We start from the raw sequence: 144,179 nt of genomic DNA, 5'->3' as shown, positions 1-144,179 counted from the left end.
CAGTTTTGTGAACAATACATGATAACTAATTAAATGGACTTCCAAATGAACAGCTGGGTAAAGTGACTGTCTATATCTCTAGTGTATTAAAATAAGACTCCCAGACCATATCAACATATATATTGAAATTCTGATCTAGCAAATGCTTTAAGCATGTAGAAGGCTGTATGGGTTTCAATGGAGAGTGAAGGTGATGTACAGAGGGAAATCTTTATGTTTGATTTGTTTTTCTTCAGCAATGGGATCAAACAAACACAGAGTAAGAATAAGATACATCAGAAGCGGTGCTTGGCAAACTTTGGTCCTCATGATATTTCAGACTCCCAAATTCCTTACTATTGGCCAAACTGCCCGGGGCTTTTGGGAATTGAAGCCCAAAACTCCTGCATTAAAAGAGTCTTGTTCTATTTGCACAATGTGAAATAAATAAAATATGTTTTTTTGAATTTTATTAACATTTGTCAAAATACCGGAGTAAAATTGCATCAATGGTGCCATAATAACACTAATAAGGTTACCAGATTAAGTGCATCCTGTATTTTTAGTAGTTAAGAAAGCCTGGAGCAGAAAGATGTAGCAACATCTCTTTTACCCACAACTTCTCAATATTGTACTTTACTGTCATTGTTGAGAGCTGTGCAGTCAACTGTAAGAACATAATTTGACTATTTCCCTGCTACTGCCCTTCCTCTCTATGGGGCAGTACATATACATATATATTGGGCTACATCAGGTATGGTCAAACCCTGTCCCATGGGCCGGATGCAGCCCCTTGGGCCCTTCCTTCCAGCCCACGTCTGCCTCTGCCTTCCTCTCTGCATGCGAATGCGGCAGTCCACCGCACCCCCAGGCTGAGAGGAGAGCCAAGGCAGATCCATGTGATTGCCGAGAGTTCTCTGGAGCTGAGAGGAGAGCTGTGGGAAGGACAGGCCATAGAGCTCTCAGCAGCAGTCTGGCTTCTCCTCCTCTCAGCCAAGGTACATCCATACTCCAGAGTCAACACTGTTTGACATCACTTTAACTGCCATAGCTCAAAGCTGTAGAATTAGCCTTCTCTGCCAAAGAGGGCTGGAGCTTCATCAAACAACTCCATAGCATTGAGCTCTGGCAGTTAAAGTGGTGTCAAACTGCATTGATTCTACAGTGTAACTGCACCCTCAGTTTGCAACAGTAGAAATAAGCTAAGAACAAAAGGAGGAAAGAGAAATGGTAATTTGTAAAGTAGCTGAAAAATAGAAGAACAAAAGATTGACTGGGACCATTCCCGCCAAATCAGGACAGTTGGATTGTGTGTGTTTTCTGTACATGGGATGGGAGGAGAAAGCCATTTTGTCCTCTGTATCCGACCTCAAAATATCTTGGGTCACTATTGCGTGGCTTGCCAGAAGGAAAAGTGAAAAGGATCCCAGGCTGGTAGGACATGACTCAGCTACAACGTGCAGGTCTTATAAATTATATCAATAGTGTCACGTAATCGTTACCAAGGGAATTAATCAGTGTACTTCATTCAGCAGTAGTCTGAATAAAGTACACTGATTAATTTCCTTGGAATTATCTGCAGTGTCTGTTGCTTGGTGCTAGACTTGCGATGCAGAGTATAGATAAGCAGGAACATAAAAGGAAGGCAACAATGACAAATTTATGTAAAGCAACTCCTATGAGGAAATGTTGGAGGTGGTCCATTTCTTTAGCCAGAGGAATTAAACACCAAAGGGAAGTATGATGGTGTTCTTCAAATACAAAAAAGAAAAAAAGAAAAAAGGCAAAGATGCTTCTTCACACCCCTAGATCTGAAAATATTAGAAAAATCACAAAATTTGAAAACATCTCTACTCTGCATGGGATGATGGGAGCTGAGAAAGCAACTTTGGGTATTTTAAGGTTCCATATGTGTGAATAAGAGCCAATCCGGTGTAACAGTATGAGTGTTGGATTAAGGATGCATCTGCACTGTATAATTAATATAGTTTGACACTACTTTCATTGTCATGGCCCAATGTTATGGGATCACTGGTGCTGCAGTTTCACAAAGACTTTAGCTTTCTCTGCCAGTGCTGGTGCTTCATTAAACAACAACTCTCATAGTGTTGAGCCATGACAGTGAACGTGGTGTCAAATTAAATTAATTCTAGAGTGTAGATGCACCCTGAGAGACAAAGGTTCAAATGCTTACTTGGCCAAGGAAACCCACTGGCTGATTTTGGACAAGGCACACTCTCTCAGCCTCAGAAGGCGGCCATGGCAAACCCTCTCTATAGCAATCTTGGCAAGAAAAACACATGATTGTGTCGCCATAAATCAGAAATGACTTTGAAGGTAAACAATAGTTTCCAAGGTACCGTAGATACCCTCCCCTTTTCCTTCACATACCAGTTCTTTCAATAAATGTAATATTATACATTGACCAGCAGAGGGGTCGAAAATGTTTTTGCAGCCGAAGCACTGCACTTATCAAAGCACTGAAGTTTCACAAACTTGACCGGGCCACTTGGGTACGTCTGCTTCATTTGTCCAGGCCCTTATCTCCACTTTATAGTCAGACGAGGAGTAGGAAGGCAGCCCTTGTGTGGTTGACTTTGCCTCACTATCCAAATTTACCAGGGCAGCACAGGAGGCAACTGCAAAGAACACCATTCAGGAATAAGGTGCCAGAGCAGCATTGCTTTCAATCGCACTTCTTGTTTTTCTTCTTCCCTTTTGGAAAGGCTTCTTGAAGAACTGAAGAACTGAAAGATATTCAGCAAGGGAAGTTGCTTGCGTCCTTGCATCTCCTTTTTGGAATACACTTGTTAAAGGTAAAGTAATACGCAGGTGAGGTACCGAATTTACCAGAGGGATGTGGTTCCACTTTTACTGAGCTTATTGCAGTAGACTCTCAGTTAAGCCAGCAAAAAAATAAATTAAAAAAAATCAAAGAAATAATACTTTAAATTTAAAAAAGCTATTTTCATAAAACAGTAAAACTCTGTTACATCAAGTTTGTCTTTATTTGCTTTTAGTCACTGTACTTCAATATTAATATCAAGCCAATACAGATTTTATGGTATGATGTAATATGGGATATAGTATTTGTTAGGCCTATTTTTAATAGTAACTCTCAAGCTACCAGAAACTACATTTATCTGGCATCTACCAATCTCCTTGGGTGTTGTTTAATGTGCTATGATTTGTTGTTTAATGTGCTATGATTTGTTCTATTATATTTTGTTATATTGTATTGTTCTGGGCATGGCCCCATGTAAGCTGCCCCAAGTCCCCGTTGGGGAGATGGTGGCGGGGTATAAATAAAGTTTATTATTATTTATTATTATTGGGTGCTAGTTAACTGGTATTCTACTTCATAGATGCACTGCAGGTATCTGTTGTATACAATCTGGTCGTTGCTCCTATCACATTACACTGTTACAGCACTATCATTCCACTTTAACTGTCATAGCAACCATTTATAGAATAATGGGATTTGTAGTTTAGGGAAATGCCTTTAGCATTCTCAACCAGAGAGCTCTTAGGGCTCACTACACTACAAACCTCAGAAGTTGATTTGCTCCTTACAGTTTCTGCATTTGCATCAGGAACAGGGCTTTAAAGTGCCTGTTTCGCCCTATTAAGAATCCCTTAGCAGAGATATCTGTTTGAGAGATTCTGGGACCCAAAGTCTCCAAACTAACTTTTTGTAGCTTTGCTTAGTTGTAAAAATTGGTTGTAGATCTGTATTTAAAATTGTGCAGGAAAAATGAGGGAAATTTTGGGAAAACATTGCTTCCTGTTTGTTTTCTATACAGAATTGAAGGTGCAAGTTAGTGTTTCATAATCCTGGACCACATGTGTGCTGCATTTTTATCTTTACAGTCATATTTTTAAAATTATTATATAGTATGTTGTTTTAAAGTCTAGATGTTTTAGCATGATAGGAAATTGAAAAATTATCTGAGGTTTTTGTAGTTTGTTTTAATCTTGTAAGCTAGCAGCTTTAGGTCCCCCAAATAAATAAAATATGCTAAATCTGTGTATGCAAAAACTCAGTCTTAGCAGAGATATAACTCATTCTTCACAAACACCCTTTTTGTGCAGCACTTGTGGAGAAAATGTGCCTTCGAAGCACATGATAACCTCACATCGCAAACACAATCAACCCTAGTTTTTAACATTTCAGTTTTATGTATTGCTGCAATATGGGTTGGCAACAAGAAGAAAATGCAAGGCTCTTTTTAGAAATGAAAAAAGTAAGTACATACATACATATATTGCTGGCACTCAGACCAAATATAGGAAACATTGGGCCCTTGAAGAATTTTTTTTTTGGCTTTCAACCCTTTTCAGTGATACTTGGCATAGCCAATGGTAATGAATGGTGGGATTTATAGTGCAAAATATGTAGGGAAGGGATACATTTCTTAGTGTGGTCCAGAGTAACTTAGCTCAGCAAAGTCTGATTTATAGAATTGCACTGCTATGGCATTTGTTGTTTGGTCCTTTTCCAAGAATGAAAGGAAGCACACATGGATTTTCATCAATTTTCTACTAGTATGCGTGGGAGGGAAAGAACTAAAGAAATTGTTCCCTATCTTAAAGGGAACATTTAGATGTAATATACCGTATATATTCGTGTACAAGCCAAGTTTTTCAGATCTTTTTAAGGGCTGAAAAAGCCCTCCGCCCCTCGGCTTATACTCGAGTGAGGGTCCTGGCCAACTTATTTTTGGTTGTCTGCTGAGACACTGGAAGTAGCCCAAGAAAGAAGGAAGGCGAAAGGAAACAGCGATTGGGGGGGGGGGGGGGGGGATACGCCCAACTAAATGCACAATTTAGAGGTTAGCCAGGAGAGACAAGGAACTATTTTTAAACAAGCAATGCATGGAAGTGGAAGAAGACAATAGAATAGGAAGGAAATCAGAAACATCGGAGGCAAATTTCAGGCAAAATGGGCATGATCAAAAACAAAGATGGCAAGGACCTAACAGAAGCTGAAGAAATCAAGAAAAGGTGGCAGGAATATACAGATGATCTGTATAGGAGGGATAAAAATATAGAATATATATTTGACAGTGTGGTGAGTGAATTAGAACCAGACATCCTGAGGAGTGAGGTTGAATGGGCCTTAAGAAGCACTGCTAACAACAAAGCAGCAGGAGACGATGGGACCCCAGCTGAACTGTTTAAAATCTTGAAAGATGATGCTGTCAAGGTGATGCATGCCATATGCCAGCAAATATGGAAAACACAAGAATGGCCATCAGATTGGAAAAATCAATTTACATCCCCATACCAAAAAAGGGAAACACTAAAGAATGCTCAAACTTCCGTACAGTGGCACTTATTTCCCATGCCAGTAAGGTAATGCTCAAGATCCTGCAAGGCAGACTCCAGCAATACATGGAGCGAGAGTTGCCAGATGTCCAAGCTGGGTTCAGAAAAGGCAGAGGAACGAGAGACCAAATTGCCAATATCTGCTGGATAATGGAGGAAGCCAGGGAGTTTCAGAAAAACATCTATTTCTGCTTTATTGACTATTCTAAAGCCTTTGACTGTGTGGATCATAATAAACTATGGCATGTGTTTGGTGGTATGGGGATACCAAGTCACCTTGTCTGTCTTCTGAGAAATCTGTATAAAGACCAAGTAGCCACAGTAAGAACAGACCACGGAATAACAGACTGGTTCAAGATTGGGAAAGGAGTACGGCAGGGCTGTGTACTTTCACCCTACCTATTCAACTTGTACGCAGAACACATCATGCGACGTGCGGGGCTTGACGAATCCAAGGCTGGAGTTAAAATTTCTGAAAGAAACATTAACAACCTTAGGTATGCAGATGATACCACTCTGATGGCTGAAAGTGAGGAAGAGCTGAGGAGCCTTATCACCAAGGTGAAAGAAGAAAGTGCAAAAGCCGGGCTGCAGTTAAACATCAAGAAAACCAAGATCATGGCAACCAGACCGATTGACAACTGGCAAATAGAGGGAGAAAACGTGGAGGCAGTGACAAACTTTATATTTCTAGGCACAAAGATCACTGCAGATGCAGACTGCAGCCAGAAAATCAGAAGACATCAACTTCTTGGGAGGAGAGCAATGGCCAACCTTGACAAAATAGTGAAGAGCAGAGACATCACACTGGCAAAGAAGGTCCGCATAGTGAAAGCAATGGTATTCCCCATAATAACCTATGGATGCGAGAGCTGGACCATAAAGAAGGCTGAGCGAAGGAGGATAGACGCTTTTGAATTTTGGTGCTGGAGGAAAATCCTGAGAGTGCCTTGGACCGCAAGAAGATCCAACCAGTCCATCCTCCAGGAAATAATGCCCGGCTGCTCACTGGAGGGAAGGATATTAGAGGCAAAGCTGAAGTATTTTGGCCACATCATGAGGAGACAGGAAAACTTGAAAAAGATCATGATGCTGGGGAAAATGGAAGGAGAATGGAAGAGAGGCCGACCAAAGGCGGGACGGATGGATGGTATCCTTGAAGTGACTGGCTCGTCCAGTCGTTCACTGGGGGCGGCAACGGCTGACAGGGAGCTCTGGCATGGACTGGTCCATGAGGTCACGAAAAGTCGAAAACGACTGAACTTGTGAGACGACGACGATACTAGAGTATAATTTAAGATTAGACTGTCAGAATTGGATAGTCTTATCTTAAATTACAGTTTTATGTAAATATTCAAAAACATTTAACCTACTGGTGCCTCAATCAATGTAATTTTATTGGTATCAATTTTTATCTGATTTTTGGAATTTACCAGTATTAGTAGTAGTAGTAGTAGTAGTAATAATAATAATAATAATTTTATTATTATAACCCACCACCATCTCCCAGAAGGCACTCGAGGCAGTTTACATGGGGAACAAGCCCAGTAATACACAAGAAATTCAAAGTTACATAATTAAAACATATCTATATATATAAAAGAGTGATGGCATCACGGTGACTCACAAAACAACAAAAATACAGGCCCCCCAACCTCAAAATTTGACAACACAACCCATCATCCATGCCTCAAGGTTGATACAACAAAAAGAAAAGAAAAATAAAGTCTTAATTAGAGGGAGAGCAATAATTGTTTTTTATCCAATTGCTGCCAGTTTAGAGGGCTAATCTCTGCCCACTTGGTCGCCTAGCAACCAGCCTGTCAGCAAAGGGACAGCCAGGGTTCAGTTAGGGAACAGGCAGATTTAGGCCTAATTTAGGCTTCTTCCACAGATTATTTAATTTGCACTGGATTATATGGCAGTGTAGACTCAAGGCCCTTCCACACAGCTATATAACCCATTTATAATCTTATATTATCTGCTTTGCACTGGATTATCTTGACTCCACACTACCATATAATCCACTTCAGTGTGCATTTTATACAGCTGTGAAGAAGGCGCCTCATATAATCCAGTTCTAAGCAGATAATATAAGATTATCAATATCCAGTAGACTCTCACTTATCCAACATAAACAGGCCGGCAGGATAAGTGAATATGTTGGATAAAAAGAAGGGATTCAGGAAAAGCCGATTAAACAAATTAAGCACCAAAACATCATATTATACAACAAATTTGACAGAAAAAGTAGTTCCATGTGCAGTAATGCTATGTAGTAATTGCAGTAGAGTCTCACTTATCCAACACTCACTTATCCATCAGAAATATTGTATATTCACAACCTTTAGGAAACAATATCCCCTGATGGTGCAGCGTGTTAAAGCGCTGAGCTGCTGAACTTCTGGACTGAAAGGCTGCAGGTTTGAATTGGGGGAGCGGAGAGAGCCCCCACTGTTAGCCCCAGCTTCTGCCAACCCAGAAGTTCAAAAACATGCAAATGTGAGTGCATCAATAGGTACTGCTCCGGCGGGAAGGTAACGCCGCTCCATGCAGTCATCCCACATGACCTTGGAGGTATCTATGGACAACGCCGGCTCTTCGGCTTAGAAATGGAGATGAGCACCAACCCCCAGCGTCGGACACGACTGGACTTAATGTCAGGGGAAAACCTTTACCCTTTACCTTAACTACCACCAATTCCTCAATACTTTATCTCCCATACCACCATACTTTGCCACAGCAATGCGTGGCCGGGCACAGCTAGTAACAAATAAAAGAATATAGTTAAACAGTTAAAAACCAGAAAGTGAAATATCATAAAAATACAGCAATCAACATCACAACTAGTCCTGGAAAAAATGGGTATGTTCAGATATGAGAGGAAAGGGCAATAGGGCTGGGTCTAGGAATAAAGTGCTGGAAAAAACATTAAATTAGGGCTAGGTAGCCATGATCGTGAACTAAGCCATTATTCAAAGGCACGTTGGAACAGACAAATTGTCAAGTCTTTACAGAAAATGGACCGGGGTGGGGGGGCTAATTTCATCTCCCTGGGAAAAGAGTTCCAGAGCCGGAGGGCCACCACCGAGAAGGCCCTCTCCCTCGTCCCCACCAACCATGCTTGTGATGGCGGCGGGAGCAAGAGAAGGGCCTCTCAGTTGATCTTAGAGCTCATGCTGGTTCGTAGAGAGGGATACAGTCGCGAAGATAAGCTGCTGCATTTCCCACCCTCATCTTATACTTGTGTCAATAAGTTTTCTCAGTTTTCTGTGGTAAAATTAGGTGCCTTGGCTTATATTCGGGTCGGCTTATACTTGAGTATATACGGTAATATAATATTACGATAGGCAAGAGATGTGTGTAAGGACTGGTGATTAGTCACATTGCCTTTTGAGTCAATTTTGTGCCTCTTCAGGAAACAAAACTCTTGCTAGTTGCCAAATCCTTTTTTAATGATGGAAAATAATGATTTCTTCTGAAATGCTGACTGAGTTCATGAGCTATATGCAGCCAAGAAGTTTTGACCTTTGATAGTGTGTATTATCAGAGTCATTGTTAATACAGTAGAGTCTCACTTATCCAAGCTAAACGGGCCGGCAGAACCTTGGATAAGTGAATATCTTGGAGAATAAGGAGGGATTAAGGAAAAGCCTATTAAACATCAAATTAGGTTATGATTTTACAAATTAAGCACCAAAACATCATGATATACAACAAATTTGACAGAAAAAGTAGTTCAATACGCAGTAATGTTATGTTGTAATTAGTGTATTTACAAATTTCGCACCAAAATATCACGATATATTGCAAACATTGACTACAAAAATGCGTTGGATAATCCAGAAGCTTGGATAAGCGAGACTCTACTGTACTACTATTATTAATATTATTATTATTATTATTGTGTTGCTGTGAATCATGAAAGTGAACACAATCTCGTTCCAAGTATTAAAAAAACTCTAAAATCAGAACAGTAAATAAAGAACAACACTCTGAAAACAGGGGAATTCCAGACATGAAACAATCAGGGCCAGCTAGCACCTCCTAACAAAATATTCCCCCAGGGAGGAAGCAGCCAGGCTTTGAAGTTGAAAGGCCATTACATGCTAATCATTCTGGCTAATTGCAGCATTCATACTTGCCTCCAACAGACAAAAAAAGAAAGGAACGACCAGATATATTGTATATTCACAAGCTTTAGGAAATAACATATACTAACTTCCACCAATTCCTCAATACAGTAGAGTCTCACTTATCCAACATAAACGGGCCGGCAGAACGTTGGATATGTGAATATGTTGGATAATAAGAAGGCATTAAGGAAAAGCCTATTAAACATCAAATTAGGTTATGATTTTACAAATGAAGCACTAAAACATCATGTTAGACAACAAATTTGGCAGAAAAAGTAGTTCAATACACAGTAATGCTATGTAGTAATTACTGTATTTATGAATTTAGCACCAAAATATCACGATATATTGAAAACATTGACTACAAAAATGCATTGGATAATCCAGAACGTTGGATAAGCGAGTGTTGGATAAGTGAGACTCTACTGTACTTTATTTCCCATACCACCACACTTCGCCACAGCAACACGTGGCCGGGCACAGCTATTAATGAATAAGAATACATTTTATTTCTTACATGCCTCTCTCCAAAGTCTGAGGCGGGGTGCAACATAATTAAAATACAATAGATAAAGCCAGTTAAACACATAGATAAAAGATTAAAAACAGATATTAAAATAATTCAATCCAATGAATAGTTGGAAAAGTTAATGGCAAACATGCGAGACCCTGATGCTACCTCTGTTGCCTCTGCCTAAGGGTAAGGCTGGCCGTGTCAGTAAATGTATTTTGCATTTATAACTGGTGATGCCAGTGGAACATGGAAATCCCTGATAAATACTGATTTATTGCATTTTTAACCTCCAAGTTCCTTATATATGAGGCTATTCCCATTTTAAATCCCTATAAAAACTGGGCTGAGATACAATAATGGCTTTCCATCAGGCTACTCAGCTGGGATTTGTTCTTATGTCTTATACTGCTTGTGCTATTTACATCCGAAATGTAGGCCAATTAAAACAAGATACATTTAAAAGGTATGAAATCCAGGCAAAAAGAAATATCCATGAGTAATATATTTATTGCACAAAATTTCTAGAATACATGTACAATACAGTCCTTTTGTATAAACAAGTGAAACTGCAGTGTCACGATTCCCTTCAGTGTGACTAATTCTCACATTGCCTAACATATTGCACAAGAGGAAGATTTTTCTTAACTCAAGCTGTTTTTCCCCACTTCCAAATTAGCTTTTTCACTGCCATCATAGTGACTTTGAGGAATTTTTAAATTTTAGAATGTTTGAGTGAATGCAGTTTTTATTTTACCGACGACTTACTATGCAGCAAAAATGTAACTCAGCTATTTGAAACTTCCTTAGACTACATCTACACTGCCATATAAAATCCAAACTATCTGCTTTGAACTGGATTATACGGCAGTGTAGACACAGGTAATCCAGTTCAAAGCAAATAATGTGGATTATCTGCTTTGAATATCTGGATTATATGACAGTGTGGAAGGGACCTTAGGCGCCTTCTACACTATCCTTATATCCCAGGATCTGATCCCAGATTACCTGTTTGTCCCAGATTATATGGGACTGTAGACTCATATGATCCAGTTCAAAGCAGATAACCTGGGTATAAGGACAGTGCAGAAGGGACCCAAGTAGGCAAGAAAGCACTTTGAAGTTGTTCTAAAAGATAATTATTTTCTCAAAATTGATATAAAAGGCATTGTATGAAAGAAACACTAGTCAGCAACCACATACACTAGGATAGGCAACTGCTGCCCTCCTCCAGTATTGTTGGAGAGCCTCACCCCAAAATTTTGGGGTCTTGCTCTTCTTGATTGCTATTGGCTATTCTGAATAGGTCTAATGGGAATTACAAGCCTAAACATCTGGAAGTCTACGGTTGCCTATTCCTTTCCTACTATATATACTCTTATTAAATAAATCTTATTGAGGGTTGTTGTATGTCTTTCGGGCTTATTGAATTCTCTGTGTGTACATATAGGATTCTGCTGAATATTTGATACCCAGTCTTTTGACTGCCTAATGAATTGTACCCAGTATAATTGTTGATACCCAGTCTTTTGACTGCCTAATGAATTGTACCACAACTCCAGTAAGTCCCAGCCAGTGGTCAGTGGCTGTAGAGTTGTAGTCCTAGGGCCTTTCTTCACATGCTATAAATCCTGGAAGTAACTGAGTTAAAAGGGGTGGAGGCTAAACAACGTTTAGCTATAGTGCCAGCGGGATTAGGTTAAGAGGCAAAAAGCTTGTGTTAAAAAGGTTATAACCCGATTTCCCCTGAAAAATGCACACCTTTGCATGACTGTATATCTGTCAGGACCCAGGCTGCAGAGCACCAATAACCTTGCACAGAGGCCAGTCTCTATCTAATATCTTTATTAAGGAAATATATAAAATCAATAAAAACAAGTGAAGAATATAGTTCAGAAGCAGACCTTTCAGATGAGGTCAAATATAGTCCAGAAATGAATTGTCCAATATAAGATATTAGAGTTCAAAGTTTTAATCCACTTGACCGAAACACACACTTTGCCAAGCAATAGTGTGGGGGAAATGACAGAGTCTTTAAAGTCCAATGAAGCTTGACAACAAGGCTGGAATAAACTTGATTCTCGACTAGATCCTTGACTGGAGGCAAGACGAACATGAAGCATGAAACATAGTCCGTGGTAAAACGTGAGACAAGGCAAGGCTTGAAGCTTGATCCGGGAAGCAAGGAACTGGGATTACGAAGTCCACACACGATCTCTCTCCTCAAGCTGATCAATTGACTCCGCAAAGTTTCCCTCGCGCCAAACACCTATATAGGGTCTCATTTTCGCGCCAACAGAACTCTTTCCCAAGAGAACGAGAAGCGAAACTCAACACTGTCCAGATGCATGACTCCTTAGAATTTCCCAAGGGAAGCAGACCTAATCAGCCATTTGTTTGGCAGCGATTCTCAGGCTCCTGCGATTAGCCTGCCTGACTCCCCTATCTTTGGTATAATTGTCCCTCCGGGAATACGGGGGGGAGTTCTGCCCAAGGCCTGTTTGGCTGGATTCTTGAGGGCAAACGTCAACATCCTCCAGGTGAAGAGGCTCCGGCTCTTGCTGAACCGGCAAAAATCCCATGTTTTCCTCTTCATCTGCCACAATTGTACTAGGAACAGGACTACAAGGCCCATGAGTCATCACAATATCTCTGCAGTCATGCAAAACACGTGTTTTCCTTCCCTCACCCATGTGTAGACTACTCCAGCACATGTGTGCTTTTAAAAAGCCCGAAACAGCTGATCAGATGCTCAGGCTGTCAAATGGACACACAGGAGGCTCAAGGGAAGCACAAATGGAAAGCAATTAGAACTCTGAAACCATTTTACACTTAAAAATCTTAAACAGAGCTTGAATTAACAATTGGGAGAAGAAAGAGATCAGATAGAAGAGATCACTCTCTCGCTCACTCGCTCCTTCGCCAGGTCGGGCCCCGGTGCTGCCAGGACCCAGCTTGATGAAGGAGCAAGTGATGGAGGGCCTTTGCCGCCCTCCTTAACTTGCTCACTGCTTCGCCAGGTCGGGCCCCAGTGCTGCTGGGACCCGGTGAGGCAAAGGAGCTGAGGGAAGGAGGGCAGGCGAGTGAAGGAGGGCAGCAAAGACCCTCCCTAGCTCGCTCGCTTGCTCCTTTGCCAGGCTGGACCCCGGTGCTGCCGGGACCTGGCGTGTTGAAGGAGCTAAGGGATGGAGGGCAGGCGAGCGAAGGAGGGTGACAAAGGCCCTCGTTCACTCACTCTCTCACTCACCCTGCCTGGGACCCGGCCTGGTAAGTGAGGGAGGGTGAGTGGGTGAGTGAGCACCCACCCTGTTATCCGTCAGTTTCGCTTATCCGTCATTCTGCCCGCCATTTTATGATGGATAAGCGAGACTCTACTGTATTTTAATTTACGTATACCTTATAAAGGTTTGGTTTAACCCTGGTCTAGTAGTTAAACTGAACTACTCTGTTTCAAAATGATGCATGTCTAAAAGGTGCACCACCAATATAAAATGTTTGGAAAGCTTTGCTCTAAAGGCATAAAAGTATGGCATTTTATGAATGTGTGTGCTTGTTCCAGCTTGTATAATGGCTGTGCTAGATTGCTGCAACTATTACTGTAATCCACATTGTTTCTTTTGTGAGAAACGCCCCAAGGAACTTGAAATCTTGTGCATCTGCTCTCTTTCACAATGTGGATATTCTCTGAGTGTCTGACAAAAATAAAGATTATGATGCAGCAAAATTTCAACACTTTTAAGATCTGTTGATTTAAATTCTTTAAAATATGCTATGTTCTATTTTATTGTATTGTGTTATTGGCATTGCATTTTGCCAGATTTTGTAAGCTGCCTTGAGTCCCTTTGGGTGAGAAAGGTGGGGTAGAAATGCTGTAAATAAATAAATAAATATGTATATAAATGGTAGAGACTGTAGAACATGTCTTCCATTGGAAATAATAGAATAATATTCTTGCATTGACATGAGTGAAAATGTTATTTGCTTGCTTGTTTGTTTGCAATGCTTCTGCACTATCCTAAAATTTAAAATTTCAGTGTTCCTTGTCCTGATGGATATATCATTTACTGTTAGTGCCAATGTGCTATATGACTTAGTACAAAAAAATAAGCAATCTGTATTTGTTTGTTATGTAAGGGACAAAATCATTTCCTTTATTTGTACTGTGTACAATAAGTAGAAGTGGTACAGCTGGTATGTAGAATCTCATTTAGCATTGGGCTTTTTCGGTGGTTTAGATGTTTGAACAACAGACTGGTTCCAGATTGGGAAAGGAGTGCGGCAGGGCTGCATACTTTGTACGCAGAACACATCATGCGACGTGCGGGTCTTGACGAATCCAAGGCTGGAGTTAAAATTGCTGGAAGAAACATTAACAACCTTAGGTATGCAGATGATACCACTCTGATGGCCGAAAGCGAGGAGGAGCTGAGGAGCCTTATCACCAAGGTGAAAGAAGAAAGTGCAAACGCTGGGTCGCAGTTAAACGTCAAGAAAACCAAGATGGCAACTACACCTATTGATAACAGGCAAATAGAGGGAGAAAACATGGAGGCAGTGACAGACTTTATATTTCTAGGCGCAAAGATCACTGCTGATGCAGACTGCAGCCAGGAAATCAGAAGATGTTTACTTCTTGGGAGGAGAGCAATGGCCAACCTTGACAAAATAGTGAAGAGCAGAGACATCACACTGGCAAAGAAGGTCCGCATAGTCAAAGCAATGGTATTCCTCATAGTAACCTATGGATGCGAGAGCTGGACCATAAGGAAGGCTGAGCGAAGGAGGATAGACGCTTTTGAACTCTGGTGCTGGAGGAAAATCCTGAGAGTGCCTTGGACCGCAAGAAGATCCAACCAGTCCATCCTCTACGAAATAATGCCCGGCTGCTCACTGAAGGGAAGGATATTAGAGGCAAGATGGAAAATGGAAGGAAAATGGAAGAGAGGCCGACCAAGGGCAAGATGGATGGACGGTATCCTTAAAGTGACTGGCTTGCCCTTGAAGGAACTGGGGGCGGTGATGGCCGACAGGGAGCTCTGGCGTGGACTAGTCCATGAGGTCACGAAGAGTCAGAGACGGCTAAACGACTGAGCAGCAGCAGATGTTTGATCTCACTTAATTTGTTAAAGTAAGGGTGCATGTACATGGTAGGGTTAATGCAATTTGCGACCATATTAACTGCCATGACTCAGTAGAATCATGGTAGTCATTTTATAAGGTGTTTATCTTACCTTGCCAGATAGTGCTGCTGGATCACCACACTACAGCTCCCATTTTTCCATAGCATGAGCCATGGCCATTGATGTGGTGTCAAACTATATTAATTCTACAGTTCAGATGTACCCTGAGTTTGTACACACTTGTATTTTCTGCAGTTGACCCAGTTTGTTTTCTTAAAGGGGTCAAAAATGTGTAATTTTGATCATTACAGGAGATATAATTTAGAAAGATTCCCCCTACTTCAGCCTTCCTCTCTGGTCCCTTCTACATAGCTGTATAAAATCCACATTGAACTGGATTATATGGCAGTGTGAACCCAGCTAACCCACCAGTTCATCACATTTACTAAATTTCACTGAGTGCTACACTTAAAATTCGCAAAGCCACTGTTCTCATCACATTAGTTTGGCTTCAAGTGTAGGATAGAGCATTCTTTGCGCATTTTAAGTGTGGGGGCTAATATTCTTTTCAAACATTTCAAAGGGTGGTGGGGAAGTGGATTTTTGGTAATGATCTAGATGAAAGGCCAATTCTCTAATGTGATGGCATTTGTTACTTCCTGGTTTAAAATGAATTGTTTCCCCAATTTGTGGGAGGGGAAATTGTGGGAGAACCCAAAAGTACCCTTGTTAGGGAAAGCATAACCTTTTGCTCATCGAGTTTTTACTTTGCCAGAACAATTTCTTTTTTAAAAATAGCCTTTTTGGGTCCTGCCCTGCCCTGCCCTGTGTGATATGTCTGTGCCTTGTGTTGCATGGGAAAGCTGGGAGAGAAGGATTATTATTATTATGCCATGTCTCCATGCTATGCAGTCCTGGAAGTTACAGCTTTCCAAGGTCCATACCCTTCTTTTGGTGCATTTACACTATGGAATGAATGCTATTGGACCACACTTTAAATACCCTAGCTCCATACTATGTGATCCTGGGAGTTATAGTTTTCCAAGGTCCATGCCTTTCTCTGGATACATCTGCACTGGAGAATAAATGCAGTCGGGACCCATTTCAAATGCTATTATTATTATTATTATTATTATTATTATTATTATTATTATTATTATTATTTTCAGATGATGCGTGCAGATCTCAGTAAGGTGGCCTTTTGCAGTTGACAGATTGTAATTTTGTCAATGTTTATTGTTTCCAAATGCCGGCTGAGATCTTTTGGCACGGCACCCAGTGTGCCAATTACCACCAGACCACTTGTACTGGTTTATGCCAGAGTCTTTGCAGTTTGATCTTGAGGTCCTGATAATGGCTGAGTTTTTCCTGTTGTTTTTCGTCGATTCAACTGTCACCTGGTATGGCGACATCAATAATCCAAACTTTTTTCTTTTCTACAACCCTGAAGTCTGGTGTGTTGTGTTCCAAAACTTTGACAGTCTGGATTCAGAAGTCCCACAGTATTTTTACTTGTTCATTTTCCATTACCTTTGCAGGTTTGTGATCCCATCAGTTCTTTACTGCTGGCAGGTGGTACTTGTAACATAAAGTCCAATGAATCATTTGGGCCACATAATTGTGCCTCTGTTTGTAGTCTGTCTGTGCAATGATGATGATGATGATGATGATGATGATTATGCCATGTCTTCATGCTGTGCAGTCCGGGGAGTCATAGTTTTCTAAGGTCCATGCCCTTCTCTTGATGCATTCACAGTATGGAATGAATGTCCTTGCACCCCACTTTAAATGCCATGGCTCCATGTGATGGAGTCCTCCTGGGAGTGTTAATTTCCCAAGGTCCATATCCTTCCCTTGGTGCATTTACACTATGGAATGGATGCAGTTGGACCTTACTTTAAATCCCATAGCTCTATACTATGTAGTCCTGGGAGTTATCGTTTTCCAAGGTTCACATCCTTCTCTGTGGGGCAGCCAAGAGAGAGAGAGAGAGAGAGAACTTCACCACTTTCCCTCCCTGCTTCCTTGCTTCTGGAACTGAAGACACATGACAGCTGACATTTGAGAGAGAGGAGGTTTTCCCCCCACAAAGAACAGGGCTGGAGGGATGATGGGCAGTGCCTAGCGATTAAAGTGTGATGGCAAATGTACTGGGGAAAAAAATGAAGGAAATACTGAGCGGCATTCCATGGACACCAATATTAAAAGACAAGGGAGTTAAGGATGGATGGGAGTTTTTTTAAAAGTGAAATACTCAAGGTGCAAATGCAAACAGTGCCAGCAAAGAAAAAATATGACAAGTGCAAAGAAGCCAGAATGGATGTCCAAAGAACTTCTAACTGAGCTAAGACTCAAAAGAGACATGCACAAGAAGTAGAAAGGGGGAGAAATCACCAAAGAAGAATTCAAATGTATAGACAACTTCTGTAGAGAAAATGTTCGCAAGGCTAAAGTGCAAAATGAGCTCAGGCTTGCCAGGGACATTAAAAACAACAAAAAAGGCTTTTTTGCATACGTTGGTAGAAAAAGGAAGAACAAGGAGGCGATAGGGCCTCTGCGAGGAGAAGATGGGGTGATGGCGACAGGGAACAGGGAAAAGGCAGAACTGCTTAATGCCTTCTTTGCCTCGGTCTTCTCACAAAAAGAAAGCCATCTTCAACCTCAGCAACATGAAATGGACAAAGGATTCGGGGAAATCCAACCCCAAATAGGGAGGCAAGTTGTCCAGGAACACCTGGCCGCTCTAAACGAATTCAAGTCCCCAGGGCCAGATCAGCTACATCCAAGAGTATTGAAGGAACTAGCTGAGGTTATTTCTGAACCACTGACAATTATCTTCGAGAGTTCTTGGAGAACAGGAGAAGTCCCAGAAGATTGGAGGAGGGCGAATGTGGTCCCTATTTTCAAGAAGGGAAAAAAGAACGACCCAAACAAATACCGTCCGGTCAGCCTCACATCAATACCAGGCAAGATTCTGGAAAAGATCATTAAGAAAGTGGTCTGCAAACACTTAGAAACAAATGTGGTCATCGCTAATAGTCAACACGGATTTACCAAAAACAAGTCATACCAGACTAATCTGATCTCTTTTTTCGATAGAGTTACGAGTTGGATCGATACAGGGAAGTACCTAGATTTCAGTAAGGCCTTCGACAAAGTCCCTCACGATCTTCTGGCAAACAAACTAGTAAAATGTGGGCTAAACAAAACTACGGTTAGGTGGATCTGTAATTGGCTAAGCAAACGAACCCAAAGGGTGCTCACCAATGTGTCGTCTTCATCTTGGAAAGAAGTCACGAGTGGAGTGCCGCAGGGCTCCATCCTGGGCCCCGGTCTGTTTAACATCTTTATTAATGACTTAGACGAAGGGTTAGAAGGCACAATCATCAAGTTTGCAGATGACACCAAACTGGGAGGGATAGCTAACACTCCAGAAGACAGGAGCAGAATTCAAACGATCTTGACAGACTAGAGAGATGGGCCAAAACTAACAAAATGAAGTTCAACAGGGATAAATGCAAGATACTTCATTTCGGCAGAAAAAATGGAATGCAAAGATACAGAATGGGGGACGCCTGGCTAGACAGCAGTATGTGCGAAAAAGATCTTGAAGTCCTTGTGGATAACAAGTTAAACATGAGCCAGCAATGTGATGTGGCTGCTAAGAAAGCCAATGGGATTCTGGCCTGCATCAATAGGGGAATAGCGTCTAGATCCAGGGAAGTCATGCTCCCCCCCCCTATTCTGCCTTGGTCAGTCCACACCTGGAATACTGTGTCCAATTCTGGGCACCGCAGTTGAAGGGAGATGTTGACAAGCTGGAATGTGTCCAGAGGAGGGCAACTAAAATGATCAAAGGTCTGGAGAACAAGCCCTATGAGGAGAGGCTTAAAGAACTGGGCATGTTTAGCCTGCAGAAGAGAAGGCTAAGAGGAGACATGATAGCCATGTACAAATATGTGAGGGGAAGTCATAGGGAGGAGGGAGCTAGCTTGTTTTCTGCTGCCCTGCAGACTAGGACACGGAACAATGGCTTCAAACTACAGGAAAGGAGATTCCACCTGAACATCAGGAAGAACTTCCTCACTGTGAGGGCTGTTCGACAGTGGAACTCTCTCCCCCGGACAGTGGTGGAGGCTCCTTCTTTTGAGGCTTTTAAACAGAGGCTGGATGGCCATCTGTCGGGAGTGCTTTGAATGCGATTTCCTGCTTCTTGGCAGGGGGTTGGACTGGATGGCCCATGAGGTCTCTTCCAACTCTACTATTCTATGATTCTATGATTCTATGAAAATGCTGAGTGCCACTGATACATTTAACAGTGTGATGAAGGTAAGGAAATCATCTGTTTCATTCCAACACTGAGTCAGACTGAGCTCTACACTTCCCAGCTTCAATGTGATGAAATGGCCAGTTCAAAGCAGATATTGTGGATTATCTGCCGTGATATTCTTAGTTATGTGGCTGTGTGGAAGGGCCTTCTGTTACTTTATTTGTGTATTTTTTCTTTCTTCACAGATGGAAACATTGTTCAGGCTCTTTTTCTTCTGGAAGGTGTTTTCTTCAACAGTCCTTGGATTCCCAAGTGGGAAGATTAGTGGGTCATGCGATTCTATGTTACCCAGCCACAGAAATGCCATTTCACAGACCTCTCCACCACCGTATGCCATCTCTGTTTCCAACACATCATTTGCTCCAAGAGATGAAATCATAGGTGAATACGTAATATTCATTAATGTGCTGATTGCGATATAACACTACCCTGCTGTACTAATTTTTTAAAAGTAAAAATGTTTCAGGAAGTTTTTTCATTAACTATGTATCTCTCTGTAAATTGCCTTTCTTAAAAGAAATTCAATCCAAACATGCCATGCCCAGTGGCCTGGATCTGAAGGGCTCTATTTGATTGTGTGCATACATATGCACATTTAAACAAATGGGCCCACTTGCTTCTTCCCCCCTCCCATTTTCCTGGCCAAGGTCTTTCACATATCAAGTTCCTTTCTTTTGAAAATTTCCTGGCAGGAATCAATGTTGGGTGGGGAATTGGAAAAGCGGAATGTGCTGGTAGCAGACTACAGTAGGTCTGCTGGATTGCAGCCAAGAATGGTGAAGAATAATTATATCTGCTGCCAACAAGATCAAATGCAGTAGGAATAAGAAAGACGGAAGTATGCTTTGTTCAGTGGAAAACATCCTTATTTTGATGTTGTTTACTGTGGCAAGAGAGTGACTTCTTCTTTTTGAATACAGGGATTTGTCGAACTAATTGGTGAAGCCAAACTCAAATATATCTATGGTAATGCTTCCTTCCTGAAAGAGGAAGGATCTACATCCTTCTCCACCAGAAGTGCTGGATTACAATTCCCATTATCCCCAGCCACCTTGGACAAATTGTTGTGCTGGTTGGGGCTGATGGGTGTTGTAATCCATCTGGAGAACATTTTGTTGCAGAAGGCTAATCTTCGTGTAATGCTTCAGATCCTTCAGCAAATCAAGCTCAGCTAAAGCTCACTGGGCATATTCTAACCACTGCTTTAAAAAACTTTTCTTAAGAGGAGGGAATGCTTTTGGACTCCAGATGTTGGACTCAAGCACGTGTTATCCCTATCCCACAGCCAGGCCTGTAGCCGGGGGGGGGGGGGGGAGTTAGGGGTTCAGACCATCCCCGAAATTTTTCAGGTTAAAGAAAAAACGTGGTTTACTCATGAATTTTAACTGGTTAACCAAATCCCCATGCTAAGTCTATGAGATGCAAAAAATTAAGAGTCTATCTTGTTGTCGACCGCACTTTGGGGGATCGGGCCCTTAAAGAGAGACCCGACCCGGTCCTGAGGGAACGGACCTTGGCGAAGCCAAAAGGAGAATATAAGCCGCAATACAACCTGAAGCCTGAAATGAAGAAGGTCCGCCAAGTTGAAGGAAAATCCGCCAAGGAGTTTTTATTGAGCAATTCAGCTGAAAAGGACGCTAATAGCGATCATTCAATCTACTAGCGTAACATATGTTTCAAATAAAGTCATATTTATACAATGTTTCGGTCTGACAGCCCTTTGAATTTCCCGCCCCGCTTCCCTGCCCATCTGATCGCGGATAGGCTGAGAGGTTGAACGAGGCGGGCTTTCGTTTCCCGCCTTGCCCTGCTGGCCCAATGGGGAGCCGTTTTTTGTCCCCCCTCGGGCCAATCAGAGAGGAGGAGGCGGGAGCTATTGAAACAATGAGGTGGCAGGACAGGAAATATCAGATTAATTCTGGCCCAGCCGATTTCTAAAGGAATAAATGGCACCCATCAAGGATGTCCGGGGTCCTGTCACGTTCACAGATTTTAGATATGTCTTGGGGTGTCAGACGGGAAGTGGTGATGGGTGGTGATGAGCCGTCATTGACGGGCCCCACAGGGTGCCTTCCAGCGGCGTCCTGGCCTGGGATATGACAATGCTTGCCTTGGGGGCGAGTCACCTTTTAGGAATTTGGTGACTCGCCCTATATTGTCCATGCGATCGGAATGAGATTGGATTAAACTGTGGCAGATTATCCTTTTGTTTTTGGGAAGGGAGGTCTGGGTCATAGGGCTAGAGTTCATGTTAGGGTCATAATATTTCCCATTTGACTTCATGATTTGACAATTATATGGGATAGAATGAAAATTAAAATAAAGTTGGAACATAAACCCTGCTGGGAAGAATACATATTTTCCAGGGATCCCAAAGAGTACAAATACATATAGGCAGATAGATAGATTTCAAGGAAATAAAGGAGAATCCATAAAGGTGGGTGACATTGCATAAAGGGGAATCATGAATGATATAAGCAATAGAAAACATTTGATAAGGACGAAGTTCACAACATCTGGGGAACCCGATATGGAAATTCATAAGAGTGGAGTTCTAGCAGCATAATTTCACAATCCATGAAGTTAGCCCAACGATTAGAAATTCATACAACAGTGAGTCATGAGAGTGTCCAAGTACATAGAATATGAAAATTCACAAATACATGAGGAAAAAGAGTTCATAAGGAATCCATAGAGATGGCATGGGGAAGGGGCACGTGTGGGTTGTAGTCTTTGGAAGTATAGGTTTTCATAAGTCCAGGGGTAGGTCTGGGGAAGAGTGTTCTTCTCCTTCATAAAATCATGAAGGTATGAATGAAACATGGAGGGCACCCGTCCGGGCACCCCCTGGCAGCTGTAGAGGATGAGGGTCTTTGGAGAACTATGTCTCCCCCGCGAGAGAGTGATTCCCCCATCCCCAGTACACAGAAAGGGGCTAGGGATCTCTTAAACCCATTCCGCGGGCTGCGGGGAGAGGAAAGTCCGGGATAAGGCAGCAGCTTGGCTTGAAAGGAGCCGTCGGTCCCGTTTGACAGTCAGCTGTTGAGGTGCCGAAAACTGGACCGATTCCGGTTCTGCTGGTTGTCTTCGAGTCAGGAGCCTTAGAAAGGGTTAGGACTAAAAGAGGAGCGTTCTAGGGGTAATTTTGATAGAGATATGAGCCAATTTGTATCGTCCGCCATGTTAATCTATGGCGGAGAAACCTCAACCGGAGTTAAAAGGACGGGAGGGAGAGAAACTGCATGCAAAGGAAGGAGCCAGGGGAAGATACAAAATAACCAGATAGAGAGTGTTATTGTTTAAAATAAATGCTACTTTTATTGGGGGATTTTGTTACATAGTTCAGGGAAGGGGAAAATGAAGGAAAAAAAGTCTTTTAATAATAGTCTGCTGCGGTCCCGCTTCGTTCCTTTGGAGAGTAACCTGCGGAACTCTCCGCTGCGTTTTTTAATTAATTTAAAAGCCGGGGTTTCGGTCATCATATTCCCCACTCGGTAAGGGCGGGGCGAAGTGGGAGGAGCCCATTTCGCCCCTGCCCTACCGCATAAGCATTATAACCTCTTAGCGGCAGCCTGGCCATCTGCTGAGAGGGGTTCGAATGGTTCTTTTTGCGACAAATTTGGAACAGAGCGGGCAAATGCGACCAGCAGCAGCTTATTATTAGAAGGAAAAGGATTACAGCTAGAAAGAGGAGAAAACCTTTGCAAAACCGGGCTAGAATTGACAGGGAGGGTTAGAGAAGAAAGGAGAATTAGGGTTAGGGTTAGTACGCTGGACAGCTCCCCGCGCTGAAGGATAGGGAAAGAACAGGGGAAAAAATAGAGTGAAAATTAGAACTCACGGCTCCTGATTCAGCACGCCGGACAGCTCCCAGCAGGGAACCTAAGGTGTTCAGTTCTTCCGAGCGGGGGGGGGGGGGGGGTTTGAAGTGAGGGCCGATTTGACAGCTGTCAAAGTGAGCTGTCAAATGTTTGTAGGTCCAAATAGGGGTGTTCCCGTGGTGCTAGAAGGATGGGATTTGGAGGGGTCCTTGGAGGGGGTCTTGTGTTTCCGTCTCTGGCGTTGGGTCTTTCTCCGGACCTCGGGAGGGTGTGGGTCAGGACAGCTTGCGGGCGGCGGGCCCTGAGGAGGTGTTTTCCGGAACAACACCTTCAGGTCGTCTCCCGGCTCAGCAGTCCACAGGTCTTTGTCTTCCTCACCGCTGGTGGGGGCTGGTTCTGGTTCAGGAGCACTCTTGATGGATCCTGGCATGGATTCCAGCACCTTGCAAGCGATGTAGGAGGTCAGGAGGGCTCCGAGGAGGTTGTGATGCCATCTTCACCGGGCGCCTCCTAGTGTCCACAGCCAGGTCCAGCACCTCCACCCGGGAGGAGGTCCAAGGGATAGAGAATGCCTCAAGACAGCAAAGAAAAGAGATCACGTGTCCCCTCCCCACTCCCCTTCCCCCAAGACCCTAAGTGTGGAGGGTTAGTTTTATAAGGAGGAATAAAAGGAGAAAAAAATGGAAATAAATCATTCATACCTTCTGGGACATCTTCAATACTGAAGGTTCCTCTGGCACCCTCGCAGCCATGTTAGGGCTCCCCACTCGCGCCTGACCCAGCGACCAACAGCGAGGGTCCTGTTCGTGGCTCCATGGGGACACACCTTTAGCCTCTTCTCAGGTGAGGGGGGTCGCCCTTACCTGCCAGCCTTCTCCTGGTCTCGTGGGGGCGCCCTTCCCTCCCTGCATTAGAAGGGGGATGTTCTTCTGCTCAGGGTCAGCCTTACGACCCCTGCCAGGGGTTGGAGCCAGCTTGTGGGTGGGGGCCTCATCACCGTGATGGCACCCCACTGGTTGCTCTCGCTTTATCTGAGCTGGGTTTCTCATAGTCCCTTTATAGCCACAGGAGCGGATGATGGTCCTGGTAGTCCAGGTCGGAGTGGAGTGCCTTCCATGTGGGGTGCCAGGATCCCCATTCTACAATTCCCAACGGTCCCTTTTATACTGAGAGAGTGTTAGTAAAACCCCTAACCCATTGTATACACAGTCATTCAAGAGATAGCAAACAAGAGGGAGAGAGAGAAACAGAGAGGATAGCTCAAGGAAGAAAATCATGAGGAAAAGGAACAAAACTTGGTTCCCCACATTTAAAGGACAGACAAAGCTCCAATGTCAAGGCAATCAAACAAAGAATACTACTCAGAGAACAGGGAAGCCCCAGGCAGGACTCAGCCAGTCTCTGAAGATGGAAGGTTTTCCAAAGATACACAATAACCCCCAGAGAGGAGGGGGGCTGAGAGAGAAAGATTCAAAAAGGGGGTTTTTTTGCAGGGTTGCCCAAAGGGATTGGGTGAGGAAAAAAGAAAAAGGGAAAGGAGTCTTTGAAGACACAGGACGAGCGAGAGGAAGAGAGGGAGAGATTAAGGGAGGGGGGCTGCAAGGGGGGAGAAGTCTTGGGGTGGAATGGAAAAAAAAGGCTTAGAGGGATTCGGTTGGGGGGGGGTGGAGAGGGAATAGGAGGTTGGGAAACGGAGGGGAGATGGGGCTGAGAGAAAACAGAGGGCTGGGAAGCGGAGGGGGGACGGGGTGAAATGGCAGGGAGTTGGGAGAGTGAGTCTGGGAGAGTGGGATCCCGGGAAGCAGAGGTTCCCTTGAAGGGTCGATTTGGGGGTTCTGGATCGGTGCAGGACTCAGGGTGAGGAGAAAAGGTGGGGATGGGGATTGGAGGAGGGGGCTGATGGGGTGGGGAGGAGGCAAGCAAATGTGTCCAGAAAATCCTCTGGAGGAGGGGGTAAGGGGAAAAGGGTCTAGGGGGGAATCTTTGGGGGGTTGTTTTTGGAGCCCAAATCTCTGCATGGGAAGACGTGGACCCCCCTCCCCCCCTCCGATTCTCTCCCTGGCTTAAGGCCATGAACATCGCAGCATAAGCAAGCTGGAACCACCTGCCCTCCCCATGGCGAGTCACCTTAGGTCAACACTCCGAATTCGGCGACTCAAGCAAGGGGGGGCAAGCTGTTCCCCCTTCAAGGGCCACAAGGGGCCACTTATGTGCTCTGAGTTAGCCCAACCTGGCCCGCACCATGTTTTTCGATGCAAAGCCCACCCCAATTGGCCAGGATCTTACCCAATGGAGACTCCCTGGGGATGTCTACTGGGGTGGGACACCCTAGACGTGCTGAACAAACACCCATTCTTGGCTCAGCCCCTGCCCAGTACCTGACAGTTAACGGAGTAACGACTCACCCAACCGGCTAGGTGCCGCTCGTCCTACCGAGAGTTCCTTCCACCAAGACTGGATGGCTGGCGTCCGTGGAATCCGCAGGTGCCCCGGGAACACAACCGTTCCCCTACCCCGCGATTCTTGAACCTGTAATCTTACAAGCCAGACTGTTCTCACACGCCCCCCCGGGTGCCAGATGTTCCCGCGTTTCACCAGGAATTTGTTACCGAGCCCTGATCCGAAGTGCAATACCTCCAAGGCTCCGCCCACCTGGGTCTCAGCAACGGGGCCGGTTCCCTTTTATTTTTTTACAGGGCGTCCCCTGTTTCACGTTGGCGCCTTTCCTTCGAGGAGCTAAAAATCTGCTTCCTCCTATCTGGCTCCTTTGTTCAGTACCCTGAATCAGATCTAGAGAGAGAAAGGGACTGCCAGAGAAATTTGGATGTGAAATGAGGTCAAGTTGTTGGTCGGAGGGCCCTCCTTGCAGCCGTTTCTCTCCCCAACCTGTTCCAGAATATCTGGACCAAGGTCGCCGCTTGGAATTTTTAGCCTAGAAATTGATCTTTGGAACTTCCAAGCAAGTCCCTTCGTGGTAAAGCCAAATTATGTTGTCGACCGCACTTTGGGGGATCGGGCCCTTAAAGAGAGACCCGACCCGGTCCTGAGGGAACGGACCTTGGCGAAGCCAAAAGGAGAATATAAGCCGCAATACAACCTGAAGCCTGAAATGAAGAAGGTCCGCCAAGTTGAAGGAAAATCCGCCAAGGAGTTTTTATTGAGCAATTCAGCTGAAAAGGACGCTAATAGCGATCATTCAATCTACTAGCGTAACATATGTTTCAAATAAAGTCATATTTATACAATGTTTCGGTCTGACAGCCCTTTGAATTTCCCGCCCCGCTTCCCTGCCCATCTGATCGCGGATAGGCTGAGAGGTTGAACGAGGCGGGCTTTCGTTTCCCGCCTTGCCCTGCTGGCCCAATGGGGAGCCGTTTTTTGTCCCCCCTCGGGCCAATCAGAGAGGAGGAGGCGGGAGCTATTGAAACAATGAGGTGGCAGGACAGGAAATATCAGATTAATTCTGGCCCAGCCGATTTCTAAAGGAATAAATGGCACCCATCAAGGATGTCCGGGGTCCTGTCACGTTCACAGATTTTAGATATGTCTTGGGGTGTCAGACGGGAAGTGGTGATGGGTGGTGATGAGCCGTCATTGACGGGCCCCACAGGGTGCCTTCCAGCGGCGTCCTGGCCTGGGATATGACAATGCTTGCCTTGGGGGCGAGTCACCTTTTAGGAATTTGGTGACTCGCCCTATATTGTCCATGCGATCGGAATGAGATTGGATTAAACTGTGGCAGATTATCCTTTTGTTTTTGGGAAGGGAGGTCTGGGTCATAGGGCTAGAGTTCATGTTAGGGTCATAATATTTCCCATTTGACTTCATGATTTGACAATTATATGGGATAGAATGAAAATTAAAATAAAGTTGGAACATAAACCCTGCTGGGAAGAATACATATTTTCCAGGGATCCCAAAGAGTACAAATACATATAGGCAGATAGATAGATTTCAAGGAAATAAAGGAGAATCCATAAAGGTGGGTGACATTGCATAAAGGGGAATCATGAATGATATAAGCAATAGAAAACATTTGATAAGGACGAAGTTCACAACATCTGGGGAACCCGATATGGAAATTCATAAGAGTGGAGTTCTAGCAGCATAATTTCACAATCCATGAAGTTAGCCCAACGATTAGAAATTCATACAACAGTGAGTCATGAGAGTGTCCAAGTACATAGAATATGAAAATTCACAAATACATGAGGAAAAAGAGTTCATAAGGAATCCATAGAGATGGCATGGGGAAGGGGCACGTGTGGGTTGTAGTCTTTGGAAGTATAGGTTTTCATAAGTCCAGGGGTAGGTCTGGGGAAGAGTGTTCTTCTCCTTCATAAAATCATGAAGGTATGAATGAAACATGGAGGGCACCCGTCCGGGCACCCCCTGGCAGCTGTAGAGGATGAGGGTCTTTGGAGAACTATGTCTCCCCCGCGAGAGAGCGATTCCCCCATCCCCAGTACACAGAAAGGGGCTAGGGATCTCTTAAACCCATTCCGCGGGCTGCGGGGAGAGGAAAGTCCGGGATAAGGCAGCAGCTTGGCTTGAAAGGAGCCGTCGGTCCCGTTTGACAGTCAGCTGTTGAGGTGCCGAAAACTGGACCGATTCCGGTTCTGCTGGTTGTCTTCGAGTCAGGAGCCTTAGAAAGGGTTAGGACTAAAAGAGGAGCGTTCTAGGGGTAATTTTGATAGAGATATGAGCCAATTTGTATCGTCCGCCATGTTAATCTATGGCGGAGAAACCTCAACCGGAGTTAAAAGGACGGGAGGGAGAGAAACTGCATGCAAAGGAAGGAGCCAGGGGAAGATACAAAATAACCAGATAGAGAGTGTTATTGTTTAAAATAAATGCTACTTTTATTGGGGGATTTTGTTACATAGTTCAGGGAAGGGGAAAATGAAGAAAAAAAAGTCTTTTAATAATAGTCTGCTGCGGTCCCGCTTCGTTCCTTTGGAGAGTAACCTGCGGAACTCTCCGCTGCGTTTTTTAATTAATTTAAAAGCCGGGGTTTCGGTCATCAATCTCAAGCACATATTGACAGGTCTGTAGCTGGGAGGGGGGGGGGTTAGGGGTTCAACCCCCCCCCCCCCAAATTTTCAAAAACCCCTCTGAATTTTTTTTCTGGCTACGGCCCTGCCCACAGTGTCATCTCAGGCCCAGTCTACACTGCCACATCATACAGTTTTGTAATGCAGTTAAATGAATTATATGGCAGTGTAGATGGGGCCTGAGACTTCATTGAGCAGCATTATATGAGACTACACTGCCATATAATCCAGTTTGATGCAGTTAAACTACATTATGAACTGCATTATATAGCAGTGTAGATGGGACTTCAGTCACAATGCTTTGAATAGAGGTTAGTTTTTAGACTACAGTAAAGTCAGTCTTCCATCTAGCAATGCCAATGGCCTCTGTTCAAGAATGGTGAAAGCTGTTACAACAGTAACATCTAGAAGGCCACAAATTCCCAGTCCTTTGTGTGAGTGTGTGTGTGTGTTAAATTATAATTATCTAAAAAACTACTATAATTTTTCAAATCTTTCAAGTGAGCTCTAATTTTTTCAGTTTCATTTCTGGCAAGTTTAAGCTTTTTAAACCATGATGCTTTCAAGGACAATGCTTTGATTGTGCTTTTCCTGCATGCCAGGGAGTTGGATTGCATGGCCCATGTGGTCTCTTACAAGGCTGGATCTACACTGCTATATAAAATCCAGATGATCTGCTTTAAACTGGATTATATGGCAGTGTAGACTCATATAGTCCAGGTCAAAGCAGATAATGTGGAATATTTGCTTTGATAATCTGGATTATATGGCAGTGTAGATCCAGCCCCTCTCTATGATTCTGTGATTTTGATACATTATGAACCACTTTTAGAGTAGCAGCCATAACAGCAATAGTTCTTTTCTTTTTTCTCTTCTGTTAATGCAAATTACAAGACATTCAAACACATTTATTTTTCTTCCCTACTCAGTTTCGCTAACTGGAATCAAAGGCTCCAGCTTTAAAGGATTTCTGCTCCAGGCTCGAACACCCGGAGGAGATTCTGCTGTTGGAAGCTTTCGAATCCTAAGTCCCTCCACACAAGGTCTTGAATGCAATAATATTCAGGTATGTGTGGCTTGTATAATTCAAGTCATGTGTAATTCTGTTGTTACTTCTTATGTGTTGCAAAAAAGAGCAACTATTCTTTATGTTTCTAACAGAAATGTGTAGAGTTGTTAGGTCCAGAGAGTGGCTAGTACCTTACTATCTTAACCACCCATGTGGACAACTTTGGAGTGTTTTAGATTTCAGAATTTCAAACAAAGGATTTCAATATTTATCTCATTCCCAGGCAAGAGGACAATGTTTATCCACTACATACTGTTTCTTCATGAAGTGGATTATCTAGATCACTGGTTCTCAACCTGTGGGTCCCCAGATATTTTACTTTGAATTCCCAGAAATCCTAACAGCTGGTCAACTGGCTGGGAACCCACAGGTTGAGAACCACTGATCTAGATTAATTTCAGTCTAGTACTGAAACTCTAGCTGATGACTTGGCAGAACAATGTGGGGGAGGGATGCTGTTTTGCTAGGTTTCTTCACCTTCTCCACAACCTTTCTTACTGATGGCCATTGTATCTCCCCTTATCCATTTAGTGGGTTGGAAATATAAACCATTGAATTGTGGGGGCTTCCCAACCCACTCCTTACAAAGATACAGCATTGGGAAACTTCTACTTGGTTTCCTGACAGTTAAGCTGTGGGATCATTAAAGAACCACCTTGTCTTTATGGTTTTTTGACATCTATATAAAATGGTTGGCGGTGGGAGAATGGAGCACAGAGATATCATATATGTAAGAAAAGGCTGTTCAGGATGGGTTAACACTGCTCTCTGATGGAGCAAATAGATAGTTTGGAAATATGTACTTCTTGCTTCAAAACTGTCTTAGGCCCCTTCCACACTGCTCTATGTCCCAGGATCTGATCCCAGATTCTCTGTTTATCCCAGATTATCTGGCAGTGTAGACTCTTACAATCCAGTTCAAATTGGATAATCTGAGATCAGATCCTGGGATATAGGGCAGCGTAGATCCAGCGTTAAGGAGTCCCTGGTAGCGCAGTGGGTTAAACCGCTGAGCTGCTGAACTTGCTGACCAAAAGGTTGGCAGTTTGAATTTGGGGAGTGGGGTGAGCTCCAGCTGTTAGCCCCAGCTTCTGCCAACCTAGCAGTTAGAAATGTAAATGTGAGTAGATCAATAGGTACTGCTCCAGCGGGAAGGTAATGGCGCTCCATGCAGTCATGCCAGCCACATGACCTTTGAGGTGTCAATGGACAATGCTGACTCTTTGGCTTAGAAATGGAGATGAGCACCAACCCGCAGATTTGGACACAACTAGACTTAATGTCAAGGAGCCTCCGGTGGCTCAGTGTGTTAAAGTGCTGAGCTGCTGAACTTGCAGACCGAAAGGTTCCAGGTTCAAACCCAGGGAGCAGAGTGAGCACCCGCTGTTAGCTCCAGCTTCTGCCAACCTAGCAGTTTGAAAACATGCAAATGTGAGTAGATCAATAGGTACCGCTCCAGCGGGAAGGTAACAGCGTTCCATGCAGTCATGCCAGCCACATTGTGATCGAGGTGACCACCCCCCCCCCCAGGACTTTGTAAAAGATAGTTCAAAAATCAAGACTTTATGTTCTATATTCCATATATTTATAGTAGAAGGTGATTGAGACTTTTTACTGGAGTTTACTGTGACTCTCTGCACAAAAGGTGTTTGACCTTTTAGCCTGAGGCAAGAGATAACAACTTCATGAATTGTAAAATCATGCTGCTAAAACTCCACTTTTATGAATTTCCATGCTGGGTTCTCCAGATGTTATGAACTTCGTTCTTATCAAATATTTTCAATTGTTTATATCATTCATGATTCCCCTTTATGCAATGTAACTCACTTTTATGGATTCTCCCTTATTTCCATGAAATCTATCTATCTGCCTATATGTATTTGTACTCTTTGGGATCCCCGGAAAATATGTATTTTTCCCAGCATGGTTTATATTCCAACTTTATTTTATTTTTCATTTTATTTCATATAATTGTCAAGTCATGAAATCAAATAGGAAATATTTGAACTCAACCTGAACCCCAGAACTTATCCCATTTCCTATGACCCAGGCTTCCCTTCCCAAAAACAAAAGGATAATCTGCCACCGCTAAACCCAATCAAATTCAAATTGCATGGACAATATAGGGCTTGAGTCGCCGAATTCGTAGTGTTGACCTAAAGGTGATTCGCCCCAAGGCAAACATTGTCATATCTCACCCAAAGGAAAATCCAGGACACCTCAGGAAGGCGCCCTGCGGAGCCTGTCAATATGGCTCATCACCACCCATCTTTGCTTCCACCTCTGACACCCCAAGGCATATCTAAAATCTGTATACGTGACAGAAACCCGGACACCCTTGATTGCTGCCATTAATCACCCTTTAGAAATCGGTCTAGCAGGACTTAATCCGACAGTTCCTGCCCTGTCACCTCATTGTTTCAATAACTCCCGCCTTCTCTTTCCTGATTGGCCCGAGTAGAGACAAAAGGCAGCTTCCTATTGGGCCAACGGAGCAAGGCGGGAAACGAAAGCCCGCCTCGTTCAACCTTCTAGCCTATCAACGATCAGATGGACGGGGGAGCAGGGCGGGAAATTCAAAGGGCTGTCAGACTGAAATTTGTATAAATATGGCTTTATTTTGATTGTATGGTACCCTAGTAGACCGAATGATCGCTACTAGAGTCCTCTTCAGCTGAATTGCTCAATAAAGACTCCTTGGCGGATTTTCCTTCAACTTTGGCGGACCTTCTTCATTTCGGCTTCAGGTTGTATTGCGGCTAATAATTCTCCTTTTGGCTTCGCCAAGGTCCGTTCTCTCAGGACCGGATCGGGTCTCTCCTTAAGAGGCCCGATCCCCTAAAACGCGGTCGACAACAACATGACCTTGGAGGTGTCTACGGACAACGCCGGCTCTTCAGATTAGAAATGGAGATGAGCACCAACCCTCCAGAGTTGGATACGGCTGGACTTAACGTCAGGGGAAACCTTTGCCTTTACTAGACTTAATGTCAGGGAAACCTTTACCTTTACCTAGATCCAGCATTAGTGATAGGGACTGCTGAACTGGGGTATCCTGTGCTCTGGTAATTTCCTAATTGGTGTTGGAAATATAACAATGCTTACGATAGTACTGAAGAGCAAAGACTGCTTCATAGTGGGCAGCAGTAGTAGGCTTATATAGCTTAAGACCCCATCTATACTGCCAGGTAAAATCCAGATTATCCAGTGTAGAAGAGGTCTTAGAATGGCGTTTCTACAACAAAGCTTAGTTTTCTTTCTCCAAGCCATTGAATTGTTTGCTCCTTAAATTAAGTTCTCTATCCACTGAACTGCTGCTGAACACACTCTAATAATTGGACTGTTACAATGACCACTTGTGTCAGGTCTTCTAGTTATCACTTAATCTTCTGGGTCACCTTACTTCTCACAGAAACACAGTACAGGAATATTCAGGTCATCCACAGATGAAGTCTTAAGGGGATGTGTGGGTAAAGCCACAGAGCAACCCATTCTAATAACGTTACTCAAAAAAGTTCATCAAATTATAGGTTTTATAGACATCTTTACTGGTTTCAGTTTCTTTTGTTCTTAGCCCAGCCTTGGAATACTCTTGACCCAGCTGCCTCCTCAAGTGAGGCTCTAGGGGCCCTTCCAGACAGCCATATAACCCAGAATATCAAGGCAGAAAATCCCACAATCTCTGCTTGAACTGGGTTATCTGAATCCACACTGTCGTATAGTCTAGTTCAAAGTAGAAAATGTGGGATTCTATTCGGCTGTGTGGAAGGGGCCGAAGTGATGAGTGGGAAATCCCTTTCCCCCCTGCAGTATGCTTGCAGTCTGCAAAACATTGGTCCAGTGCTCTCTGGGCCTATTCCATTGTTAAATAGCTCTTATAGAAGTTCTTCCTAATGTTTACATCTTTAAATGTAATTTGAACCCACTGGTTCATATTCTAGTCTCTGGAGCTGCAGAAAGCAAGATTGTTCCTTCTTCTACATCATGACATCCCTCCAGATATATCAGATATCACCTCCAGATATATCAGATATTTCTCTTCCAAGCTAAATGTACTCCCACCCTCTCATCATAATTCCTAATAAGGCTTGGTTTCAAGATCTTTAATCTCCTTGGTCACTGCTCTTCTCAGTGTGTTCTGGCGTGTCAACATCCTTCTAAAAAAGTAGTGTCCCGAACTGGACGCAGTATTCTGGTGAAGTCTGGCTATGGCAGAATGGAGTGATACTACTGCTTCTCTCAATATGGACTCTATACTCTGCTGGATACCCTTTCTGTAGCATGTGCATCTTACCCACTTTCTTCTCTTTTTACCCAAGAACTCAGACTATTTTCCAGTGCCAGAGCCACCTGCACACAAATAAGTTGTTGCCTTACGATTAAAAGGGAGTTTACATTTGCATTATTTTGATAACTGAACCCATAGGATAGTGGGTGGTTTGTTCATGAAAGTAGCTGAAAATCTGATTTTAACCAAACCCAATACAAAGAGTGAAGTAAAGTGTGTGATAGATGCTTCATCCTAGGCACAAATTTAATCAAGAAACCCATGGATGACTACTTACATCAGGGTAGTCTGAATTGGTTCAGTGTCACAAAGTAATATTGGGAAGGTTTTACTTTTAGAAACCTGGTAAGGTGTTACTTTTTCTGCATCTTTTTTTTAAATTGTAGAATTCTTCGGTGAGTCACACAAATCGGCTTGACAAGCAAAATGTAACGGCAGTTTGGATTGCGCCTCCTGGTGTGGGACAAGTTGTATTCAGGTATGGACATAGGTATTTGTTCTCATGGTTCATATGAACAACAATCCAGGGCTCTATATGACACAGTGATATAGGGGTTCAACTGCTTGGTTATTCCTGTTTGCAGAATAAATGTCTAAACAAACCACATAAAAAAGAAAAAAAAGAAAACATACAGTAGAGTCTCACTTATCCAACGTTCTGGATTATCCAACGCATTTTTGTAGTCAATGTTTTCAATACATTGTGATATTTTGGTGCTAAATTTGTAAATACAGTAATTACTACATAGCATTACTGTGTATTGAATTACTTTTTCTGCCAAATTTGTTGTCTAACATGATGTTTTGGTGCTTCATTTGTAAAATCATAACCTAATTTGATGTTTAATAGGCTTTTCCTTAATGCCTCCTTATTATCCAACGTATTCGCTTATCCAACATTCTGCCGGCCCGTTTATGTTGGATAAGTGAGACTCTACTGTATATCAAATCAGATAATCCACATTATGAGTCCACACTGCACATAATCCAGTTCAAAGCAAATAATGTGGATTTTATATGGCAGTGTAGAACAGGAGAGGGGAGAAACCTGGTGGATATTTTTTTTAAATCACTTATGTGCTGAATTTCATATGTGAACATGCAAATCTGCTTATATTTATATTAAGATATTTGCATGTGCGCATAATCACATTTGGTGCATAACTGAATGTTTTGTTTTGTTTTTAAACCTTCCGTTGGATATCCCCCATCTGTCTTCCATCTTGTTCCCATACAGAGGAAGCCTGTGAGAATGGCAGGGGGCCCAATCCTGGGACTAACAGGTTTGTGTGTCAGGTCCCAGGAATTTTTAACCCCCATTTAAAACTTGCATTTTTGTGCATCTGGAAGCCCCCTGAGTCTATACTGCTGTAAGATCCAGTTCAAAGCAGACAATCTGGATTTTATATGGCAGTGTAGATGGGGCCTATATCGAGCCTCAGGCTGCAGTAAATGGCTTGCATGTTATGTATTGTTTGATATAGATATAGATACATTACTCAGATGTGATATTTTACAGGAAAGTTATAAGAATGTGATGTGGAAGTATTGATTAGTTGTACTTGGCCAATGACACCAAAATGTACATTTCAATGGTCTTTCTCTCCTCCCTCTCTAGAGCAACAGTTGTACAGAATTTTACAACATTCTGGTCTGAGGTTCAAAGCCACTTGCTTGTATCTTCCGGCGCATCATTTGTTTCAGTAAGTTTTCATAGGATACTCTATTTTTTTAAAATTGAAATATATAATAATACATAACATTTGAATTAAAATGCTTTTAGCGTGAAATTATATATACTTGGGGCGCTTCCAGACTTGACAGAAATGGAAGGCCCGGGTCTAATGGGGTTACAAATTAATTCTGGATAAAGCAGGCTTTCTCCCAAATTAATTCATTTTACTTGAGTTGTCATTTGAACACCGCAGGTAAAAGCCCAATAGGCCCCACATTTTGGGGCCCATCTTGAAGTGCCCCTTGGATAAACAATCCATGAGCAACATGTTGCTCTTGGGCATTGTTGGCATAGCTCACAAATCTCACCTGAGTTGGTGATGCTATTCTACTGCTACTGTTAGGAGCACTGGAACACTAGTATACTTTTGGCAATATACAGTACAACCCCCATAAGTTTGTGACTGATACCCATGGTTTCACCTATCAGCATCTGACAAAATATACCACCTCTAAGAATTTTGTGGGTGTTCCAGGTAATTCTATGATATGAACTGGAGGATCTTAAAAAATTCCTAGTAAAGATAGGAATTTTCTAGGTCCTCCAGGTGACTCTGAAAACTTTTAGCAGAAGTCATTCATTTCAGTAGAGGTTCACTATTATTCACTATTATTATTTCTGTTTCCACATAAGTTCAAGTTTTAAATAATGTTTGCACATTGCTGTTCAGTTGAAAGAAAGTCCAAATACAGGCAGTCCCCAAGTTGAATCTGTATGAAAGTTGAAACAGCTACATTTTTAAGTGTAACTCTAGCCATACATACATATATATACACACACACACATACACACACACATATATTCTTTAGCTTTAGCTAGCATAGGGAAGGATTAACATCCATGTGGTGTTTATTTTGCTGTCTGTGGGTCCTGTCAGACAGGCCCTATATCCCAGGATCTGATCACAGGTTTTTTGTTTATCTCAGATTATCTAGCTGTGCGGGATCATATAGTCCAGTTTAAAGCAGAAAACCTGGGATCAGATCCTGGGATATAGGACCTATCTGGAAGGGCCCTGAGTTCCTGTTCAGAAGATTAGACCTCACTTTCTGTCCCTGTATTAATTGGATTTTGAAAAATGTGGCTTGTTGTAGAAACAAGGATTGGTGATAAATCTTCAGTTGACACCCCCTTTGCCCATGACAACTCTTCTTCCAGGAGTGAATTTCCCTTCCACTTCCATTTCTCACACTTCCTGTTGTATCACCCCATTCTTAACTATGAGTTGTTTGTAAGTCAGATGTTTGTAACTTGGGGACTGCCTGTAGTTGGTGGGGGCTTCTGCCAACACCTGTTTTCTATATCTTTCCACTCCTGTTCCTCCATTATAACCTCCATTGATCTGTACAATTATCAGTTTGGAATCCCATATGATAATTGATGTAGCCTTGAAGATGAATCCATGGTGAGAAATGTTGATGTGCCAACTGTCATTTTCCATGTCAATTTTTTTCTCTAACTAGTGGTGTTCTGTGTCTTTTCTAGACATTACCCAGCTTCACACAGAGTACCAGTTCTTCTGCAACAGTAAGTGTTTGCTTTCTATATCTCATTTAATACATAGTTTATGGCTCCACTTGCCCATGGAGAAGCATCTTCTATATGGTTACAGTGGGGACAATAACTATTGTGACAGGTAATTTTTTCGTGTCAGATGTGACTTGAGAAACTGCAAGTTGTTTCTGGTGTGAGAGAATTTGCCACCTGCAAGGACGTTGCCCAGGGGACCCCCAGATGTTTTGATGTTTTTACCATCCTTGTGGAGGCTTCTCTCATGTCTCCGCATAACCTACTGTCATGGTCAGTAGGTGGTTTAGATTGTATCAAAATCAGATTTGTTAGTGGAAAACATCCACCTCCCAGAATAATGTGGAGTTTATAGTTTGGGGAGGTACTAGAGTTCTTTTCCTAAGAAAATTATTTTCTGAAGAAAACTACATATCTGAGGATCCTATACAATGGAACAATGACAGTTAAGATAGAACCACAGTGCAATAATTATGTAGTGTGACAAAGTATAAGAATCCTGTAACAGAAGTGATTTGAGGATTCCTGTAACAAATGAATATAGTGACAGGAATGAAGGAACTTGAGGGCATATATATATACATGTCTTGAATAATTTCATTTTCATTACAGGTCTCTACAGAAGAAGGGTGTGGTACAAATAAATTCTGTTTCAGTAACCCTGAGGGGTGCAGTCCGCAAGATCCGAACTGTTACTTCATGTCATCTGAAGCATTAGGGACTTCTGTATTCAAATTTGAAATGAGTGGTTCATCAGATGGCTATGTAGCTATTGGTTTCTCTGATGACACAATTATGGTGAGACATTGAAGTGTTTCCTTTATTGTTTATTTTTAAAAATTATATTCAAAACATCTATTAAAGAAATAATAACGTCAAAGTTGACTTACTATCAATATGGTTAAATATGACATGGCAAAATTTGGAAGTAAGAGGCAGAACATTATGCTGTTTTGTTTTTAATTTTTTCTGTGTGTACAAAGGACATTGCTATCATTGCAATTCCTCAACCAAATATTAGTGGATGTGTGGAAACGTATGTTTTAAAGTAGATAGAAAAATATTATACATAGTGTACTAATGTGGTGAGTAAGAATTTCTGGAGACTGGCTTATGGTGGTGTTTTTATTTTTTTCCAGGGGAATGATGACATCTATAATTGTGTTAGAAATGACACAGATCATATAGAAGTTCAACATGCCTTCTCAACTGGACGTACTAGACCTAGCCCTTTACCTCTGGTACTAAACATGTCTTCTTGCTGTTAGAACTTTTAAAAGCATGACAGATGTTATGTAGAGCTAAAAATATGTGCTTTGTCCCTAACCAGAAGGGATGAAGGGAAGGGTAGTGCTTTTCATACTTGATCTGCATGGTATATTTATTAAAAATTGGCAAAAATCTAGTATTGCATTTCTTTTCCAGTGATAACATCATGAAACATGTGTAACATTTTATTCTATAGAAAGTGTTTATTGTTTTGTCTATGATCTGGTAACATGCAGATACTTTAATAGATTTGAATAATTCTATTAGATTGCTGTCAGTAAATATTATTTCATTCATATGTGTATGTATAATGAACATGGCCAGAGCGGTAGTTATAAATAGTTGTGTTTCTAGGGTGAAGTGGAAATTCTATCAACATCCTTTAACAATGGTATCATCAAGTGTTCTTTCATTTCAAGAAATGTTATATCAACACAGCCAAGAAATGCTGGCAGTTTATACTACATATTTTTGGCTTTTGGACCATCGTCAGCTGGTGAGTTCTGTTTAGAACAAGAATTGAGAAGTTTTGGGCCTCTGAATGTTTTTTATGACAATTCTCATAATCTATTACCATTGGCAATGCTGACTGGTACCTTGGATATATACAATGTAGAATTAATAGTTTGACATCACTTTAACTGCCACAGTTTTTAGCTTTCTCTGTCCAAGAGTTCTGCTATCTCACCAAACTACAGATCCCAGGGTGCCATAGCCTTGAGGCATTGATTCTACAGTGTAGATGCACCTCTTGGGAAACTGGAGTTCCAAACATCTGCTTCAAAACATGTATTCTGTTATTATGCTGATAGTCTCAGATTGTTTGCAATATGAATGTTGGCCATCAAAACATAAGACGTTAAGAACCCCAGCCCTAGGTCATGGTTTTAGTTGGACTGCAATTCCCATCAGCCAAAGGTTGTGTACATTGAATCATCAAAAAGCAACGATATCCCTATCTCAGGCACCTATGCAGACAGTTTTGGATTAGGGAGTATTTCTGATATTGGAATTCTGGATAAGGGGTGCTTCAATTCTATTAACACCTTGCTCTTCCTATTTTATTAACACATTTCTCTTCCTATTTTGTTTGTTTGTTTGTTTAAAAAAAACCTTCAAGGCCAGATACGGAAGCATACTAGGAGACCTTTCATTACGGATCAGAAGGTGAACATTTCCAGCTTCCAGTCACTAGGAGGTACCTCTTCTACACCCTCGATTATTAAAGCTCATGGTAAGTCACTTTATAAAAACACAATATCTACAAAAAGTGCTTCTTTCTACAAGTTGATTCCAACAATTCCTTCTTTCTACATTATGTTTGCAGTATCATAGTAAGGAATGCTTACACGTAGGTCTTGGTCTTACAAACATATTCCATACATTTTTGAAGTGAGTCTAGATTATGTGGGAAGACAGAAGTGTTTTGGTTTACTTCTTTTGCTGTTCCCTCCTTCAAGGACTGTCCTTGATCAGCTAAAACCATTGTACACCTTTTGATAGTTTACAATTACTCATGGTTTTGGTGTTGTTGTTGTCGTTTTGTCTTTTAATATGAAATGGGCTCAAAGGAAATTGCCAGGGAGCCTATAATTTAACTATTTTTTGAAAGCTCATGTTGTTACTTCAGGAACTGGTGTCCAAGTTGGGATGTGCTCTTTTTGCACATCCTTTTTTTGTTTATATTGTGACTTTTATATGTTGCATACTGATATAGTTTTAATTCTCCTGATCTCACTTAAGTTGCTTTGTGAGTCTTTTTGGCACAAACAGTGAGATAAAAAAATACTTTATGTACTTTAAAAATAATTTTGGTTTTAATGTTGTACCTTCTGTGTTTATTTGTACTTTCTTCCGAGCCGCCACATTTCTTCTGAACTGCCATGAATGTTAGTTTTGGGGGGAAATTAATAATTAATAATAATAATTAATAATAATAATAATAATAATAATAATAATAATAATAATAATAATAATAATAAGTAAAACCATATTCAATGAGCCCATGTAATAAGTGGGCCTACTGTACCCATGTATTTCAAATAGCCTGCAAAGGTACATTAAGTTAATCTTGGAAATACCCTTGGTTTGAAGTCTTTTGTTGCTTGACTTCTCATGCCTTTGCTTTGGTTTTGTAAGGTGCTCTCATGCTGATTGCTTGGATGACCACAGGGAGTGTAGGAATGATATTCGCCAGGTACCTGAAGAAGTCCATCAAAAAAACTCTTCTGGGTAAAGACATTTGGTTTCAGGTATGTGTGTTTATAGATCAGTGTAAGCTTTGAATGGCAGGAAATGTAAATTGGCAACGTTTAACAGTTTTAATGGAAATGTGATCACACATGCCATTTGTTTCTGAATAATGACTACAGATGATTTACATAACCTTAAAGTAAACAATGAAGCCATTGAAATAGTTTAAGATTTCCCATACTTTGCTTCAGCCATTAATCAAGTGAAGACTGCAGTCAAGAAGTCAGAATAAGACCAGGATTTGGAAGAGTGGATTCGATTCCAGTTAACCACAAAGAGTCCAGGAGTCAGCGTAAATCAGAGAGAACAATTTGTGGCCATCCAGAGTTATTGGATTGCAACTCCCATGAGCCCTAGCCAGAATAGCAGGTGTATATACGACCACTTTTGGTGTGAATATCTCATGCCAGTTTTTGGAGATAATGAGTCTTTTGGAGATTCCCAAGGAGCCAGAAGACAAATCCCAGACTACTTCCAGTGGTTGGGCTGGGAGGACAACAGAATTTCCAAGAGTTCCCGAAATAAGTGCTTTCTATTTTGTCTCAGGCCCCTTCTACACTGCCATGTAATCCAGACTAACAAAACAGATAATCCACAGTCTACAGTGTCATGTAACCCAGTTCAAAGCAGATAATCTGGATTTTATATGGCAGCGTAAAAGGGGCCTCTGCCTTCCAACATGATTTTTAAATATTGCTTTTAAAGAGGAGGAGTGCAGTGGCATAATACAAATGTAATCCTACAAAGTATTAATGTCCAGAGAAATCATAGGGTTCAGGAAAGAAAATAAAGAATAAATATACCAACATTTAAAGAATCATGTACAAAAGTAGAAGCAGGCAAAGTTTTAGTTCATGAAAAAAGGCGTAGGGGAAAAAGTGTTGTGGTATGTGTTCATCTTTCTAATCTGAACAGGGAGTGACTTGTAAAATTGCAGCTGACTGGTTTTGTTTTGTTTTATATTTATTTTTTTGAAAAATTATAGAGCAGGAAGTGGTGCAAATGGTATTGTCATACTTTAAGTGTAATTAATAGAACACTGGAACAAATGCCACTGGAACACAAATGCAGTTATGATATGAAAGGGTGCATTTTCATTCTACAACCTTTCCAAGTACAGAAGTTGTTTTTAAATGGAAAGATTTAGGAGCCCCCAGTGGCGCAGTGGGCTAAAACCCTGTGCCAGCAGAACTGATGACTTGAAGGTTGGGTTGCTGACCTGAAGGTTGCCGGTTCGAATCCAACCCGCGGATGAGCTCTCTCTATCAGCTCCAGCTCCATGCGAGAACATGAAAGACGCCTCCCACAAGGATGGTAAAAACATCAAAAACACCCGAGCGTCCTGTGCCGTCGCGCCTGGGGCTGTACTCTTAGTGAAAGAGGCATGGACGTGACATCTTTCCCCAGGGGATTGCTTCTTGCCCTCCTTTAGGGAAACTGGAACTCCCAAGGACCAAAACACTGTAGTTAACTCAAAAACTGGGTTTATTCTTCACAAAGGGGGTAAAAGAAAATATACATTACAGTCTTTGGTTGTTTAAGTCCATGAAGCTTGTCCAGATCCCTCTCTCTCTGGCTGTGAATGCCGGAGCAAACTCAGCCTCAGTCCAATGACCTATATCTGAAGACAAGAGTCTTCCTCTGTTGCCAAAGGACTGATGTGAAGGCGCTTGAGACTCCTCAACGTTGTTCAGGTTGGCCCTGAACATGAAGTGTGAGTCCCAAGGGTAAGAACCTCAGAATTGGTGCTGAGAGGTAACTTTTGAAGGGCTTTCAGAGCCAAGCCTCTCTTTCACGTCCATCCAATATAGAGCTTGCTGGTGGAATGAAAAGGAGGAAACACAGTCCTACTCCAGGAAGAGGTGGAGCCAAACAGTTTTGCTGAGTGAGCAATATAACAGGTACAAACAACATTGATTGACAGATATAAATAACCAATCCAACTACATTTACAGGGTAAGGGCAAAATCAGGCATGATACAACAATTCAAATCTTGAAACTTATAGTTTGACATATAGATGGCGCCACTCGCGCCGTCACACTCCCGGCCTAGATTTCCGGACTTTCGGAAATCTAAACAAAATGGAGTTAAATACCTTTAACTCTAATAACTCTAAGACTGTATGTCTTGTGAAAATAACATAACCATGTCGCTAATAGGCCTGTCAAACAAAGAAACCTTTTCGTTAGAGACGACTTTAACCTGGGCCTTGCACACTCTATTGTCAGAGCTAGGATATAATTTTGACACAATACCCTTAGCCCATTGGTATCTAGGAGCATCTTTGATTAAGTAACACCAAATCCCCAACCTTTACGATCATTAACAAACCAAAACCCATAGTTTCTTAGGGCAGACTCTGTAATTGACCTTCCTTGGTGTTTGACTTTTGTGTGGAAATGCTGTGTCAACAGCAGAGCTATGTGGCTATGGTGTGGCAAAATAAAAGGATTTTTAACACAGGATCTAATCTTTGCTCTTTTTAGTCTACCTCCAACCCTAAGGAGACCCTCATTGTCCAGGAAGGGGTTCAAGTCCTTTAAACAACTATTTTTGGGCAAGGATACTTTTCTTTCTAGACAAGCTATTTCTTCTAAAAAACACTGTCTTTGAGTGGATCTCAGGATGACTGTTGAGGCTTTTGAAAGATCTTGGGGCTGAATTGCACCACTGTTTTTTGTAGTGATGTAATGTATGAGCCTGGCAATGGCTGCCTGAAGTCTAGTCCATTTTGAAAATCTTTCAAACTTGGCTGGATTTAAACCTTGCCTTGATAAGTCTTGGCCATCGATGGTAGATTTGCAGGACTGAATTTCTGGCAACTCAGTGTCTTTGAGCACGGAAATGCTTTCTGGAAAGGAAGGATTTTGAAGACATTTGGGTCCAGTGATCCAGGATGACTTGGACAACTTTGCGGCTGATGTTCCTCGGGATGTCACATCTGCCGGATTTTCTGAAGTGGATATGTAATGCCACTGCTCTTCTCCCTCCACACACACGCTGGCTGGTTCAGCGTAGTTGCTTCTGAAGAGGTCTTCCACAAACTGGGTGATCTGGGTCTTTACCTTCGGATCTTTTAGCATCCTTCTTCTTAAGGACAGGAGACGATGAAGGGCAACATCTCTGTTGTTGGGTAGAGATGGTCTTTCCGGCTTGAAAGGTAAAGGTGCTATCCAATTACCTTCAGAGACTTGAGTGACTTGGCTGTTCATCATCTCAAGGAACTTCTGATCATTTTTAGAGAAGGCTGTTTGCTCATCTCTCTCTGTGACTTCAAAGATGGGAGAGTAATCGGGCATTACTCCCTGGCAGCAAACTGAGATGTGGCTGGCACATCCTTGCATTAGTGAAGGCCTTTTAGTGACAGGCTGGAACATCTTGTTCAGGCAGACTGGGCCTAACACCGTCCATCCTAAAGGCAACTGCTGGGCCATAGGTGATCCCTTAGGACCTTCAATCTGGTTGCTAACACGGAACAGTGTGGGACAATCTGCACCGATAAGCATGACGATGTCTGTTTCCAAGTCCAAAGCTGGAATTAGATCTTGAATACCTTTGAGATGAGGATGGGCTTGTACCACCTCCTTCGTGGCTATCTGTTCTTTGTTCCTGGGAATCAGGCTGCATTCTATAAGGTCAGGAAGATCGTACCTGACCTTTTGTCCAACAGGCGAGATTTTGAACTTTGTTGCAACTCTGCCATTCATCTTATTCTTTCCAGAACAAGTGGATATGGTGTAATCTATCGTCTCGGTATGAAGGTTGAACATGTTGAAGAACTCTGGGGTTGCAAGAGATGCGTCACTTTGGGCATCCAAGGCGACGTAGACCCTTTTCTTATTCCATGGCTGCTTGTCTGGATACACCTCTGCCAGGCAGATTGGGTGGCAAATCCTGGGCTTGTGGCTATTTTGACAAAGCTTGGTGCAGGCAACCGCAGGAGCCTTGAGGGCTACCTGAGGTTCTGTAGGCTTTTGGTCTTCTTTGGTTTCTTCTTTGGCAGGAGAATTTGACTTTGCTTTGAATTGAGGGGAATCGAAGTTGTGCATTGCAGAGCAATGCTTGATGCTGTTGCAGTGTTGGCATTTAACCTTTTCTTTGCAGTCTTTGGAGAAGTGAATAGTGGCGCTGCAGCATCTAAAGCACACCTTGGCCTTTTGAACTATTTGGGGTCGTTCTTTGTAAGGCTTCTTTGCGAACTCTCTGCATTCAGCTAGGCTGTGTGGCCTTTGATGAATGGGACAGGATATGCTGTTGTTGCTGACTGGTTGAGCAGAAGCTGCAGGAGTTGTGTCTGTCATCTTGACACTTAGGTTCCTTCTAAGATCTTTGCCCTGGGCTTTGTCTTCTTTGGAGGTCTTTTCAGGCTTTAGGTCTTGGTACAAAGCGAGAAGACCTGTTTGAGGGTCATTCCTCTCACGGGCTGCTCTAGTGACGAAATCCACCAAAAAGGTGAAGGGCGGGTATACATTTGCATTCTCCTCTTTGTACTTGAACACCTGTTTCCCCCAAGCTTCTCGAAGAGGAAAAGGAAGTTTGCAGAGAATGGCACTCTGTGACGTGTGCTGGTCCAGACATGCTAAACCTGGCAGCTCTGGATTTCCTTTGGCTGAAGCTAGCTCTAGTAAAAGATCACTAAAGTCCCAAAGCTGTTTGCAATCTTTCATCTTCAGTGATGGGAACCTGTTGAGTCGATCCATGAGGGACGCTTCTATCTCAGTGCTCGCACCGAAGCGCTGGTCCAAGCGAGACCACGCTGTGGACAAAGCTCTTTGGGGGTCTGCTACATGAGCAGCATAAAGTCTTTTTACTTGCTCGGCTGAGCTGGGTCCAAGCCACGCCATAAGAAGGGACAGTTCTTCATCCGCTTCTAGCTTGAAATCTCGAATGGCCCTCATGAAGGTGATTTTCCACAGAAGGTAGTCATCTGGTTGGTCAGTGAATTTCTGGACGCCTTTGTCTCTGATGTCTCTTCTTGGATTTCTCAAGAGGGAACCCAATTGAGACTCCAGTGTGTAAGGGTACATCTGAGGAGTGTGATGTGGCCCGACGAAGTCAATGTTCTTCGGTTGAACACATCTTGTCTCGATGGTAGGCGATGCTGGGTTCAGCAGATTGCTGGCAGGCAGCACCTCTGAAGCCTTCATCTTCAGCGATGGGAGAATTGACTTGGTATGCAGGGATGAATGTGGTGGTTCACTCCCGGCCATGCCTTGCCAATCTGAATGGACATCTGGATGTTGTTGAAAGACGTCATCCTTTTGTTCCCAAGTAGACAAGTGGTATCTCTGAGGCCTAAGTACAGGAATGGACTCTGACAGAGATGGCACTCTCCCGGCCGTGCTTTGCTGTACTTCTGAGGAATGGGCTGGCCTTGAAGTTGCGAACACTGGAACAGGTGAGCGATCTTCAAGGTGGCAAAAGGAGATATGACTCTGCACTACAGGTGATTCCAGTTGCAGATGTGCTGAAACCTTTGCTGTAGGCTCTTGTGTTGGCAGGAAACTAAGGTTTTCTTGTGTTAGTTCCTGTGATAGGGCTTTGGCTAGAATGTTAGCTCTGACTATCTTTTGTGCTGTGTCTCTTTTTACTTGAAGCAGATCTAGATCCCGTTGCAGCTCATCTTGCTTGGCTTCAGCCATTGCAAGCTCTATTTCTCTCTGGGCTCTGGCCTGTGCTAGGCCAGCTTCTTGTTGGGCCCTAGCCTGCGCTAGGTCAGCTTCTTGTTGGGCCCTAGCCTGTGCTAGGTCAGCTTCTTGTTGGGCCCTAGCCTGCGCTAGATCAGCTTCTTGTTGGGCCCTAGCCTGCGCTAGATCAGCTTCTTGCTGGGCCCTAGCCTGAGCTAGAAGCAGTTTCTGCTTGGCTTTAGCCTGTTGAAGGAGGAGTTCCTCTTCATTGAAGGCAAAGTCTTGCCTAGCCATTTCTGCAGACGCCTCTGCTTCTAAAACCTCTTTTCTAATTTTCAAACGGACAGCCTCTCTGTTGTAGTGGGCTGCTTTGGAAGAAGTACTGATGAATGAGTGTGTGGATTGGGAGGAACTGCTATGCCTAGATGAATGCTTGGATTTAAGGCTAGCATTAGATGGAATCTTGAGCAGACTGGATCTAAGGCTTACACATGGGGAGCCTTGAACCCTTTCTTCTGCACCTTCTACAAGGGGGGATTTGACCCTTGTTTGCAAAATCTCATTGCTATGACTTGCCATTATGTAATTCAAAAGGAAACTTATCCCAAATTTCAAACAGTACAAAATGCAATACTAATTAACTATACAATTAAAGGCACACAAAAGGGCAATGCAATATTTTAAACAAGACAATTAAAACAGCTGCTTAACTGAGAAGTTAAGCCTGGGCTTTCATAAACTTGCAGCAGGCTTTGAAGAAAATGGCAGGAACTGCAGAAGGTTGGAATTTATTGCTTTGCAAACTGGTTTCTGGAAGAGGCTTGGTTGCTGTAAAGGCTGGCTTCTGGAGAAATGTATCTACTTTGCAGAAACCTGGATTTTGCTGCAGTTGCAAGAGCTGGATGTATCAATTTGCTGGTGGCTTGAGATGCAAAAGAGCGGGAAAGCTTGTAAATGTCTCAATTTTGCAAAGGCTAGGCTTCTAGCAAATGTATCCACTTTGCAGAAGGCTTGAACTTGCTGCAGCTACAAGAGCTGAATGTAGCAATTTGCTGGTGGCTTGAGATGCAAAAAGAGCGGGAAAGCTTGCAAATGTCTCAATTTTGTGAAGGCTGGGCTTCCCTCTGGAGGCAAAGGCAGGCTTCTTTTGACTTCTTTATCTTTAGGAGACTATGGGCTTGGCAAATTCAAGGCCCTTCCTGGCTCCTTCTTTTCCCTTCTTAGCACTTCTGGAAGGCTTCTTTCAGCAGTTCTGGAAAAGAAGGCTCCTCTCTCAGTACTTCTGGAAAAGAAGGCTTCTCTCAGCACTGCTGGAAAAGAAGGGTCCTCTCAGCACTGTGCCGTCGCGCCTGGGGCTGTACTCTTAGTGAAAGAGGCATGGACGTGACATCTTTCCCCAGGGGATTGCTTCTTGCCCTCCTTTAGGGAAACTGGAACTCCCAAGGACCAAAACACTGTAGTTAACTCAAAAACTGGGTTTATTCTTCACAAAGGGGGTAAAAGAAAATATACATTACAGTCTTTGGTTGTTTAAGTCCATGAAGCTTGTCCAGATCCCTCTCTCTCTGGCTGTGAATGCCGGAGCAAACTCAGCCTCAGTCCAATGACCTATATCTGAAGACAAGAGTCTTCCTCTGTTGCCAAAGGACTGATGTGAAGGCGCTTGAGACTCCTCAACGTTGTTCAGGTTGGCCCTGAACATGAAGTGTGAGTCCCAAGGGTAAGAACCTCAGAATTGGTGCTGAGAGGTAACTTTTGAAGGGCTTTCAGAGCCAAGCCTCTCTTTCACGTCCATCCAATATAGAGCTTGCTGGTGGAATGAAAAGGAGGAAACACAGTCCTACTCCAGGAAGAGGTGGAGCCAAACAGTTTTGCTGAGTGAGCAATATAACAGGTACAAACAACATTGATTGACAGATATAAATAACCAATCCAACTACATTTACAGGGTAAGGGCAAAATCAGGCATGATACAACAATTCAAATCTTGAAACTTATAGTTTGACATATAGATGGCGCCACTCGCGCCGTCACACGTCCCCTGTGCAACGTCCTTGCAGATCGCCAATTCTCTCACACCAGAACCGACTTGCAGTTTCTCACGTTGCTCCTGACACAAAAAATTGGAACAACTTGAAACAACCTACTGCTGTGAAAAGCACCAATGTTGCAAGAGCTTTTATTTTTAATGTTAATTATTGTTATATACTATATCAAAATTATATTAAAAACAATTTACAAATTCCATCTGTGGTGTTTTCTTTTCTCTAAGGTTATGTTTTGTATTCCATTTTTATACATATCTCTTGATTTCAGAGGAATTTGTTTCCATGTAAAGGACTATATTTCTATTTGCTTTGCAAAATGTTGTGCTCCAGTAGCCATTCTGTGCGGCATGACATAAGTACAGTATTCTCTGTGTTTCTTAGGTGTATGTGTTTTCTCATTGGTTTTAGATAAAAAAGACGTCATATCTATATTAGTTAACCCCCTTTTTTTTAGATTTTTTGTGTATTTATAATAGTATTTTTTGTTTAATAAAATATGTTGGTCTCTGCCACTCACAGAGGGTTTTATACATTCCTTCTTGCAGGTGATAGTAAATCTTTTTTAAAGGGAATATTTTTTCAATATTTATGAGAAAGACTGCATGAAGCACTGAAATTGAAATATAGAACAGATGGGAACACGGGAAGACCCAGAGATATTGTCTAGATCAAATACAAAATATAATTTTAATAGCTGTGACAAAATATTTTTATATAGACAACAAATAGATGAGGCAGATAGAAATATTTCATATAATCCAATTAAATCTCTGATTTCTTTTTCCTTAGATACATTCTTTCATCATGTTGCTAACTGTGGTGACAACATCAATTGCTTTCATACTGATCTTTACAGCAGTAAAAGGATGGAGTTATGTAAGTTACACCTTTTGTTTTTATTTACAGAAGCTTCTAAGCCCTTGGTGAAACGTTAATTTAAATTGAGGGTTCCTTTTAAAATGGGGATCAAAGTACCACCCACCCTCTAAATAGAAATTGTGTAGTCAAAGCTGTTATGTATCCATACTCAAATACAAAGCAAACTCTTCTAGTCCACATGTTTTGATTTGGCAACTGTGGATATATTTACATTATAACTGTGATGGCTAAATGCCATGGAATCATGGGAGCTGTAGTTTTACAAGGTCTTCAGCCTTCTCCACCAAAGTGTGCAGGTGCTTTACCAAACTACAGTTCCTAGGATTTCATAGTATTGAACCATGGCAGCTAAAGTGATGTCAAGCTGTACCATTCCTACAGTGTAGATGTAGCTTGGAATCCACATGAGACTCCTAGATAGTAATTTTGTTGGAAATAGCAGCCTTCTACAAGCCTCCTATACTAGTGATTTGTTATGTATATAATTGAGATTGCTTACTATATTGTATGTATATATCGGTATGCATTTTTTTCCTTAACTCTATGTTATTTGAGGTTGTGGGAGGGACTACAGACCATGTGACCAGACCTGGGACTATTCAGATTAAGACTCCATTTTATAAACCAGTCATTATGCATTAAAAGTTAGTTCAGTACAGTACTATGCATCAGAAGAGAGTGTTAGTCTGTATGCAACAGAGAAGAAACTGAAACAGAATGCTTAAAGCAGTGTGGTTCAACCTTTAGTTATCTGAGGGCCAATCAAACTTTAGTATAGGAATATGAGGGCCAGAGACATTCCAGAAACAAAACAAATTACATATTGTATTCAAAAACCTTTTATTTATTTATTTTATTAAAAGAGGTTTAATATACTAGGGCGATACATATGCACACTTCCGCAAGCAAAAATATGTTGAAACATTATTGTTGGTATGTAAATAATAAGACATATGTTCACTCTGTTTAAATAAGAAGAAATGTACATGTGTATATAAAGATGGTGAAGAGAATGATACTTTTTTCCGATATATCTCAGGATTTAAAAGAAATAGAATATTGCAAGTGTTACTAGGAATTGTCAGAAAACAGTTCTGGAATGCAATCTGTATTGGTTTGTAATCTATAGTGATTGGAAATAGCATCTTTTAAATGAAGTGACTACAATTGTATTAACAAAATGCAAATTAAGAACTTTTCTCTTTCACAGGATGCAGGCGCTCATGCTGTTATCGGGTGTATTGTCATGATCCTTTCATTCTTTCAACCAGTGATAGCATTTTTTCGACCTTCTCTTCAAAATAATCGGTCTGTAAATCTAATTATTTTAGTAGAATATAATATGTACAGTAGAGTCTCACTTATCCAACACTCGCTTATCCAACGTTCTGGATTATCCAACGCATTTTTGTAGTCAATGTTTTCAATATATCGTGATATTTTGGTGCTAAATTTGTAAATACAGTAATTACTACATAGCATTACTGCGTACTGAACTACTTTTTCTGTCAAATTTGTTGTATAACATGATGTTTTGGTGCTTAATTTGTAAAATCATAACCTAATTTGATGTTTAATAAGCTTTTCCTTAATCTCTCCTTATTATCCAACATATTCGCTTATCCAACATTCTGCCGACCCGTTTACGTTGGATAAGCGAGACTCTACTGTACCTACTGTGTTGCTGTGAAATGTCTGTTGAATTAGGATCTGTTCACACCACCCAGTTACAGTTCTATGATTCCAGTTTTACTGCCAAGGGCACATTCTGTGGGAGCCTGGGGCTTTGGTGAGGCACTAGATCCCTCTGGTTGAGAATTCGAAATAGCATCTCTAAATTGTAGATTCAAGAATTTTATAGAATGGAACCACAGCAATTAAAGTGGAATACAATGCTACAAATGTGTAGTGTGAAAGAATCTAACAGCAGTATTTTATTTCTATTGTTAGTAAAGATGCTCTAGATCAGGGGTCCTCAAACTAAGGCTCACGTGCTGTATGCAGCCCTCTAAGATCATTATCCGGTCCCCATTCTAAACTTTAGACTTAGGGTCACCCTAAATCGGAAATGAATATCCACAGTTGTCAAATCAAAAACATGTGAACTAGAAGATACACCACATAGTCCTAAACACTTGAGAACTGCCTGATGTGTGATCCAATACAACAGCCAGCATGGTGATCTTGTTTGCTGTGTACTAATCTTGTTGTGTATATAATAATAATAATAATAATAATAATAATAATAATAATAATAATAATAATAATAATAATAATTTGTTTATATATAAATAGACCACAAAGCATAAGAATAATTATTTAATTTGTCAACGATTGATAGCATACTTCAACAGGTGTATTCAGAAGTAAGACCTATTGAATTGAGTGTAATTTCTTCACAGATAAGAGCGTGGAGAACTATGACCTGAAAAGGATTTTATCTGTTTTGCTAGATACCCAGTGTGCATCTTATAATTATCTTTGCTAGATACCCAGTGTGCATGTTACCACTGGAGTGCAGTGTTGAGCTTGCATCAGAAAATGTCACTTGTCCTCACACAAGACAGCTCATAGGCAAGACTCACTAAGGCTGGATCTACACTGTCCTATATCCCAGGATCTGATCCCAGATTATCCACTTTGAACTGGATTATATGAGTCTACATTACCAGATAATCTGGGAGAAGCAGATACTTGCCCTTTCTACACTGCCATATAAAATCCAGATTATCTGCTTTGAACTGGATTATATTGCAGTGTAGACTCATATAATCCAGTTCAAAGCAGATAATCAATACCAACTCTTATAGTCAAGGATAATGAGGATTATGTGAACTGCACCTGATGAGTAGCCTAATTTTTTTACAGAAAAATATAGAAAAACAAATCCAATGTACACTACTTTACACACAGAAAAGGAAACTCCTCTATAGGTCAGAGTTCCCTCTAAGACAACATCATTTTCCCTACAGTTGCTAATGTTAAAGACTTTTAGGAAGCCCACAATAATGACATAGCCTTTTGCTGCAATTGATCCCAGCAAACAGTACTTAGTGTGACATACTGCCGCTGAACATGATGACTGAATGGGATAATAGCAGTGTAGTTGCTATGTCATTTCCAGACACTCAGAATCCTTCAGACAGCATGGCCATTGGGGATTGTAATCTTTAAAAGTATCTTAGCCACATTCTGGTCGTTTCACCCTTTGCAGCCTTAGATGTGGCTATAAAAGAAGAAATCGCTATCTATCAAAACAGTTCAGGAATTTCACAACTTGTAGCTCTGTGGCACAATGTGACAGTCTTTGATTCTTGACTACATGGTCTATCACTATGTGTGCTGGGTGTTATTCTCTAGCTTCTATGTGTCAAACTAAATATTAAGCAGAATTTGTACTCCCTGCAATTACAAATTTTTCTTGCCATAAAACGATTTCCTTGGAGATACGCACACTTCCGCAAGCATATTTGCAAATTAAAGCCGTTTTTACCCTGCATTTATTTGTCACAAAATGCAGATTGCTGGATGGAAATTATGTAGGCAAGGAAGAAGTGTACTATGATCAAACAATGTCTTTTGCTACCTGAGGAAATAATTCTTCAAAAAAACCCCACTTGATATATTGTCTAGTTTGATGCTAAATTGTTTATTGACTGCTACTACCAGTGAGTAAACCACGGTTTGTATGGAATGTGTTAGGGGGGAGATGGGCATGTATGTTTACAAATATGAACAGACACGTGCAGCTCTGCCCTCACCACCATTGAACTTTGGATGTAATACTGAGGTCTCTTCTACATTGCCATATAAAATACAGATTATCTACTTTCAAGTGGATTATATGACAGTGCAGATTCATATAATCCAGTTCAAAGCACATAATGTGGATTATCTACTTTAGTAATCTGGATTATATGGCCGTGTAGAAGAGGCCTGAGAGCCAAAAAAATGTGTAGAACTGCTCTGTTATGGAGAGAGTATGTTGGAAACAGTAGGCATGACACTAGAGCTCTGAACCAACTAATGTTTACAATTTAAAGTAATCTAACCCACTGTTTTGCATTGCACCCACAGGAGGTTTGTTTTTAATTGGTTTCACATGCTAAATGCATTAGTCATCAAAGTTTTGGCAGGTAAGTGGATGAATATTTCTATTTCAACTTAAAAGTGTGATACTCAGTTTCCACTGAGAAACACAGACTCGAAATTTGGGATGTAATCTACAACAAAACCAGGTAGTTGCTGTGGAAGGGCAACACCCTTTTCCTAAGTACACACTTAGAAACTCTGGTAGTTGGTAGAAACTTGGAACAGAACAAGCAACTAATATACATAAGAAAGATTCAATGTGGTGTGCCTTTCAAGTACGTGTGTCTAGAATCAGGTTACAAGGAGTAAATGATGCTCGTAGTTCTGCATTGCACACTGAAGCCCAAGCCCAAGTAGTTTATATTTGTCCAGTGACAAAAAAACCAGAAAGGGCTCTATATAATACACACAGAACTAGAAAATGCATACCAATACTATGGATTTACACTAGTCTAGCATTATTTTTTCTCTCTCTAACATCATGGAAGTTACAATTATGTGGACTGGGAAAGGATCTCTTAGAAAACTGCCATTATTTTTTCCAGCTAAAATTCCCAGAAATCTTTATTGGAGTAGCAGGGAATTGTTGGCCTGCCATATTTTTGGATTAAAGTTATTTTAATGCCTTAGGTCCTGCTTAAGAAGAAAGGCAGGATGTAAATAATATGAATGAATACACACATTTGCCATTTGACATATTGGTTGAAATGTATAGGAGTCCTAGTCCAAAATATCTGGAGGACCATAGATTCTCAACGACTGTTTAATGGGGACTTAAACCCATCTATATATTTATAGTAAAGGAATCTCAGGGCCCATCCAGACAGTACCTTTATCCCAGGAGTGCCCACTTCAAAATGGAGGGTGGCCAAACAATATCCCCTGAAAATGCAGGAGATATCACTACAAAATTATAACCGCAAAATTGTCAGTTGTGGGAATATCTTAGTTCTGGCCAGAAAATGCAGATATTCAAATCTCTGTATGTCCCTACACTCAGAATATACAGGATTTTTTATGTTGGTTTGTTCCCGGGTTATACATGTTGGCTCCTGATTTGTTGCATCCTAAAAATATGACAATAGTTGACTAGAGGGCAAAAACTTTATCCTGGCAAGAGAAACTTCATCCTCCACACGTTTAATGAAATTTGGTAGACACAAACAAAGATATTGCCATGTAATCAACTTTCCCCATGTTTTTATGATAAAAGCAATGAGAAACAGACATGTTTATCAGGGAATGCTGTGGATGTAGCCTACCTGGATTTCAGTAAGGCCTTTGACAAAGTCCCCCATGACCTTCTGGCAAACAAACTAGTAAAATGTGGGCTAGACAAAACTACGGTTAGGTGGATCTGTAATTGGCTAAGCGAACGAACCCAAAGGGTGCTCACCAATGCGTCGTCTTCATCATGGAAAGAAGTGACAAGTGGAGTGCCGCAGGGTTCCGTCCTGGGCCCGGTTCTGTTCAACATCTTTATTAACGACTTAGACGAAGGGTTAGAAGGCACGATCATCAAGTTTGCAGACGACACCAAACTGGGAGGGATAGCTAACACTCCAGAAGACAGGAGCAGAATTCAAAATGATCTTGACAGATTAGAGAGATGGGCCGAAACTAACAAAATGAAGTTCAACAGGGACAAATGCAAGATACTTCACTTCGGCAGAAAAAATGGAAATCAAAGATACAGAATGGGGGACGCCTGGCTCGACAGCAGTGTGTGCGAAAAAGTCCTTGGAGTCCTCGTGGACAACAAGTTAAGCATGAGCCTACAATGTGATGCGGCAGCTAAAAAAGCCAACGGGATTCTGGCCTGCATCAATAGGGGACTAGCGTCTAGATCCAGGGAAGTCATGCTCCCCCTCTATTCTGCCTTGGTCAGGCCACACCTGGAATACTGTGTCCAATTCTGGGCACCGCAGATGAAGGGAGATGTTGACAAGCTGGAAAGCGTCCAGAGGAGGGCGACTAAAATGATTAAGGGTCTGGAGAACAAGCCCTATGAGGAGCGGCTTAAAGAGCTTGGCATGTTTAGCCTGCAGAAGAGAAGGCTAAGAGGAGACATGATAGCCATGTACAAATACGTGAAGGGAAGTCATAGGGAGGAGGGAGCAAGCTTGTTTTCTGCTGCCCTGCAGACTAGGACGCGGAACAATGGCTTCAAACTACAGGAAAGGAGATTCCACCTGAACATCAGGAAAAACTTCCTCACTGTGAGGGCTGTTCGACAGTGGAACTTTCTCCCCCGGACTGTGGTGGAGGCTCCTTCTTTTAAGCAAAGGCTTTTAAGCAAAGGCTGGATGGCCATCTGTCGGGGGTGCTTTGAATGCGATTTCCTGCTTCTTAGCGGGGCGTTGGACTAGATGGCCCATGAGGTCTCTTCCAACTCTACTATTCTATGATTCTATGATTCTAAGCCCAGGAGCATCATACTGTTGTTCCCAGGCACAAGTGCATGGCCCAACCTTTCTGCACAGATGGCCACGCAGGCTCTATAACCCAGAACGGAACTTATACAATGATTCACATATTTGCATATTCCCATCTTAAGTTTTTTTAAAAATATATATTGAAATTTCCTGCGGTGACCATCTTGGGGGCTGCAAAATCCCAGGACAAAGCAACAAGTGTGAACGACAGAGGCAGAAATCCCAGGACCAACAGGTCTGTATGTGAACCTCTTCTCAGGTCCCAGGTTATTTTGCCCCTGAGTAAAACCTGAGATTTGGTACTGTCTGAAACCGCCCTCAGTTTCCATTTGGAATGTTAGGATGTGTTAGATCAGTAAAAATATTCATAAAGCAGTTCAGTGACTGCATGATTGAAATTATCCCCAGATTTTTGTTTTAGTTATGAGATATCCCTCACAGCTTGTTATTCTAAAGCTTGGAGTAATGACTATAGCACCATGAAACTATCTGTCATCCAAATCCTGATGATTTGCCATGATTTCTCTCTCTGTTTTCTTTAGTTGCTGCCATATTTCTGGGCCTGCAAATGCTCAGCAATACTTCTAACCAGTGGATGGTGAAAACAATGGGAGGCTTTGTAGGCTGGGAGGCTCTAATAGCCATTACACTGGATGTAAACGATTGGTTGAAAAAGAAAGGTAATGCTTGGTTTGAATCCACAAATATATACCCAAGTTTTTTGTTTGTGTTTTTAACAAAGCCAAGGAGTAATGTTGCATCACTGTCTTGTTTTGTCGTTTACTTTTTCCAGAAATCTACGCAGATCCACAGCCAAAGGTAACCCTTTTTGTTGCTGTAGTTGTAGGGACTTTATATTGTGAAGTTTTCAGATGGTGAAGCCTTACCATAGGCAGTAATTTTCTTCCACTTTAAGTATTGAGTGCTCTTCCACACAGCCATATAACCCAGAATATCAAGGCAGATAATCCAGAATATCTGCTTTGAACTGGATTATCAGAGGCCCCTTCCACACAGCTGTATAAAATCCCACAGTATCTGCTTTGAACTGGGTTATATGTCAGTTTTGGGGTATTACAGGATTTTTTTTAATGTCAGGGTTGATTTGAGAAACTGCAAGTTGCTTCTGGTGTGAGAGAATTGGCTGTCTGCAAGAATGTTGCTCAGGGGATGCCCAGATGTTTGGTGTTTTACCATGCTGTGGGAGGCTTCTCTAATGTCCCCATGTGGGGAGCTAGAGCTGACAAACGGGAGCTCACCACACTCCCCGGATTTGAACTGCCAACCTTTTGGTCAGCAGTTCTGTTGGCACAAGGGTTTAACCCACTGCGTCACCAGGGGCTCCTGTGGATTATCTGCCTTGATATTCTGGGTTCTATGCTGTGTGGAAGGGCCCTGAGTCCACACTGCCATATAGTCCAGTTCAATGTGGATTTTATACAACTGTGTGGAAGGGGCATAAGTCAAATCTCCATTGACTGTTCACACTTCCACAGGTTTAGTGGGGTTATTTTGGAGGGAGGGAATTGGGGGGCCCTTCTAAATATGCTCTCTCTCTTTCCACACAGTATGCATAACTAGTCAAGTTACCCCCTTTCCTGATTTTTCTTGTTCTTTCAACAGAAAACGACAGGATTATATAATGTCTGCAGTCTTGTTTTGACTCAGTTAATTATCTCTTTTTTTCTCTTTCCTTTTCTCTGTCTGTCTGTCTCTTTGCATTTTAAAACTCCAGATGATTCTTTGCTTGATTTGGTTCTAGTTTGGTTCTTTGTTTTAAAATAGTACTTCTATCATTTGGTGGAACTTGTACACTTCTGTAAATGGGCACAAAGAAATATTTTAGTAGAACACGTGAGTGACAACACCCACATTTCTAGGGATCATTTGTCATGCATTTCTTTCTTACTCCCTACTTTTTTCTCCCTCCACTTTCATCACCTCTGCTCCTCTCTTTGCTTTCCTCAACTTCTCTCTCTTTTGCCACTTAGCCTTGTTCTTCTTTGTTTTTGTTTTAAACACCCTCTCCTTAATGTTTGAAATGGGTACTGAAATGCAACTGATAGGACAAGGGTTGTATCTCGAGCCTTCTCTTCCACCATGTAGGCAACTCAGGGAGCAAATTCTGATTCTCATTTAATTAGTTATTTGTTTATTTAATTAAAATAGCTAGTTTGTTGTTTTACTGCAAGGGGTAGGGAAGATATGTTTGTGGGGTTTTCTGTCTTGTATGCCAAGACAACTTGACTGGTTGCAGCCTGAGTTGGGTGGTAGAAGAGGGTTGTTTGTTTGTCTGCTGCCAGAGGTGGGTGAGTCACCTCTGGCAGTAAGCAAACAAACAACCCTCCCAAAAATTATTGTAGAAGGTTTGGATTTTATATGTGTTTACATATATGTGTTTTTCTTTTCTTTTCTAGATGAAAAGCGAACTATTACTACTGCTGATATATCTTTGTGGCAACTTGGCATTTTTAATAGCTCTGCTTGTAGGTATTGGAATGTCTTAAAACACGCTTCCTCTTCAATGGAAAGCTAAAAACTGTTCCTACTCTTTGCTACCTACATCACGAAAAACAAGACTGTCACAAAGTTTGCTTTCATCACTGCCATTGCCGCTTGAGTATCTCGGCTTTTTCTTTGTAGCAGAATGCTATGCAGAAGATTATCTGATAATGATTCTAAGAAAACCTGATTAAAACATAGATCCAAGGAGGACAGATCAAAGTGCAAATCAAGCTAGATATATATATATATATATATATATATATATATATATATATATAGTAAAGGTAAAGGTTTCCCTTGACGTTAAGTCCAGTCATGTCTGACTCTGGGGGTTGGTGCTCATCTCCATTTCTAAGCCGAAGAGCCGGCGTTGTCCGTAGACACCTCCAAGGTCATGTGGCCAGCATGACTGCATGGAGCGCCGTTACCTTCCCGCCGGAGCGATACCTATTGATCTACTCACATTACCATGCTTTCGAACTGCTAGGCTGGCAGAAGCTGGAGCTAACGGGCGCTCACTCAGCTCCTTTTGGTCTGCAAGTTCAGCAGCTCAGTGCTTTAACACACTTCGTCATATGCATATACATATTTGATATACATGATAGACATTTCCACAAACATTGCATAATCCACAGATCCTAAATAAGAGTAAGGAAAACTGGTATTTTTTTGTAATAATACAATCATTATTATCAATTGATTTTTTTAAAAAAGCTGAGTGTGTGCTTTTGAAAGTGGGTGATCAGGACAACATAGGGATTATTTTGGGGCAGCATACTTGTTAGTGGGGCTCCTCAACTCCCTATTGTTCAAATGTCTCCCTGTCTGAACTGAACTCCGTGATCTAAATAGATGGGGGGAGTGTATCCCTGCTAATTTTGCCTGGCCTCTCTGGCTTTTGATGCCATTGACCATCGTACTTTTCTGGAGCCTCTCTCTGGGATATGGTTTTTAAGGTACTATTTGGTACAATTTCAAGGCATTATATGCTTCAAATCAGCTCAATCTTTTTTAAACACACTTTATGGAATAGCTTTGGTCTTTATTGGAGGGGCAGACACAGAAGATAGTGCTGAAGGACTCTTGTTTTGTGTCTTAGCTGTTAAAATTGGAAGTTTCCCAGGATTCTTTTTTTTTTTTTTTTTGGTCCTCATGCTATTTATCAGCTAGATGAAACTTACGGGAGAGGTCATGTTCAGTTTTGGGGTGTGGTGTCACCAGTATACTGATGCCACCCAACTTTTCCATCTGATTCCACCAACCTTACCACTTTATGGTTGCCCATCTACTACCTCAGCTTCCTCCTTTGGCATTGTTATCTTGCTCCTCCTCACTACTTACGCAAATCAGCCGGCATAATATTAATGGCTCTTCCTTGCCCTGCTTTGCCTGTATTGCTGTTACTAGTCCAGCCTGCTTCTCTACAATGACCAAGCAGACATGTATGTGTTTTCATGCACTCCAGGATCTCCTGGAAGAGTGAGGTTATCTAGAGCTTTTTCAGCCTGGATTCAGGCCTGGTTGCAGGTTAAAGACAGCTTTGGTTGTTCTGGTCAATGACCTATGTAGGGAACCTCTCTCTGGGATGGGAATTTGGGGAATTACAGGGTGTTTCTCTCTTTGTAACCTTTCCCTGATCTCAGTATGCATGTGCCATGTAAAGGAAAAGAAAAGGAGACAATTTAAAGATGAGGAAAAAGTTTGCCCATTTCAAACCTAGCAAATGGCAGAATAGAACCAAACAACATTCGCTATATAGGCAGTATTATATAGATTATGTGAAAATGTTGAGAATTAACTCTCCAATTTGTAATAATTAAAATGCAACACTTCCTTAGTGACAGATTTTTATTATTATTCTTATACCAAGTTTTTTTATTTCCTTTTTGATTTTATACAATTACATGTGATTTTTGTACCTGTTGAAATAAAGTATCATAGACAATATTCTCTCTTGCAAATGCCTTATTCCATGCACAGTTTCTATATACAGTGAGTATCATTTTTCATGTCTCGGCAGCTTCTGTGAACAAATAACTCAAAAGGTCAACAGGTTAGCTCAGGTTTGATTAAGGTTGCCAGACTGAAAGTGAGAGGGTTTCTGTAGCTTTAATGAAGGTACCAAAAAGGGGATTTTGGTAGGCGTGGTGTATCACACAACTAGGTGCTGTCAACATGAGCTATCTTATCCAAACATCTTATTCAACTTTGTAAATGTGGCAATCGTAACTCATGGTGTTCTTGTTTGCTTGCAGTACAATTCTTGAGGCTTTAATCCTTTTCAAAAAAAAGCCTTGACTTTGATCCCATAGTTTTACAGAAAGACCAGAATCAGAATCAGAATCAGGTGTCAAGCAGGGATGTGTTATTGCCCCTACCTTATTTTCCATCTTCATCGCTATGATACTTCACCTTATTGATGGGAAGCTTCCCACCGGAGTGGAAATCATCTATCGGATAGGTGGCAAGCTATTTAACCTCAGCAGGCTGAAAGCTAAAACCAAGGTCACCAGAACATCTATTATAGCACTCCAATATGCCGATGACAACATAGTCTGTGTGCATTCAGAAGAAGACCTACAAGCCACGCTAAACACCTTCGCAGAAGCATACGAGAAGCTCGGCCTCTCATTGAACATCGAGAAAACCAAAGTGCTCTTCCAACAGGCACCAACTAACCCCTCTGCAATGCCAGGAATACAGCTTAATGGTGTAACATTAGAAAACGTTGACCACTTCCGCTACCTTGGCAGCAACCTCTCCACAAAAGTCAACATCAACACTGAAATACAACACCGCTTGAGCTCTGCGAGTGCAGCATTTTTCCGAATGAAGCAGAGCGTGTTTGATGATCAGGACATACCAAGGTGCTTGTTTATAAAGCCATTGTCCTCCCAACCCTGCTCTACGCCTGCGAAACGTGGACGATCTACAGACGTCACACTCAACTCCTGGAGCGTTTCCATCAGCATTGCCTCAGAAAAATCCTACAAATCTCTTGGGAAGACAGGCAGACAAATGTCAGCGTGTTGGAAGAAGCAAAGACCACCAGCATTGAAGCGATGCTCCTACACCATCAACTCCGCTGAACTGGCCACGTCCGAATGCCGAATCACCGTCTCCCAAAGCAGTTACTCTACTCCCAACTCAAGAATGGAAAACGGAATGTTGGTGGGCAGGAAAAGAGATTTAAAGATGGGCTTAAAGCCAACCTTAAAAACTGTGGCATAGACACAGAGAACTGGGAAGCCCTGGCCCTTGAGCACTCTAATAGGAGGTCAGCTGTGACCAGCAGTGCTGCGGAGTTCGAAGAGGCACGAATGGAGGGCTTAAGGGAGAAACGTGCCAAGAGGAAGGAGCGTCAAGCCAACCCTGACCGGGACCGCCTTCCACCTGGAAACCAATGTCCTCAGTGCGGGAGAACATGCGGGTCAAGAATAGGTCTCTTCAGCCACCTACAGACCCACTCCCAAGACACCAGAAATGGAAGACAATCATCCTCGACCTACGAGGGATCGCCTAAGTAAATAAGTAAGTAAGGTTACTGCAAGACCAAGGCTGGCTAGGAAAAGGCAATACCAAACAGATTTGGTTTGCCAGTGTAGACATGACTTAGAGAGCAGGCAATACAACAATTCAAACAAAAAGCAACCTCTTCTTGATGAAGTCTTTGGGATCGGAAGCCATTGCCTTCAAGTGGTGGTTGTCAGCACACAGTTGGCTCCTTGATTTTTATCTGCGAGGAAGGAGCAAGTGAATTAAACTCTTTGAGTCTGGTGGCTTCTCTTTCATTGTATAATGCTTATGCAAGTTGAATATCCCTAGTTTTGGATTTCTGATTTTTTTTCCTGGATTTTGGAACAGTTCTATTTGCATATAGGTTCATAATGAGATATCGTGGAGATAGAACCCAGGTCTAAATGCCATATACATTTATATTTCGTATACACCTTGTATTATAGACATTTTTTAATGAAGCAAAGTTTGTGTACATCAAACCAACAGAAAGCAAGTCTGTCACCATGTCAACCATGCATGTAGATAATTTTGGAGTTTGCAGGATTTTGGATAACAGATACTCAGCCTGTAACTTGTATACATAGCCTTGGTTTTTATTGTAGAGAGTTATAGCTAAGTGCAGTGCTGGCCCTACCATCTGACGGAATGAAGATTTGGGGTTGCATGAAAAATATAATTTAATTGATGTCTATTTTTCTTGACAGGGATAAGGAAGGGGTTTATAGGATTTTCTGACATATGTTCCAAAAAATAAATTGCCTGAATTTTAGTATGCCCCTGGATTGATTGGTGGAAGCTGACTAGAGTTAAAAGGGTTATTATGGATTATAGATTCCTAGGGAGAACATATTAAACAAATCTGAAAATAATCAGATCTGAAAAAGTTAAACTTGCCAATGTAGAAGTCTGAGTGCATTCCTTTTGCATGTCACTTTTTCCTCCACTGAGCAACAGCGACCTCTTTCATATTTTGCCTGCCATTTACTAGAGCAGCAAAGCAATAATTATTGCATTGATTAGCCAATCCTGTTTACCTATAACCTGTCCAAGATTCCATTGCGTAGTCAAGTGACAACATCACATTCTTCAGGCAGAGGAAGTTGCAAGACAAAGGAAGCAGCAAACGGTGATTCATTTGTGGAGCTCATGGGCTGATTGCATATAAATAGTCTTCAGTAGTTATCTCCAGGCAAAAGGCATAATCCTCATAAAGCATATACTTTGGATTATGTGAGAACTGACCAATAAATGAGCATTGCAGACATAACCATATAGTATTTCCTATAGTTACAAGAATACAAAGATCGTTAAGCCCTTACCTTGTTATTATATCTTTCTGTTTGGTAGACATGGAATGAGTGGTCTTCCCGATGTTGTTGGATTGCAGCTCCCATCATCCCCTTCTATTGGGTAGAGTTTATAGAAATGGCAATCCTACAATGTTCAGAGGGCCATGTTTTCCACCAATAACTATTGTCTTTGATCTGTTATTCTTTCTACTATCACAGAGGTGGGAAATGTGTGTTCTTACAGATACTGTTGTACACAGTCCCCATTATCCTGACCTAACTTGACAAATGGTGGGGAGTGATAGGAGTTATTTATTTATTTATTTATTTACAGTATTTATATTCCGCCCTTCTCACCCCGAAGGGGACTCAGGGCAAATCACATTATATACGTATAGGGCAAACATTCAATGCCCATATTCACATAGAACCGAGACTGAGATAGACGCAGAGGCAATTTAACCTTCTCCTGAGGGGATGTTCGGTTCTGGCCACAGGGGGGAGCAGCTGCTTCATCATCCACTGTGACGGCACTTCCTCATTCCAACGTCGTAAATTAGTTAAATTTGCCTCCTCACTTTATAAGTGGTACCTTATTTCCTGCTTGATAGATGCAACTATCTTTCGGGTTGCTAGGTCAGCAACGAGCAGGAGCTATTTTTTATTTTTTAATTGACGGGTGCTCACCCCGCCACGGGCTGGGCTCGAACTCATGACCTCATGGTCAGAATGATTTATTGCAGCAGGTTGCTCACCAGCCTGCACCACAGCCCGGCATTAGGGTATGGTAGGGATGATATGTTCTGATTCCTGTGCTGTGAATTTGACATTTCAACTATTTTTCCAAAAGGGATGGCTATACTCTTCTGCTGTTTCCTTTTCTTGCAATCTCTCAAGTGATTGGGCCATATTGTTATATTTATACATTATATAAAGTATATTTATTTGAACCCTTCTTTTGTCTCTTCAATGAGACCCAAAGCAGCTCACAACCTTAAAAACAATACAAATTAAAAAACCCTACAAATTATAATTGAACATACAATTATTAAAACTGGCTTTAGTTTTATTAAAACTAGAACTCAGTAAAAATCAGCAGCGTCCACAACAAATTCCTGCTGAACATACAAGTATAATAGTCCCTCCACATTTACAATTTTGACTTTTGTGGACATGGTTATTTAATTAAAAATGTACTCCCTAAGAATATTTTTGTCCTCTAGTATGATTCTATCAAGAGCAAAGATCTAAAATGAAGTCTCTCAAAACTCTTGTGCCTGTCCCCTGGGCTGAGTGCATTGCTAGGAGACCAAGTGGGTGGAGCTTAGCCCTCTAACTGGCAGCAATTGGATAAAAACAATTATTCCTCTCCCTCTAATTAGGACTTTATTTTTCTTTTCTTTTTGTTGTATCAACCTAGAGCTGTGGATGATGGGTTGTGTTGTCAAATTTCGAGGTTAGGGGGCCTGTAGTTTTGTTGTTTTGTCCGCTGCCCTGATGCCATCACTCTTATATATATATACTAGCTGTGCCCGGCCACGCGTTGCTGTGGCTTAGTCTGGTGGTGTTGGTCAGTCTACATTAGGTTGTATTTATGTTGTGACCTCCACCCTTCTTTATACTCACATTAGTAGTATTATTTGAAGTCTGTTACCTTCTTCAATTTTTGTGTTGATTGATAATTGCTTGAGATCCCTGTTGTCTTTGGTTTGTTGTTAATCGTGATGTATGCTTCTGCTGAGTGTGGTTTATATTTTTATTGTGGTAGAATAGTCTCTTTTTTTGCCTGTGTAGGTGTTTATTATTATTGTTGTTGTAGTGGTGATGAAGGTTGGATAAGTTAGATGCTACTGTATTGTTTTTTTGGAGGCCCAGTGTAGCACTGACTGGCCTCTCAGCTTCAGTGCCTGGCTGTTTCTTGCCTGTGATGGTGTTGATTCTTATTGTTGTTGTTGTCATTTTTATTATTGTAATTGTTTTTTTTGGAGGTCAAGTGTGAATGTAGGGATTGGGGAGGTAGATGAGCAGTGGGCCCGGATTGTGGTTTTGTGGTGTGGTTGTGTTGTTACAACCGGGAGGCAAGGCTTTTGCATTGTGTTGTCATGTTTTGTATTTCTGGGGTGTTTAGTTGTGTGCCAAGTTTCGTATTTCTGGGGCGTTTAGTTGTGTTGTTATAGTCACCATGCATTGTTGTGAGTTTTATGGGTCCGGATTGTGGTTTTGTGGTATGGTTGTGTTGTTACAACCAGGAGGCAAGGCTTTTGCATTGTGTTGTCAAGTTTTGTATTTCTGGGGCGTTTAGTTGTGTTTTTATAGACATGATGTGTTGTTGTGAGTTTTGTGGGTCCGGATTGTGGTTTTGTGGTGTGGTTGTGTTGTTGTAACCGGGAGGCAAGGCTTTTGCATTGTGTTGCCAAGTTTCGTATTTCTGGGATGCTTAGTTTTGTTGTTATAGTCACTGCCCCCACAACTTTATCCATACATACATATATATATATATATATATATATATATATATATATATATATAGCAATTTCTTTCTTCATGGCTTTTCACTTTCACGGGGGCCTGTGTCTCTTATCTCAGCAAATGTGTGGGGCTGACTGTAGATGAACGGCATTGGATGAACTGGGCAGTCACTGCGCAAAGGCTTATACTATAGAAGGCTTCTGCCTCATGTCTCTTTGTGTAATTCTGAGTTAACCTTGAGGCCTTGCCTTGGCTAATTGAGAATAATTGCCCAAAAGTACACTGTATAAAATAGCTTGCCATTTCCTTTGGCTGGCTTCCAATTATTGACTTTAAGCTTGTCATTATCCCCATGAGTGGACTGGTCTGTTTTCACAAGGTTAAGAACATGGTATGTATGTCAATCAAACCTTTATAAATAGCATTACGGAGAATCATGACGAAGGCAATTAGCGGCACAAATTGGTTTCCAGAGAAGGCAGCAAGAAAGAACCCTTCAAAGGGGATGCTAATGTAGTAGGTTGTGGCAGACTATATGGCCGCCTTCTGTATTGGCCCCATGTATTGTAGATCTCCTTTCCATATCCTTGTTCTTTGTAGCCCTATAGCCACAGAATGCGTAAGATTATGGAGACTGCTTAGCCAATTGAGCACCTGTGACATGGCCTGAATACTGAACAGACATTGTGTCACATGTCCTAGAATATTTTACAGATGAAAAATGGGACACATGTGGACAAGTGACATCAGAGTGTGGTCAAGAGAGCAAAAGTTATTAATGAGGAAGGCCAGGCTATGGCTGTTGGCTTTTGCCACTTCCTGTTGAGTAGCAATTGAGGTCAAAGGGGCAAAAGTGGGCAGATACGTTTTTTTAATGTCAGGAGCAACTTGAGAAACTGCAAGTCACTTCTGGTGTGAGAGAATTGGCCTTCTGCAAGATGTTTTGATGTTTTACCATCTGTGTGGGAGGCTTCTCTCATGTCCCTGCATGGGGAGCTGGAGCTGACAGAGGGAGCTCATCCGCTCTCCCCGGATTTGACTAAACTATCGGTCAGCAGTTCTGCCGGCACAAGGTTGGCTCCGGTCAGATACTAAGACATTTAAAAATAGATGAAAAAGTGGCATGACAGAATTAATCAGGACTGTCCCTGCCAAACTGGGACAAATGGAAGGTATGATGTCCAAAATGCCCCCTGTCTTACCTTGACCGTCATACTAACCATGCCCACGTGGCATTTTCTATTTTCCAACACCTTTCCTCTCATTACTTTTTGTGAATGATAAATCACCTCCTGATACAGGGATGGACAAAGTATGACTCGTGGGCTGTTTTTTTAACAGCATGTCTACAATATTGTTTAGGAAGATGACATTGACAACTTGCATTTCAACAAAGTTGGCAGTTTCCTAAGAATTACAAAGGTCGGACTTCCGGTGGCGTGACAATGGCGGCAGGCTGGGTTCAACCAGGGCTCTGGCTGAACCAACCGCTTAATTGACCTGGTAGAGCTGTAGTTCCCTCTCCTCCCTTGGATAGATTGGGGAAGAGACGCTGGTTTCATCGGCAACTCCGACGGCCCCAACGACCCTCGCCCCTCAAGGGTGAGGTTCTAGTGGGTCCGGAGAGCCGAGGTCGGCGGGTCGACAAGCGGGAAGCGGGGACAAGCCTGCATTATCTGCCAGCCTAGTCACGGCATTTTCAACCAACAGAGAACAAAGGTAAGCTGAGAGCTACCACAAGATAATAGTCCGAGACAACGATTACTATTTAAAACCCAGTAGCCGGTGTTTTTACGAGCGGGAGCGCCGAAAGAGTTAGCTAGTAATTTAAGAATCTAGCAAACAACAAATAATAAATAAAACAACCTGTGCGGTTCCGTGCCAGACGAGAGAAGGGGAAGCGACTGAGGAGAGTCCGTGGGGTAAAAGTTGCAGAGTTGCAGAGGCGGAGTGGAGAGGTCCCACGAGGATCTGTGCCGTTTGGAAGAGCAGAGGTGTCCTTGGCGCCATATTGTTTAGTCTAGAGAGTGCCTTCTTTAAACAATCTGCAGGAAGTGGGTTCTGACGCAAGCGCAACCTCTAAAGACCCGGAAGAGACAGGAAGGAACCCAGGAGGGGGTGAATGTTCCTGAGAGGACTCCATTTAGTGTGGCACAACGCAAACCTCAGCTAATTTATAGATAACGGAAGCAAATTAAGTATCATAGTGCCGTCTCCCACGGCGAGGAGCTACTGAACCGCGGAAGGTACAGAGAAATAGAGGGCGAAGCAGCAAACAAAAGGAGCGGTCCATAACTAAGGCAAACGGAAGACTGGTAAGAAGAAAAGAAGGGGGGCAGCCCATCCTACTCTCTTAGTAATAATAGGCCGCATGTTGTATATAATTGTTAATTGAATAATCGATTGGTCGACCCTTCGTCAGCTATACACTTTAGGGTAACAGAACGGATATACACAGTCCCATTTGTGTCCTTAACAACCACTAAACCCGGCAATGACAACCCCCAAGTGGAAATTAGAGAAAGATAAAATGGATTCTAGAATAAATGTAAGAAGGTCCTCTCTCCCAGAGGAGGGGGGTCTAAAAGACATTTTAAGAGAGATCAAGAAAATCTCGGAGAAGCAGGACCTACTACAGAATGAGGTCCAAATGATAGCAAAGAAACAAGACTTGCAATATAAAACATTTCAGGAAGAGATGGCAGACTTGAAGAGAGAATGGAGAGAGGAGATTGGCGCAATGAAGAAAGAAATTATAAAAAATTCCAATGACATATGTGATTTGAAAATAGCAAATAGAAGGATTGATAAAACCCAAAGTAAATTACAGGAAAAGATTGAATCCATAGAAGAAAAGGGATCCAAGTTGGAAAAAATACAGGAAAGATTGGAATTTCAAGCCTTAGAATTCCAATTGAGATACAGAAATGTGCAAGAAGAAGAGAATGAGAACATAGGATGGGTGATAACACAACTAACAGCCCAACTCCTACAATGTACCGAGCAAGAGGCCTGTGGGCAAATAGATAGGGTTTATAGGGTGCAGTCAAATTTTACAAAAAAAAACAAAGCAATTAAGGATGTTATTGTCCACTTCCTGAAAAAAACTACACGTGATGAAGTGTTAAAAAGAAATGCCCGGAACCCAATTTGGTACAAAGAGAGAAAAGTGATTATTTTAAAGGAATACCCAAAGTCAACGCTAAACAGAAGAAGAAAATACTACTTCCTCACAGATGAACTGAAGAGGAGACAAATTAAATACAGATGGGAGAAATATGAAGGCCTAATGGCAACATACAAAGATGATAAGATTTGGATAACTACGGAAGAAGAAGCAAAAGATTTCTTTAGAATACTAAAGAAAGATGTCAACGCAAACAGAGCATCGTCATCATCAGGCAGCGGTAAAAACCCGAAAGAAACGAAGAAAAGAAGATTCGACTCACCCAAACACAACGACCCAACAGTGGCCGAATTGGATTTGAATACAGATCAGGAAGACTCGGATGTGGGAGAACAACAGGAAGAGGAAAGAACCCATAGAGATGAGTAAAGTTAGTTGCCAATTAAAATGTTTCTCCAATAATGTTAATGGGTTAAATTCGCCGAATAAACGGAATAGATTATTTAACAAATTAAGAAAAGAAAAATACAATATTATAGCAATACAAGAAACACATATTGACCTCAAGCATATAAAGCTGCTAAACAAGGGCTATCTAGGCCAATCTTTTATCGCGGCAGATAATGCAAAGAAAAGAGGGGTAGTTTTATATGTAGATGATAATTTTCCAGCTAAAGAAGCATTTAAAGACAATGAAGGTAGGGTAATTGCGGTAACCATAGATTTTGGAAAGGAAAAAATATTGATCTGTAATATCTACGCACCTAATGGCCCCAAAACAAAATTCTCCAAAATATTGAGAGAAAACATTAATAACACAGAATTTGACCATATGATACTCCTTGGAGATTTTAATGGAGTTTTGGATACAGAATTAGATAAAACAACTAAATCGAAGAAAATGAAGGGGACATCTTCCCTCCCAAAAAATCTTATAGCAGTAAAGGATGAATATGATTTAATAGATCCGTGGAGAGAATTGAACCCAAAGAGAAAGGATTACACACACTTCTCAAACAGACATCAAGCATGGTCCAGAATCGATATGATCTGGACCTCCAAATCATTGCTGACAACAATATCCTACATAGACATACTAGTTATAGAGTTATCAGATCACTGCCCGCTAATAATGGTAATAAACAAGAGGTATGTGCCCAAAAAATGGAGGCTAAATGAAAACCTACTCAAAAAGGAACATGACATTGACAAAATTAAGGCTATGACCAAAGAGTATTTCAGTATAAACGATAACGGGGAAACAAGTCCCCAAACGGTGTGGGATGCATACAAAGCAGTAGCAAGGGGTTTTTTTATACAATTAAACTCTAGCAAAAGGAAGCAAAAAGATTTAGAATGGAGCAGATTGAACAAAGAAATTGAGGTAAAAGAAAAAGAATTAAAAACCAACCCCAAGAATCAGGAGTTAAAAAAAAACCTAGCGCTCTTACTTAAAATGAAAGAAAAACGGGATCTAGAAGAGGTGGCCAAACAAATTAAATGGGTTAAGCAACAAGCGTTTGATAACGCAAATAAACCAGGGAAGTGGCTCGCCAGATTAATAAGAAAGAAGAAACAAAATAGACAAATCACAAAAATTAAAATTGAGGGGAAAATAGTGAATTCGGATAAGGAAATAAGAGAGGCCTTTCAAAAATTTTATGAGAATCTATATTCTAAAGATAGTATAAATCCAGAGTCTATAACAGAGTACCTAGGTAAACAAAAACTGGAGAAAATCTCAGATGAACAAAGATTGGACCTTAATAGGGAAATATCAGAAAAAGAAATCTGCAAGGCAATAAAAAGCTTAGACAGTAATAAAACGCCGGGTCCAGATGGCTTTATAGCAGGTTTTTACAAACTAGAACAACCGGAAGTGATCCTATTCCTAAAAAAAATAATGAATCAGGCACTTCAAGACCAAGTCATTCCCGAATCATGGAAGGAGGCAATTATAACAATGATACCTAAAGAAGGTGTAGACCGGTCCGAGGTCAGGAACTATAGACCTATATCGCTTTTAAATACTGATTATAAAATTTTTACAAAAATCCTGGCCAATAGACTCAAAGAATTTCTGGATGGATGGATAGGAGAAGACCAAACAGGTTTCCTCCCCTCCAGAACTATTAATGATAACGTAAGAATAATTATAGATGCCGTGGAATTTTATGAACAACACAATCAAAGAGAAGTGGGTTTTCTTTCTGTTGATGCAGAGAAAGCCTTTGATAATTTGAATTGGACATTTTTTAAATTGTTATTCCAAGAATTAGACCTAGGTATCCAAATCCAAAACGCTATCAATAGTATCTACGAAGACCAATGGGCGAGAATACAAATTAACGGGCAAGAAACGAATAAAATTAAAATCAGTAAAGGAACGAGACAAGGTTGCCCCCTCTCGCCGTTAATATTCATTATGGCCTTAGAGATCCTCCTGAAAGCAATTAAAAAAGATACAAATTTGCAAGGCATTAGATTAGACAAACAAGACTATAAATACCGGGCCTTTGCGGATGATGTTATTTGCATCATAGAAAACCCAATTCAGAACACTCAAAAGTGGATCTTGAAAATCGAAGAATTTGGAAAGGTTGCCGGCCTTAAAATCAACAAAGAGAAAACAACGATTCTTACTAAAAATATGTCTAAAAAGAGACAAAAAGAACTACAGAACAGCTTAGGCCTGGAAACACCATCCAAAATAAAATACCTAGGGATTTGGATATCAGCAAAGAATAACCAGTTACTCGATTTAAACTACACCAGAATTTGGAAGGAAATTAAAAGCGATTTGGAAAAATAGAAATATTTAAATATCTCATTAATGGGACGAATAGCAGTAATAAAAATGAATATTCTCCCAAAATTACTTTACCTTTTCCAAAATATACCAATTATAAGAAGCACAAAATTATTCAAAGATTGGCAAAAAGAAGTTATGAGATTCGTTTGGAAGAACAAAAAAGCAAGGATAAAATACAGTACGATGATCTCACGGAAGAACAGAGGGGGATTAGAGGTACCAGACCTCAAATTGTATCATGATGCATGCGCTCTTTGTTGGTTAAGAGACTGGACTAAATTAGAAAAACTTAAGATTCTAAATTTGGAAGGCCATGATTTGAGAAAAGGCTGGCACGGATATTTATGGTATGAGAAAGCAAAGATTGAGAAGCAATTTGGTAATCATTTTATAAGATCTGCCCTCCTGAGAATATGGGAAAAGTACAAATGTAGGTATTATACTAAAACCCCGCTTTGGCTATCTCCAGTAGAAGCCAACCACAGAAGATTATTAGGGTGGAGAAAGTGGCCTACATATAGAGAATTACTAATCATAGATAAAGAGAAAAAAAATCCCCCAAAATTAAAGGAACTAGCATCGATTCAAGAAATAAACAAAAACGTGTCATGGTACCAATGCTTTCAAATTAAAGAGGCCTATAAAAGAGACAATCTGGTGGGCTTTGAGCAGGACCAGGGATTCTGGGACAAATTTATGCTTACAAATAAGAAAAACATAAGTATAATGTATAACAACTTATTATCTTGGGACACAGAAAGTGTGATAGTAACAAGTTCAATGATACTATGGGCAAGGAACATAGAAAGACCTATTCAGATGTATGAATGGGAAACCATTTGGAATAAAAAAATTAAATACACATATTCTGTAGATTTGAAGGAGAATTGGCTCAAACTGATACATAGGTGGTATCTAACACCAAAAAAGATCGGCCTAATGTACAAAAATATGAGTAATAGATGTTGGAGATGTAAAACCCAGATAGGATCCTACTTCCATATGTGGTGGAAGTGTAAGAAATTAGAAAATTTTTGGAATGTAGTCTTAGAAGAGAGTAATACAATATTGAAAACTAAATTTGATAAAAAAACCAGAATTGCTCTTACTAGGTTTATATGACCCGTGTGATAAGATTGACCCCAATATAGACAAACTCTTTACCCTTTTTATTACCGCAGCAAGACTTGTGGTCGCTAGACTTTGGAAATCCGCTCAAATACCAACAAAAGAACTATGGTTAGAAAAGCTACTGGAAATCAAAAATATGGACCAATTATCCTTCTTGATCAAGAGTACGAACGGAACAGCTGTGAAAGCTACTGACTGGACTAATTTTGAGGACTATTTAAAGAATAAGATACGAGTAAGCAAAGATTGATTAATAGATGGAAGAAGACTCAAAAATGGAAGTCAACCCACACACCCATGCCCCACTCCCCCTCCCCCCCAACCCCTTCCCCCCTGCCTGTCAAATCGGTTACCCACACGACTAGGGTGGTAGGATCACAATGTTTTGTTGTTGATGTATGTATGTTTGTTTATCTGTCTGTTCGTTGAGAAAATCATAATAAAAATCATTTGAAATAAGAATTACAAAGGTCTTCTATCTATAAAAAAACTTTCTAAGACAGATTTATTTATTTATTTATTTATTTAAAACATTTATATTCTGCTTTTCTCACCCAGAAGTGATAGCTGAAACCCCCGCTTTTAAATTCATCTGACCTGCAGCGAGGGGTTCCACAAATCCGGATCGCCTGCAAAGTGGGAGAACATTCAGACCGCAACAAATTATTATTACTAAATTCTTTTCATTGCTTTCCCCAGCCCTAACATTGTAACTACTCCTTAAATAAAAAGTATCCTTTCCTTTTAACTTGAAATCCTCTCCAGTGGTTTTTGTATCCTTTTTGACTCCTTTGCATGAAATCCCCCCCTCCTTCCTCCATTACCCTCGCCACGTTCTCCTTGCCATTGGAACGGAACAAATTGGACCCTAACTTCATCAAAAACATTCCCAGCATGCCTATCTTTTATATTTAACACTCTTTGAGGCCCCTGGTTCAAATACAACCAACAGCGCCCGAATGGGTCCAGTTTGAAGCTCCAAATCAGCTGACTGTCAAAAAGCCGGTTCCGTTTGCCTCTTTCTCCGCAACAGCCGCTTCTCGGCTCTCACGGCTGGCAGGCTGTTTCCAGGGAACTTGGACTTCTCTCCAAGGCTGCTGGTGGCAGACTGCCATTCCCTGGGAGAGAAATATAGTTTCCTCAAGGACCAGCCGCGATCCTCCTCCGTTCATCCATTCATCTTCATTTTTATGAATGACCGGACTTCTCATTCATATGTTTGCTGGGCTACCAAGGACTGGAATCAACAGGAATCCCTTCACTTTGTTATTTTCATGAACCTCCTATTGCCTGAACTGCTTATGAACTTTCCATGAATTGCATGCTTATATGTTTATGAAATGTTGGGATCAATTCTTTATTAGCTGATTAACCAAAGGGAACTTGGTCTATGGGTTCCCTGGAAAACCCCCAAACCCACATATTTCCCTTTTATATATAATACTAGCTGTGCCCGGCCACGCGTTGCTGTGGCTTAGTCTGGTGGTGTTGGTCAGTCTACATTAGGTTGTATTTATGCTGTGACCTCCACCCTTCTTTATACTCACATTAGTAGAAGTATTTGAAGTCTGTTACCTTCTTCAATTTTTGTGTTGATTGATAATTGCTTGAGATCCCTGTTGTCTTTGGTTTGTTGTTAATCGTGATGTCTGATTCTGCTGAGTGCGGTTTACATCTTATTGTAGTACAATAGTCTTTTTTTTTTGCCTGTGTTGGTGTTTATTATTGTTGTTGTTGTAGTGGTCATGAAGGCTGGATAAGTTAGATGCTACTGTATTGTTTTTTGGAGGCCCAGTGTAGCACTGACTGGCCTCTCAGCCTCAGTGCCTGGCTGCTTCTTGCCTGTGATGGTGTAGATTCTTATTGTTGTTGTTGTCATTGTTATTATTGTAATTGTTTTTTTTGGAGGCCAAGTGTGAATGTAGGGATTGGGGAGGTGGATGACCACTGAATGGCCTTGTAGACTCAGTGCATGGCTGATTCTTGCCTGTGTAGGTGTTTATTATTAGTGGGTGAGTGGATGGATAGATGAATGGATGGATAGATAGAGTGGGTGCTCTCCTTGTTTCCTTTATTCCTATGCTGTTCCCTTTCTCTGCTCCGATCCTAAGGTCGCTGATAAGAACACACTGGTCAGAAAGGAGGGTAAATATAACCGGATCAATGGTCTTTCTCTCCCTTTTGCTCTTGGCCTTCCGGGCAGAGAGGGAGGGCTCTTGTCCTTGGCGTTCCTTCCCTTCCCTTCCCTTCCCTTCCTTCTTCCCTCATTCTATCCGTCCCAGCCTTTCCTGCCTGCGGAGCCATGGAACTGGATCAATGGGTTGGATGGTGGGGAAAGGGAGAAGGAAGAGGCCTCTAATTGAAATGCATGGACTCCATGCCATGGGGTGGTGGGATTTGTAGTTTGCATCCAGTCCAACCCCTTTCTTTCTTTTTGTCATGGAGGAAGAACCCACCCAAACCTCTCAGACAGATGGCCATCCGATTTAGTTGTGTTGTTATAGTCACAATGCGTTGTTGTGAGTTTTTTGGGTCCAGATTGTGGTTTTGTGGTGTGGTTGTGTTGTTACAACTGGGAAGGAAGGCTTTTGTGTTGTGTTGCCAAGTTTCATATTTCTGGGGCGTTTAGTTGTGTTGTTATAGTCACGATGCGTTGTTATGAGTTTTGTGGGTCCAGATTGTGGTTTTGTGGTTTGGTTGTGTTGTTACAACTGGGAGGCAAGGCTTTTGCATTGTGTTGTCAAGTTTTGTATTTCTGGGGCATTTAGTTGTGTGCCAAGTTTCGTATTTCTGGGGCGTTTAGTTGTGGTGTTATAGTCACGATGCATTGTTATAAGTTTTGTGGGTCCGGATTGTGTTTTGTGGTGTGATTGTGTTGTTACAACCGGGAGGCAAGGCTTTCGCATTGTTTTGCCAGGTTTCATACTTCTGGGGCGTTTAGTTGTGTTGTTATAGTCATGATGCGTTGTTGTGAATTTTGTGGGTCTGGATTGTGGTTTTGTGGTGTGATTGTGTTGTTACAACCGGGAGGCAAGGCTTTTGCGTTGTTTTGTCAAATTTTGTATTTCTGGGGCATTTAGTTGTGTTGCTATAGTCACGATGCGTTGTTGTGAGTTTTGTGGGTCCGGATTGTGGTTTTGTGGTGTGATTGTGTTGTTACAACTGGGAGGCAAGGCTTTTGCATTGTGTTGTCAAGTTTTGTATTTCTGGGGCATTTAGTTGTGTGCCAAGTTTCGTATTTCTGGGGCGTTTAGTTGTGTTGTTATAGTCACGATGCTTTGTTGTGAGTTTTGCGCATCCGGATTGTGGTTTTGTGGTGTGGTTGTGTTGTTACAACCAGGAGGCAAGGCTTTTGCGTTGTGTTGTCAAGTTTTGTATTTCTGGGGCATTTAGTTGTGTGCCAAGTTTCGTATTTCCGGGGCGTTTAGTTGTGTTATTATAGTCACGATGCATTGTTGTGAGTTTTATGGGTCCGATTGTGGTTTTGTGGTGTGGATGTGTTGTTACAACCGGGAGGGAAGGCTTTTGCATTGTGTCGCCAAGTTTCGTATTTCTGGGGTGTTTAGTTGTGTTGTTATAGTCACGATGCGTTGTTGTGAGTTTTGTGGGTCCAGTGTGGTTTTGTGGTGTGATTGTGTTGTTACAACCGGGAGGCAAGGCTTTTTAGTTGTGTTGCCAAGTTTTGTATTTCTAGGGCGTTTAGTTGTGTTGTTATAGTTATGATGTGTTGTTGTGAGTTTTGTGGGTCCGGATTGTGGTTTTGTGGTGTGGTTGTGTTGTTGTAACCGGGAGGCAAGGCTTTTGCATTGTGTTGCCAAGTTTCGTATTTCTGGGATGTTTAGTTTTGTTGTTATAGTCACTGCGCCCGCAACTTTATCCTTTTATATATATAGACTAGCTGTGCCCGGCCACGCATTGCTGTGGCGTTGTCTGGTGGTGTTGGTCAGTCTACATTAGGTTGTATTTATGCTGTGACCTCCACCCTTCTTTATACTCACATTAGTAGTAGTATTTGAAGTCTGTTACCTTCTTCAATTTTTGTGTTGATTGATAATTGCTTGAGATCCCTGTTGTCTTTGGTTTGTTGTTAGTTGTAATGTCTGATTCTGCTGAGTGCGGTTTATATTTTCATTGTGGTACAATAGTCTTTTTTTTTTTGCCTGTGTAGGTGTTTATTATTATTATTGTTGTTGTAGTGGTCATGAAGGTTGGATAAGTTAGATGCTACTGTATTGTTTTTGGAGGCCCAGTGTAGCACTGACTGGCCTCTCAGCCTCAGTGCCTGGTTGTTTCTTGCCTGTTATGGTGTTGATTCTTGTTGTTGTTGTTGTTGTCATTGTTATTATTGTGTTGTCGAAGGCTTTCATGGCCGGGATCACAGGGTTGTTGTATGTCTTTCGGGCTGTGTGGCCATGTTCCAGAAGCATTCTCTCCTGACGTTTCGCCCACATCTATGGCAGGCATCCTCAGAGGTTGTGAGGTATGGAGAAAACTAAGCAAAGAGGTTAATATATATCTGTGGAAAGTCTAGGGTGAGAGAGGTCAGTGTGAATGTGTAGTTAATCACTTAAATTAGCATTGAAAAGCTTATCTGCTGTCTTCTTCCTGCCTCTGGGGCATCCTTTGTTTAGAGTCGTTAACTGCCCTTGGTTGATTCATGTCTGGAAACCCTCTGTTTTCAGAGTATTGCTTTTTATTTACTGTTCTGATTTTTGAGTTTTGTAATACTGGTAGCCAGATTTTGTTCAATTTCATGGTTTCTTCCTTTCTGTTGAAGTTGTCCACATGCTTGTGGATTTCAATGGCTTCTCTGTGTAGTCTGACATGATAGTTGTTAGAATGGTCCAGCATTTTTGTGTTCTCAAATAGTATTCTGTGTCCAGGCTGGTTCATCAAATGCTTCTCCACACACATGGTTCTCCACACCAAGAGACAAAAACAAAAATTTGACAAATGCCGTAAGCAACAGCCAAAGCCAGAACTGGATAAATCACGGACCATCATCAACCTGACAGACAGACAACTCACTGAAGACCAAGTATCCATTCTAGAAAAAGGAGGAAATTTTGCAGTCACCACCACCAGGATCCCAGTAGAAAACATCATTGCCAATGTTGAATCAGCAATTTACCAGCTCCCTGAGGAAGAAGCAGAGGAAGTAAGAATGGAAACAGCAAGGATCCTGAGAAATGCAAAACTCCCCCCCAGCAACATAACGAGAAAAGAAAGACAGGCCATCAAAGATCTCAACTCAGATCCTGAAATCATCATTCTTCCAGCTGACAAGGGGAATGCCACAGTAATCATGGAAACAAAACAATACAAAGAAAAAATCAGACAACTTCTAGATCCCACAATTTACAAGAAACTGAAACAAGACCCCACTAACAAAATCACCAGAAAAACGAACACTCTAATCAAGAACTCCTCCATTAACTTTGACATACGCCAACAGCTGTGCAAATCAGAAGCCCTCCCACCCAGGCTTTACGGACTCCCCAAAATCCACAAGGACTCCATCCCACTCAGACCCATTGTAAGTGCCATTGGATCGCCGACTTACAACCTGGCAAAATTTCTGGCTACACAGCTACAAACCCACATTGGGCTCACTGCACATTATATCAAGGACTCTACACACTTTATAGAAAAGATCAGCAACCTCAATCTAAGCACCAAGGACATCCTGATCAGCTTTGATGTGGTGTCCCTTTTTACCAAAGTCCCAGTAGCTGACACCCTCACACTAATCAAACAAAACTTCCCAGAAGACATCACAGCCCTGTTTCACCATTGCCTCACCACTAGCTACTTTCAGTGGGACACTGGATTCTATGAACAGAAGGATGGAGTGGCCATGGGGAGCCCTCTCAGCCCAGTAGTAGCAAATTTCTATATGGAATACTTTGAAAAACAGGCCCTAGAAACAGCACCAAAAAAGCCCACTGTTTGGTTCAGATACGTAGATGACACCTTCACAATTTGGAGCCATGGAGAGGAAGAACTCAGCAAGTTCCTGGACCATCTTAACAGCATCCACCCAAACATCCAATTCACCATGGAAAAAGAAAAGGAAGGAAAACTGCCATTTCTAGATGTTCTGGTCATCCGCAAACCCAATCAACAATTGGGCCACACAGTTTACAGAAAACCTACACACACAGATAGATACCTTCATAAAAACTCCAACCATCACCCAAGTCAAAAAAGGAGCACAATCAAAGCCCTGACAGACCGTGCACAAAGAATCTGCGAACCTCACCTCCTCCAAGGTGAACTCAACCACCTAAACTGGGCTCTACAGGCCAATGGATACTCCACCACAGACATCAGAAGAGCTGCAAGGCCAAGAACAAGCCAGGAGAGTCAAGACAAAGATCCACCCAGAGGAAAGGTGTTCTTACCATACATCAAGGGAACTACTGACCGCATAGGGAAGCTGATGAAGAAGCACAACCTACAAACTATCTACAGACCCACGAAGAAAATCCAACAAATGCTACGGTCAGCGAAGGACAAGAGGGATCCTCTCTCTTCTGCAGGAGTCTACCGGATACCATGCAGCTGTGGACAAGTCTACATAGGGACCACCAAACGCAGCGCCCAAACAAGAGTCAAAGAACATGAAAGGCACTGCAGACTAATTCAACCAGAGAAATCAGCCATAGCAGAGCATTTGATGAACCAGCCTGGACACAGAATACTATTTGAGAACACAAAAATGCTGGACCATTCTAACAACTATCATGTCAGACTACACAGAGAAGCCATTGAAATCCACAAGCATGTGGACAACTTCAACAGAAAGGAAGAAACCATGAAAATGAACAAAATCTGGCTACCAGTATTACAAAACTCAAAAATCAGAACAGTAAATAAAAAGCAATACTCTGAAAACAGAGGGTTTCCAGACATGAATCAACCAAGGGCAGTTAACGACTCTAAACAAAGGATGCCCCAGAGGCAGGAAGAAGACAGCAGATAAGCTTTTCAATGCTAATTTAAGTGATTAACTACACATTCACACTGACCTCTCTCACCCTAGACTTTCCACAGATATATATTAACCTCTTTGCTTAGTTTTCTCCATACCTCACAACCTCTGAGGATGCCTGCCATAGATGTGGGCGAAACGTCAGGAGAGAATGCTTCTGGAACATGGCCACACAGCCCGAAAGACATACAACAACCCCATTGTTATTATTGTAATTGTTTTTTTTGGAGGCCAAGTGTGAATGTAGGGATTGGGGAGGTGGATGAGTTCTGTTGTCAAATTTTGTATTTGTTATAGTCACAATGCGTTGTTGTGAGTTTTGTGGGTCCGGATTGTGGTTTTGTGGTGTGGTTGTGTTATTACAACTGAGAGGCAAGGCTTTTGTGTTGTGTTGCCAAGTTTTGTATTTCTGGGGCGTTTAGTTGTGTGCCAAGTTTTGTATTTCTGGGGCATTTAGTTGTGTTGTTATAGTCACGATGCACTGTTGTGAGTTTTGTGGGTCCGGATTGTGGTTTTGTGGTGTGGTTGTGTTGTTACAATCGGGAGGGAATGCTTTTGTGTTGTGTTGCCAAGTTTCGTATTTCTGGGGCGTTTAGTTGTGTTGTTATAGTCATGATGCGTTGTTGTGAGTTTTGTGGGTCTGGATTGTGGTTTTGTGTTGTGGTTGTGTTCTTACAACTGGGAGGCAAGGCTTTTGCGTTGTGTTATCAAATTTTGTATTTCTGGGGCGTTTAGTTGTGTTATAGTCACGATGCGTTGTTGTGAGTTTTGTGTGTCTGGAGTGTGGTTTTGTGGTGTAGTTGTGTTGTTACAACCGGGAGAAAAAGCTTTTGTGTTGTGTTGTCAAGTTTTGTTTTTCTGGGGCATTTAGTTGTGTGCCAAGTTTCGTATTTCTGGGGTGTTTAGTTGTGTTGTTATAGTCACGATGCATTGTTGTGAGTTTTGTGGGTCCGGATTGTGGTTTTGTGGTGTGGTTGTGTTGTTACAACCGGGAGGCAAGGCTTTCGCATTGTGTTGTCAAGTTTTATATTTCTGGGGCGTTTAGTTGTGTGCCAAGTTTTGTATTTCTGGGGCGTTTAGTTGTGTTGTTATAGTCACGATGCGTTGTTGTGAGTTTTGTGGGTCCGGATTGTGGTTTTGTGGTGTGGTTGTGTTGTTACAACCTGGAGGGAAGGCTTTTGTGTTGTGTTGCCAAGTTTCGTATTTCTGGGGCTTTTAGTTGTGTTGTTATAGTCACGATGCGTTGTTGTGAGTTTTGTGGGTCCTGTGTGGTTTTGTGGTGTGGTTGTGTTGTTACAACTGGGAGGCAAGGCTTTTGCATTGTGTTGCCAAGTTTTGTATTTCTGGGGCGTTTAGTTGTGTTGTTATCGCATGATGCGTTGTTGTGAGTTTTGTGGGTCTGGATTGTGGTTTTGTGGTGTGGTTGTGTTGTTGTAACCTGGAGGCAAGCCTTTTGCATTGTGTTGCCAAATTTCGTATTTCTGGGATGTTTAGTTTTGTTGTTATAGTCACTGCGCAAACAACTTTATCATTTTATATATATAGACTAGCTGTGCCCGGCCACGCGTTGCTGTGGCTTAGTCTGGTGGTGTTGGTCAGTCTACATTAGGTTGTATTTATGCTGTGACCTCCACCTTCTTTATACTCACATTAGTAGTAGTATTTGAAGTCTGTTACCTTCTTCAATTTTTGTGTTGATTGATAATTGGTTGAGATCCCTGTTGTCTTTGGTTTGTTGTTAGTTGTAATGTCTGATTCTGCTGAGTGCGGTTTATATTTTTATTGTGGTACAATAGTCCTTTTTTTGTTTTGCCTGTGTATGTGTTTATTATTATTGTTGTTGTTGTGGTCATGAAGGTTGGATAAGTTAGATGCTACTGTATTGTTTTTTGGAGGCCCAGTGTAGCACTGACTGGCCTCTCAGCCTCAGTGCCTGGCTGTTTCTTGCCTGTGATTGTGTTGATTCTTATTGTTGTTGTTGTTGTCATTGTTATTATTGTAATTGTTTTTTTGGAGGCCAAGTGTGAATGTAGTGATTGGGGAGGTGGATGAGTTGTGTTGTCAAATTTTGTATTTGTTATAGTCACAATGCGTTGTTGTGAGTTTTGTGGGTCCGGATTGTGGTTTTGTGGTGTAGTTGTGTTGTTACAACCGGGAGAAAAGGCTTTTGTGTTGTGTTGTCAAGTTTTATATTTCTGGGGCGTTTAGTTGTGTGCCAAGTTTTGTATTTCTGGGGCGTTTAGTTGTGTTGTTATAGTCACGATGCACTGTTGTGAGTTTTGTGGGTCCAGATTGTGGTTTTGTGGTGTGGTTGTGTTGTTACAATCGGGAGGGAATGCTTTTATGTTGTGTTGCCAAGTTTCATATTTCTGGGGCATTTAGTTGTGTTGCTATAGTCATGATGCGTTGTTGTGAGTTTTGTGGGTCCAGTGTGGTTTTGTGGTGTGGTTGTGTTGTTACAACTGGGAGGCAAGGCTTTTGCATTGTTTTGCCAAGTTTTGTGTTTCCGGGGCGTTTAGTTGTGTTGTTATAGTCATGATGCGTTGTTGTGAGTTTTGTGGGTCCGGATTGTGGTTTTGTGTTGTGGTTGTGTTCTTACAACTCGGAGGCAAGGCTTTTGCGTTGTGTTGTCAAATTTTGTATTTCTGGGGCGTTTAGTTGTGTTATAGTCACTATGCGTTGTTGTGAGTTTTGTGGGTCCGGATTGTGGTTTTGTAGTGTAGTTGTGTTGTTACAATCGGGAGGCAAGGCTTTTGTGTTGTGTTGTCAAGTTTTGTATTTCTGGGGCATTTAGTTGTGTGCCAAGTTTCGTATTTCTGAGGCGTTTAGTTGTGTTGTTATAGTCACGATGCATTGTTGTGAGTTTTGTGGGTCCGGATTGTGGTTTTGTGGTGTGGTTGTGTTGTTACAACCGGGAGGCAAGGCTTTTGCATTGTGTTGTCAAATTTTGTATTTCTGGGGCGTTTAGTTGTGTTATAGTCACTATGCGTTGTTGTGAGTTTTGTGGGTCCGGATTGTGGTTTTGTGGTGTGGTTGTGTTGTTACAACCGGGAGGCAAGTCTTTTGCATTGTGTTGTCAAGTTTTATATTTCTGGGGTGTTTAGTTGTGTGCCAAGTTTCGTATTTCTGGGGTGTTTAGTTGTGTTGTTATAGTCACGATGCGTTGTTGTGAGTTTTATGGGTCCGGATTGTGGTTTTGTGGTGTGGTTGTGTTGTTACAACCTGGAGGGAAGGCTTTTGCATTGTGTTGCCAAGTTTCGTATTTCTGGGGTGTTTAGTTGTGTTGTTATCGCATGATGCGTTGTTGTGAGTTTTGTGGGTCCTGTGTGGTTTTGTGGTGTGGTTGTGTTGTTACAACTGGGAGGCAAGGCTTTTGCATTGTGTTGCCAAATTTCGTATTTCTGGGATGTTTAGTTTTGTTGTTATAGTCACTGCGCAAACAACTTTATCATTTTATATATATATATAGATAGATAGATATTACAGCAAAAACCTGGGTTCCTTCCTTCGCTTTAAAACCGGAGGGAATCTGAACCTCCTCCCGGTTCTCAGGAAACCCGCAATATCCCCCCCCAGCCTATATTTCCACTCAGAACTCACTCAATTTCGCACCAAGAATCACACTAATTCATATCTATGTCTAAAATCGCCTAACCTTTAAAAGACAACCAACAGAGATCATTTTTTACCATTTCTTCTTCAATCATCAGCTGATTGTCAAACCTGCGTTCCTTGCCTAAATCGCCTCCCGCCGTGCGCTATTAGCGCAGGAAAGGAAAAATAAGCTATAAACGCTAATATTTAGTATATTTTTCAGCAATTTTTGGTGGAAATTGATAAGATATGATTTTCTATATTCCCTAGTATATTTCAATCAAAGAAGGCACAGTCTGAACTCTAGCTGACCCGGAAATCCCTGCCTTTCCTCACCCTAGATTCTGGGCTTTGCACAAAAGAGGATAAACTGTCACCATGAAATCTTATCTATTTGCATCTGCATGACCCATAGCTAGAGATTGTCACCTTAGATCGGAGCAGCCCCACGGGTGATTGTATCTCATATGGTAATGTTGACCACAATCCCATCCTGGACCCCTGGGGAGCCAAAGGAAGACTCCCCACTGGTCCTGTCTCTGTAATCCCAATAGTGTCAATATAAACTGACATCTCCGCCATACCTCAAGGTATTCATGAACTGTGTATGTGCGTAAAGGACCCCGGACATCCCAAATGACCCTATTCAAAAACAGCAATAATCTTAAGATTATCTTGGAAGGCGCTAGCCTCAGGTGGTCGCTTTTGCATAAGATAACTCCAATGATTCATTCACCAGAACCCATTGTCTAGCTGACTCCTGCCTTCCCCAACCTGATTGGCCCTGGCAGAGGCGAAGGTTGTCCCTCATTGGCTGAGACGCAGAGCGGGAATCCTAGCTCCCGCCTAGTGTGACACTCTCGACCTATCAGCAGCAGATGAGCAAAGGGACAGGGCAGGAAGTTCAAATAGACTTCAAACTTGTAAAATATATAAAATGGCTTTATTTCCAATGTATCGTTACATCTTGCATGTCGATCTATCGCTGCTAGATGTCCGTTCAGCTGAATCGCTAAATAAACACTTTGGCAGTTTTTTCCTTCAACTTGGCAGAGTCTTTTCCTTTCGGTCTCAGGTAAATTTATATTCCGGGTTATTTTCTGCCTCCCTAACGGCTCGCCAAGGCTAGTTCCCTCACAGATCTCCCTCACAGGGCAGATCTGGGCTAATTGCGGTCTCGATAACAGAAGGGGACTCGGGGTGGAGCACAACATATATACGGCAAACATTCAATGCCGGAGCATAAAATAAACCATAAATATACATAAACACTAAAATCAGGAATCTTCACATTAAAACCATTATTTTAAACCATCATAAGTCAGCCGTACCGTATCCGGTCAGCAGGGTGAAATTTCCTATTGCTGCCATTATTGCCTTGCCCCAAAAGCTTGGTCTCACAGCCAGGTCTTTACCATCTTTCTAAAGGACAGGAGGGAGGGGGCTGATCTCACCAGGAAGGGAGTTGCATAACTGAGGAGCAATCACTGAAAAGGCCCTGTGACAGTGGCGGGACCGAGAGCAGGGCCTCCCCGGGAAATCTTAATCTCCGCTGTGGTTCATAGAGGGAGATGTGTTTGAACAGGCAAACTGGGCCAGGGCCATTTAGGGCTTTATAGGCCAAAGCCAGCACTTTGAATTATGCTTGATAACTAACTGGCAGCCAGTGGAGCTGACGCAGCATGGGAGTTGTGCGCTCCCTCTATGCCACCCCAGTTATTAACCTGGCTGCCTCTCGCTGGACTATTTGAAGCTTCTGAACAGTCTTCAAAGGCAACCCCATGTACAGCACGTTGCACTAGTCCATCCTAGATGTAACGAGAGCGTGGACCACCGAGGCCGACTTCCCAAGGTATGGGCGCAACTGGTGCAGAAGTTTTAATTGTGCAACCCCCCCCCCCCCCCCAAGCCACTGCCAAAACCTGAGGTTCTAGGCTCAGTGATGAATCCAGGAGGACTCCCAAGCTGCGAATATTATCTAGAAAATATTATACCCATTAAGTCCTTCTTAGACTGAACTAAATCTGTAGGTTTATTTTTATTTATTTATTACATCACTTCTACCCCGCCCTTCTCATCCATCAGGGGACTCAGGGCGGCTTACAGTATAACCATACACATTAAAAACAGTTTTCATCAAATTTAAAAATCCATCAAGATTAAAAATTACAATAAAATTAAGAATAGCCATTAAAATATACATAATTATACATTTAAATATACATTTAAGGCGCTTTCCATGTTCATGTGGGGTCTGTCAGTAGGTCATATATTCTTATCTCATTTTTGCTGCTACTCATGCTCAAATGCCTGGTCCCATAACCACGTTTTTGTCCTCTTTCGGAAAGACAGGAGGGAGGGAGCCTGCCTGATTTCAATGGGGAGGGCGTTCCATAGGCGGGGAGCCACCACTGAAAAGGCCCTGTCTCTCGTCCCCGCCAGCCGCACCTGTGAGGCTGACGGGACCGCGAGCAGGGCCTCATCTGACGATCTTAAGCTTCGAGGTGGGTTATAAAATATTGAAAGCTTTGTGCGGGAATATGGCTTTCCTGATACTGTTGAACCATAATCTCCTAATATCCCCTTTCCTGGTGTATAAATGTTTTAACTAACCATATTTGTCCATACAAAAAATTATATTAGTCACCTAAGCCCTTAATTGGCTTGATGCAAGAATGACTGGAGGAAGCACAGTTTATGTTAACAAACAAGTCAAACCATTTTTTCCCTGTTACTTCTGTAAACTTAAAGCCAGCACAGTCTTGATGTCTATGTTCTCTTTTATGCTACAAATTCTCCTGCTTGTGGCTTAAAAAGGATCTGGACAAAGACCATCTGAAGAACCGTAAAATCATTTTGCAACTCTTAAATATTTGAATTATATTCAGTGTTTCATTTGTGTTTCCTTATGCTACTCTCTAAAACCACACCTCTGAGGTCTCCTGTCTTAACAAGCATAGGAATTTAGGATAGCGACACTTGTTGGACCTGACTATGGTGCACTGATGCCCACGGCCCAGCTTTGGGCTTAAGGAGTTGCCCTATTTCAAATCACTCAGGAAAATAATCTTATGTGAGATTGTTGTATGGCTCTTTATCTATAGCCACCTAAAACATCCAAGGTTTGATCTGTGGCCTGTAATTTTGTGTGATTTTGTGGCAATAATTATGTAACGGCTACTTGATTATAGTGCTTTCAAATGATATTTCAAAATACATTTAAAAAGTGCAAAATACAAAATGGCATGGAAATGTTAACTTCCTCACTTCACAGAACCTTAATATTTGGAATGAACCAAAATTGTTATTGTGTTATTGAAGGCTTTCATGGCCAGAATCAGTTTTCCAGGCTGTATGGCCATGTTCCAGAAGCACTCTCTCCTGGCATTTCACTCACATCTATGGCAGGCATCCTCAGAGGTTGTGGGGTCTGTTGTAAACTAGACAAGTGTGGTTTATATATCTGTGGAATGTCCTGGGTGGGAAAAAGAACTTATGTATGTTTGAGGCAATTATGAGTGTTGCAATGGGCCACCTTGATTAGCATTGAAAAACCTTGCCGCTGCTTCCTGCCTGGGGGAATCCTTTTTTGGGAGGTGTTAGCTGGCCCTGATTGATTCATGTCTGGCAAGAGCACAGCATGAATTTATTACTTGCTTTTTCACAGTAAATTTATTGATTTTAATTTTTATTTATTAATTAAAATACCACCAATGTCTTAATTTCTAGGATACCAGGCAAGCATAAAAGAGGCACCAAGCCCCAAATACAGCATATCTGCAAAACAAAACCATATTTATAATTGTAGACTTTTGCTTACTCAGATTAACCCTTAATTGCTATGGTAAATTTATGCACTTGTCTTTCGTAATTCTTAATTAATCCTGAGAATAGCAATGGCCATGAGTTAATGCCATTGGTGTCCATGTGACCCCACTACCCCCGCCCCTGCTATAGCATCTTTATGAGGCTGTACCCAATCCCCACTTTCTGACCCTTCCTAGATCCATATTCTTTGTCTTTGTTTAGTTGTTGCATTAAGTGAAACAGAATTAGGATATGGCAGAACATGACTGTATACAAGGTTAGCAGAGAGAAAGAACTCTAACATAATTACTGTGTGCTGTTCCCCTGGAAACAATATACTAGTATCACCTGAATGATTGCAACACCAGATGCATGATGGACAGATAATAGGTTTTGTACACAGGAGCCTCACGCCCAGCTTTGTCTCATTTTACAGGCCTGGTAAGTAAGTCATCATGTTACTGAGATTTGTGTAGAACAGGCACAGCTTCCCTCTCACCAGAGAGATGGGCAGCCCCTCTATTTAGGGCAGTAGTAGAGGCATACATATTCAAAGCTGGAAGGAAATTATCTCAATTACGATGACATCCTGTGTCACTCATGCTCCTAATTCCATTCTTAAATCTTCTAAGGAAGGACCTTGATTTGTTCACTCTTCTTTACTTGATTTTCTGAATAATCACCTGATCTCTGGTCTCAGGTGGCTTCTCTTAATTTGCATCCTTTTCCTGTTTCTCTGGATTACTGTGCCACCATGAACATACCTGATGCCATTTATGGACCTCATCAGACGGAGTTTTTTTCCTCATCCTAGGACGCTGCCAAGACACAGCCAGGACGGAGCCCAATAGAGCCCATTGCATGATGCAGGGCTATTTCCGTCCCGGATGTGTCTACCTGGCGATGACCTGGGAGCAAATAGGAAATGCCATGGGATGGTAAGGGGGTGGAGTGCTATCCAACAGTTTCCTCAGCTGCCCCATGAATGCACCCTGCTGCCCCACAGATTCCCTTGCCGTCCCCCAGCTTATGGACCTCCATCTGATGACGTCTTTATTTCAGAAACTAAGCAGAGTGTGGCTTGGTATGTATAAGGGTGGGACTGGAGACTACCAGAGAATACTAGAGATCTCCATGGAAGAGTAGAAAAGAATTATGCCTGAAGCCGTGGAAATCCACTGCCAATCAAGTTTGACAATACTGGCCTAGATGGAACAATACTGGCCTGAATCTGTATAGGACAAGTCACTATGTTTCTATGTATCCTACTGTGCACTGAGGATGGCTTTATAGATGTTGTTTGAGGAAGCTAGGAATTATGGCAGTCACACTCCCACATGCAGAGGGTCATCCATTTCCTATCTCCTGTCTGAGAGCTTTGTCCAGATGATGATACTGATATTTTAATTTTTCCAGTTACTCCAAAGAGAACCCTAGACCACCCAGTCTTGACTGCTATTTGGTGTAAATTTTAGATTTATTAAAGAAGCCGTTGATCAACTGAAGAATCAGTGTTTTGCTTGACTTCACATCTGGTGCTCGGTCATAAGGCTGCCGTTTAAGAGACATATGAATAATTGTTGCCTTTTCCACCAAAGGGACTTAGGGAATTCAAGCTCAGATACAAAAATAAAAGGACAAAGAAGGAGCTAATGCAGAACAGGATGTGGTGAAACGAACAACCCTCTTTTCAAAAGCTCATCCAACAAACGGTGTGCCGCAACTGAAATGATACAAATCAAGCGTACAATGGCATTTTTACATGGAGACTGGACTGGGAAGCAAATATGGCAGCTAGCACCTGTGTTGTGGCCAGCATATCCTGTTTACCAGAAAAAGGGCACTGCTTGGACCAAGCGTTAAGAACGTTCAAGTTGATGTTGCAAAATTTTTGCAAGGTTCTGTGAATTTCTCTTTTGGTTCTTAGGTACAATGATATGTTATTTAACTGTAGAAAAGAAAAAAATAAACACAAGGATATTTGTCTTATGCCTTTTATTTAAAAAGTCAATTATGTTACTAAACAAGTGGAGATGTGCACTAGTAATGAAATGAGTAGAGGAAGGCACAGAATGAACTGAACCTTTTACTTTTCCAAGGTAGAAAAATCTAGATCAGGAGTCCTCAATCTTTTTAAGCAGAGGGCCGGTCCACAATCCATCAGACTGTTGAGAGGCTGAATTATCATTTGGGGAAAAAAACCGAACAAATCCCTATGCACGCTGCAATTGTCTTATTTGTAGTGCAAAAAAACCCCCAAACAAACCCAACAACGATAATAAAAGAACAATACAATATTTTTAAAATAAAGACAATTTTAACCAACATAAACCTATCAGGATTTCAATGGGAAATGTGAGCCTGTTTCTGGCCAATGAGATAGTCAAGTTAATTAGGATGTTGTTGTTGTGTGCCTTCAAGTCATTTCAGACTTTGGGAGAGCCTAAGTCTAAAACTAAGGAGGGGGGCAGGTAAATGACCTTGGAGTGCTGCATCCAGCCCTCGGGCCTTAGTTTGGGGACCCCGATCTAGATTTATTTATTTATTTATTTATTTCAATTATTTATACCCCACCCTTCTCACCCGAGGGGACTCAGGGCGGCTTACAAGTGGCAATTGATGCCGTTACACCATTATACAATGAACTAAAACGTCAAAACAGTTAAAACAGTCATAAAATACAATATACAAAGTTTAAAACAATGCAAAGTGCTTATGCCATTCATCCACCTGATGCTCTATTCATCCACTAGATGCTCAGTGATATTTTTGGATAGGAATGAGAAACTTCCACTTCTAGATACAATTGCAGTGTAGTTCCTAATATTAGTCACAATTAGCTGTGCTGTCTAGAGATGATTGAGACAGCAGTCCAACAACCTTTAGAAGTCCTCACAATTCCCATCCCATATGCTGGACTCGAATGGCCTGAGATACTTATGGTCTAAAGTGAAAGAGCATCCCACATCCAGAAGATATTCGCTTAGGGGACACAGGCCCAGCTGTAGGACACAGAGAGCTCCTTGCTGATGCTTCCGGTCCCTCAGCATTTGCTGCCTGAGGTAGTTTCTTCATTCCACTATAATGGGTCCAGCCAGCCCATTATGGAATGACCAACAATCACACTATGTAACACAATTTCAGTTCCTGAGTTATAAATGTCATTTCCTAATTGGCTCTATCATAAAAACATGGGAAAATGTTATTAAACTGCAAAAACTTTATTTTTGCAGGACATCCTGCAGCACATTTTGTTATAGTTTTTCAATGACTATCTCATAGAATCTCAACCAATTCAACATGGTCTGCGGCAGCCACAAAAACAAAGTTTCTGGAGTATAACAACTACTTTCAAAGCAAGTACTGCACCATTAAACAGGAAATAACACTTTCAAAACAGAAACAGATCTCCCCCCCCCCAAATTTTATTACATAGTGTAATTTAATATCATATTTTTCAAAGTAAGCCCTTCTGTATACTTTGGGGCAAACAAGAAGAGAGGATGGGAGATCCATGATCATGATCTAAGACCATTATCCTCCCAAAAACTTGTGTCTGTCAAAAATTATAGGATTTTTCTGTAAGCTCTCTATATTCTCTCACTGAACAAATAAAACATATTGAATGCAATTTTAATTGTATAATCAGCATATGAGAAAGCATTTCCCTTTTTCCATCCCTGATTAGATTTGGGTACTTCTGCAATTTCTTTTAACTGAAATATAGATAGGTAAATTTTCATATCAGCATATGGACATTCTGTTATTTCATTTATCTGGTCCCTCAACTGCAGCTTGATTCTATAAACTGATATAGAAGCTTACATCCTTATGTAAGCTTCAATACTCTTGGGTAACATTGGGCAAGTCACACGCTCTCAGCCTCAGAGGAAAGCAAGGGCGAGTCTCCTTTGAACAAGTCTTGCCAAGAAAACCCGTGACAGGCTTGCCTTAGGGCTGCCATAAGCCAGGAACAACTTAAGGGCAGACAACAACAATAACAATTCTTGCGTGGGTGCTGCTAAGCCATCCATGCTTCTCTGAAGAGGAAATGCTTATGACTTTACGTGTCCCATGCAGTTTGGCTACTATGTTATCAAGAAAAAAAGAATCCTGCCGCTTTCCTATTAGCACATCCTTCTTCCTTCTTGTCCTTGAATTTCTAGAAGTCACTTGCATCTCCAAGAAATCTCCAGCAAAGATCATTCATGTTAGAACTTTATTATTCCAATAATTTATTTGGTTGGAAGTGTATCACCAGTGAGGGTTTCTCCAAAAATGAAACAATAACATTGTCATTGCTTAATGGTGCAGGTGCACATTATTCTCAAGTGCTGCGTGTTGTAGGTTGTGTCCAGCAACTGGTGCCAAAACCATTCACTTCTTTAGGGCAAGTATTGAGAACTGTACTTGGAATTTCCAAACTGGCCAAGTCAGCTCTTCCAGGTAGCTACAACCCCTTTCCTCCTGGCACTATAAGTTGAATTTGTCACTTTGGGTAAAATTTCAAACTGTAATATAGCAGCTGGAGATGTATTATATGACAGCATATGTAGATGAATATCAGGCAATGGGCTCTTCTACAATTGTCTGAGTTCTTTGCCAGTTGTTACTTCTGATCCCACTTGTTCCATTCTTCTGAGTGACTGTCAGACTAGTCTCTTGGATCTGCTTTATTACTCTTCAAAATATTTTTAAAACCAGGCCATGGTTTACTGGAGTTTCTAAGGAAAAGTTTCCCCTATGATGAAAAAAAAATCTTAGACTTATAGTACTATAGTGCAAAAATGCTGTTTCATGAATGTGCTAGTCCACCAGCACTATAACATCACAACTCTTTAAAAATTAAAATGTAAGAGAGGAAAATTATATTTTCCCCAATATGTCTCAGAATTTTAAATAAATCTATTTTAAATGGGGGTAATATGCTGCATCTGGTGCTGGGAAAATTCCAAACATAATCCAGGACAATGGAAATATTATTTGGGCACACAAAAAAACCTAACCCTGGGAACCACAGCAATACTCCACTATCATGCCATATTTACATTGTCTGGAGGAGCCCAATGATAGTTTTCCTTTTTAATTTTGAGTGACACCTTCTGAGGCTGCACCTACACTGTCGAACTGATGTAGTTTTTCATGACTCAATGTTATGGAATCCAGGGAGTTGTAGTTTTATAAGACACTGGTACCTCACAAAACTGCAGCTCTCATGATTTCATAACATTGGTCTATGGAGGTAAAAGCTGTGAAAAACTTCATGGGGGCCACGGTAGCGCAGTGGGTTAAACTGCTAGCTGCAGGAAATCTGCTGACTGGAGGGTTGGTAGTTTGAAACCGCAGGTCGGGGTGAGCTCCCACTGTTAACCCTAGCTTCTGCCAATCTAGCAGTTCAAAAGCATGCAGTGAGAGTAGATCAATAGGTACCGCCTTGGCAGGAAGGTTAAAGGGTAGCCCATGCAGACATGTTGGCAACATGATCAGAGATGTTTACAGACAACAGGCTCCTCGTCATGGAAAAATGGAACAAGAGCACCTCCCCATGACCGGAGTTGAACATTGCCTCAAGATGCCGGAGATAAAAAAGGGGAAGGCTTTTACCTTTGTCTGTGTCTTGTATGTCATTGTTGTTCACTGTGTAATAAACACTGAATGTTTGCTTTATATACTGTATTTTGTATACTGTAATCTGCTCTGAGTCCCTCCGGGGAGATAAAGCTGAATATAAAGTGTATTATTATGATTATTTATTCTACAGTGTATTTCATTTATTTCTTTATTTCTTTGTTTATTTCATCATTTCTATCCCGCCCTTCTCACCCTAAGGGACTCAGGGTGGCTTACAAAACTGGCAGAATTCGATGCCAATATACAACAATACAAAAGAATAAAACATAAGCAATTAAAAACAGATTTAAAATAATACAAAATACTTGAGCCATTCATCCACACCCTCTGTGCTTGTACAGGTTCAATATCCCTTATATAAAATGTGTTAGTACAGAAGGAATATCTGCATTTGTATAGACATATATAATGAGTCTAAACACAAGATTAATTTATGTTTCATGGATACCTTATATGCCTGGCCAGAAAGTAATTTTATACAATATTTTTAATAATTGTGGGCATGAAACAATGTTGGTATACATGTAAACATCAGAAAGCAAAAGTATCATCTCAGTGACCCATTGGCCACCTAGTTTTTGAATATTTTGCATTTGGGAATTTGAAGTATTTCATATTTGGGAATTCCATATGGGTCCCATATGGGGAGATAAAGCAGGGTATAAATATAATAATAATAATAATAATAATAATAATAATAATAATAATAATAATAATAATAATAGAACCCCATCGAAATAGGCTAATAGGACAGTAGAACTGGTCCTCTGACACTTGGAGCCCATCCATACTCAGATTGGTGGGATTAAATGCAGCTCACCACTTCCCTTTCTAAACAGTTGATCAGTGTTGTGGCTCATATTCTTTGACTAGGCTTATACATGCTGACCTTGTGAAAAAAATTCCATACTCAATACCCATTTGCAGTCATACAATCTAGTTTGGGTATATGTTGTTGACTACATTTCATTTTTTGTCGATGCACATAATAAAGTAATGATATGATAAGTCTGACAGGAATACTTAAGATCTTATATTGTGTGAGAACATGGGAGCTTATATGTTGTAGGAAATATCAGTTCACACATTAATTTGTGGTTAGACTCTACAGTGTATATAGAAGCTCAAAGCAATAATATAATTTGTTATGTGTATTCAAGTCTTCTGGAAAGCTGTAAATCTTGGAAAAAGTATGATTCAACAGACCTCATTTGGAAGGTTTAAGAATTAGAATCCCATATGATTTATAACATACGATTATAGATTTAGTACATAGATCTAGTGATGCTCTCTAATTTGTTTTGTCCTTTTTTCAAAAATGCAATCAGAGCTTGGGGGTGTTTAAGGGTCACAGATGAGAATAATGTACTGAAACGAAAACATTATTTGGAAAATATTAGAAATGTAAGCAGTAACAGCAGTTCAGGTGTCTGCAAAGCTTTGCAAGACGGATAAAGGTGACTTAAAGGTCAGGAAGAGAAGAGAACGGCTATTGCCATCCACAATTTCATCTGGTATGTGCTAATTTATGAGGTGGAGATTCTGGTGTTGTTCATTGGCTGCTCTCCACCTCCTCCATGTGACTGGTTGAGCCCTTCACTATCATTTGCCACATTTCTCTCAGAGTCACACTGCCAGTTTGTAGCATTCAGGCTACAGAGGGACCAAGGCTGACCAGAAATGGGGGCCAGCAAGGTAAGTGGCTAAAATTCTAGAAATACCTCTTAATTGTGCCTTTGCCTTTTCCAGTTGTTGGGTTAAACAACAGTGGTTTCTATCTCATGATTTAAGGATTTATTTCTTGATAGTGAAATGTGGCTTTAATGCTGAATGCTAATACATGGGGATTCAAACCTGGAGTTGGGTTGGCAGATATTTCAAGTTTCTTTTTGAAAAGTGACACAATCGATTGCACTTTTAAAGCTTTTTGATTCTCTTAATGTAAGCGTTGAACCAAGATGCTGAAGAAGAATAAAGTCTTCAATAGCCAATTCCACACTGCTGTATAAAATTCACATTGAACTGGATTATATGGCAGTATGGACTCAGATAACCCAGTTCAAAGTGGATATTATGGATTATCTGCCTTGATATTTTGGGTTATATGTCTGTGTGGCAGGGCCCTGTGACTCCTAAACCCTAAAAGCAAAGAAATGTTAGACAAACTTGGTAACTGTGTACACAATGTCTGGTAATAGAAATCATAAAAGGTTTTTTTTTTATCCAGCTTCCCGAATCCCCATTCATAATAAGTGGCCATTATTAATAAGTGGCCAATAAGGGGTCCAATCCAAGGATAACTTTTCCATGCTGGGCTGACTATGAAGTCAAATCAAGTTTAATTTGGGGTCAAGTAAGATTTTAGGGTTCCCTTCCTTTAATCACTGTAACAATGCTCATGTTGAGATTGGAGCGGAACAGAAATTTGACTACCTTCTTCATTCCTCACATTTCTGCCCTACCATTCATGATATCCAGTAGGAGTTGCCTGTGGAAAGTGTAGGCAGCGAGTTGTCTTCCTCTTGGCTGAAAATTGCACAAGCTCCTGTTTGGCAAATGTTTATATTTGTGACTGAATCTGGATTTACATTTGGGTTTTCTTACACAATGTGGTTATCCTTGTTGAACTGGCTCAAAGGAGGCGATGGCAGTGACCACAAAACTGGCCTTACAAACTGTGTGGGTGGGGTGCATATTTGGCCCACCTGGCAATTCTTGCTGCTCTAGAAATATATTGGGAAGCAGTCCCACCCATCAAAGCAAATTCTTGTTGAGAGGATCAACAAGAACAACTCTTGCTCACTAGCTCATCTACCTGATGAAGGAGAACATGAGCATCGGAGAAAGAAGGCCAAGTTCGACAGTCCAAACCAAAACAGGCACTGATGAGACTCAGAAATTGTTGCTGGAAATAGAGTTGTTGATTCCTAAGTATAGGCAGGCCGGACTGTGAATCACATCTGGAGGAGCTGGATTTAACTCTGATGTGGTAAGAAGTAACCTGCACTGGCTGTCTGTATACTTGACTGACAGGTACCTCTTTTGACTCCACTTTCTTAGAAAACTAAATTAGGGTTGTCAAGTCTCAGCGCACCAGATGGAGTTTTTCTTACCCAGTTTTTAGGGCCCCTTCCACACAGTTGAATAAAATCTCACATTTTCTGCTTTGAACTGGACTATATGGCAGTGTGGAGTCAAATTACCCAGTTCAAAGCAGATATTGTGGGATTTTCTGCCTCGATATTCTAGGTTATATGGTTGTGTGGAAGGGTCCGAGGTGAGGAGACACATCTCAGAACAAAAGACTCTGGAGGAGAAGGTTTGCTTTATTGTGTGAGCTGGCTTTCTCATGAATACACACCCACCTCCTCTTAATAACACATATAAAAAGATGCAACACCAGTTAAACTAGACCATAGTTAACTATTTTCTGGTACCAATATGTAAGAAATGACTGTATATAATGTGATGCACCACTATCTGGACATACTAAAATGAAGACATACCGTCTGTATTAATTTTAGGCAACAAAAGAAGTAGCTAAATGCTGTTCACAAAGTAGTACAAAACATCCACATTATGTGTCTCACTCCCTAACACAGTGGTTCTCAATCTGTGGGTGCCCAGATATTTTGGCCTTCAGCTCCCAGAAAGCCTAACAGCTGGTAAACTGGCTGGGATTTCTGGGAGTTGTAGGCCAAAACATCTGGGGACCCACAGGTTGAGAACCACTGCCTAACACATGCACATGCACAGAATCTTTTGCAGCTGCTGTAGAATGACTTTGCCCTTGGCTTTTGGCTCAGGGGATGGGAAGCCACTGAACAGGCAGCCCTAATTCCTAGGACAAACTCTAATGAACACACATCCCTGTACTTTACTGACAATATTGTTTGTCATTCCAGCTGCTTTTGACTTCATAGCTTTCTGAAAGTAGAATGACATCAGAGTCCTGTGATAGGACAATGTTACCTTTATATTTTTGAGGTATAAATGCTTCCCATCCCTCTTTTTTCCAATTATGTTTTCAATGGTCCCGATGACTTATGAAAATGGGAATTGTAGACCGAGTTTCAGTGTGAGGAAATGATGATCATGATGATGTTCATGATGCACTTTGTTTACATCCTGCCTTTTCTCCAGAATTGGGACTGATGACAACTTACTCATTATATTACAAAACATGTAATATAATAACTATAACAACAACAACAATAATAACCTTTGTCATGATCTTTATGCACATTTATTGTACAATGTTGTTGTATTTCTTGAATCTAGAATACAAATGTTTGTTCTTGGTGTTGTACTAGTGTTGTGATAGCTTTGTATCTTCTCAAATTACAATTAAAAACTTAACAATTCTCGATAGTGTTCTCTGTTTTCTGAAATATAGTTGTATAATTGTGATCCAGAGCACCCAATAGATAGCCATTCATTGATAAGCGGGCTTTAAAATTAAACATCCCGCCAGAAGTATGGGAATAGGATTAAGGCCTGAAGCAGCATGGGAACTACTGTTATATATACAGAATTAGAACTGCAAAAGACTTTGGCTATCCTATAATTAAGATTGTTTATAGTTCACTGATATTTGAGTCCATTGTTTGATGTTCAGATTGCATCAACATTTCAAAAGAACATTTCAATTCAACAGGATAGTTTTTGTATGTCACTCCATGCAAGCATTCAAACTGAGAGTAGCTACTCCTTACTCACTATGCCACCAAGTGAGGTCATAGAGAAGAGCTGTAAGTGTCAACAAAACCTCAAGGCAGCAATATGTTGCTGAAGACTTTCATAGCCAGAATCACTGGGTTGTTCTGCATTTTCCAGGCTGTATGGCCATGTTCCAGAACCTCATTTCATGTTCTTCTGAATTAATCTGGATTCTGCACAATATATATAAACCTTGTATGTTATGTATGAAAAGAGTGTATCCATTCTTTACTTGCACAATTTGTCAGTATTGTGTTGTGAACTGACCACAGTATTATTAAATTGGGAGTTGGGAGATCCAGGTTCAAATCCACAGTGAGCCACATATTTCACTGGATAGTCCCGGAGGCTGACGGTTCTCACATCAGTAGGATGGTGAATCCACTTTGAGAATTAATCTGAACTGTAGCTATCCAAGGTGCTCAACCTATTTTGGGAATGTGATTCAGCGCCCCAGATGGCTCCTTGAGGGCTCAAAATAAAACTTGAAGATTTATCAACCCACTGACAGCAGAGCCACAAGTTTTCACATTAACTACTTTGGTTGCTGAGAGATTGTCAAGACTGTAAGAAAAGACAGGAAAGAAATAGAATGAATATAAATATATTTTGCTAATTGCTGTCACATTCTTGCGTATATGCCAGTGGAGCAGCTTTTGTCCATCTATCTGATCTGTCTTTAAAGCAACCATTTGTGGAAAGAGGAAAAAGAATAATAAAGCAAAACTCATATCCTTAAATTTCTCCCAATCTCATGAACTTGCCTTGAAGAAAGGCAGTTCCTTAAAAAGCCTAGAAGGAATGATGTCTTTCATCAAAGCCCATCAAACCCACTTGGATATCAAGTCTATTCACAGCTCTGTTGGGAATACCAGGAAATGGAATTCCTACTTGCTTAGGTGGCAGAGAACGGGCATATTTTTATAATTGTAATGTTTTGTAACCAATGTGCATTTCGATTGTATGTATTTATCAGTTTAAGATGCTAGACATCTTGAGAATTTTGTTTTGAAGCTAATTAACTCGACCTACATTTCCTAGGCATGTGTGTGTGTGTGTGTGTGTGTGTGTATATATATATATATATATATATATATATATATATATATATATATATATATATAATATGTTTATCCTTCAGATTTTTTGCTTCTCCAAATACTGAAAAGGGCTGATTTTTGTTCATTCAAAAAGTATACCAAATACATAAAAATATACTTTAGGATCAAATATTTTATGCCGACTTTTTTAAAATGAAGAAAATGCAGACACGGAATGGCATACACTTCTAAAATAAAATCCAGGTAAAATTAACACAGCGGTGACGCAATGGGTTAAACCCGTGTGCTGCTGAACTGCTGACCTGAAGGTTGAAAGTTTGAATCCACAGAATTGGGTGAGCTCCTGCTGTTATCCCTAATTCCTGCCAACCTAGCAGTTCAAAAACATGCAAACGTGAGTAGGTAAATAGGTACTGCTTTGGTGGGAAAAGGCAAAAAAGATGCTCTAAGCAGTCATGCCTGTAACACGACCAAGAGGTGTTTACAGACGATGCGGACTCTTCGGCTTGGAAATAGAGAAAAGCACCTCTCCCAGAAACAGAGATAAGCACTGCCTCCAGAGCCAGAAATGAAAGGAGAAGCCTTTGCCTTTGTCTGTGTTATGTGTGCCTCATTGTATTCCATTGTAGCAAGGCATTGAATGTTTGCTGTAATTGGCTCTGAGTCCCCTCAGGGAGAAGCGAGGAATATAAATAAAGTGTTATAATAATACAGTATATTATTATTATTATTAATCATCATCATCATCATCATTTGCCATGAGCAGGTTGCCAAAATGGACTTTAGTCCAAGTGAATGAGAGCTAACCATGTCTAGCTGTTCCCTATGTGATGCCTGCATAACAGCCTCTGCACTAACTCCTTTGAATGGATAGGGAAATTTCTTGGAAAATGTTTGACAGCACCTGTTATATTAGAATTGAACCTTGAATGCAAAGGTTAAAACCAGGTGTCACTGTTACTTTCTTCTTCACTTACTTTACACACAGTTAGAATGTCTCACTTCCTGTAGAAAACCTTTCCAAAATGTCTCTTGTGTATCTTTTTCTAACATTCAATTTTCACCAGATGTCTGAACTAAATGGTTGTCAAAAACCATGTGAAATCTAATTGAGGTAGCCTATTTTATAGAGACATGACCATCCAGTAGGATTTCAGTCATAAAAATTGGATATTAGTGAATGTTTGGTTAAGGAAGATTATTTTTGAGTAGGGATTATGCAGCCACATGCCTAACAATGTTTGTAAACATGGTATTGCGACATAATTGTATCACTTTATTCCACATTCTTTGCTCACTCTTCTGGAGTAATTGCAATATCTCCTTATTGATCACTGTTCTCTTTCCTCAGATGGAGAAGTATTCCGTTTTTGCTGTCATTTTGTATGCTGTTTGCCTGTACGAGGTCTTGGGATACCCATACAATGATGTCTCCATAGCTTGTGATTCTATGTTGCCAGATCGTGGAAGTGGGCCACAGAGGTCTCCACCACCTTATGTCATTTCAGTATCATTTGATAGATATGATCCTGGAAATGAAATACAAGGTAAGCATGATGCCCAGTTTACCAGGCTGCCATGGTTGCAGGGCAAGGGAGCAGCCAGGGCTGATATCGTGCCAGTGATGGGGGAGTCATCTTCTTGGCATGGGTCATAGATCTAGGATTAGGTGATAGCATAAGGGGATCCCCTTTGGGGATGAAGGGCTTGTGGTGTTGTGATGGCCTTGTCCAACTGAGGGCACACAGGCTACAAACTCTGATGACTGTGAGACCATGGTAAGCAGCTGCTTCAGCGCTCCGCTCCCTCACATGTCAGTCCAAGGCCTCTAGTATTGATATGGAGCAGTGGGCTCATCAGTTAACATTGGGTTGATCGATGCCTGGATTCAGACTCATGTGTGGTCCAACCCTATCTATAGATGTAACCAAATTAAGTCTTGTACTTATTCATTCCAGTAAAATGTCTGTCTGGTCTGTTTTTGAGCATAGAGGATCTCGCTCTTGCACACACAACTTATGACCTCATCAGATGGGCGCCTTTCCATGTAGTATACCGGTTGCACTTCTCTTTTCTGATGGAGCCCATTACATGATGCAGACATACTTCAGGCTGGGCTCCATCAGGAAAAGGGAAATGAAGCAGCATATGCCACTGTTGTAGCAACATGGAAACCCTCCCATGTTGCCTTCAGGACAATGGGGGGGGGAAGCGGGGCAATGATGCTGTCTCCCGTGGGATGGGGTCACCAGTAAGTAGAGCGACAGGTTCTCCACACCCCCTTCCAGGACCTAATGGATTCTCCACAATGTGTGGCGAAGCCATGGACCTTTATTGATGAGGACCTTATACAAAATAGTTAAAAGTATAGGCAAGAGATATTTCATTCTCTGTGTCCGTGAAGCCATTTTTGTGGGCTCCCATCAAACCTGGAAGAGATACCTATAATTCTGGAGGCTGGAAACATTTGTATTAGTATTAAAACTTCTATGTTAAATGATTGAAAAATAATGTGTCAATATTCAAACACTAAGAGGAACTGTACATCCAATTTGTTAATTGGCTACAATGTTAATTTGTTACAAATAATTCAAATGATCAATTGCCACATCCCGTTACCTCCCAAGAAATTAATGATTTAAACTCACAAGAAATATAGTCTCAGAAATTATATTCAACTTATGCAACCTTTAAAAATGGTTGTTGAAAGAAAAATAGGTAATTGAGATGAAACATGAATTACATTATTGGATAGCACTGGAAAGCTTAATAAATTGGCTATTACTATTACGGGAAAGCCTTTTAAACTGGGATGTTATGTATGTTTGGATTTATGTGCATTGCCCAAGCAATATTTCTGTGCTGGGACTGTCTACTAAAGAAATTAATACAGCTCCATAGTAGTTTATTACAGAGCGGATTCTGTGTCTTATATACAGTAGAATCTCACTTATCCAAGCCTCGCTTATCCAATGTTCTGGATTATCCAAGCCATTTTTGTAGTCAATGTTTTCAATATATCGTGATATTTTGGTGCTAAATTCATAAATACAGTAATTACAACATAACATTACTGCGTATTGAACTACTTTTGCTGTCAAATTTGTTGTATAACATGATGTTTTGGTGCTTAATTTGTAAAATCATAACCTAATTTGATGTTTAATAGGCTTTTCCTTAATCCCTCCTTATTATCCAAGATATTCGCTTATCCAAGCTTCTGCCAGCCCGTTTAGCTTGGATAAGTGAGACACTACTGTAGTTGATAGTTGAAGAATCTATACTTTGACACTGAATCACAGTCTACGTTTTTTTCATTGCAATTATGCCATGGAAAAAGAGAAGATGGGTCATTTATCCCAACACTGAGTTTCCTGGGCATTGAAATGTTTATTTCAAAATACAGTGTTCCCTCACTTATTGCGGGGGTTAGGTTCCAGGACCACCCGCAATAAATGAAAATCCACGAAGTAGGGACACTATATTTATTTTAATATTTATATATTATTTTAGTAGTTATACACTATTTTAAGTCTTTATCAACCAATCGTGTGTTGATAAATCGCCTCCTCCTCCTGTTGCTGCCTGGGCTCCTTTTCTTTCCCTTTGGCTTCTCCTTCCTCACTTCCTTAGGCTGTAAATTGTATTTTTTATGATTTATAATAGTCTTTTAGAGTTTATTGAAAAGCCGCAAAACAGCAAATCCGCAAAAAGTGAACTGCGAAGTAGTGAGGGAACACTGTACAAGCTTGTAGTCCACTTGGCTAGAGGAATATTGTTCAAAATGTATCAGCAAAACATGCTGAAACCTTAGTAGCCATGATAGATGTAAAAGCAGGACTACATCACTCTTTGCTCCTCCCATGATAAGAAAAATGATTTCAAGCATGCATTGCAGAATCTATTATGGAACTGAGAAGAAATTATGCAAATGTTGTATATTTGTTTAATTTATACAGCTGCAGAATCTAGACATTGGTCAAAGTATTTCAAATATTGACAAAGCAGTATCTTAGAATCTACATATAATTAAGTTAGCAATGTTTCTCCTTGAATAAATGTGACAAAATAAAAAAAGAAATGAAATAGAAAAGAATTCTGATGCATTTATTGAGCTAATATATTTATGATACAAAATGTAAAGTTATCAATATGTTGGTTTCCTCTAGTGATTTTAGAATCAACTTCACCATTTGGATTTAAAGCATTCATGGCACAGGCTCGAGAGGTTGATGGAAATATGCCTGTTGGTATGTTTCGCATCGTAGATCCAAACACACAAGGACTTCCATGTGCCAATGTTTCGGTATGTATCTGAATATCTGAATAAATACTTTGTAATTTGATATCAGTTACCTTTGATGGAATCTGTTTAGTGATTCATGGTAACATCTGACATGTTATTGACAGCATTTGTTAGCATCTTAAAGATGGTTTGCAACAGCACTCAGTAAATGTCATTTGTTTATACATGAAGGAAACATCTGCTTAAGAAGGTAACACAAAACAAAATGATGGAAAAAGCAACATGGATAGTTGAGTGAAAAATCTTAGATCAGAGTTTGAAAATGGAAAGCTAAATTGCAAAAAAAATTAAAATGAACCACATTTTATTTCAGCTGTTGTAGAAACCTTGAATTGCAATCCCAATAGATCAAGAGCATTGACAGAATTAGGACTGTTATATACTTATGTGCCGTCGCGCCTGGGGCTGTACTCTTAGTGAAAGAGGCATGGATGTGACATCTTTCCCCAGGGGATTGCTTCTTGCCCTCCTTTAGGGAAACTGGAACTCCCAAGGACCAAAACACTGTAGATAACTCAAAAACTGGGTTTATTGTTCACAAAGGGGGTAAAAGAAAATATACATTACAGTCTTTGATTGTTTAAGTCCATGAAGCTTGTCCAGATCCCTCTTTCTCTGGCTGTGAATGCCGGAGCAAACTCAGCCTCAGTCCAATGACCTATATCTGAAGACAAGAGTCTTCCTCTGTTGCCAAAGGACTGATGTGAAGGCGCTTGAGACTCCTCAACGTTGTTCAGGTTGGCCCTGAACATGAAGTGTGAGTCCCAAGGGTAAGAACCTCAGAATTGGTGCTGAGAGGTAACTTTTGAAGGGCTTTTAGTGCCAAGTCTCTCTCTCACGTCCATCTGGTAGAGAGCTTGCTGGTGGAATGAAAAGAGGAAACACTGTTCTACTCGGGGAAGAGGTGGAGCCAAACAATTTTGCTGAGTGAGCAATATAACAGGTACAAACAACATTGATTGACAGATATAAATAACCAATCCAAATACATTTACAGGGTAAGGGCAAAATCAGGCATGATACAACAATTCAAATCTTGAAACTTATAGTTTGACATATAAATGGCGCCACTCGCGCCATCACAACTTATGAATAGAAATGTATAGGACAGTACTGTATTTTCATGGTATCTTTAGCAAGAAAAGTACCGGTATATTGAGCTCTTCTCCAAAATGTTAATACCAGTATATGTTAATTTGCTTTTATTCCTTTTTCTTTGACAAATATATATTCCAAGAATTCACCCCTTATTGCCTCAAAATCATTTCTTTTTGTTAATCCCTTTTTGCATTTTACATTAAAAGTTGGTTTATTGCTTATTGCAGTTTCATTCTAAAGATTTTTTTTTTAAAAAAATCATTTTAATCTTGAGAGAAGAGCGCGTAAGGAACTTTAAATATTGCAGCATCAACTGAATGAGGGGGCATTTAATTTCCCCAAACATAAACCTTTATACTCACACATGGGATGGAGAGGTTGTGGGTTTTTAAAGGGGAAAAAAAGGAAAGTAAGGTGAGAAGCCATATGAAAGACAGTCAACGGAAATATAGATAATAGGTAAGAATGACGGGGGGGGGGGGGGGGGGGGAATGAAAGGCTATTGATTTATATCAGTGGTTCCTAACCTTTTTTTTGACCAGGTACCACTTTGACCAGGGACACCTCTCCAACAGTACCAAAAGGGTAACAAATCAGTTTTTGATCAACTTTTGATTTGTCTTTGTTATTTGGGGTGCTGATTCAGAAAATTGCATTGGATAGACCACATGAGCTCTCGCTTCTGATACAGAACACATGCCATCCAGTAGTCGCCATCTGCCTGCTCACAGATAACCATATTTAATAATTTAGAACTGATGTGGTCTATCCAATGCAATTTTCTGAATCAGCATCCCAAATAACTCCAGGAACAGGCCTAAAAACAAAGACACCAAGGCGCCCTTGCTTCCAGGTACCACATGGAAGGGCTCTGCTCAGGGGGAGGGAGGAGGAGAAACAGCAGTCAGGAGGCTCGTTGTTGCGCCTTTTGTGGGTAGTCAGTCTTTGCCCTCCAAAAATCCCTGTTGCCTCGGCACTATAAGAGGGTTTCATGAGACCAGTCACTCTTGTTGCAATGGTGTAGTAATGGTGAGGCTGCGGACCATATTTCAGTTCTTGGGGCCCACTAGTGGCCCCCGGACCACAGGTTGGGAACCACTGATTTATATGAATATGCTAGTATGTTTATCTGCATGCATGCTGGAAAGAAAGAAAAATGCAGCCATTGCAATAGTGAGATTTCAAATAATCCAATACAGCGAACACATGAACAAGCCCTTTTGTACCAATGTGATTTCAGGGTAGGGGAACTGACCAAGACCAATGAGCTCAGATTAAAAAATATATTACATTAATGGGGTCAAACTGTGGCAGGATACTAGAAAAATAGCCCAGATTCATCATCAAGTGTTTTCTCTTTTCAGAATTCAGCAGTAAGTCACAGAGGTCCAAGTGTCAAGCACAGAATCACAACCAGTTGGATTGCTCCTATGGGTACTAGAAGAATTCGGATAATGTAAGTTGTGATTTTATCTAACAAATATGACTTAACCCCTCTTTTTTTTCTTTTGAATTCTTGTAGAAAGTAATTTGTTCAATCAATGTGGTGGTTCTCAACCTTTGGGTTCCCAAATGTTTTGGCCTTCAACTCCTAACAGCTGGTAAACTGGCTAGGATTTCTGGGAGTTGTAGACCAAAACACATAGAATCATAGAATCATAGAATAGTAGAGTTGGAAGAGACCTCATGGGCCATCTAGTCCAACCCCCTGCTAAGAAGCAGGAAATCGCATTCAAAGCACCCCCGACAGATGGCCATCCAGCCTCTGCTTAAAAGCTTCCAAAGAAGGAGCCTCCACCACAGTCTGGGGGAGAGAGTTCCACTGCCGAACAGCCCTCACAGTGAGGAAGTTCTTCCTGATGTTCAGGTGGAATCTCCTTGGGGATTCCTGGGGACCCACAGTTTGAGAACCACTGAATAATGTATAGTTTGATCACTGATATACAATACAATTGATTACAGATCCTACTCAATTATGCTCTGTATCTTGTACAAGAAATCTTACCTCACTACTAATAGTCTTAAATATTACATCTTTTTTTTTCCTTCCAGGGCAACTTTTGTTCAAGATTATAATACCTATTGGGTTGGTGTTCATAGCAAGACTCTCTCACCCAGAAGTTTTGACATAGCTAATGATACTGAATCCTTCAATGACACGACGACAACCAGTAGCTCAGATGTAGCCAATATTACATCAGTGATCTCCAAAATCACTACAGACTCTGAAACACCTGATGAGGAACTGAAAGAATTGGATTTCAACAGCCTCCTTCCTGAGCCAGAGGGTGAATTTGAGCCCCCAGTCAAGGCTAAGAAAATAGAAGATTTTCAAAATGAAAATGCCATAAGGAAAAGCAGGAGGAAGGTATTTATGAAGTACTGATTGCTAATGAAATTTGCAAGCAGCAGAAGGTGGGGATTCAACTGAGTGGCATAAACATGTGCATTTCTTAAAAAAGGACAATTGCCCAATATTTTTAAATTGTCCCTAAGATGCACATGACAATGGGGTTTGTAATTATGTTTCCTCATCAATGTAGTTGCCCCCTTTGCATAAATGATGCTCTAGTTAACACATGAAAGGCTAACTCTTAGTGAGTCGTGCTAAATTCACCATCTATTTTGTTGAGTTCCCACAATGATTGTAATTGATAAATGTTTTTGAATTATACTTATTTATTTCTCATTATAAATTTGTTTTGTAGATTACTGTTATATATATGTATGGTGATTTGTACTGTTTTTATAATGTTGTGAGTTGCTTTGGGTCTCGTTTAGGGAGAAAAGCGGGATACAAATAATAATAATAATAATAATAATAATAATAATAATAATAATAATAATAAATTATTATTATTATTATTATTATTATTATTAAAAAGGGAGAGATTTCATCAAGGAGGAAGTTGTGGTCTTGTTTCATCAATAGTATGGATGTTTCTCCAATCCTTTGAGGGGAAAGAGTGAGGCAGAAACACAAATGTTAGCTATCCACCACCATCACCATCACAAAGTAGCATTATACTTAACCATGTAAGCCTTTGTCTATAATAAATGATGTACACACACATAATGGCTTGAGAACAGATTACTTGTCATATATTTTAGTAACTCTTTTCCTCTTTTCTTTTCAGTCTGTTGTGACTTTTGATATAAACTGTGGTGAGGTAAGAACCTTTTTATACCACTTTGTCAATTTGTTTATGAGTTCTTGCTAGTTTCAATTATACTAACGTATGATTGTTTCATGAAATAGAATAATATGCCCTTCCAGGGTTGGGAAGCTTTCTCCGGTTTAGGTTTCAGTAAAAACTTGTCGGGGTCTCCATGTAAGCAAGGAGTGTGAACAGAGTACAAGGTGGACAATGTTACAAATGTGATACATCACATAGGAGATGCTAAAATGTGTGCACCCCATCCAGCATTCCTGAAGCTAAAGAAAATGCATTTTTGAATTATTATTAGCCAGTGGAGTTGCACCCCAGTAGTAGCTCTCCCTGGTCTCCCAGGATCTGTTTTGTAATATTGGAAGATGAAAAACATATGCATGGAGACCAAGATTTAGTACCTTCAGTAGTCTTCTCAACTTAACTAGATTTTTCCATATTAAGAGCATCAGAAGGGGTGGTGCCTTCATGTTAGTAAAGGTAAAGGTTTCCCCTGACATTAATTCCAGTCGTGACCGACTCTGGGGGTTGGTGCTCATCTCCATTTCTAAGCTGAAGAGCCAGCGTTGTCAATAGACACCTCCAAGGTCATGTGGCCGGCATGACTGCATGGAGCGCCATTACCTTCCCACCAGAGCGGTACCTATTGATCTACTCACATTTGCATGTTTTCGAACTGCTAGGTTGGCAGGAGCAGGGGCTAACAGCGGATGCTCATTCCACTCCCGGGATTTGAACCTGGGACCTTTTGGTCTGCAAGTTCAGCAGCTCAGCGCTTTAACACACTGTGCCACCAGGGGCCTTTAGGGGCCTTCATGTTAGGAAAGTAAAATCTAAAGGTGCACCAAAATATGCTGCCTGAAGCCGGTTTGAAAGGATGAATGAAAAGCATTTCATGATAAAAAAAAAAACCTCTAAATAAAGATATGTGAGTCTTAATGCTACATTGACGAAAACTGGAAAAAAGCAAAATGTTAGGAATTTCACACATCTTTCCTAGCTAGATTCAAATACTCTCATATGGAAGCTTATCCTCTTATTTCTGGAATGCTATGTTAAGATTAATCTTTTCATGCCATGAGGCAGCTATATACAATTGTTAAATGGACAGTGTATTGGGAATCTCACATCAGAACAACATATTTTATGTGTGGCCATAATCCAAAAATAACATATAAAACAGCTCTGTATTTAAGCAAAACAATACAGAACCACATACTGTATGTGGGGCTGATCGGGGTAAATTTTAGGGGTGATAAGGAAATGTGATTTATATATTCAGTTTTATCATATTTATTTACTGCATTGTTATAAGTGTCTTATTTTAACTTATTTTATAGAGTGTAATCAAGTCTTATCAAGCCTTGTTGTTTGGTTTGATATGGTGATATGGCCTAAGGGCTAATCAATAAAATTTATTGATTGATGTTACAGTAGAGTCTCACTTATCCAACACTCGCTTATCCAACGTTCTGGATTATCCAACAAATTTTTGTAGTTAATGTTTTCAATACATTGTGATATTTTGGTGCTAAATTCGTAAATACAGTAATTACTACGTAGTATTACTGCCTATTGAACTACTTTTTCTGTCAAATTTGTTGTATAACATGATGTTTTGGTAAAATCATAACCTAATTTGATGTTTAATAGGCTTCTCCTTAATCTGTCCTTATTATCCAACATATTCGCTTATCCAACGTTCTGCCGGCCCATTTATGTTGGATAAGTGAGACTCTACTGTATATATAATTGTTCCTCCACATTTATAAGTTTCATTTTTGTGGATTTTATTGTTCACCGAATGTTGACCATAACGTTGTGGTGGAGGACCTGAAAAATTCTACAGAGAATATTTATCTAGGAATCTCTAGGTCTTCCAGTAAAAGTCCATGGGCAACATCTGACAGTAATTGGAAACAGAGTTGCATTGAAGGATCTAGAGAGAGGTGTTTTTTTAAAGGTTTAAACAATAGTGGGTTTCTACAATGGTTTTTTCACTTTCACGGGCACCCCTGCATGTTTAACACATGCAGGGGCTGTAATAGTTGTCTTTGTTTCTGACTACGGACACTAGAACCTATGTGCCTGCTACAGTTCTTCTAAGAAAAATTTGGTAATTTTTCCCCCAGGGTGGAACATACCAGTCCAGCAGTGGTGGTTGTGTCAAGGTATGTATTCTTCTTAAGGACATGATATGGACATGGATACCTTTTTTAAAAAAGCACGTAGTGTGGTGTGATTATATAGTTTTAAGTTATGTAAATTCCAAAATTACAGAAATATTGTAATTGGAAACATTTTTTTGCTATCTGTTATGATCATTGCTGTGTATAAAACCCTCCAAACTTCTTGGCTTAGGGAGGGCTCAACATTCTGAGCATGAAAACCACATGGAGTGATACGCCAAAGCTGTAGCCATATGTTTTGCACAATTTTAATGCAAGTACACACTCATTCCTACAGACATAAAGCTATCACACATGGAAATGCGGTCTTTTGTTCCCGTCCTATAAACCTAAGTGCACCAAACCCTCAAACATCCCACCCTGAACCAAATGGATTTCTGCAATCCTTCCCAGTATGCCTGCATACAGGGCCGGCCCCACCATAGAGGCCACGTGAGGCGGCCGCCTCGGGCGCAGGTCCCCGGGGGGCGCCGTCAGGCTTCCCCTGCCCCAGCGGGGACCATGGGCTCGCTCACCGGTGAACAGGAAGGCCTGTTCGGCAACGAGTGAGCTCCACATGGCCGGCTGCCGGCTGGGCAAGGCCAGCCAGGCCACAAGGCCAGCCAGGCCAGTGCGCACTGGGCGGGAGGCGGGGCATCATCAGGGTGGTGCCCCGCCTCCCGCCCAGCGTGCCCTGGCCCCGCCTCCCACGCTGCATGCCCTGGCCCCGCCTCCTGCCCAGCGTGCCCTGGCCCTGCCTCTCACGCAGCGTGGGAGGCGGGGTCAGGGCGAGTAGCACGGGAGGCAGGGCCAGGGTTGGCCCCGCCTCCCGCGCTACTCACCCTAGCCCGTCTGGCCTTTTCCAGCTGGCCAGACCGCAGTGGAGGTCCCTCCAGGCCGCGATCGCTACAGTCTGGCCAGCTGGAAAAGGCCAGACGGGCGAGGGCAAGTAGCGTGGGAGGCGGGGCCAGGGTTGGCCCCGCCTCCCATGCTACTCGCCCTGACCCCGCCTCCCACGCTGCATGAGAGGCGGGGTCAGGGCGAGCAGCGCGGGAGGCGGGGCCAGGGCGTGGGAGGCGGGGCCCGCCGGCGCCGCGGGAGGCATGGCCATGTGCCTCCCGCAGCACATGGCCACCCCTCCCGCGGCACCGGCGGGGGGGGCGCTTTTCCCCACCCACGCTTAATATTTTAAATTATCTCCGGCCGGCCCTGCCTGCATATCTGGAGTCATGCACACACTAGACACATATCATAGAATCCTAGAGTTGGAAGAGACCTCATGGGGCATCCAGTCCAACCCCTTGTCAAAAAGCAGTAAATCACATTCAAAGCACCCTTGACAGATGACCATCCAGCCTCTGCTTAAAAGCCTTCAAAGAAGGAGCCTCCACCACAGTCTGGGGCAGAAAGTTCCACTGTTGAACAACTCTCACAGTGAGGAAGTTCTTCCTAATGTTCAGGTGGAATCTCCTTTCCTGTAGTTTGAAGCTGTTGTTCCGTGTCCTAGTCTCCAGGGCGGCAGAAAACAAGCATGCTCCCTCCTCCCTATGACTTCCCCTCACACATTTATATATGGCCCTCCTCTCAACCTTCTTTTTTGCAGGCTAAACATGCCCAGCTCTTTTAGCTGCTCCTCACAGGACTTGTTCAGAATCACGTTCAAAGAGTCTCAGAAATGGAGGATGCAAGAGCCCATTTCTGATGGAAAATATGGCATACAAACATGAATCTCTTGCACATCAAGGATGAACAATTGTTTCCATGGCAGGGATGGTATGAATCCACTTTGATTTTATTCCAGGTTTTAAAAGAGCTGTCCCAGGAATGAAGCTCTATCTCCCAAGTTGGTTAAGCACACTGGATAATTCTTTTAAAGGCTAGATTAAAATCCAGAGTGGATTCACCATTGCACTGATTACATTCCTGTATAGTTAATGAAATGAGTTTCAAACAAACTCTATTTATAATCAAAGCATTTTATAATAAATGCTGTGGGTGAAATGTATTCCCTGTTACATTCTATTTAAACCCATGGTGTATTTTCAGAATGTTCAAGGTTCATCATACAGTGGCAGCAAGTCGTCTGAAGTAAGTATTGTTTTTCTTGTTGAACTTGAAAACCAATTTTGTGTTTCTTTTCATGAGTGGTTAGGGATAAACAGCTATATTTTAGCCTCATATAAAGTCTTTGCAAGATTTTTTAATTGGGAAATTGATTGGAGAAACATCAATTTCCCCTTATTTTATTATCTTCCTGAAACTATCAGAAATCTTGCAAAAAGCTTTTATCCAGTTGGGATTTCAGGACCAGTTAGTGTAACACAAGTGAATCTGGAATCTGATGAGAAAAGGGAAGTTTCACAGGACAAAATATGGGAGCTGAAGTACAGTAATTTGCATCACTATCCCTTGATGTCTGTCCCTATGAAGAGATGATGATGATGATGATGATAACAACAACAACAACAACAATATTTCTTACTTTTCCTTGTTGCTCGAGGTAGGTTTCAACATAGCTAGAACACATAGTAAATCAGCTCTTCCCAAAAATGCTAAGTTGGCAGAAGCTGGGGCTAACAATGGGTGCTCACTCTGCTCCCTGGATTCAAACCTGCAACCTTTCGGTCTGCGCCATGACAATCACAAAAATAAACTAGGAAGGGAAGCAGGCAAAACCTACCTTAGAGCTTGCTCTGGCAGGACCTTACCTTCCACAAAGTCATCTACTACCAAGAATTCAAAAGAATAGTAGGAGACCTTATTTTATTATTATTTATTCCCCATACTTGTACACCGCCCTTCTCATCCACGGAGGGGGTCTCGGTGCGGCCTCACAACTGGCAGCAATTGTATGCCCACATACAATTTCCAAAAATAACAATTACACTTAAAACCAAACATTAAAATGTAACATTAAAATCACACAAGTTCAAGATCATTGTCTAGAATCAGTTCATTAGTCAATCATTTTAAGTGTGACAGCACGCTCGGGGAAGGGAAGGCTATTGTGTGTGGCTACCCAAGCGACTGTCGGTTTACCCTTTTATTATACCTCAAACCTTAAAGTAATCACTCTTAAAGCTGGGTAAAGATAACCAAAATATGTTTATTGGAACACAGGAAATGGTAATTTTAGGCAAGAATCTTGAATGTTGAATCAGAAACATATAATAGAAAACAGAGATTGTAGATTGATTACACAGAAAATAAGCCTTTTGCTGTATTAGAAATAATATGAGGTAAAATCACTGAAATTATAAAGAAATAAACTATATTGATTGAGAATGAAGGCTATAGACTATAAAAGATAAGCACACAAACTATGAAGAAAGGTAGGTACTAGGCTGTGAGGTAAGTACCAGCTAGGGTGAACTGTAAGCTATGCTTTTGATAAGTACTTTGGCTATAATAACTAAGTGGTAATTACTAGCTATGATGAACACTTTAATAGTAAATACCTAAAGCTATTATCTTTGTGATAAGTACAAACTATAGGTAAGTACAAGCTATGGGTAAGTACCTAAACTATGACCTGTGTGGTAATTACATGACAAGAACTGCCTGTACTGATTTGCCAGGCAAAAGGAACCCAGACCATTCTTTTGACCTAACTCTAAGAAGCTTTGTTCTGGAATGCAAAATGGCGGGGAAAAGGCCTCTAGAGATTAGCTCGCAGGCTGAACCATTTCATCCAAACCCACAGGGGTGTCCCAAGCTCCACCCCCAAAACAAGAGCCAATGGAACAATCCCCCCAAGAATAGCAACCAGGAAATAAGCAAGAGAGGAAAAGCCAAGTAAGACATTACATTAAGCGTTCTTAATTATTGCACTGCTTCGCCATCCTCTGTATTAGCGAGTGTGTATAGCGGAACCAGCAGCGTCCAGTTAACACCATGTGCAAAAGACTCAGACCAGGCAGAGGAATTAAAAGAACAAAGAAAACTTTATTTGTTGAGTTGAAGTCAAATAAACAGTTCAGCAATCGTACAATGTCCTTGTAGTTGCATAGGATCAATAACTAATCAATCAGCATTCAATATACCCAGCATAGCATATTTAAACTGCTACTTGACCGTAGCTAGAGAGCCTGTCTTTTCTGTGCTCTCCCTGCAAGCCCAGATTCTCAACTGACAAACCCAGCCATCTGCCAGCAAACCGATACATTGTTTGAGGCGTGGCTTGCCTCTGCAAAAGCTTAGCTCACTTTTTTGCAGAGATCTTTTGCAAGCAACTTTGCAAGGATTTCTTTACACACACACACATAGCAATTTGGCGCAATACTCTGCTCATTGAATTTTCTACCAACAAGTGTCCTTATGTGTGAGAAGAATCTTTATGAAGTGGTTATTGTGATTTTACACATCTTTGAGCAATCTGCATGATATCTTGGAAAGCACTCTACATACTGAAATTACCAACTGCAAAAAATTAAAAAAATGCAGTACAGCCATGCAATATTTCCCCATATAGTGTACCTCTCTCACTAAATGTTTGATTCCCAAAATGTAGTAGGGAGTAGCAGATCCATAACCTTACATCTGGGGTTGGCCCAATCATGGTTATAAAATAAATTAAGATTAACATTCAGTGTGGTATTAACCTTAATTCATGGAGTGATGTGTCAAAGCTGTGCCCAGATGCATAAAATGGGAAAGAGAACAAGAATAGGAGGGAAATATGAGCAACAAAATGGGGGAAAAGAAGTTTATGAACCCAAGGAGCTTTCCTGAACAATCAAGTCCATGGCTTAGAGGCCAGAAATCATTGTGATGACTATCAGTCAAATGCTTCATATGTTTGTCTAATATTTTCAGGATGTACAGCAGGCTATTTAGTTTCCTCCCACAACTGCTGACTCCCTTGTTAAAACAAAGATATGAAAAATGAATGGTATATTGGTTCTTTTCCCAGGTTATTGTGATTACACAAGGAAAAGGCAGCGGCGGCAGCAGCAGCAGCAGCAGCAGCAGTGGATGCATTGGGGTAAGTTCACATTATGATCTAGATTTAGGCCTCTTGATTCTGGTAGGGGCATCCACATGTGTAAGTTTCCCTTATACATACGGACGTCTTTTTTCAAATGCTGCTTTGTTGATATTCTCATCCTTCCTATTTGGAACTGCCAAAGCTCCACTCCAGGCCGATTGATAAGCCCCTGATAATGACTGCATCACTATTCCATATTTCTGGGTGAGCAGGCAGGCTTGGAGAAGTGTCTGGCTGCATCCCCCATATAATGATATCGATATTGAGATCCACTGGGGTTCTCCAGAGGTCTCAGTGCTGCTATAAATCATGTTTTCTCTGGCTGTTAAGAACAACATCAGGGGCATGTGGATATCTATGCTAAACTGGAGGGATATCTATGTACACTGGGAGATACTGAATTGAGGCCTTAGAATGATACATCATACTTTTTGCCATCTAGTTGTTTCGAATGATTTATTACTGCAAAATTACTTAAGGGGGTTATTACATCACCCTGCTCTCAATATGGTTTTTTTAAACTACTCATGAAGCTGTCTTTTTCTGTTCAACTGACAGATTTTGTGCAAATAAGTCAACAGGAACATTAATCATTCATAATATTTATTTACCCTATTTATTTATGCTATTTATACCCCACCTTTCTCTACCCCGAAGGGGACTCAGGGTGGCTTATATATGGAAATTATTCAATGCCTTAAACACATATAAAACATAAGCTTAAAATAAATTGAATTAAAATTAATGCATATTAAACATTTTAAAACATTACATTCAATATTAAAATGACACCATCCAGAAAGGATAATATTTACTTCATAAATCATATAAATCAATGTCTGAATATTTCTACTGTTTTCTGTCCATGTAACAATTAAAAGTTATTTAAATATTGACACTTCTCCAAGTAGGATATAACTAGCTTAAGCCTTTCCTTTGAAATAACTTTGTGGACAGGACCACTCTGCATCCCATTCCTGAACTGAATGGATTTCTGCAATGTTCCTTTGCAATATATATTACTTGTTAGCTTAATTTTCTCAGTGTTTATAACACCCAGGTTTTGACATAATAGAATACTGTTTTATTTACTTAATCATACACAAACTATTATGTCTCTATAATAATCAACAACTCTTCACTAGCAGTTCTACAATGCATGTATGTTATACAGACAATGATGTATGTGTTGCCTCTTGCAAAAATAAAGTATGCATCTCTTTCCTCTTATTTGCAGGGCAAACTCGCAAGTGTATATAACAAATATGGTTGTGGAGATGTAAGTATTGTTTTATATCACTTTCTTCTATGATGTAGACTGTATGATACTCGACAATGCATAGAAACATAGACTGTTTATCTCTCTTATGCAGTAATGTCTGTCCCATTGCTACTCAAAGTGATGGCCCTTGAAACACTTTTAAATCCATAACCCTTTGGCTATTCGTGTCCAATGAATTTCTAGGAAAGAATTGTAGCTAATGGGCACAAATAAGCTGTTGGTTCCTGACATATTGAGTAGAAATTGCTATCCCCCTCATGAGATAGCGTAAGATGCATTGACCTATGCATTGAATGGCAGTTGTTTTCCGGACAGGCGATCCTACCTTGAAATTTAGGGCATTCAAAGTATATGTTCTCCCACATAACTAAATATCTTCCTATAGTGTTTCCATTTTAAAGGGTGGTCTAGCAAAGACAACTTTCACACTTAACATGGGGCAAAGCAATATCATTCTCTCTAGTAAACAGAGAATAATCAAAATGTTCATGTAGACAGCCTGCATGATCTGGAGCCTGCTGTTTGGGTGCCAGACAAGGGGATACACCAAAAAGGAGGTGATAACATGATCCTTTACAATATGTCTTACCAGTTAGCTTTGTGGATTGATACTTGGGTTGATACCTGTTGTGAATACTGGATCAGTTACTTACTTGGTTCTGCTTACCTATGCATAGAAAGGAGTTGCTTGCACATATATTTAGAAATTCAGCCTGATCTTGAAGACCTGTTTTGTACTGTGATAGCATCATATAAACCTTATAGTATCATCATTGAGGCTAACTGGCTTTTATAGTTGTGGAAAATTTTGTGGATATAAACCCACTTCAGAAGCAGTAGAGAGTGTACTACATCCAAAGAAGTATGAAAGCACATACACAAGTTTAAAAGGAGTAAGTATTATAACTGCATCCTATACATGTGTTGTCGAAGGCTTTCATGGCCGGGATCACAGGGTTGTTGTATGTCTTTCGGGCTGTGTGGCCATGTTCCAGAAGCATTCTCTCCTGACGTTTCGCCCACATCTATGGCAGGCATCCTCAGAGGTTGTGAGGTATGGATAAACTTAAGTTTATAAAGTTTATCCATACCTCACAACTTCTGAGGATGCCTGCCATAGATGTGGGCGAAACATCAGGAGAGAATGCTTCTGGAACATGGCCACACAGCCCGAAAGACATACAACAACCCTGCATCCTATACACTCTTCTCTGAATCATTAACTATTAGGAAAGGAATGTGTAGGAGTGCATTGTGTTTTTGTTCATCCTATTAGCTGAAAAATCACTAACTGAAGCTTTTGTCATTCTTGTGTTATGGCGTATTATTTGAAGCAGTTTCAAGGGGCCAGAATTATAGTGAATAGTTACTATTATTGCTTAGACACAGTCTTAAACTTCAAAGGTTTTCCTAATAAATTTAGTTCTGGGTCCCCTTTTTCTTCAGCCAGACACATGCTTGGCTGCACCATTTAATACTCAAAATGTAATGCTGGTTGAATCATACAATTTAAAAATATATATTAAGAGAGTTTTGGTTTGTTTACAGGCTGGAACTGACATTAGTGGCCAGTCTTCATATGGCCAGGTAAGAAGGATCCTTGCCTTAGAATTTATTCAATAAAAATTTGCCATAGTTTAACTCATTTTGTGATAAATATTCACAAGAATCCTGTGCAATCAAATGTTTTATTCAATAGAAATTTGAAATCCTTGCCATTTTAATGTCACAGAGAGTGCCGAGTTTTCAACAATTCCCATTACTATTTAAATCTTTTTACTTCACTATTAGATCCAACATGGCATTGTGGTTTCAGGTGACCAGGGTTTGAATCCTTGCTTGGCCATGGAAATCCATTGGATATCCTTGAGCAAGTCACATTCAACCTCATAGGAAGATAATAGCAAACCTCCTTTGATGAAAACTGCAATAGAGTGGCCTTAATGTCACCACAAATCAGAAACAATTTGAAGGCACACACACACACAATAACAACACTTTGCTATTAAAGTTAGTATTCACATAAAACAGATATTCATTTTAATTTCCATCCTTGGCCCACTTCAGGGTCCCGAACAGACAAAGCAATAGGGCAATTTACTCTTTACCTGAGAATTGTAAGAATGATGTAAATAAGGATAATGTGATTATAAATTGCATTTTACTCCAAATGGCTATATCTGATATTTATGGTTGTTCTATTTCTTTCAGTCTTCCACCAATGCAGGCAGCAAAGTAAAGGTATGTTTCCTTTGCCACCTTTTACCTTTTAAGTACAATATTGGTAAGCTGTGATTCATGCTTCAGCAAGTCCAAGCACGATGACACACCTTTTGCTATGTGGACATTGGTATTATCTTCGCCCTTGATATCTCTTAGGGACTCATTACAAGACAACAGCGTATCCATATCATTTTTAACTTACTCACATTATACACATCCGTCCTCCTTCCCCCACAGAAGTGATATGTTAACTGCATGGCTTTTTAAAGTTAAAAATGGCCTCTTTTTCTCAATGGTAATCCAAGACATAATACTGTCTGGGCAAAATAGGAAATGGCGCTTCCAGTGATCAAAGAGTACATTGTATTTAAAGCCAGTCGTATTATTTTGGCGTGCAAGGCAGCCAATCTCACAGAGCTCTCTCTACTAATGGAAGTTAAAATTCAATACTAACAAACATCATAACAAAACATTACTCTCAGTAGTAGAAATGGCTTTGCTTTTTCTCCCGAAATCAAAGCTACAAAGTTAAGTTAGTAATGGAAACCATACTCTTTTTTTCTATATTGTATTGGGAATGTCCTTGATAGAATTCCTTTCCCTTTCTGTATGGATGTAGACATTTTAAGATCAGCAATGCAATCTACATCCTCTAAAATTGTAAACCCTGAAATAAACAGGTGCTCTTCTTCTCTTTAGCCCTTCCTAAATATATTCTCTCTATGCTTTGTTAAAAGGAGAGGAAATGATTTGTTTGAGTCTCCTTCTGGAGAGAAACTTCTTAAAACTTAAAACTTAGGTGTTCCCTTGTTGTCAGAGTATGATCGCCTTCCAAGTGTAGTGTCTTGGCAGTGGATACGTAGGTGACTGTGGAGGCCTGTTCTTGACCCACATGTTCTTCCACAGTAAGGAAGGCGGTCCTGTCAGAGTTGGCTTGATGTGCCTTCCTCTTTCTCCCTCCATTCATGCCTCTTCAAATTCCACAGCATTGCTGGTCACAGCTGACCTCTAGTTAGAGCACTCAAGGCTTCCCAGTTCTCAGTTTCTATGCCACAGTTTTTGAGGTAAGCTTTAAGCCCATCTTTAAATCTCTTTTCCTGTCCACCAACATTCCGTTTATCGTTCTTGAGTTGGGAGTAGAGTAACTGCTTTGGGAGACAGTGATCGGGCATTCGGACAATGTGGCCAGTCCAGTGGAGTTGATGGCGTAGGAGCATTGCTTCAATGCTGGTGGTCTTCACTTCCTCTAGTACACTGACATAATAATAATAATAATAATAATAATAATAATAATAATAATAATAATAATAATAATGATGGGCCCAAGACGTGCCCTCAGGTTCTCCATGAGTTCATTGACAGTAATTATCACATACTGTATACCCAACAACGAGTTGAGTATACAGGATAAGTACTGTCAATGAACCTGCTTCTTAGATAATTAGAAAAAGCTTATTTGTTTGTTTGTTTGTTTGTTTGTTTAACCAACACTCACTGGGATTAGATATGTACAATAAAAGCTATAACACAGAGAACAAAACTGCTCTGAATATTTCTGTATTTCCTATTTTCAATTCTTTCTTTTTAAAATTAGGGTAAAGGAAAAATGATTTCCTGATAAGTTCTATCAGTTAGAAAAGAGGATGTAATGTGATTCTGCAATGCCAGTTTTCTTTCTCCTTTGCCTGTACTTTGAAGATTTCTCTTGCCTTTCTCTAGAAAATGGGGGGGAAATCAACCACACATTTATTGGGGAAATCTCTTTTTATTATTGTGTTCTTATTATTACAGGTGTACACCTACCCACAGAGCAACCCCTTCCCCCCAGAGGTAAAAACTTTTACATTACCATGTTTTAACATTAAGACAGCAGGGTACAGATCCAACCAAATTCAATGAAGGCAAGCCACTTTGTTGAAACTTTATTCTGCTTGAGTCATGTATAGCAATGGTGACTATGGCCTGTTTCTCTCTTCTTAATTTTTTTTTTAAATCACGGATGTGATTTTATCATTTACTGTTGTTCTGGTGTTTGTTTCAAATTCATTGTTAATATATAGTTTTGTTGTTCTCTTTCTTGGGGTCTCAGGAGAAAAGTCATTAGGAGCATAATCTGGTTTTAAAACTAGATTTGTCTCATTTTAAAGTCAAATTGTAGAGACGCTCTCCACTGCTGTGTGACTAGGGGCTCTTCCACATAGCCATATAACCCAGAATATCAAGGTAGATAATTCATCTGTTTTGAACTGAGTTATCTGAGTCCACACTGCCATATATTCCAGTTCAAAGCAGATAATGTGGGATTTTAATCAGCTGTGTGGAAGGGGCCTCAGAAACGCAATAACAAATTTGAAGGTTTTGTAATGACTAGCTGTAAGTGCATGGGTTAAATGGGAATATGTCAATTCCTGCCATGCAGTTGTGTGCTTTCAAGCCATTTACAACTTATGCTGACAGCTGAATTTATCATGGAGTTTTCTTGGGAAGGTTTGTTTGGAAGGGTTGCCCTTACTGGGATTAGAAATTCTGTTTGAGAGACTTACCAAATGTAAGTCCTATTGAAATCAGTGGAGTTACTTCTCTGAGGCCCCTTCCATACAGCTGTATAAAATCCACATTGAACTGGATTATATGGCAGTGTGGACTCAGATAACTCGGTTCAAAGCAGATATGTTGATTATCTGCCTTGATATTCTGGGTTATATGACTGTGTGGAAAGGCCCTGAGATTGCACTGACATACTAGTCTTAGTTCTATTATGACTAATTTTTCAAGCTAATAACACAATTGCCATTCTCTGTTGTCTCTTCCCAACAGCGTGAATCCATTTCATCGGTAAGCAGAATGCTTCTTTTAATACGAATTTCCTTGTAATTATGAAGACAATTCTCATGCTTATTGTCTTACTATTAAACCATTCTTCACTCTTCAGTGCTAAGCATTGTTGTATTTTCAACACCAACATCCATAGCCTGTGACAGCTGTCTCATTCTGCTGTAGGGGTACATTGTTGCTTGTATGAGCCAGAAGTCTACTATACAGCTGCAGATCTCAACTTTTGGATCTTCAGATGTTTTAGACTTCAGTCCCAGAAACATAAGGCAGAACATTCAGTGTTCTTCCACACAGTCATATAAACCAAAATATCAAGGCAGATAATATTGTCTTTGAACTGGGTTATCAGAGACCACACTGCCATATCATCCAATTCAAAGCAGATAATGTGGGATTTTGTAAAGCTGTGTGGAAGGAGCCTCGGAGGTTAAGGGAGCTGAGGTCCATGACATCTGAAAGATTGAGAACACTGAATATGCCCCCCCTCTCTGATGCTTACATTTAAAGTAAAAGCCTTCGGAGGTGGAGAAGTTGTCCTAAGAAAATCTTGACAGCCATTACTAATATTCTGAAGGAAGAACAAGGTTTCATGGAACACTGATTGGAAACCATGATTTTGGGAATCAAGCTAAAGACCTAAATGATTTGCTCATATGTAATACTCCCATTTCTTATAGCTGGATCATAGTGGTTTCATATTTTCTTTTAGAAAATTGCAAATTCCAAATACAATGGAGCCATTTATTCCAAGGTAAGAAATCATTCTTCATCCATTACCAATGCCAGGGTGTTTATGTAATCATCAACTCTGTATGGAAAACAGTCAGACAAATGATGTCCTATATATTTAAGCTTTAACATAACTGTCCTTATTTATACACCCTGATTTTATTTCCTGTTCCCCGTTCATTATACTTTCCCAAACATGTCTAGATGTATCTACAAATTTGGGTGAAGAATTAGTGTATCCACAAATGTTTATGCCACAACACATGTCTTTGTTAGATCCTGCTATATTTATTCATATATACTACAAACATCACTTCTTAAAATAAAACATTCCATCTTGTGATATTTTGTTTCATATAGAATTAGGCCCCATGATTAAACCACTGAGCTGCTGAACTGGCTGACTGAAAGGTTGACAGTTCAAATCCAGGGAGCGGGGTGAGCTCCTGCTGTTAGGCCCAGCTTCTGCCAACCTAGCAGTTCGAAAACATGAAAATATGGGATCAATAGGTACCGCTTCTGTGGAAAGCGAACAGGCCACATGACCTAGGAGATGTCTACTGACAACGCCGACTCTTTGGCTTAGAAATAGAGATGAGCACCAGCTTCCCAGAGTCGGACACAACTAGACTTAATGTCAAGGAAGGACCTTTGCCTTTACTTATAGATATAAAATATTGTCTTCTTTTGTCAGTAGGCATAAAACGTGCAAATGTAATACTATGAAAACAATGAGAAAATATCACTGGAACACTTCGATAGCTATCTTTGTGTGATTTGGACTAGAATTTTTGATGTCTCAATATCTAATGGTCATTTGGGTGGCTTAAAATCTTGTCAAATCACAATTTTAGGGCTGGAAAGTAAATAAAAGCCTCTTTTTTATTTCTGTGCAGGGTTTAAGACCTCAGAGTGGTTCATCCGAAACCATTCGCATTACTGTCCAGGTAAATATCATTCAATTAAACAAGAAAGTTGTAATGTATAAAACAGTTGTTTAGGGACATGTGTCATATGCCAGACCACATTTCTATTTTATTAGAACCTCATAGAAGAAAATCTTCACAAATTGCTTCACCCTGGAAACTCATGTTTCAGCCATTGCTGCTAGGCTACTTATTGACTTTGCAAAGCATTCTGTTTTCTGGAAATGTAGATTGGTTAAAGACAAAGTCTTTCCCAGACAAAGTTAAAGACAAAGTCTTTCCCAGATAAAGGTTTCTTCCTCTTCAAGAACATTAGAATAATAGAATCATAGAATCATAGAGTTGGAAGAGACCTTGTGGGCCATCCCGTCCAACCCCCTGCCAAGAAGCAGGAAAATCACATTCTAAGTATTACTTTAATGAATACCAGCTTATGTAATATACTAAGTAAAATGCTATTATCCCTATTAAAACATTGACTAATGTTACTATGCAACTGTGATGATGGTGGCACTGAGAGAAGGGCCTCTCCTGATAATCTCAGACCTCGTGCGGGCTGATAGGAAGAGATGCGGTCCCTCAAGTAGGCTGGGCCTGAGCTGTTAAGGGCTTTATAGGCTAAAACCAGCACCTTGAATTGCACCTAGAAACAAACTGGAAGCCAGCGTAGTTGCTTCAGGGAGTAGTTCTTTCCCTATATTCCTCTCCTGTGAGCAGTCTAGCTGCTGAGCTTTGTACCAATTGAAGTTTCTGAATGCTCTTTTGGGGCAGCCCCACATAGAGCACACTACAGTAGTCTAGTCTGGATGTGACTAAGGCGAAACCTTGGCCAGATCGGGCTTTTTAAGGTTTGGGCGCAGCTGGCACACAAACTTTAACTGTGCGAAGGCCCTCTCAGCCACTGCCGACATCTGAGCCTCCAGGGTTAGCGCAGAGTCCAGGAGGACTCCCTGTGCATTCAGGGGGAATGTGACTCCATCCAGCACAGGTTGCAGCTCCATACCCTGATCAGCCCTACGACTTACCAGTAGTACCTCCGTCGGGATTCAGTTTCCATTTCTACCTATGGATTGACTATTTTGTGGGGGTGGATTGTAATCCATGACGATTCATGGTGACATAGACCAATTAGTATCAAAGGTGCCATACAAACTCAATATTTTCCTGCTTTCTTTCATTTTTTTAAAAATGCTAGCCAGTATGTTAATGGGGAGGAATATGGAGGGACATATTTTCTGGAAGAATGTAACCCTGAAAGATATGACTGATAAAATACATAACTGATTGCCTGATTTCTGTATTTTCTTCACAGAGTGGACAAGGCAGCCCAGCTTGTGATAAGGTGAGTGGACCTTTTTGACAATAAACTAATTTTAAATGTATTGTATTATATTATAATTCCTCCTTTGATATGTGAGTTGTTCTGGAAAAGCTATTGGGAAATCTTGTTCAGTAAAAGTCATCCTGTGATGGCTGAATGGTGGAGTTGTGCACGGAATTCGTTTCTCTTGTTTCCTTTGTTTCTTTTGTTTCTTTTCTGTACTTCGGGAGCACGTAACAGGAAGCCCCCTTTTGGTACAAAAATCTGCTCATCATGAAAGCAAGTGAGAGCCAATTCTGGCTCCTAGCCTGCTTTTCGTGAGCAGAGCAGCCTCCTTGTCTTGAAAGTATGAGTGGTGTACAGGCCCAGAAAGTGCATTCACTTGCCAGTACCTGCAGCCAAGCGCTTCCTCATACTTCCAAGGAGAGTTCGAATGTGGCGTGCAGGCCCAGAAAGCATGCGCACCTACCAGCACCTGCAGCTGAGTGCCTCCTCTAGAGTAAGAATTTCTTACTCTAGAAGAAGCACTCAGCTGCAGGCATTGGCAGGCGTGCACGCTTTCTGGGCCTACACACCACAAACACACACTCTTTCCAAGGAGAATGTGTGTGTGGCATGCAGGTCCAGAAAGTGCGCATGCCTGGGAGTATCTGCAGCTGAGCGCCTCCTCTGGAGTAGAAGGAAACATTAAGAAGAAGCCTCCTTAAAGCGCATGGGAAGGGGAGCCTGGGAAGTCCCCTCCATAATGGGCCATTAGAAAACGGATCTTTTGGCACCACAGAACAAAAACAGATATCTGCCCTCCCGATTTCGGGAGGCTCCCAAAAACTGATTGCGGCCCTCACTGAAACCCGGGACATTAAATGGGTCAAGGTTTACCCTGAATGCACAACTCTACTGAATGGTGAGTTGGTCTTTCTGGACAAGTAAACAGGAGGAAGTACACATGAAAGTGAAAAAATGTAAATCAAAATGTTTTTTTTAAATCCTGTCTAGTAATATCTAGATCCTCCAGCACCACTATGGAACTGACCATAGAACTGCATTGGAGGAACTTGAGAGCCCTAGAGGAAAAAAATTAATCAAACCCATGAATAATTAAATCCGCAAAAATCAAATCTACAAATGTGATGTGCTAACTGTACTTGTTCACATACAGTAGAAGATTAAACTCTATGGCTTTTACTACCAGAAAATTTAGTAAAGGATAGCATCCAAATTAGATGGCTTTAAAGTTAGGTTAGTTGAATCCATGGTTGATGAAACTGCAGAAGCTATTTCCCAGGGTGGCTGCATGCTGCACCTAGGATCAAAAGCAAATTGTTCCTGAAAACCAACTGCCAAGAAGCACAAGCAGGAATACTCTTTCTGCTCTTGCCAATTTGTAGGTTTTTAGTAGGGACTGAGTTGGTTTGGTTTGATCTAGCAGGCATCTTTTCTAGGGATATTTGCTATCTTACTGAACAGAATGCAGTGAAGTTAGTAGATATAAGCTTGGGCTAGAAACAGGAGAAATGACTCCAGATGCACAATATGAAAAAGGAAACATATTTATTGTTTCAGGAAATCTAATTTAGGATGGGAAAAGAGAGACAAAATGAGTAAAGATTTCTTAGAAAAAAACCCCCTAAAACTGGTTTTCATGGGTGGATGTTGGATAGTAACCTTTATGAAGCGGGAGCCTCATAGAGATCCCTTTCAGACAGAAGTAGATAAATTGCTAAATAAAGACCCTTCTACACTGCCATATAATCCAGATTATCAAATCAGATAATCTACATTATCTGCTTTGAATCGGATTATCTGAGTCTTCATTGCCATATAATTCTGTTGAAAGCAGATAATCTGGATTTTATATGGCCGTGTAGAAGGAGTTTAACTTTTAGAAGAAGGGCAAGTGACTTCTACGGGCAGAAAGAAGGTAACAGCAACAACAAAATACTCAAATAAATATATCAAAGAGAGAAACAGAGAGGGAAACGAAAGGGCAGACACACCTCTTTCACTAATAACTTTACAAGCATTCTTTGCATCTTTGATTTCAACATCTTTTTATGTTCTTATGAGGCTGTAAATAGAACAGGACAGCTTCTTTGTCCATTATACAATAATAAATTCTACCCTGGTCTCAAAGCACACTATTGAGCTGGTTACAGTATAATTTGTTGCTTCCATTTTCTACATCAGATTTAGGAAATTGAAATAGCAGGCTAGTTCAAGCAAGGGACTTCCATGTTTGTGACATTATCTGTCCAAATTTTATTCTGAACTTTAAAGAAGTTACCCAAGTAGCTTAACCTTACCCTTAATGGTTCAGTAAACTCCAAAGTAGATTGACTGCCCCACTGAAGTGGGAGACACCGCTCACCACTATATATTTATTAGGAGGTCTAAACTATGAACATTGAAAATACATCCCCATCCCCATTTTAACAACCTGATATTCTCCATAACATCATAGACTCTAATATATGATTGAATCTTTTAGTACACCACACCTTGATCACAAAGCATCACTTATTTCCAAAATTTTCTGAACATGTATTTTTTAAATTAAATTTGTAAATGCATAATAGAAGTTCACAAGGAAAGTTTTCAGTTATACTATAATAATGTAAGAAAGCAGAAAAAAGAAAACATAAGTAAAGAAAAAAACTACTGTGTGAATAATAAGTTTCTATACAAGTTGACCAAATATTCAAACATAAGTCCACTTGAAAGCTTTGTCTGGAGTCATTCTTTCAAATGTTGCAAGCGTTGTTAGATCTTCTATCCATTGGAGGAAAGTTAACTTTCTAATGCAGAAATATTAATCTTTTAGCGGTCCAGAGGACATGAAAAAAATCATTTCCTCTGGCCTTTTGTGAGTTTCCAAGATAGAGGTAAATTATTCAAAAAGACATGCACATCTCCAAATATTAGAGAACTTTCCAATACCAAGTTTATTCACCTAATTGCTTCCACCCAGAATGAGGCCACTATGGGATCACTGGCCACTTTCCAATAACAGGTTTATCTACTTGATTAATTCCACTACAAAATGAGGCCACTTAACATATGTTTTAAGGAGACATTAGCAACATTACATCTTCAACAACTGGCTAATTTATATGGCTATTTATTTAAAAGATGATGTGGTGGCCAACATATATCTGAAACAGTGCTGTCTTCTGTATAAGATGTAATCAAAGATTTATACCCATATTGTTAACCAGTTAAATGGGAGGAAGCAAGTGGGAAGGAGATCTTTCTCTCTTTCCAGTTCGGCTGGAGTGATTAGAACATCACCACCCAAGGATCTCAATGCTATGAATTAATTCTAGAAATAGGTTTTGTTTGCTGATCTTGATATTCAAGTTTTTAAAGGTCAAACTACCTTCCAATCTCATGATGATAATCAAGTCCATTCTATTCCTATAATTATATAAAAACTATTATTTGCATGTGTCAGAACACATTGTGTTCAGATTATCTTTTCTCACTAAAAATAATTGCTGTTTTGTTTTGCTTTTATAGAGTTCAACCTCTTACAACATCCAGGCTTGTAACCAGGTAAGCACTATTTTTTGTTTGTTTGTTTTAAAAATACAACCTAGATACCTTTGGTAACCATTGAGCCTGCCATGTAAGAAAACCATGCATATCAATACTCCCTGAAATATAAGCCCCTTTAAGCCCCCTTCTGTGCTGCCATATAAAATCCAGATTATCTGCTTTGAGCTGTATTATATGGCAGTGTAGAAGGAGCCTTTTTAAAAGAAAAGCATGATCACAACATTTTAGAAAATAGTATTCATATACTTTTAGAGAAGAGCCAAAAACCCATTTGAGTAGAATCTTCTCAAGTGGGATACAACCAAATGTAATATGCAAAGCAGCTGGCTTCAGTTGTTAGACTGAATAACTTGTTGTTATTCATGTTCATTAATAATAAATGTATTGTCTTAAATGATTTTAATTGTTTTAATGTATTTTATAATTCTATTTATATGTTTTTTTAAGGCATCGAATAATTGCCTATGTGTAAAGCCGCCTTGAGTCCCCTCTGGGGTGGAGAAAGGTGGGCTAAAAATGTAACAACCAAATAAATAAATAAATCTGTGCTAAAACAGAATATGCCAGCTCATAAAAATAGCAGTGCTTCAGAAGTGTTTTTCAGTGCTCAAAAATATATCTACTCGCCCATAAAACAACTTGTTTAATATTATGCACGTAAAAGACAAAATAAAGTAGACTTTTGTAAAAAAAAAAAAGTTAGCAGATTTGGTTTACTTTCATGTGTTTAGCATCCACAGTATGCAACTTATCAGTCAGTTGCAGATATGTTTGAGATATTTTCTGTGCCATCCGGTCACAACATCTCTCTCTTACAATAACAGCGGGCAAGTGTTTGCAAGTCTGAGATCTGAGCAGTCCCAAAGTCTAAAGAAGTCTGTGCTCTGGTCTCAGAGTGGATCATGTGGTCTGTTGCCCCTCCCACAACTTCTCAGGAAAACAGAGCAAGGAAAGAAAGCTGCATAGCAGAACATACACATACATACAGTAAATAAGCAACAGGATTATAGATAAACGAATTACTAGAGGAGGTTTGGAGAAGGTTGTAATTTCCAACAGCCTTTGTATCTAACAGTGATCGAGTCCTAAAACAAAATGCTTTCAATCAAAATGTGTGATTACAAACGCATGGCTGATGTATGTTTTTCTTTGCAGCTGGGTCAGTCTTCAAGCTCACAGAGTGGCAGTTCCTTTGGTGCACAGGTATACAAAGCTTTACCTTTCCATTAGAATCCATAGTTTTACCTTTGCATGTCAAATTCCAGAAATATGCTGTGTTTTAACTATAAAACTCATTCAGTCACTACATGCCGCCAAACACCTGTAAGAATGGGAATACGTTTGTGATCAGTTTTTATATCTTCAGGCTCTAGCAAATTCATACATACGCATACAATCTCATTTCATTTTTGTTGCATTTCTCAGACTTCTATCCTTATCCTTATCTTGTTCTGATTCCATGCAGGAAGAAATTCCCCACAAGGCATGTGTTTTTACATGTAATATTGTGTAAATTATTCAGTTGAGTGAAGTATCCTTGAGAATATTTTCCAAATGTATACATCTTGAATAACTGTCAGTCTCTATTCCACTGCATTTCTCTAAATCCACAGGCCACATTAATTTAGCTGTAATCAAATAAGGAAGATTTAAAAGTTATATAATACTTGCCCAGCCAACATTCTGCATTTTGGTCTTGTGTCATGGTTCAACCATAATCACCATCTCAATCTTTTCTCAGAGTGGAAAATTTTCATCAAACAGCAATTCTATATACAGTCAGGTGAGCATTACCTTCTTCTTTCTCATAGCTACCCATGTAGACAATTTTAAATTTTGAAGTATTGTAGAACCATGTGCTCTCTGGATATGTTGGCTCCAACACCCATAATCTCCCAACCAACAATGCTATGGATTGTGGGAGTTGTACCCACACCACTGAAGATGAGACAGGCTGGATCTTCATATACCTAAGTAACAAGGAATAGCATACATGAGATGGGCTTCTTTATATTAACAATCTCAAAACCTTATCATACAGTCATTCTATACAGCCTGAATTATACGATTTAATTGCTTTGCTCTGAGCTTATGTCTTCATGTTTTAATATTTGACTGCCATTTGGATCATTTTACTCCTCATAAAGTCACTTTGTGAATAATTTTATTTTTTTAAAAACACAGTAATTCTCCCTTCCTTCTTCATTGCATCTTTACAGGGTTCAAGAACTCAAGGTGGTTCATCAGAAACTATCCGGATTACTGTCCAGGTAATCCTCCATCTGCTATGTACAGTTTAGTGAATCAAACCAATGTAAAAATGTATTTCTTCATTGATTTCAGTATCTTCAAATGGCAGAGTAAGTAGCAAAAGCACCTAGGGCACCAAGTACCACTAAAAAGTATGGTCGGGGAGCGTAAAATATCCCTGGTTTTAAGACTGTAGTTCATGTTATTGGTAAATAGAACTCTCCATAACCTTTTGGAGATTTTATGACCCTGCTAGAAGTCATAACCTTTTGGGAAAACGGCATTCATGTAAGGCAATTTGGTATCTCAGCTTTTAAACTGATATACCTAGGTATCTCTTTGAACAGTTATGCCAGGGGTCCCCAAACGAAGGCCCGGGGGCCGGATGCTGCCCTCCAAGGTCATTTAACTGGCCCCGCCCTCAGTTTTATAATATAATATTTTATATCAGTTTTAATAATATAATATATTGTATATACATATAATATTGATAATAATATTGTTATACAATTATAATACTAATAGTAATACCATATAATAATATTAATTATATGTTATATATTACATATTATATAGTAGTATAGTGGTATAGTTCAATATAGTAATATATAATGCTAATATTGTGTTATGCTAATAATATAATATATTGTATGTACATACAGCTGCTCTGAGTCCCCTTCGGGATGAGAAGGGTGGGATATAAATGTAGTAAATAAATGCAGTAAATAAATAATTAATTTTAGACTTAGGCTCGGCCAAAGTCTGAAATGACTTGAAGGCACACAACAACAACAATCCTAATTAACTTGACTATCTCATTGGCCAGTAGCAGGCCCACACTTTCCATTGAAATCCTGATAGGTTGATGTTGGTTAAAATTGTTTTCATTTTTAAATATTGTATTGTTTTTTCATTGTTGTTGTTGTTGCACTACAAATAAGACATGTGCAGTATGCATAGGAATTTGTTTTGTTTTTTTCAAATGATAATTCGGCCCCTCAACAGTCTGAAGGATTGTGGACTAGCCCTCTGCTTCAAAAGTTTGGGGACCCCTGAGTTATGCCAATGCAATATATAGCAGAGTTTTAGAAGTGTTCTTTCAGTTGCTCAAAAAACATCTACTCTCCCTTAAAACCTCTTGGTTTAAATCCTACTCTCAAGAGAGAAAAATAAGCAGACTTCTTTGAAAGTAACATAGTTGGTTTACTCACAAACTTCATGTATTTAGCATACAAGTACTTTGCATATCAATCCAGTTACACATAGAATTTGAAGTAGTTTCTCTGTGTAGGTAACGGCATATTTTTATAATCAACAGTCCAAAGTCCAAATCATCTCTCTGTTCTGAGAGTCTAATAGAGTCTCTGTTTCTACATTGAAAGTCTAAAAGCTATTGTGCAGCATTCTGTTCCTACTGACTTCTAAAAGCATACATTTGTTTCTACTGAAGTCTCTAAGACTACATCTATTTCCACTGAAGTCTCTAAGCATACTGGAATCTGAGTCCTGAACAAGTTCCAGATAGAATCATAGAATCGAAGAATCATAGAGTTGAAAGAGACCTCACGGGCCATCCAGTCCAAGCCCCTGCCAAGAAGCAGGAAAATCACATTCAAAGCACCCCTGATCTGATCACATGGTCTGCAGCCCCTCCCACAACATAGAGTTAAGGAAAAACTGCAAACCAGTACAGTTATGTACAATACAGTAAGCAATTTGAATTATGTGCATAACACATAACTAGTGGAGGCTTGAAGGAGATTACTATTTCCAACACATGTGAGTCCCTTGTCCCAAATCTTAATGTTTTTTAAACTACAGCAACCATAATCTTCCGGTTAGAAGGGTTAACGGACCACACTTGTAGGATGAGGTTGGGAGTTGTGGTCCAGAAAAACAACATTTCCGATTTGTGATTCCCTTGCCAAGTTTTAAAATTGCATAGCAGACTGACTGGAGCTTTTTTCAGAAGAGCATTCTGATGACTATCTCTAATAAAGAGATAAGGGCTGTTTTATTGTTAATGTGGCCTTTTTCTCTTTACTGCAGGGTCAGCCTTCAGGTTCACAGGGTGGCAGCACTTATGGCATACAGGTAAATATGCTTTCACATTTTGTACATCAATTGCTGGTATGCTTTTGAAACACAAATGTCACCCCTGTTAACTAACAGAAGCCCCATATTATCAAAGCAGATAATCCACATTACCTGCTTTGAACTGGATGATATGAGTCTACACTGCCATGTTATCCAGTTCAAAACAGATAATCTAGATTTTATATGACAATGTAGAATGGCGCTTGGTTCATGATATTCCCTCTTTGCCAACCCATCTGGATCAAGGTGGCTTATCATATAAGTACCCCTGACCCAGAGTGGGACCTGGAAGGACTGGCAACTTGAGTGTGTTCACAAAATCAAGATAGACTGCACTGCCAGCTAGGTTCAGCTTTTGGAAGCGAAGCAAGTGTGATCACCTACATGTGCTCCTTTATATGGGCCCATTTACAGCTAAATTTATTTTTCTTTACAGGGCCAGTCTTCAGGCTCACAGAGTAGCAGCTCCTATGGCACACAGGTAAGACAGGCATATGTCATGGGTAGAGCACTTTCCCCAGCCTGGTGACTTATAGAGGAGTCAGAGTTTCATATTAACTGCCATGGTTCCTCCCAGATAATGCCAGGAAATAGGTGAAAGTGCTGTCCTCCTTCCCTATTACAAAATTGCAATTCCCATGGTTTCCTGGAAATTGAGAGAGACTATGAAATCCTTTTTGAACTGGTAGTGTAACTGTGCTTCCTTGGATAATTGCACAGATGATGAAATTTTATGAATCGAAAACATGCAGTTCGAAAACATGCAAATGTGAGTAGATCAATATGTACCACTCTGGCGGGAAGGTAATGGCGCTCCATGCAGTCATGCCGGCCACATGACCTTGGAGGTGTCTACGGACAACGCTGGCTCTTCGGCTTAGAAATGGAGATGAGCACCAACCCCCAGAGTCAGACATAACTGGACTTAACGTCAGGGGAAAACCTTTACCTTAGTGTTTTAATTGAGCGGTTTTGTTAAAAATTAATGGGCCGCAAGAATACAACATTGAGGAAGGGATCTACTCTCTTCTGTCACTCTGATTTAGGCCAAAATGTTTCCAGATATGATATCCCAGATGCTACATTTATTCAATTATCTTAACTAATTGTCGGTTAGGGAATAATATACATCATAAGGGAAATCCATTTTGTTGAATTCCAGTTACTTTCTATGTTAACAATTCCTAGGGGCATTCCATTTTTTACTGGTGGATTGATTAATAATTTTCAGGGAAATGGTTTATATTCTTCAATTGTTAAACAATTAACTAGAAAAAAGCTGAAATGTTCATTTCTTTTTGTGAAACAGGGTGGATCCTATTCAAGTGGAGGCAGTCCCTGTGGCCAGGTATGTTCCTTTTATTTGAGAGTTTATTTCAAAAATTTCTTCTGTGTCTGTTGAGAAGAAGAGGACCCCAACACATTTTTAATACAGCAAAAGAACTGATATCACAATTCCATTAATTAATTCTTGTCAGATCTTTAGTTTTTAATTTTTTCCTATTGGAACAAATATATAATGTTTGAGTATAAGTGTTATTTACCAGAAAGACAATAAATATAATTCAGAGCAGTGTAGAAGTTTTATCTCAATCTGTTGGAAGATCTTGGATTGATTTACAGAAGAACAGCAAGGATTTATTTTAGCTACAATACCCTCAGTCCTATACTGAAATGAAGAAAGCTTAGGGTAGCCAGAAGTAAACGCGTATGTGGAAAGGCTGCCACATTCAGTGCTGGTACTACAGAATTGTTTATTTCTAGTTGTCTTTTCAACTAATTTCTGTTTTCTAAAGTGCAAGGTTCTTGTAAAAAGCAAATATGGCTCTGCAAACCTGAAGTCTGTCTGTCCCTGCCATTAACTTCATTTTTATTAGTTTATACCATGGGCAAACGTCGGCCCTTCAGGTGTTTTGGACTTCAACTTCCACAATTCCTAACAGCTTACTGGCTGTTGAAGCCCAAAACACCTAGACGGCCGAAATTTGCCCATGCCTGGTATATACAGTCAGCCCTCCACATTCACTGGAGTTAGGGGCACAAGACACCCATGAAAGCAAATAAATAAATCACAAATAAAATAATTGCTTTTTCTTAATCTGAGAGGACACCTTTCTAGTTTCTCCAATATGAGAAACGTAATGGCCAAATTCTACTGGAAAGCTGGATATAGAATCGCACTGGGTGATCCAGAGATTCCTAGAGAGGTGTTCACTCTCTTTTGGTTCTCCAGCATGGCTCTATGACCACAGAATTTCACTGGACCTTGAGATTCTGAGAGGGAACACTTTAATCAAATCCATGAAGAATCGAATCTGAAAAAGTCAAACCTGAAAATGTGGAGAGCCAACTGTATCAAGTTTTTTGTTTAAATCTCTAACTTATTCTCCTGAGAAGGATTCAGTGCACAAACCCCTCTAGAAGTCATCTAGTGGGTCTGAGGACATGAGTATCAGTGCTCATTTCTTCATATGAAAGGGAGGCATATACAATAATCTCTTCATATCGCTTGCATGTGCATTGAAACAGGCTAAATTTTCAATGCACATAGCAGCAAGACCTTGGCAGCCAAGGTGGAGGGCACCATAGCATCCTCACAGTGCTGTTTCTCCTTGGCTTCTTGGATGCTTACCTGTGTTGGAAGCCAGCGCAATATATTCCAAAGCTAAATCTTGCAAAATGTACCAGTTTAAATTACAGCTCCAGTGACACTTTAATGATGATTGTCTGGATATAGCTATCATGCAATGGCATTGGTTTTAGGGTCTGATCTCAGATGGGCCGAAAATCTAAGAATGTAAAGAATAAGCATGGGACTGGGAGGAAAAAGACCAGTGCACATCCACAGCAAAGTAACAAGAATAAATCTTTATTTTTTTTTACACAGGGAACAACATATGACAGCAATCCCTGCCATCAGGTAAGCCCTCTATTTTAGTTCATCTAGGTATTTATTTAAAGGTAATGTCTGGTTTTGAGTTGGGATTTGTTGAGAATCTGCGAACTGTTAGGCTCAAAATGACCCTCTTTTGTGAGGTAGATTCCCAAGAAAATAGCAGAGTGCAGAAGCATGCATCCAAAAACAGCAGGAAACTTACGTGAGGTGAGTTTAGGGAAAGCCTTTCTTCTTTAGGATGACAAAGGATTGCAAAGTCAGCTTAAAAGTTCAAAAGGTATTTATTGAGGTAAAAGGAAATCCATTGTAGATAGGAAAAAGGTTTGGAGCTAACTAGCTCTCTAAGTTTCTAAGGCAGGTAAGCAGGTAAAAATAACAAAGATATCTAGATAGCTACATTTTGCCTAAGAGATGGGCAAAATGCATCCTTCTTGGTGAAAGACAAAGGAGGAAGAATGTAGAAGGAATGGCGACCAACCGCATGGTCTGTGCCTTCTCTTTGGGCCATAAAAATTTCAATCTACGTAGAGGATGTAACCTCATCCCTGCAGAGATCACATTGCTAAAACAACAAGAGGAGGGAGTGGATGTAAACAGGATAGAAGAGAGAAAACAGCAAACTCAAATTGTGACAACTCCAAGTTGCAGGTGGCAGGAAGTACAAATCTTTTTCTTGGTCCACATTTTTTGGGACAAAACTGTTCTTGAGAACAAATAAAGGATTGCTAAAGGTGTTGCCCCCTTCCCAAAAGAGGGGCTTTCTGCTGCGAGATTGAGTGAGGGATGCGTGCGGCCAATCACAGGTGGGCGGTGCTGCAGAAGCGTCCCTGCACGAGCAAATCTGAGAGGAGAAGGCGGGGGGTGTGCGCATGCACAGGGGGTGCGTGCGCATGCGGGAGCTCCGCAACGGCGCCCCAAAGAAAATGGCACCACAGGCAACTGCCTGGTTTGCCTTACAGGTGAACCGCCCCTGCAGCCACTTCCATCATGAAAAGTCTGTAGTCATGAGACTTTGCCCACAGATGACAAGTTGTATCATTGCTGATGGGATGCATACAGATTTTCCTGTCACACATTTAAAAAGCACTTTAGCAACAGAAGAATCTGTAGTATTAAAAAAAACGATTAGAATTTCGTCTGCAAATAATCTGTTTCTGCGACACTTTGCAGGCACATATCAACAGAATACTGACAGGATGGGGCAAACATCATGCGATGGGACCCATTTGAAATAATTCTCAAATAGTCTTAGAAACTGAGTATTTCCTAATATGATAAGGTCCTGTGACTGTGCTTCAAGGAAATATTAAAGGGAGCTTCTAAGTGGGGGAGAATATCATACTCCCTGTGTAGCACAGAACTTCAGCACTCTATCACTAAGTGGGCAGGGGAAGGCACAACCTAATCCTCAAACAAGACTCTATTGTAACCAGGGACTTCATGGATATTTACAAATAGAATCGACTTTATTTCTCTACAGAAAAGCTTATTTTAGAGAGAGAGCCTATAGGACCTACTAAAATACTGTGTGAACAACAAAGATTACACATAATGCTGTGTAATGGCAGCAGCCCACTGGCTGGCACCACAAATTGCATGCAATCTTTTATGCAGAAGATTGCACATTTATGGATTTGTCTTCTTTGTAACAATTGACAAGTCGTTTCCATTTTCAAAAGAAGAGAGCAGCAATGTTTATGCAGTGATGTTTTTTTTTTACTTCTTCACAGAACCAAGCCTCATCCTCCTCTTCTTCCTCTTCATATTCTTCCTCTTCTTACGGCAACCAGGTAGGATCTGTTTCCTTGAGTTCTTAACAGGATGTTTCAAAATGATGGACCCAATTTCAAAGCAGTATACATACAGTATTTCACAATGGCAACATGTTACAATTGCACAAGAAGTTACAAATAGTTTTACTAACTATTTTTAGCCAGAAACAAATCTAAAAAATAACTGCAAATGGAGAACATCTCAATAAGCCTTAAGTTGCAGGGTTTCCATCTCATGAATGACTGAGTATAGGGGCTGTTTGTGTACTGGGAGGGCATCTAGCGGTAATCTTTTGAAACTCTATGCCCCACCCTTTCAAGGAGTAAGACTTTCATTCATGAGTGGTCCATATTGTATATACATCTGGACTTTGCCAATTGCATGATATAGATACAATCTTGCCATTTATGTGGGAGGATCAGAGCTTGTTCATATATTAACTGAGTGTTTATTACAATATCATTGTGAAGGACAATTAACATAAAAATTCAAAATTTTGCTGCACATTTCAGCTAGTGTATGCCTAATCTAATAGTGCATGAAATTCAGATCTCCTGCAGATTTAATTATTACTCTTTAGCAAAAAAGACAGAACCAAATTTTGTGATGTGAATGATTTCTTGTTTTTTCACAGGGACAAGCATCTTCCTACGGCAACCAGGTCTGGATTCTTTGTTTTGTTTTACTTTCAAGTTAAATAGCATGCAGTCCTTTGGGAAATTTATTTTGAATTTTTGGTTTGGTATTTTTCTTTTCATTCAGATCAGTGGTTCTCAGGTGTTTTGGCTTACAACTCCCAGAAATCCCAGCCAGTTTACCAGCTGTTAGAGTTTCTGGGAGTTAAAGGCCAAAACATCTGGGGACCCACAGGTTGAGAACCACTGATTTAGATGATGCACAATCTTTATATAACTGGGAGATATGGTAAAAATGTTCATAATGTTTTTCTAAATCAAAGAAGTAAACATCCTTCTAGGTTGCTCTCTGACATATTGTGTTGCATATCTCTCACACCTCTTAACAGAGCAAACACAGAAAAATTTTGCAAAGATTGTCCTAATTTCTATTTTCAAATTCCAAATTTATTTTCAAATAATATAACAAATTACAAAATATCTTCCACATTTTGAATGTCTTCAAAAGATTTCTAAGCATTGTGTTTCTGAAATTAGTGTGTTTTAAGAACTACTAAAAACCCTTTTTACTCTGCTTATTCTTCATAGGGTAGTTTACAATATCAAGGCAACAGCAATGGTTGTAATTCGGTAGGTTACATTTCTCGTTATTTATTATTTGCTACCTAGTAAAGTGACTTTTTATATGAATTAGCTACCAGTATTTTTTAAGTGACACTCAAAAGCATGAGATGGGAAAGAGGCAAGGATTTGGCCTTTCACTTTTCACTGGCCAACACACATTTTGCCTCAAGTGTTAGCCCTGTTTCTGGATATATTTGACACGTGGATTCCAAAAATGGCACCAGTTTTCCACTATCAGCCCTAGTTGTTGAGATACAGAACTTATGGCATCTGCCAGTCACGATCTGCTTGCCCATAGAAAACCATGATAACCTTATCTAAGAAACTAGAGCTGATGTGGTCTATCCAATGCAATTTTCTGTATTAGTGCCCCAAATAACCCCAGGAACAGGCCTAAAAATAAAGACATCAAGATTTGTTTTGTTGGTCTGTGTTGTCAACTGCCCTGGAATCAGTTTACCCCCATTCCTTTCACACTTCTATGACTTTAAAATGTTTTCTTCCATTTTTCACTAGGTGTCAGTTTAACATTTTTACCTAGGTATTTTAAATTTAAATATATGTAAACTGTGGTTGCACTAGATGAAAGGTAAATGAAGTAAGCCAGCTTCAAACTATGCAGCATGCCATGGTGGAATATGGTTTTGAAGCGTGGTTTGGATTTCATAAAGTTAGAAGACATCAGCGATGTGGCCATTCCTATGCCCCCGGCATCATTAGGTTTCCACTCGATGCCATGAGTGGAACTTTTCCACACGGGACAAGAAAGAAGGAGCAAAATTACTATGCTGGCTGAGAGAAAGGGGATTGCTATTTCCACAAGCCAATGATTAGAGATGGAAGGGATTTCCTTTCTTGGGTTGGAGGAATGATGAGTAAGAGAGAGGTGGAGGAAATTAAATACTCCATGTAGCAAATTAGGTCCTGTGTACTATTTGGGTTGAAAACACTTCATAAATTTGCCTTGTTTCACTAAACTAAAACTGAGCATGACTCTGCATGTACCACCAAATTATGACAACTGAAACTGGAATCAAAATTCCTTTTCTTCTTCTGGCCATATTGGAGGCCTCTAAACTTGCTGCTGGATTTTAGTGTAATATCCCAATGCAGCAAATCCATACAAACCTGCATCTTCATATGACTTTCTAATATTAATATTTACAAAGAACTCTAGAAAGCAGATGCCCACAAATCTGAGCAAGTGTGGCCTTGACCTAGTACATTAGACTCAATTTACAGCTCATCTTTGGATTTAAGGTAAAGGTTTTCCCCTGACATTAAGTCTAGGCATGTCCGACTCTGGGGGTTGGTGCTCATTTCCATTTCTAAGCCGAAGAGCCAGTGTTGTCCATAGATACCTCCAAGGTCATGTGGCCAGCATGACTGCATGGAGCACCGTTACCTTCCCGCTGGAGCGGTACCTATTGATCTACTCACATTTGCATGTTTTTGAATTGCTAGGTTGGCAGAAGCTGGGGTTAGCAGCGGGAATTCATCCCACTCCCCAGATTCGAACCACCGACTTTCGGTCAGCAAGTTCAGCAGTTCGGCGGTTTAACCCGCCACACCACCGAGGGGTTCCCTTTTGGACTTACAATAGCCTTAATTGAGGCTGACCTACTGGGAAAAGACATGAAATAATTTTAAAGCAATAGCAATAGCAGTGACCGATTTCTCCGTTCTGATTTTTCACAGGGATCTTCTTCACAAAGCAATTACAACAACCAGGTAATACTTTCCTTTTACTCTTTTTTTAAAAGTCAATGGATGTACAGCTCTTTTAATAGGATTTTTCACGTTGGAGACAATGGCTGTGTCTACATGTCCAAAATAAAGTGGAATAACTTTTTAGCTGTTGGTAGGCAGTGCATGTGTGGATTCACGTTGGAAACACTGCATCCAGGTATTAATGTGAGTCAAGAGGAAATGTAGTTTACCCTGGAGATTCAAAAAACTCTAAGGTAGTCCTAGCATTTTGGAAGTGTGGACAGCTGGGCTGGATGTGTCCAGACCCACTGTCCACAGCTCCAGTTGACTACAGAAGGGCAACTCTGGAGTAGTTAATCCCAGATTACTCAGGTAAATATAGGCACAATTGATGTCTCCCAACTAGCCTTATTCATCTAAATCAAAGCATGGCCATATATTTGAGTCAGTGGGACTTGACCTGGTACTGCCTTTCTTTGGACTTCCTGCATAACGTTGGCAAGGCAAGAAAATGCAAAATGATTTTGGAGGCAGCAGTGTGGTGACTGATTTCTTGTTTCTTTATAGGATCAATCATCTCCCTATGGCAATCAGGTTTGGATTCTTTGTTTTGTTTTGTTTTCAAGTTAAATAGCATAAAGTCTTTAAGGCAATTTCTTTGGGAAAATGTTCAGAAAATGACTGCAAAAAAACATTTAAAACGATGGTTTATCATTGGACACTTGAGCCTCAAGACAGTATTTCTCCTCCTTCTGTTACCTTCTTCAGTCAGGTGCATTTTTCCATAGCTGAAACTTAGTTCTAATCTTGTATAAATTATCACTAGTCTTCAGTTGTGGTATACTGGTAAATTTAAAAGTGCATGAGTTTGTTGTATGATTCATTCTCTATGTGTTTTTATGCAACCTTTTAATATAGTACCACGTAACATTATAACCCATCTTTTAAGAAGTTGGTTACAGTTGTATTATAATGGCACTTTTCTCTAACTTTGTAGTTCAGTTTTTAAGTCAGATTGTTCTTTGACATCAGCCATTATGTGAAACTGGAATCTGAAAGGAAAGAAGTATCTAGCCCATATATAATTACGAATAATATCTTGTAATTGTTTTAACTCTTTATATGCTCATCTATCCCAAATAATAATAAAACCTGAAAACTTTGTTAATCACTTCTTTGTCTTGCCAACACAAAAAGAGTCTGTCAACTACCCTACTGTTTTATCAGATGATATGGCCAGTTGGCCACTCTTTCTTTAGAAAAGATTTTCAGTGTTGCAATCTCTTATCATTTCCATTCTACTACACACTACACACTAGTCTAATTACTGAACACAAAACAACTTCAGCTCATAGTTTGAAGATAAATCACAGCTCAGAGTTCCAATGAAATTGAAAAATTTGCTGAGGTCATGGAAAAGACAACTTTGGATTTTTTTTTTCATGAACAGTGCATCCCTCACATTCTTAATGCTTTTGGAAAGTTATGGTTTGGATTTATGAAACCATGTTCCTTTCAAATTTACAATGAAGCAGTCACCTCAGAATTCTGGGAAGGACAATTATATGGCATAAAGTCAAATATATGACAAAATAATTCCTAATTTTGTAATATTTTTTTATCTCAGGGTGCTTCTTCTTACAATCACAACAGGTGTTGAGTGGTAAGTATAAAAGTTTCCTTGGCATGGAGATCGGGCATAACATATTTCAAATGCATTTGAGTTCTATAGTTAGAGAAATACAGTGTTCCCTCATTTATTGAGGGGGTTAGGTTCCAGGACCACCCGCAATAAGTGAAAATCCGCAAAGTAGGGACACTATATTTATTTTAATATTTATACATTGTTTTAGTAGTTATACACTATTTTAAGTCTTTATCAACGAATCGTGTGTTCATAAATCTCCTCCTCCTCCTCCTGTTGCCACTTGGGCTCCCTTTCTCTCCCTTTGGCTTCTCCTTCCTCCCCTCCTTAGGCTGTAAATTATAATTTTTATTATTTATAATAGTCTTTTAGAGTTTATTGAAAAACCGGGAAACAGCGAATCCGCGAAAAGTGAACCGCAAAGTAGTGAGGGAACACTGTATATTCTTTTGGCCACTCTGGGCCAAGTTAGGTCTCATATATGAAATGATCCTTTGCTACTTACCTGGGAGTAAAACTTTATTGAGATTGCACTGGTATACTCAGTACTTCTTGTATACTGTATATCTAGCTTGTCTAATGATGGAATATAGTACCCAAGTATATCGATAAGTATCATGGCGAGTGTTGTGGGACAATTTAATCATGTTCATAGACCATATTAATCTTCTTGAGCTCCTCCAAAACTAATCCACAATTTCCATTCCCTGAAACAGCTGCCGTACAATATTTTTAAGTGAAGTGGACTAAATAATGATAAAAGTTGAAACCCAAATTGTGTATTACCCATTTATCCTTACGTGAAATGGAGATATTTAACATTTTAAAGGGTATATTTCTTTCCTCACTTACATGGGACTAAATACTGTACCATAGGTTTTAATGAAACTTATTAATGAGTGTGTGTATGTAGATAGATAGATAGATAGATAGATAGATAGATAGATAGATAGATAGATAGATAGATAGATAGATAGATATTACTGTTCATGTTCCAGACAGAGTCAGCCCTAGTTCACACAAATGATTTCTAAACTACATCTATTAAAATGTGTTAGAAAGTGCTGGCTACCTCTAGCAGAGCAATTGGCAAGGCAGGAGCTGAACATTGGCCACTTGCCTCAACAGGGTCTGACAGAGAAATAAATAATATATTTTAAAAACCTGTATGAAACTAGCTTTATGTACAAATTATCTGTTCAAAATCAAATCCACAGCCTAATTTTGGGGGGGGGGGGGGGGGGAGAGAGTGGAAAGAGAAGAAAGGGCAAAAAAGCAGTATGTTCTGTAATTTGGTGAAGAGAAGAGCACCATTTGCTATTCTGCTTCAGGCAGCAAAGTCTATAAAGCCGTACCTAGGGTTGTATGGTATATTTATTCAGTGAGATGGTGGCAATAGAGAGGAGTGATAATGAAAGAACCACTGGATGACATGGTTATATTTCTGTGTTGCAGAAAAATACATGAAAATAGAAGAAAGGTTTTGAATTGAAACAAGGAAATACAAGTGAGAAGCCATGAATATTACTTCATCATAGGAGGAGGACTGGAGTACATCCAACAACAAAGTCATTACAGAATTACTCTCTGTGTGTATTGCTTCCTCAGCTCATGATGCTAATGAATAGAAGAGTTGATATTTGTCTAAGTCAAGATCTCAGTGGAAATGCTTCAAAATAAAAAGAATATTTCTCTTATTACAACATTTTTAGTATTCTCATTTTTTATATAAGTCTTTTAATATCTCCACTACATAGCAAACCATTCCATTTTGGGGGACATGTTTTCTTTGCTTATCTGTTTACTCTGTTGCCAAGTAAAGTTGATTTCATTTTCAGAAATCAACAAAGTAAGTGCAAACTAAATCCAAGAACATCTGAACTAGGTAAAATGATGGCTACCCTTGAGCTACCTCAATCAAAATATTAATGGAAAAGGATGTATAAATTCAATTTTAAAAGCTAAACATGTGCATGGATGAGAATATGTGCTTAAACAGTTCCCCTGCTCACAGTCTGCATCTTCTATTTAGTCCTTCCATTGAACTGTGTACCTGAAGTTAGAGATCATGACCACTAGAGGATTGTATAGGACACATCTTCATATCGACTAGATCGGTTTCTTTAATGTCATCATTCTGAGCAGTACTGGTCAGACCAGAACTCTGCATTGTATACTTTACTATGTAACCACCTTAGTTATATAGCTAAGTAGTGTTTCCTAGCCTGACTTCACCAATTCTCTTATCAGGCAGGGGTCTGTTTCTCTATCAATCTGGAAGCAACTGAGTGGTATTCCTATTCCCTCCTATGAGCAGTGTGTCATCAGGTGCTCAATCCCATACTCCCCTTAGCATATGTGCCTTCATTTGAATTGGTCTGTTGTTTTATTACTGTTTTCAGTTCACGCTATGTGCCCATGTTGCTATTTCTGTTAGGCTTTCTGTTCTTGTTGATATTTTTTGGATTGTCATGGGATAAACTAGTGCTGTGGCTAAACATTACATTGTCCTGCTTTTTCTTCCCTGGCCCTTCCTGTGGACCCCAGTAATCTCTATGATGGCTGTTGCACCCCAGCTGTGGAACATCTTTTCACCCAGACACCACGCAGGGATGAGAGAATCCACCAAATTTATTAAGAAAAACATAAAAGATAAGAAAAAGCACAATTAAAAGTACAATCTAAAAGACAAATCCAGAAACTCCAAAATTGCTGAGTATAGGTGACATTTAGTTTCATGAATCAAACTACAGGAATGCAAAAACTGGGAACTGCACTTTGGGGGCAATACAAGGAAACAAGGCAAAATCCACATGCTTGATCAACATTATATCCAGAACTTGAGAAAACAGAGCGTAATCCAGACTGAAAACCATGAAGACCTGGACAGGAATTACAATCCAGGAATTTTAAATTTAATCAAGAAAACAGGAACAAGACACACAATCCAGAAACTTGAACACTTGAAACAAGGCCATAGAACTTAGAAGATGTATCAACTTGAAATGCAACGTTGTTCTCTCACAGAGCTTTATGCTTGAAGCCCACTTAAAAGCCTCAGTTTGTTCCCATGACATCACTCCTCGTACACCTGCTTTTTCACTGCTTATCTTGAAGCCACTGGGAAAAACGAGTCTGCTTTTCTTTCACATTCTCACAGCACAACTCTAGCTGCTCTGACCTAGTAACAGACTCACACTCCTCCACATTTCTCTCAGGAGCAAACTCTGACAGATGCTCATGGGAACAGATTTTGCTTTCATTAACATCCTGAAAACTCCCAGAAGACTCACTAACACATATCTCCATGTCACTTCCATCTCCCAAAACCCCCTCCTAAGACCCCACAAAATCCCCTTCCTCATCCTCTGAAGCATCAGATTCTTGCCAAGCCACAACAATGCCAATAGTCAGCCCTAGCCACATAGTTTCTTGTATATTCTGGACAATTGATAGGCATACAATCTATAATAGAAGTAAGATGTTGCATAACTGTTTCACTTTTTATAAACTTCTAACAAAGACTTTCTTATATTACTGTGCCCCAGCGGTTCCTGGAGGGGTCATTCAATGTGCCTAAAGTAGCATTCCATCTGGCTGATGCATTCATTCAGGGCAATGACCCTCCAGTTATCCTCTAAAGTGCAACAAGGATGGCAAGAAAGATTGCCAAAGGCTGATTAGATTTACTGTCATGTAGTTCACCTATTCAGTTGACACATCAAGCGCCATGAAAACCTGCTGCCATCACTTGGATAACCATCCCACATTTGAGGTGCCCTGTGTAG

The 144,179-nt window shown here is 40.6% G+C and overlaps 2 protein-coding genes across 3 annotated transcripts; both read left to right on the top strand.

Annotated features, from left to right (window-relative positions):
* Window positions 1–1,893: 1,893 nt before the first annotated feature.
* On the top strand, window positions 1,894–58,252 carry LOC103278642 (putative ferric-chelate reductase 1). Of its 2 annotated transcripts, XM_062979555.1 has the most exons (17): window positions 1,894–2,795; window positions 19,590–19,785; window positions 29,209–29,345; window positions 34,023–34,114; window positions 35,255–35,339; window positions 36,857–36,898; window positions 37,511–37,696; window positions 38,038–38,139; window positions 38,522–38,663; window positions 39,288–39,401; window positions 40,307–40,419; window positions 48,887–48,973; window positions 50,187–50,284; window positions 53,054–53,112; window positions 56,046–56,183; window positions 56,297–56,322; window positions 57,921–58,252. In XM_062979555.1, exons 2-17 carry the CDS (start codon window positions 19,590–19,592, stop codon window positions 58,008–58,010), a joined length of 1,707 nt encoding a protein of 568 aa, XP_062835625.1. In that variant the 5' UTR covers window positions 1,894–2,795; the 3' UTR covers window positions 58,011–58,252. The 2 variants fall into 2 exon arrangements, with proteins under 2 accessions (XP_062835625.1, XP_062835626.1); XM_062979556.1 differs by lacking the exon at window positions 36,857–36,898.
* A 35,718-nt stretch (window positions 58,253–93,970) lies between these two features.
* LOC100559392 (hornerin) lies at window positions 93,971–142,094 on the top strand. Its single transcript, XM_062979554.1, has 32 exons — window positions 93,971–94,076; window positions 99,513–99,708; window positions 102,331–102,467; window positions 104,930–105,021; window positions 105,618–105,933; window positions 106,703–106,735; window positions 108,868–108,906; window positions 110,950–110,991; window positions 113,816–113,887; window positions 115,128–115,169; window positions 116,721–116,759; window positions 117,384–117,413; window positions 119,187–119,225; window positions 120,213–120,230; window positions 120,940–120,981; window positions 121,856–121,906; window positions 123,198–123,227; window positions 126,723–126,758; window positions 127,917–127,964; window positions 128,503–128,544; window positions 128,981–129,031; window positions 131,061–131,105; window positions 131,545–131,589; window positions 132,418–132,456; window positions 133,996–134,028; window positions 135,735–135,794; window positions 136,412–136,438; window positions 137,001–137,042; window positions 138,735–138,767; window positions 139,314–139,340; window positions 140,374–140,409; window positions 141,847–142,094. Exons 1-31 carry the CDS (start codon window positions 94,062–94,064, stop codon window positions 140,404–140,406), a joined length of 1,794 nt encoding a protein of 597 aa, XP_062835624.1. The 5' UTR covers window positions 93,971–94,061; the 3' UTR covers window positions 140,407–140,409; window positions 141,847–142,094.
* Window positions 142,095–144,179: the final 2,085 nt, after the last annotated feature.

This window comes from Anolis carolinensis, chromosome 4, assembly GCF_035594765.1.
Source record: "Anolis carolinensis isolate JA03-04 chromosome 4, rAnoCar3.1.pri, whole genome shotgun sequence".
Classification (NCBI taxonomy): Eukaryota; Metazoa; Chordata; class Lepidosauria; order Squamata; family Dactyloidae; genus Anolis; species Anolis carolinensis.
Note: the sequence above shows the minus strand (reverse complement) of the source record. Positions and strands in the feature narration are given on the sequence as shown.

What these genes read in the sequence shown, in the direction of transcription:
- LOC103278642 (XM_062979555.1), top strand. Translation starts at nt 19,590, where the DNA reads ATGGAAACATTGTTCAGGCTCTTTTTCTTCTGGAAGGTGTTTTCTTCA. An exon ending in CAGTAAAAGGATGGAGTTAT is followed by an intron (nt 48,974 to 50,186) that starts GTAAGTTACACC and finishes TCTCTTTCACAG; the next exon opens with GATGCAGGCGCTCATGCTGT. An exon ending in CCTTCTCTTCAAAATAATCG is followed by an intron (nt 50,285 to 53,053) that starts GTCTGTAAATCT and finishes TTGCACCCACAG; the next exon opens with GAGGTTTGTTTTTAATTGGT.
- LOC100559392 (XM_062979554.1), top strand. An exon ending in GTGGCAGCAAGTCGTCTGAA is followed by an intron (nt 110,992 to 113,815) that starts GTAAGTATTGTT and finishes TTCTTTTCCCAG; the next exon opens with GTTATTGTGATTACACAAGG. An exon ending in CATCTCCCTATGGCAATCAG is followed by an intron (nt 139,341 to 140,373) that starts GTTTGGATTCTT and finishes TTTTTATCTCAG; the next exon opens with GGTGCTTCTTCTTACAATCA.